Source organism: Tachypleus tridentatus, chromosome 6, assembly GCF_004210375.1.
Source record: "Tachypleus tridentatus isolate NWPU-2018 chromosome 6, ASM421037v1, whole genome shotgun sequence".
Lineage (NCBI taxonomy): Eukaryota > Metazoa > Arthropoda > Merostomata > Xiphosura > Limulidae > Tachypleus > Tachypleus tridentatus.
In genome coordinates, this window is record NC_134830.1 from 109,734,735 (window position 1) to 109,837,673 (window position 102,939).

At 32.9% G+C, this 102,939-nt stretch overlaps 2 protein-coding genes across 4 annotated transcripts; both read right to left on the reverse strand.

Moving 5' to 3' along the window:
- Positions 1-10,846: 10,846 nt before the first annotated feature.
- LOC143253289 (haloacid dehalogenase-like hydrolase domain-containing 5) lies at positions 10,847-39,351 on the reverse strand. Of its 3 annotated transcripts, none has more exons than XM_076506910.1 (10): positions 39,106-39,351; positions 27,118-27,375; positions 26,765-26,877; positions 22,905-22,995; positions 21,836-21,872; positions 20,832-21,006; positions 18,690-18,735; positions 17,949-18,091; positions 14,460-14,643; positions 10,847-12,891 (listed from the first exon to the last, which is right to left on the reverse strand). In XM_076506910.1, exons 1-10 carry the CDS (start codon positions 39,226-39,228, stop codon positions 12,694-12,696), a joined length of 1,368 nt encoding a protein of 455 aa, XP_076363025.1. In that variant the 5' UTR covers positions 39,229-39,351; the 3' UTR covers positions 10,847-12,693. The 3 variants fall into 3 exon arrangements, with proteins under 3 accessions (XP_076363025.1, XP_076363026.1, XP_076363027.1); XM_076506911.1 differs by having other exon boundaries at positions 20,832-20,988; positions 39,106-39,272; XM_076506912.1 differs by having other exon boundaries at positions 12,606-12,845; positions 39,106-39,326.
- Positions 39,352-45,703: 6,352 nt separating this feature from the next.
- LOC143253290 (pre-mRNA-splicing factor ISY1 homolog) lies at positions 45,704-102,324 on the reverse strand. The gene is given in 11 exon segments (XM_076506913.1): positions 45,704-45,732; positions 49,594-49,693; positions 51,491-51,589; positions 55,016-55,245; positions 65,788-65,843; positions 68,196-68,245; positions 68,247-68,258; positions 76,316-76,428; positions 89,358-89,524; positions 98,343-98,365; positions 102,165-102,324. Coding segments are annotated over 11 exon segments (867 nt in total). The 5' UTR covers positions 102,168-102,324; the 3' UTR covers positions 45,704-45,718.
- Positions 102,325-102,939: the final 615 nt, after the last annotated feature.

The window sequence follows — 102,939 nt, forward strand, 5'->3', positions numbered from 1 at the left end:
TCATAAACAATAAAAGATGTGCTTGTTTACACATTGAAGGATTCCACGAGTTAACTTTCAGAGATGAGTAAGTAATCTAGAACAATATTAAACATTCTTCTGATACCTCTGTTAGCTCGGGTCAGGTCAGTATTCAATTTAAAAAAGAACTTGGAATAATTTGTACCATCAACAAAGATTTACATCTAAACTGCTTCTGCAGAAACACCACAATACTGACTATATATATAGCTTAAAACATCATTAGTGCTATTGTCTGGCTTGTCAGTAATTTTATGATCACAAGCTTGGCACCCGTGGGCATAACAGTAACCAGCATTACTTGTTCCATTTTAACACTTTCACATCTGCACATTTGAAATGAGAAAGGAAAAAAAAAAGCAATAATAAAATTATTGTTTGCTTTTCATCACACTAGTCAAGAGCTACAGGGGTGCTTGTTTTTGTCTGAAGCCCAAATGTTTTATGGTGGGCTTAGATAATTGTAAATACGAAATGAGGTGTCTTAACATGTCATATTTATTTGTGTTCCAGTTCAAGTACTTAGTCTCTGCTATTTCGCAAAAACAAAAGAAAAGAAAAATAGTCATATATGTTTTAGAAGAACTTGAATTATTACTAGAGTTCCTACTTTTTATTGTATTTATTTAGCAGAGAGATGATGACTTTGAATGTTGAAGGAGATATGAAACACAAACTTAAGTGTATGAATCATATAAGAATATACGAAGTGTTCTGCTTGTGCAGTTGTAGTATTTCATATATTTTATTTTATTTTGATATTTTCAAAGTAAAACACAGCAGAAAGGCATGATTATTTCTTCTTTTTTTCTAGTTCAGACTGTGAGTAAAAAAAGAGCGAATTATTTCTAAACCGTCCTTTAAAATGCGTTGTGTTTTACATAGATTATAAAAAAATTCGGCAAGTTAAACCTTTCGACAAATAATCGTGGATCAAACTACAAAATGCAGCAAAATATCGATCAGTACAAATTAAACGGTAATTAAAATGTATGTAGAAACGTATCTGGTAATTACACTTAAGAAGATAACTTTCACAAGAATTGTTATAACACTTTCTCTGCTGTCTGACGAAAAGGAAAAGGTGAAATAGAGAGGCAGAGAGAAAGAGAAGCATTGTTATTTCTGTAGCTGTATTTCCTATAACCATGAACTCGGTTTTAAAAAGTGCTGGTGTAATTGTAGCGCAAAGATAAAAAACAAAGTAACGTTTTTCGTTAAAAATAATTAAACTCATGAAAATAAACTTTATCTGATATGACAAAAGATGCAGAGTTTAGCTAAATAAAAATTATTTCTTTTTTCTTTTAGTCACACTTGTAAAGGCGTGAGACCAATAAGTAAACTACAACAATGGTCACTGTCCTATTCCAAGAAAGTGGCTGTTAACTTTTTTAATTGTCGACAAGCCACGCAACAGTATAGGTGAAATTATCTCACGAGCAGTCTGTTTAGTAAGGCTTCTGTTCCGGTGATACAATAGTAGATCGCTCGCCACAGTGCTACAGTTATCTCTTTTTATTGCTCATATCATTTGGAATATTATTCTCACAATATCTGCGAACCGGACGATTTACGTGTAGAAACAGCACTCAGGTGTTATGTGTTGAGGAATGTAGGTAGTTAGGTTTTATCTTGATGCACTTTAGAAGTTTGACTGAATTTCTGCAGCAGAATGTACTTTTTTATTTTAGAAAGTGTAAAAGTGTAAAATGATTGAACTCATGCATGGGAAACAACAATGTATTGTAGGGATGTATTGTTTACATATCGCCACTTTCCCTTAAAACCTGAACTTTTGGACTTTATACAGATAACCAGTAATAACATCAGTGTTTTCTGTGACTTGATGTAGCACAGACCATATCTAACATGTTCAATGAAAGTGATAAAACTGGGCTTAAACCCCACAGTCTAGTGAAAGGATTTGAGAACTCTTTGTCCACAATACTTTTGTGAATGTGTGTGCTTCTCCAGTGTTATCCCTTCATAGCTTTCATTCTTTGGATTGTTTTGAACAAAATGAAGACTAGGAGTTAAAAGAGACAAGCAGCAGGTCGACATCCTTGAACCCACCAAAGTTGCGTTAAAGGAGTATGTGCTTTTAACTTCCTTCTTTGATAGGTTATATGCTTTGTTTTCGTCCATACATTAGACTGGAACATTTCAACTAACCCAAACTCATTAAGAACTAACCAAAGTCTAGATAACCAACCATCACCTTCATGCCAGTAACGTTACTATGGATACAGGAAGTACCAACAAAAAACTTACAGGTCCAAAAGGACCTTTTAGACTACTAGAAGAATTTGACATGTATCACTAATAATTAAGTGTTCACACACTAATAACTATAGGTTCAAAAAAAGAAGAATTTCAGTGAGTTTAGACGGAAAATTTAACTCGATGTAGTTGTAATAAAAAGATCGAATACGAAATAAAATAAAGTAAAATCAACATTTATAAAAACAAAAAACGTCAAATATAATGGACAAGTGTATTGACTGAATTGTCATGAATTTCCCATTGTATAACTATTCAGATATATTTTCTAGTTTTTCATTCTACATAACATTATTAAGCAAATGTCAAAACCCTGTAAATTTAAAAACAGAAGCGAGTCCATCTCAAGCTCAGATATTTATACAAATTCGACGGAATCAGATTCTTTTCTATTATAAATGTTATTTGGAATAACCAGTGACGTACGCATTGTTGGAATTATAGTATACAAACTTTAAAATGTTTGTCTAACTTTAGGCAACAAATAAAAATTATATTTGTAATTGTTCTATGAACCCACGAAACCTGCAAAAATTTGTGAACTTGTATTTGTTTCTTTCTTTTGCTGTCTGTGTTGATTCATTCTTTGAGTAACATTTCCAGAATCTGTATTTCGTATATACTTTTGGGGTTGTCTGTCAGATATTAGTGGTTTTGAATATAAGATGAGTAGATCAAATATTGAATAATCTTTAGATATTCTTTAGATTCTATTTTACACAGAGAAAACACGACATTATATACACCGAAATAATAATATCATTCTTCTTAGACTTGTCCCAAGTGAAAGTATGGAGAGCTTAGCCCTCCAATATTTCTGAAATTAAACAAAAGCATTGCCAGAGAACCAAAAATAAATTTTTACCATTATGGATGAGAAACTTCTAAAAACACCTAAGCAGGATACAAGCATTGGCTGTTAGTAGCTATAAAACAAGTTCCGTGCTGCATGAGGCGAATTTCACATAGAGTCTCCCAAACACAAGGTCAGGAAGAACAGAAGACAAATATCCCACAAAAACAGTAATAAGTTCCTTGACCAGTTAAGCCACACTAAAAAAAGGAAAAAGAAAGATACTTTCAGCTTTCAAGTGACCTCTAATGGATTTAGATTGCTCCAAATCAGAACTTAATAAAATGTGGAATTTTGTAAATAAGTTGTGTATAATATAGAAAAATAAAATTCAATTCTAAAGCTGGAACCTGTTCTGGTGAAATTGCATGAAAATGCTACCCCTTGGAATAGTATAGTAAATCACACTAAACAAGATCCATAGATACAATGCACGCTCTCAAGTAATACACAAAAGTAGCTAAACCCAGAACACGTAAAATGTTAAGCAAACATCCTTAAAATATCTAAATTAAAATATAATAAAATTATTTGCCAAGTAGAAATACAATAAACGAATCCTTTAATATATATTATTTGAAATACAAAATATGCATACGATATAAATATCCTTTAAAATCAGAGTTAGAATAAAACAAAACTTTAAAGTCTCAAATACAACCAAGCGCGTTAAGGCGTGTACTTCGTAATCCGAGGGTCGCGGGTTCGCGCCCGAGTCGCGCCAAACATGCTCGCCCTCCCAGCAGTGGGGGCGTTATAATGTGACGGTCAATCCCACTATTCGTTGGTAAAAGAGCAGCCCAAGAGTTGGCGGTGGGTGGTGATGACTAGATGCCTTCCCTCTAGTCTTACACTGCTAAATTAGGGACGGCTAGCACAGATAGCCCTCGAGTAGCTTTGTGCGAAATTCAAAAACAAACAAACAAACAAACTCAAATACAAAAAAGTGCATGAAACAAACAAATTGATCATTTTGAAAGGAAAACATAACAATACATAAATTTGAAAATCAATCCTTCGTTATCATAAAAAGCCAAGAAAAATAGTCTTTAAAATAAGTTACAAAATAAAATACCCACAAAACAGGAAGATTATAGCAAAAATGTGATAAACTCACAAAAAAGGATAGCATTTAAAAGATGGAGGAACACCGATCTCACAATAATATGAACTAAGAAAATAATTAAATTGGATTAAATATGAATATTGCAGAAACTGAATGAAACTATTTAAACGCAAGTTAAAATTAGATGAAAGAAGTTTTGAATGAGGAATACGAAATATGTGTCAAGTATGAGAATATGACCATGTAAGTAAGATACAAAGCAATAAACCTTATTAAACAGAATCGTGCAATAAATATCAAACTCTTATTGCTTTGAATTAAACACAAAGTTATACAAAGGGATATCTGTGCTCTACCCACCACGGGTATCGAAACCCGGTTTTTAGCGTTGTAAGTCCGCAGACATACCGCTGAGCCACTGTGGGGTATATCAAATTCTTCAAATAAAAGATATAACATTTGAGACAGAACTGGAGTTACAATTCAAGACTCTTTGAACAAGACAATGAAATTGGTAAATTCCAAGCAACAACCGTTTTATAATAGTTTATAGATTCTTTTCTGTGGCTTTCCTACTTGACAGTTCAGTATACACAAACATATATGTATATATACATACATACATTAACAAACTTATTTTAGTACACACATTAAATAAAGAAATACCAGATAAATCACTTGAAGTCAAACTCGCCACTAATCTTCTTCTCTCTCTTCACAGCAGTAAAAGAGATTTGGTAGTTTTAGAAGTTTTTGTTGTTGATTTTTTGCTTAGGAGTCCTCCAGCATGGTTTTCTCTATCTTCTGAAGTTCTTTAGTGACTTTCCTCTTTCCTAATATTCTTTTTTGGTTGATGATCTTAAAGAGTAAACTCACATGTAGCTATCCAAGCGACTTTTGTTCCTTTTTTTTTTGTGGTTTAGTAATGACGCTACCAATGCACTGCTGTTCATGATTCGAATTTCTCCATTATCATGATTGGAGCTTCATTGGTGGCTCCTGGATGTCAACTTTCCTTGACAAAGATAATGAAACAGTGATGAACGATGGTAGTGGCTCAGATATAAAAGTATTTATAGCTTTTAACGTAACAGCTTTTCACTTGTTTTTGGCATCCATAGCTGATTTTGTTTTCCTTGCTAAACGAGGATATTTCGTATTGGTACATGGAACCTTCTCTATTACTCTCCTACTTGGAAACTCGACATACATGTGTTCGTATTTCTCAAACTATGTTCTTGGTGAAAACGAGCCCATATCTCATTTCTGTATTTGTGCCTCTCTGGGCATCCCTATACTGAACAAACGGCATAGTATTAGTTCCGTGATGACTGCGTCTTCTATGACAGTTTATTAACAGCATCTTCTTCAGCTACAATCATTTCCTTCCAGGTCACTAGAGGATGATATATGTGATATACTGAAATTGTTTAGAGCCAAACTACCGATTCAGTTCGCCGATTGTTGGCATTATTATACAGAAAATGGATATGTGTAGTGATCAGTCAACTTCCAACGGTGATAGGGCTGGCAACTTCCCACATTCCAAATACTTAATGTTCAAAGGCATTTGAGATAGATCATCTAACTCGATGCTGGACTGTGCATACATATGACGTCTTACATGATAATTGATAGAGCTCTAATATGAAACCAGAGTTCACACAAATTCAATTACTACAGAGTTGATCGACGGTCAAGACAAGAATTGAAAACTGTAACCACTATGCAGATGTAAGCCAAAACAGAAAAAGAAAGAGCAATAACGTCAAAAGGTCAATAACCGTGGGAAAATGTCAAGAGTTCATGTTTCATAAGAGGACCATGATTCGTAAAATTACATTTCGACTACATGTTGAAGTTTTGTACACATTCCATGAATAAATAAATGTACAAATTCCACAACTAATGTCTAAAGACAAATAAATATAATTGTATGTACATTGACATACAATGGTTGTGTCTGCTCTCTCAACTGGAAAATCGCCTATTTCTCGTGTATCGTTGTTAGTTACAATTGAATTGCTCCACCAGAGTTTTCATATAAAAGAATGTATTTGGGGAGTCGTATCGCCTGTACAGTTACCTAGCTCACCGGCAAATACAAGAGTATGCGACTTTTCTGTTGATTTAAACTGCCATGGTGATGATCAGCAAGCAACTTAACACATGTTACAAAACAGAAACTTTATACCTTTGAATCAAGTAATGTCGTACAGCACAAGAAAATACTTATTTTTTCTGTTGGTACCTATAACCATCTTGTCGGTCTTCACAAGCTGACTTTGTTCCAGTTTGATTCTATCTTTCTTCGCCCGCGATATCTCTGTGGACTTACACCACTAGAAGCCGGGTTTCAATACCCGTGGTAGCCCAAGCGCAGATAGCCATTTTGTAGCATTGTGCTTAATATCAAACAACACTGAGTTTATCTTTTAACAACACATAAAATTCTGCTTTATTTTAGCAGAAGTTTTTCTCAGAATTACGTGCTTGAATCAATTTGCATTTTTCAGCTACTGTGATTATTTACCAGACTGTAGTATGTACGTCCATTGGTGTGTGCAACACATAAATTTTGGTTAGAATGATTTGGTTTGTTTTGAATTTCGCGCAAAGCTACACGAGGGCTATCTGCGCTACCCGTCTCTAATTTAGCACCGTGAGACTAGAAGAAATGCAACTAGTCATCACCACCCACCGTCAACTCTTGGGCTACTCTTTTACCAACGATTAGTGGAATTGACTGTAAAATTATAACATCCCAACGACTGAAAGGGTGAACGTGTTTGGTGTGACGGGGATGCGAAGCCGCAACCATCAAATTACGAGTCGAGTGCCTTAACCACCTGGCCAGGCAGGGCTTGTTAAAATATGATTTAAATTCAGTGAAGAATAGCTAAAATATTATGTGCTAACTAGAGTACAAACCGTTCACGATGCTGTTATACCATCTATTGGTGCACGAAGCAAAAAACATCCAAAAATTCAGAAACTGTTGAAACAATTAAAAAACAACAAAAGTACACAAAATAAATATTGTCATTCTCTAATTCTTTATAATAGAACATCACGGTTACTTCACGTTGTAATCGTAAGGGACTGGCACAGTATTTCATATTGTTCTCTTACTTTCCATTTTTACTACTTATGTGTGATGAATTTTCATATCCAAAATTAGTCTTTTTAAATCTACACATCTGATATTCACTACATACATATGGTCATTTTATTGTATGCAGACTTATTGTCAAGTAGTTCTCATATATTTTCTATATGTGTGTGCATGGATATTTTATCACACTTATCGCTATCTCATTATTTCTTAAAGACAATCATAGGTTTTTCACGTATAAAATTACAACTGTGCATGTTTGTATTTTTCTTAAAGCAAATCCACATAGGGCTATCTGCTGTGTCCATCGATGGGAATCGAAACACTGGTTTTAGCGCTGTAACTCTATAGACTTACAGCTGCCCCATTGGGAGACAAATTCTTCCGGCAGTAGACTTGTCCTAAATGTTCATGAACATAATATGCATTTAATTATTTCGTGGTGTTAATCATTTGTTGTCAATAGATGAATGGTTCTAAACATTCTATAATCAGTCGCTATAACTATGTAATACTTGTATAAATCAAACGGATAATACAAAAATATTCTCTAATCCAAAAATCCATTTGAAGTAGATCAGAAACAGATATTGCAAATTCCTTTCATCAAATAAGACAATATTGAAGATTTTTCCAGCTGTAATGGAACTTGCCACTGCAGCAGCCAGATGTTGTTGTACAGGCCCATCTGACATCTTGATTAACTGACTGGAATTAAACATAAAGCTATACAATGGGCTATCTGTGATCTGCCCATCATGGATATCAAAATCACAAGGGGCTAACATCTTGAAGTAAACTGATGTATAGAAGGTGGAAACAATTGATTTACTGTATGACAGCATATAGCAGAATGTTAATGGAGAACATTATCATGAAAAATTCATGATCCAACACCTTGTACACAAATTTTAAAAGCAAGAATCCATATGTGTACCAGCCACAATAAACAGAAAAAAAACATAGAGGCCATACATGTACCAGACACAGTAAATAGGTTAAAATATTCAGTGACATGATGGAGCATCCAGCTCTATCAACTAATCTCGCCTTCACCATGGGATGGCCCATGAATGAAGATGTGTTGCTACAACATGCAAGCTCTGGCCTTAACCTTAAATTTTCATAGCTGTTGAAGTCTCCAATTGTCACAGTTCTGCAAGTCAAACTGCCAATTGACGGTCTACCCAGAACAATGACACCAAACCTACCAGATCTCCAGCCAGTGAATCTCATATCTGATTAAAAGTTCATAGAGTTGAATGCTACTATTTATACCAAAACAAAAGTAAAGACAAAATATTGGAGAGCACTTCATTGGGAAAAGACACTGACATCTGTTTTGTGCACCTTATGAAGTATCACCAAATCCATTGACCTGGCAGCACTTTTTTAGGAATTACAATCCATCAACAGTTCCATGAAAGAAGTTCATTCAGGACTGGTCAATACTCCAGGGAAAATAGCAATCAGGAAACCAGTAGTATCTACTTTCAATGTAATGATCAAATCTGCAAAATACACAGGATTGTGAACAGTACAATTGAAGCTCCATTCCCTTCCCAGCTTAAGGATTGGCTTACAATAAAATCATTCTGAAGTGCCACTGTCAAGAGCAGGCAGCTGCCAAATGTACTGTAGAATTGTGAAGAAAACTGCTCAAACACCGAGACCTTCCATTACATCTGGAAATAGGAAGTACATTAATTGCAAAAGGATCTAGTGTAAACTCATAAAACTTTTGCAATAGCTCAAGGATTCATCCTGTATACCACCACAACACAGCAAAAGTCCAGAGCTACATTGGAAGATCTGCTATAAAGCATCTTAAGTGAGTAGATCCAGATTTTTTTAAGTTCTTATAATATGAATTTATTTGTATATATTTTTAACTTTGCTATATAGTTAGTTTTGTGTACATACATACCTTAATAGAACATTCTTATACATGTGTATATTTTTGTGCCATTTGTAAAAGGTTTTATACGGATGTATGCATGTTTCTTTTAGAAAAATGGTTACTTTGGTTGTTTTATTAACGTGAAAGGTTAATTTTATGTCACTTTCTAGAAAGGGTTTATCTTATGTTTTAATTTTTAAAGCATTTGCTTTATTTTTAAGTAGAAGGATGTTTTAAATTTTATCAAGTATTGTTATTAATATTTCATAGATATCTCTTCATGTCATTTCCAAAGGGTTTATTTAATGATTATGGAGATTTTCTTTTATTATTATTAAAGGGTTATCATAGGTTTTTGACACATTACTAAAGGCTTTTTGCTTAATGTTTTAATATTAACAGATTAGATTTTATTGTATATTTTATCATTAAAGAATTTTGTTTTGTTTTATGTATGTTAGTTTTTATGTTTATCATTGTTAAAGGTTTTTTGGTTTGTTTGTTTTTTTATGTAGTATTGCATTATTTATCCTCCCTTAAAGATTATAGGAAATCATTGTTAAAGTGTTTAATTTTGTTATGTTTAATTGATTCGTCTTTTAAATCTGTAGTTTGTAAAGTGGCAAAATTTTTGTTTACAGTGGTATAAAGCACATGATTTTACTGGGGTGACAGTTATACCAATTTTTTTTACTGAGAATTAAACTTGTATTGTTAGTTTTTAATGTTTTAAGACAAGGTGCAGTTGAAACAGAGAAGATGAAATAAGGTACCTCAAACTACACTGTCCCTCAGTAACTAGACAATTATTCACAATTTAGGTTGATTTTAATATATAATATTAGTAAAGAAAGAAGTATTACAATTCTCTCACCATAGTTGTTCATGACACCAGGAGGGTCACTAAAGACACCAATGTATCCCATTAGAAGGAACTACTGAAACGTAAGATATACGTTATTGACAATGATTGTTCGCTGTGGTAATATGATGTTTTGAAAAGCCTGACACCCCTTTGTTGATTCACATGTATAAATGTATGTCTAGAGAAAGAGTGTTTATGTATATTTCTATGCTTTCTTTGTCTTAGAAAGTAGGTTAACTCTTGTTTTAAAGCATTATTAATTAGTGCATTGTTTAAATCAGTTGCTCTCGTTTTGCTAGATAGTTAGCAAAAGAGAAATTGTTTCTGTTTTGATAAGCATATTTTTTGTGTATTATGTCTTATTGTGTGTCAGAATTGGTCAAATTCAAGGAAAAACAAACTCATAAATATAGCTTTCAGATTTAATGTTTTTGCACACCCAGTCTAGCTATTCACAGACTGTATCTAAAAATAACATATTTGCAAGTTCAACCTAGTTTGATTTATAATTTTTTTATTCCAACATACATATTCGAATTACTCATAGGCTTCTATATTTCCACATAAATATAGTGTGAAAAATTAAGTGTTATTCTGTCAAAAGTAACTCTTGTGAAACACAGTTACTGCAATATTTGAATTGTGTACATAAAAGTAATAACAAAACTTAATCTTGTGTTCTAAAATTACAGAATAATTTTGAAAACACTACTATTCACTTCAGCTAAAAACTCATTGTGAAATTTTCATAAGAATCAAACTTTTATTTAAAAAGATACAAAGAACTGACCATATCCAAGCTCAGAAGAAGTACAAAATTTCAACAAATCAACATAAACATTTCTCACTGAAATTTTATTCTAAAACAATAGTTACATGGTATACTTTTGAACAATAACTATTACATAGTATAAAATAATTCATAGAACCAGTCAAATATTTCTAAATAAGTTCAAATTTATACTTTTTCCTAATCACGAAAAATATTGCATACATAGTAAATACAATATATAGATCTTGCATCATTCGTAACATACAATTCCATTAATTGAATGTGTGAATGGTCCCAATTTATAGATTTAAAATACATATTATTACTCAGAGATAAAGAACTATTATTTTGAAATGTATAACATTTGAGGAGGTAATAAAGCATAACTAGTTATATTAATCCTCACCTTTCTTCATTTGATTGATTACACAGAAACTAATAATGTCCGTTTGAGTAAAAATATCAGTTGAAACACCATCTAGTCATAGATTTACATACTATTTGTTATGGACAGAACTGGATGAGGAGAGCAAGCTGATGATGGACAGTGATGGAACATCATATGTTGCTGACACAGAGAAGGAATAGGCAGTAATGTCATAAAGCAACTAGTTGTTGAAATAAGAAAACAGGTGCTTGGGTTGAGGATGTCACATTATACTTTACTATTTATTTAGGTGATGCATACTTTAAAGTTTTTATTAATATTTACCACTATAGAATCATCAATATTTGACTAAAATATTAAGTTATTTTATCTTAAGGAAAATAAACACTAACTAAGTGATTCTACATTTAAATGAATTAAAATGGAGTGATTACTATGTTCTAAAAAATGATATAAAAGTGACATCTTTTAGTTACAAGTGGAAAAGCAGAAAGTAATGTGCTTTAACAGGAATCAGAAAACATGATCAATTTAGTGACCTCAATAAAGACTGTTTAGTTTTTTAATTTATGGATATCCTGGTTCATTATTAGAATATATCTGGAGAAATAACATTATATATAGATCATATATGTTTGATTTTTTAGATGATACATGAATTACCATTTTTTACTCATTTATTGAACAAACAAAGAAATGTACAAATGAATGCATTACTTGTCATATCTATAGTAACAAAATATTACTTCAGTTTAATAATCTCTCGAAGGATTATTGTATATTTTAATAATGGGTTAATCATACTAAATCAATAGATTTTTTTTGTAGAAGAGCATTGTGGTTGATATAAGCAGAATAGTTCAAGCTCTTCGTAAAATATAAAGATAATTACAAAGTGTTCGATCACATCTCTAAAGTATACAACTGTAAAACAAAGTTTAGCTTTCAGGTTAAACAAATAAAACCATGTACAAAACTTTTAATCTGTTATATAGTTTAAGTGGACGTAATACAAAATAGTACTAACCTCCTATATGCCATTTAGATATAAGCACGTCTTAAGTGAACTGTTCGTATTAATACAAAACATATCAGACTATACAGTGCACTTGTATTAAGACAGAAACAGCTTACACAAGACATGATACAAGATCATGACACAGTATATTTTCAAAATGTCTAAGTCTTGTTGATAAGTCTACCTACCTTTGAATGTTAGATATTATTGCTTTTAACCAGCACATTCAAGAATTATAATACGTTTATAATTACATTTAAAATAAGGGGAAAAAAGTGGAGATGTATTTGGATTAACATTTTGTTGAATGAGGTTATAAACCACAGTTTGAAAGAAATAGCTACTCTTAACATATGATGATGAAGAAAAAAAACTTCAGAAACTTTTGGCTTGATCAGTAGGAAAATATACATCATGTAAAATTTTCCTCATTGAAAATCAGGTTAACAGCACTAAGAACATTTTCTACTTTATATGTAGGTTCTTTCTGAGCAACTTCAGCTTGGAGGAAATCTCGTGGGGAATGATCGTAATCTCCTTTGTCAACATTTTGGTTATAAACACCTGTATGGACAAGGACAGACTTACAAGAGGTTACACCTTCAACAACCTGTGTGATGGGGAAAAAAAGTTTAATGGTAAAGAGTTTTACTACTACTATGATTTAAGCTCTTATACATTTTTACATTAAAAAAATCAAACATAATTTGACATAACTATTAGTTATGGAATGAATGCAAAGTCATTAGTTATATTTGTCAAAAGACATTAGTACTAGGAATGCACACCATAATAACTGATATTATATCAAAGGGCCTTTATAAAAATTGTGTTCCAACCACTGCTGTGTTTATTGTATCCTAGCTGGCATGAAGAGCTCTAGATTGAGCAAAACACATCATCGATAATCAGATATGACAAATATAGTGTGATTAGAATACAGCTATTATACACTTTTCTAATTAATGAAATCCCTAAGGGGCTAGATTAAGAATGTAGTGTTTAAAAATGAAATAATAAGTATATTCTTATGACAAATAGAATTTTATACCTTTTATTTGTCTAATACTTATTGATCTGATCAACAAACAATACCATAAACACTTATCTTTGCTGAGATTATTTATAGATATCACCTATTTAGATAGCTAACTTGCTTTGATCAGAAATTATTTTTAATTATGAAACTCAAGTGTATCATATCACATTTTGTCAATGAAGTTACATTTGTATGATAAATACTAAACCAATATTTAATTTCCATGGTTCCAAAATGTTGAATTAAAATATTTCCATTTTTTCTCAGATCAGGTTATCACAAGGTTCGAGTTTTGCTTGAGCTAAATTTCTCAATAGCAACAGTTAATGATGAATAACTGATTCAGAACAATCCAATGGTGATATCAATTTTCACAAGTATCATTGTTATTATTTTTCATTGGGTACTCTAACCATTGTCCTTTACATACAACTTGTTTTTTGTTGTTTTTATCACTAAGAGTAATGTAAAATATTGTTTTAAATTAATGATATCTGATGTACTTACATTTTTATCCAATTATTATCAATAAAAACCTTTAATACTAATGTACTCATTAAAAATGAAAAGATTTTTAAGTCATATTTTGAGTAAAGTTTTTGACACATTTGAGACAAATGCCAATTATAAACAAAACTGTTTCATAAACGTGCAAGTAGCAAAATATACTTTTCATAAAGTATAAAAAAGATCTTAAATTTTTGAAAAGTCTAACTGTTTTTAATGTATTGATTCTACTAGCAAAAGTATCACCTGATTGACTGATAAGGATCAAATGTTCAAATTTCAATCTTAATTCTAAACACACAGTCTTTTAAAATTAGATTCATTTTAATACTTATAAATAACCAGAATTCTTAATGATATGAAAAATGTGTACTATATACTTGGTAAACATACGTACATTCTTCCATTAAATATTAAATTATATAAAAATTCATACCAAACACTGTGTCATGGTTATACTGTCACATTAAGTCACAGAAACTTTCACAGAAAACATACAACATCATAAAATATAAGCCAACTTATCTTGCTGATTCTGACAGATGTGGTAATATTATCATAAAAAATTATTTAGGTGAGAAACAAAGATCAGTAATTATAAAATATTTATAGTCAAAACATTTAGAACCCACTTCTAAGTTAAAAGCTGCATCTTGTACGATTCCCATTCGAGAAAGTCCCGTCTCTCTTCTCATTCCAGCTCGAACTCTCACATGTGCGACAACCTCTTCGTTTTCTTTCCTTTTTAATTGAGTGCGTTTCTGTACATAGTTGTTGTAGAGGTTTGCCCCAAATATATCTGTATTGACATTGTCACTATAAGAAAAAAAAACAAACACTTTATATAAGTTAACAGTAATAGACTAAAAATGTTGCCAATATATGAGAAAATCAAGTGCAGTGTTGCCTTTATGCAAAAGTAAGATAAGCAATTGCTTGGAACATTGAACTGTTGAATTAAAAATAACATTTTAAGTCACATCCTTTATATTAATCATAAAATATGTGGTGCTTAATCATTTAAAATAATAATTTTGCACCTAATCTACAATTTAACTCTCTCTCTAACTCCCTCTTCCCCATATTAACATACTGGAAAGCCTAAGTTTGTTGACAAGTTTACTAAAGTACTTACAACAGTTTTCTCACCTAGATATAAAAAATAAATAGCCAGTGTTACATTTTATGGCTCCAAAACTAGTTGCAACTGATGTGACACTTTATTATTTGAGGGAGGCCATAATGTGACATATGAAGTAATAAGAAACAAAATTGTTGAAAACTGAAAAATAAAATTAATATACAGTGGGGCCATCTAAACAGTAAAGCCTTCTACTGTGAATTAGTCCATGGCTATATGAGTGTGCTTGTACCATTAACATCGACAAGAAGCATAGTCCTCTCCATCTTTTTACCAGCAGAAACTAAGTGGAAGCCAAAATTAAAAGTCATTTTTGTGCTTGATACAATTGTGTGTAATGTGCATTGACAAAATAATGCAACGATTTTGCATTTAAAGGAATCATTGATAGATTTGGTTTGGTTTATTTTGAAAACTATGCAAAGTTATTTGAGGGCTATCTGCACTACTTGTCCCTAATTTAGCAGTGTAAGGCTAGAGGGAATGCAGCTAGTCATTACCACCCAGTGCCAACTCTTGGGCTACTCTTTTACCAACGAATAGTGGGATTGACTGTCATTTTATAATGCCCCCACTGCCAAAAGGGCGAGCATGTTTCGTGTGATGATGATTCGAACCTGTGATCCTTGGTATTGATATTAACAACCTTCTATTATATAACAAGAACATCTAATACTATAAAATACCTTAATTGTCCACAGTTAATTAAAATAATAATGAAATTATTACAAAACAAAAACAACATTATAATGAGACCAAAATTCAAAGTTATTCTTCCATTATCAGTTTGCATTGTTATCCTAAAGTCATAATGGATAAAGGTCTGTGGTTACAGCACCCAAATATGTTAGGGATATTCCATCTATCAGACAAGATTCTGATACAATTTGGGTGCTGTGACTACTGTTATTATCCATTATGACTTAAAGATAACAAAAAGGATTGATAATTGAAGAATAATATTAGATTTTAGTCTTATTATAATGTTGTTTTTCTTTTTTATGTATGTATATACGTTTTAGAGTGTTCTTGCATATCAAAGTTTTGAAAATTGTACAAGTTGGCACATTTAAATGGTATTGTTTAATAGAGGTGTATGGCTTGCACATGACTTTCTTATTTTATAGTTCCTATACTGTTGCATTGATGGGAAATCTAAGTATCATTCTAATCATACTTCCCTTTTCTTAAATGCAAGTTGTTATTTATTCCCATAAACAAAAGTCATTCACTTGCCACTCTAATTTTACAATGAAAAAATTAAATGAAGAAAAATATAGATCGAAAAAGCACTTTTATTAAACTTCATTAAACAGAAAATGCTCACCACCCCATTAAAAATGAATTAAAATATTTAATAGTTCTATGCTTTAGCAACAAAAATCTATCTCAGCAGCTCCAATGGAAATAAATTACCTGTAAGTATATAGTATAATTATAGATATAAATCTCTCAGTATATTGCACTACAGCTGCCTATCTATGTAATTATGGATATAAAAATCTGTAAGTGTACTGTACTACAGCTGCCTATCATAAGTTATGCAAAATTGTAAATTTGTGATCTTTATGATGGTTTTAGTCATAATAAAATGATATTGCAGCTTCCCAATTTTTAAGTACAAAATATACACAGAACTATATTGTTTTTATAAAGTCTGTTTAATTTCACAGTAAAATATAATACTCCTAAATTTAAGAAAATCAATTTGTAAACAAGAATTCTTGTATGCTTGTTTAGATGGCGGACAAAATGACAAGACAAGATAATCTATACTCTTCAAAACGAGAAACGCAAAAGGGATATTTTTTTATTTTAAAGAGAAATATTTGTAATAACGTTACAAGCTCAGAGTATGTGATGTTACACGTGTTAAGGCATTGATTGTCAGACCAAAATGACAATACAAGTTGTGCACTTTGAAAACGGAGAAAAACATCAGATTTCTCGCCAAAACGCATTTGTGTCCAAGTTTACAGCCTGGGACTGTAAACTCTTTTCACATAGTTCATTTTATGACAGAAAGCATAATTTTATTTCATAGGCTAGGCCTCCTGTTTGGTTTTTCACATGCAACATTCTGATCCTGCATACCTCACTTTTGTGTGTGAAGTTAAAGATATCATGTGTTAGTAGATATATAGTTAATGATCTATAACTAAACAGGCCTATAATGCTATATTCTATATTAAATGTTAACCAAAGCTTACCAAAAAAATGTTAAGTCTGCATAGAATTTATTCATGTGTGTATATATGTTAATGATAAGATTAACGATTCTGTTAGCAGACAATAGATGTGTGTATATTAATGAAAAATTGTTGTTTTACACACCTTCAAAGGATGGAAGTGTGATATATATAGATTATGTACTCACATCTGCTTTAATATAAACCTTATAAAAAGAATATGAGAGAGATTTCACAAATGAAAAGTCAAGGTGATATACAATGACCATATCTTAACTAAAATCTAACAAAGCTTGGTGAAAAATTTTGTAAGGTGTTGAAGTGTACTTCACATTCTAATAAATACAATGAACTACAAAAACTGGACAAAAGAACTATAGACATTAAGCAAAACTGCTTAAGTAACTGAAATTCTTTATTTCAGTTCTGGTATTCATTGCACAAATTCTCATAAAGCACGATAAAGACTAGAACTATGCAGATTTAGGTAATTCATATATAGCATTCATATATGTTGCTATGGAAACAATGAAAAAGAGCAGTTATTATGAGAAAGACAATATCACTTGTTTGAATTTGAACCAAACTAAGGATTTGAATAATTCAAACACTAAACAATCTTTATTTTCATTTAACTAGCAACTTTTATTGTTAATATACTATTTTAAACTTACTTACGTAGCAACAATTGTTTTCAGCTAGTTTGTAATAATACAGAAAAGTATAATTTTGGCTTAATTCCTTCTTCAAAAATTAACACAACTCTTAGCTTAAAAATAATATCAACTTACCCTATGGCATATAATGTTTTAATAGGTTCAGTTAAGGACATCTTCCTAGCTTCTTGAAGTACACAGTGTTCAGCATGAAGGTATGTTAACTCACTTGGTTTACCCACTAATGCTGTATAGATCATGTCCTTACCAGTCACTTTCTAAAACCAAAGATATATTTTGGTTTCATTCACCATATTTCATGTAGATTACATACTTGCCTTTTTCTTACTATTGTATTTTTCTTAATTGCTAATTACAAATTATCTTTTTCAGATATATTTTTATATGAAAAACTGAAGTATTATATAATTAATTCATTATCATTAAATATGATAATAGAAATTAAAATTTTTCAACTAAAAGATAACCCTACAAAAACATGATTATAATGCCAGTATGCATATTTTAGGTATCACATTCTACATGATTTAAACTTTATTACATATTCATCAGTTAATTCTCATGCATGAAGAAAATTATTGGAGATTTAAGATAAGACATCTGACTTATACTTTTTACATGTAAGTAGAACAAAACATCATCAATACTGGAATTAAACCCTTTCTATTTCTAATTTTTCATCACAGTTTGATAAATAGCAAGATCAGATCAGTAGCATTAATAAACCCCACACCAGTCACCTAATAATTAATCAATATTCTTAAAAATAATTAAACTGAATGAAAACATGTAGATAGAAAGATCCAGAATGATATGCATTCATATAAACAATTTTTTGAAAGTCAGTTTTCTTACCTTATAAAGGTTTTCCAGACAAACAAGGAATGCTCCATGCCCAAACCTGTAACAAAAATATGATTTATTTTTGTGCCTCATACTAACCAGCTTGGCAAGTTTGTAGTAAACATGTTCATAATTCTCTATTTTTACATAATCAGCTTGTTATTAAAAATAAACGCAAAACAAAATGATTAAAAAACACATTTTCCTCACAAATAATACTTAAGGAATTTGTCACACTGTTGTTCCAAAAATACCTAACAAGAATTTGACAGCTGCACATTTTTATATGAGTAATTACAAACATAGCCTAACATTAGGACAATTAATTGGAAAATTTTGCCTAAAGTGTTTGTAACTGAAGCTATCTAAGATTCAAGAGACAAATGTGCTATTATTTTATTAAAATCTCTATTGTCTTATAAGTGTTTTTTTTTTATCATATTCTCTGTCAAGTTTTCATAAAACCAAAGATAGTTGGATGAGTTTTGTAGTGATACTTAACTGAGCTACATTTGACCATGCAACTTAATTTGATTAGTTTATGCATGAAGCTTTTAGGTATATTGAATAACATTTTATTTGATAGCAAGTCAGGACAATACACATGGTTTAGTCTGACATAACAACCTAAAAATATAAAAAAAAAAAGAGAGGGAGAGATAATCTTAACATTTTGGCATATTGAGCAACATGTGTATTCCATAAAGGACAGGAAGCTGTATCTAGTCATTTTCTGACCACTCTTTCTTAGTTTTATCCCATTGTCTTAAATTGTAACTAACAGTGTTGAACCAATGAAACCACAAGTGTACATGCACACTTGGTTACATCAGATAAAACCATTACCTTCACATATAATTCTATTCCATAGGATTGATAAGAAATTAGATGGAATAAATAATTACGTTTAACTGAAGTATTTTGGAAGGAAATATGTAAAAACATTCACTTTATATAAAATATCAATGCTGAAAACTAATTCTATCAAGCTAGTGGTAAAACATGAAACATAGCAATAAGATGTGTGTGACAAAATATCACAATATAACTGATAATATCTTAAATAATATTATTCTTCACAGGCACGTTATGGATTTTAAGGATAGATTAATGTAAAATACCTGTTATATACTCTTTTTACTTATAACCCTCACATGGCTAATAAAATAAATGGTATGGTATAAAATACTGTTAGTCACATTATGATATTATATCTCACGTATGCTATTACTATGTCACATTTAATAACCAATTCTACATACAATGTTCCATAACTATTACTACATACAACACTTCATAACCATTACTCTCAGCAAGAACAGCTGTAAGCTCAAAAAACACAATACATTAATTTATAGTTGAATACTCTCATAGGAAGCAATGTTTAGGCAGTGAATTACTTCCTGTTATGAATAAAATGTTGTCAAGATATTTTTTTTTCATATACATAACAAGAGCAGTCAAATCTAAATGCATCAAATACTTTTACAAAAACAAAAGCATCTGAAACGTAATTAATAATCTCCTTCGACGTGAAATAGAGCATTTTAAAATCACTATGCCACCATTTTCTCATTTCTTTATAAGCAGTACCAAACAACAACTTTCATAAAACTACTTTCATGCAAACTTAAGTATTAAGAACTATCTATACCAAGTTCAGGCAACATAAACAACTGCATATGGTTAGCAGTTACTTCAAATTACTGTAAGGTAACCTAATACATTAAGAAAATAACGACTTGGCTACATCTATATAAAAAACCTAAAAATAACTGTACCAAAATTTGTCTTTCTAAACATGAACCCTTGTTAAATATAAACCAAAGATATTTGGATACTAACTACACCAAGCTCTGCATGCTTTATTTTCATAGATCTCTTCAAGTTTAATACAAATTTAAAAAGGTGTCTTGAATTTTCTCCATAATGTACATAATTTCAGACACTAACTAATTGAACCTGTCCTTACTTAAATATACCAAATTCAAAAGATAATGTGAAATGTTTTCTGTTATGTTTAATATAATGAGAGAATTTTTATCTAATTCCAAGTTCTGAAGTTTTGGTGAATTTATGTTTGTAAAAAATTAATTTACATGTTACAATTAGCCAGGATATTATAAATATCAAACACGAAATCCATTACATAACCTAGGCATGCATGCTTCAGCCATCCATTGCAGGTCCATGTTACATGCCAGTAATGGAAGATGAGGGTATGGAGCAGTTGGAAGAGTTTCACAAGGTAAGCCATTGGACATCAGTACATCCAAAATCAGCTGAAGACTTGTTTCCCACCTTACAGGTTCTCCAAATAAGACAACAGCTTTAAAAAATGTTTACACTGACACATTAATATATTCCACATAAATAGATCCACCAATAAAATTTGTCCAGTCATCATTTACAATATCATTCCATCTTACTGTCATAGCACTCTTACTTTCTTTACATTAGTACAATTCACAGAAGGAATAAAAAATTCATTCACACTTCAATCTAAGAGTGCATACACTCTTGTTCTCATTTCAGCAAGGTGGACAAAGTTCACAAATAAATTAATATACTGTTTAAGATTAGGTGTAGAATCACAAAACAAAGAAGAAATTTATAAAAGGTACCTCAATGAATCCTTCACAAACAAATTACTTTCTTAACAAATAAGATATTTTCAGTGTATCACTGGCTCAGAAATAAAGTTTTGTTAAGCAAATTTATATTTTGCTGTGTACATCAGACATTTACAGATTTTAACACAGTTAAAATAAAGACACTTGTTACCTGTCATCCCTTTACCTTTGTGATATAAAAATATTATAAAACATTACTAATCTCCTATTGTTTAAAGTATACAAGATTCTACAATGAGAAACTGATGAGTAGATACTTGTCTGCAATATAACTCCATCAACAAAAATAAATAAATAAAATTACTGAAGAATTTGGTATCATTTTTTTTGAAAACTTAATATACTTAAGATTTTTGCTGTAAATAAATTTGGTTAAATATTTTCACTGCAGCACTCAAATTACATTCTTCAACTGTTGCAATTCATAATTGTGTGATTCAGTTACCAAATGAGAATATGTATTTACCATACAAGGAAGAAACAGTTTATAGTATATTAGCATGAAAAAACAAAACAGAAATTTACCTTCTATTCTAGGGAAGTATCGTTCAAATGCACAAGGCTAAAAGAAGGAAAAATTTTTAATGTAAAAATGAGCATTTTTTAAATTTCAATACATGTATCCAAAAATATTTTGCTGTAAGTGTGGCATGCAGTTCAAAGGAATTTTAGTACATTGGTTTTATACTTCAAAATACATACACCTTGCTTGCTGTTAAGCAGAAAGCTAAACAGCACAAAGCTCTGATCATAAACACTAAAACTTAAAGTTTCGCATTATAAGTTTTAAGACTTGCCACTGGGGGACGAGCACACAAATGCTAAGAATCACATCAAATAATTGTATAAGCAAACAGCAAATAGCACAAGGACTATTTTAAAATCACTTAAATGAAATTAAATGAAAAAAAATTATTCAGAAACAGCAGATACTTTTTACATGTAGCAACAGAACACTTTCTAACAATGTGTTAGCTCCTAATTGTTGGAAACAAAATGATGGAAACTTATGGGGTTAAGGAAAAACTACATATATCATGTTTAGTTCTTTAAATACCCATGTACATATATTTTACCTTAATTAGATGAACAATGACTTAAACCTTATTAGACAGGAATTTCTCATTATATTAAAGAAATTCTATTAAACACTGAAAATAATATTTGTTACTGTATAAAATAATAATACTAAACATTTTCACAAACAAAATAAAATAATTCCTTACATTTCACGTTCTCGATAAACATTAACAACATCCATTTCTATCTATATTTTGTACCACAACAATACAATCTCTAACCTGACCTAACTAACTTAACAAGAAAAGTTTTGGCAACCTTTAACTTACAGATTAAAACATTAAATAATTTCTTCTAGTTTGACTTTATGAAGCTCAACAATGTTTGAAAATTTTCTAACTTCCACAAATGATATTTGATAGAGCTCATGTTAGGTTTCAGTACAATGATGTATAATAATATTTAATGTAAAATATATCTGAAAAAAATTTTATCATCTTAAAACCAAAAAATAAACTGGTAAGCTGCAATACTGGCAAACTACAATTATTTATAAAACAGAGCTGTAACTTACTACATGGTTCCTTCTTTTATGATCAACAGCATCTAGGGTAGGAAAGCTGTTTCTCAGCTGATCAACAGTAGTCACTTTGGTAAATCCCAAGCTGGAAAAGGATTATTCAAAACATTCATTACTAAGAAAAAATTAATAAAATTATGTAGTGGTATAATATTATTAATTTCCTAGAAAAATGTAACATGTTTCCCCAGAATTTTGTTATACATTATCAGTTACTAAACTTTAATAGCATTTGAACAAGCAAATGTAAAGAGTTAGTTTCTTTTGAAATAGTTTTACATTGTGCAAACAAAACTCTGCCACATTTATACAACCGATAATTTTTCATGTTATTCTTTATCAATCCTTGTTGTTTATATAATGTGTGAACTGTGATCACTATCATCAAAATGTTATGAAAACAAAAAACAGACTAATGATATAATGAAGAAACCTTTACACCTACACCTTCTTAAGTTCTTCTGGATAATGCTAATGAAATCCTATATAGTTACATATGTTTATTTATATTACTTTTTTTTTCTTTTCTAATGACAAGATAAGTCATCCAACACAAACAATGCTGCAACACCATACTTTGTTTACATTACAAAAGTCTTTACTTGCTTTTACAAGTTTTGAATAAGAAGAATGCATAATTCATTTCATTTGCTTTTTACCTGTTGCACACCCATACAAATATATCCAATTGGAAAATAGAATCTAATAAGAAATAGAACCCAAACAAATTTGAATTAAAAAATATATTTTCCAAATGATTTTAATATGATTCTACATTTGATTATAATCATGGCATGATTGTTTTAAAACCAATGTGATTCTGAAACATCATTAATTAATATGCAATAACAAAAATATTGAAAAAACCAGAGGGTGATTTATTTTAAGCAGAAAAATTAAATTAAGCAATTTTAAATCTTTCATATGAAACACATTGTCTTTCCAACACAGTCATTTTATTGACTCATGTATTTCCTTTTTAAAATGTGTTGGAAGTCAACTTGAATACATTCTACATTAATTTTAACATATTCACAAATTTATAAATGGAGTCATGTATCTAAACCTTTCAAAACAGAAAAAAAACTTGTTCTATTAGATAAATTTAAATGCAGTGCTCCTTACTGTGAATTGTTCTTATTAATAGCTTTTGTTTAGTGTTAAAACTGTATTTGTTAGGCATATCAGCTTTGGTTTAGCTCATTTTCTTGTATTTTTGTCATCTAGATTATTTTACACTTTCATATTACTTAATTTATGACATTTTTTATTGACCTGTAGCTTCTTTTCATAAAAATGTTTTAATAACATTTTTAGTTAGTTTACATCATTTTACTTCTTATTCTTAATATATCTGCAATGATATTTATTTAGGACCATCAGAACTCATTGAAAGTTATTAACTCCATGCAATTTTAATACAATTCCTTAATTAGCACATTCAAACTTCAAATATTGACAGCTATTTGTACATTAACATCATTTCTAACATTATTAGCACCAATTACCTTTCAATCTATACTTTCAAAAACCTGATAAGGTTCTTACAGGAAACTAGCTACCTTTAAATTGATTTCAAATCAATTCTAATTAATTTATTTTAAGCAACCAATTTTATTTTTAATGAAATTCTATAGGATCCATTTACATATCAATTTGATTATTGCAGGAATCTGAAGAAGTTATTATCTGATCAAATAAGGCTTCAATTGTTTTCTTGCGAGGATCTGTTGGGATTTCTGTTGGGTCCAATTAAGTTTCAACTGGATTTTTAAAGAAGTAAATGGGGTATAGTCCAAATTTCCTATTGGATTTTTTTTATTTGCTTCCCTACTGAAATCCTATTAAGTATCTTGTTTTATATCAGAATTTATCAAGTTAGATGGGGATACAACACAAAATATTAGTTGTAATGCTATTTATATCAGTCACTTAAGATAAATCAAGTATGTTAAATAAGTAGACTTAAGTTTATGTCTTCATAAACAGTAACAATAGAAAGAAAAACTAACTACTTAGAGTGTCCATAGTATTATCTTTACTGGCTTTCTGTATTTATAACAAATTCATCAAAAAGTACGCAGATGAAGATGTCAAAACAGGCAATAAGCATGTAGGTCTAGATCAATTTTAAATATGAAGCCCTACACTACATTGTTCAATGTTAAGCTTTTCTCTTTGCTAAAATTACTTACTTAACAAACAGTGACATCACAAAGTAGTGTTGAACCACAGATTTTACTAATTGAAAATAAACATTTTATCTAATGAAAAGTAATGCATAAATGACTAAAACACTAGTTGAAACTCATAAACTTATAAATAAAAATTATATTAACCAATGTAAAACAATGAAAGTTATAATCACAATCAACAGTTTTCATACTAGAAACAATCTGGACATGTCTGTTACTGGGGTTACCTCTTATTTTGACAGAGTTAGGACAAACTATATTACAATTTGTCTGCAATAGGGTTTGGTTTGTTTTAAATTAAGCACAAGCTACACTATGGGGTATCTGTGCTCTGCTTACCATGGGTATCGAAACCCAGTTTCTAGCAGTGCGAGTCTGCAAACATACCTCTGTGTCGTTGAAGGCCTACAATAGGGCCTTGACTGAAAATTGTAATCACAAATTCATACAGCTACAAATTGTGACACATGCAAATTGACTCTAAATCTTTGCTCAATTACAACTTTTTTAAAATTTTACTCAATTAAAAATGGAAGAAAAAATCTTGAAACCAATGTTTCATGACAAGTTTTGTTTGCAAGCTATAATCAGCAAAGAGTTAATCAAGACTTCACCCATCATAGTAAGTTGAAGTATCATTAGTTTAGTTTTACTAAAAGCTCTTTCACCTTTAGCCGAAATTAACTGGAAATTTATTAGTTTGTATATTAATACATTTAAGCCTTCTTGATAAATAAAAAAGAGAATAAACACTTCATAAGTCAGCAGAAGCAACACAGAATGTAAAGCGATAAATAATTATGAAGTTTCTTTTTGACAACTTTGATATGATAACATTTCAAACTTCCTTACTGAACACAGTTTAGTTTTCAAAAACCTTCAAAAACCAAATATACTTTTGGTATATTCAGTGCTGCAGGGTAGATAAAACAGTTAAACATGATAAATAAAAAATGAATGAAAGGTTGGTTTGTATTGAAAAATATATGTAAAAATGGCTGGCATGGGTTGAGAAAATTTTTTATGTAGAGGAGTGAACAACGTTTCAACCTTCTTCGGTCATCTTCAAGTTCACAAAGAAAGAAAGAGGTAACTGACCGATAGCTGACCACATGTTTGAAAGGGGTTATGTTTTTACATGTATATTTTTCTCTACAAGTGGGTTTTCTTGTCATCACAGATTACTGGTTTGTATTGAGTAATTTTACATTTGCAAATAGTAAATAAAAGCCTCTCCATAAAATTTTAGCTGTGTGTTAAATAAAGAACAATGTAATGATAAATAATAGTCCAATACAAACTTTCTTGTTATTATACAATAAAAACAAGTAATATAAAAATTATCATGTAGTAAAGCCAATGTTTCACTAATTTGGAAAAAAAAAAATTAAGTTTAAAAGTATGACAGATAAAAATGCAACATGAAGTTTATAGCTTCTACACTTCAGTTTTGCATTTCCAAAGTATCACTGATTACAGTTTATATTGATACTTTACCATACATTCAATGATCACCACAAATATGTTTGACATTAAAGTGTGTGTTAATTATTCTCTGTATCAATAGTTTTCATACTACACTCAGTTAAAACTTGTCTGTTACTAAGGTTATCTTGTTTCCTGAGAGAATTAGAACACACTATTAAAATATATGGTTACCCTTTAGCAATGTCTACAATAGGGCCTTGACCAGAAATCAAGCAATGTTTCTCATGAAATTGACGGAACATCCTCAGAGGACTGTGCGACATGACAACTTGTTGTTCATTAACCTGGGGAAAAAAAAAGGCATAGGTTTTTAAGCTTATTTACTGAGTTGTACATTATTAAACTTAAAATTACATAGAGACAATTTGTTTGGAAAAAGTCTAGTTCATACATAAATAACTGAACAATAAAATGATCATTTAAAAAATCTATTTTAATTGAAATACTACAATTGAACAATCATACACTGCAGCATATGTTAAAATAATGGCTGTGATAAAGCCAAAAAACTAAAACCTAATTACCTCAACTCTCAGCCAATCAGTCAACTGTTGAGCTTTTTTATGACGCATCATGTTTCCAGCATTGGTAACAAAAACTGTTGGTACTCTGAAGTTTCCATTGGTATCAACAAGTTTCTGAAAAGTTTCAACAGCATGAGGAAGAATTTTTCTTCCTCGGACAATGACTCCATCAATGTCAAAGAGCAGTCCAAACTGAGCTTGATATTTGGATTCTAGTGAAGGATGTGATTTAGTTGCTGTATGAATTATATTTCTAGTCTGGAATATAAAATAAAGTATATAAATTCATACTAAACTTTATGAGACTGAATAAAGAACACCATTGTGCTTCATTTACTGAATAAAAATCAGAGCAAATACATACAATCTATTCTGTTATTAATTTATTAGGTAAGTATATATTTATTTTTTTATTAATTCCAGTTACAATGAGCTTACATCTCACATTTTATATTGAAACGTTGTATTTGAAGTTAGGCCCATGTCAAGTTGTGATGTTTGTGTTGCAAAGTTTATTTATAAAATTAAGCCTACAACTTACACATGGTTGTAGCAAACGTTTCTAAATAATTAATTTGATTTATCGTTGTTAAACGGAATGGTTTTGGCATTAATTTTACCAAGTAATACAAAGGAACACGCCTACGGGCAAAAAATATTTCAACAAGTTTTTTTTTTTTAAGTGTGTGTAGCAACGTTTTTGTTGTTGATGTTTGACGATATCACTTTTCCATGCCTTAATTTATTTTCCATAGTTAGTGAATTACACAATACAGTAGATGTTCAAACACTTTATTTACCCGAAATTAACACGAACTTTTTTCCTCAAAATACCTCTCAAAAATTAACTGTGCATTATATTCGTGAAAATTCAATTTTGATAGGTATCTTACCAGAAACTACCACCAAAAAGCATTAAAGGTTTCGAAAAATGTTGCAAATCCAATGCAATGAATGGTACAAATGATGACAGTCTAGGAATCTCAAGAAGTTAAGATAAAGGTTCAAGTAAATCCAATGGTAGCAGCAATTATAAAGATGACAAAGATTTACGTGAAGATGAACAATTAGCTTTGTTTGTTTTTGAATTAAGCACAAAGCTACACAATAGGCTATCTGTGCTCTGCCCACCACGGGTATCGAAACCCGGTTTTTAGAGTTGTAAGTCCGCAGACATACCGCTGAGCCACTGGAGGACGAACGATTAGCTTTCTATATTACCTCGAATAAACTACTTAACATATTTTATATAATTAATACGTAAAAAAAATTAAATGAAATATTTCCAAAACTGTTTAACACATCGATAATTCTTTGCTGTATTTAAAAATTACCCAATACATTTTTGTACAACTGGTGTGTATAAAAAATAACATTGAACTTAACTTTTCAAAATTTGATGCACATTATATCCGGGCAAATACGCATGTATTTTCTACGTTACTTTCAGAACAACTATTTGCATCTGAGCAAAAACATACAAGCTGGCTAAATATTTGAATAACAAACAAACGCTTAATAATTTGGGAACATTTTTTATTCGTGTCAACACGTAATAAAAATACCAAAATGTACTGTATAATCTCAGTAAACCCTAATTGGTTTTCAAAACAAAACAAAATTCGGTTGTAAAGTGTCAGATAGCCCATTATGCTAGCTTTAGGCTTAGCAACAAACACACAAACTAATGTGATAAATTTGTACCACGAACTTTGTTAATTATTATACCACAAGGATGTTTTAAACAGTTCTCAATTACTCAACGCTATTATTTTCTAGATATAAAAAGCATATTTTTCCAACGATTTTTGTGCCAAGTTCAGCTATATGTCATTTTCCACAAAGATCTTTATCAGCTTATCACAAGCATCATTTGAAACCAAAGTTTTATTAACCGGATTTATTATCTTATATTTATTATGGTATCTATATTTGTGTTTGTTTAACATATATTTAGAAATGCATGTAACTTATATTGTTAAATGTGTATTGCGAAAGTCCCGCCTATTCTCAAAATTTGTAGAAAATTCACGATCGTAAGAATCAACAATATTCTGTGTGTGTTTGTAAAATACTAGTATTACTGCCAATTAACCTTTCGAGAATCTTGCCTTAAAGCTTATAAAAGGTAATCATCGCAATATGGAGAGACAGTTTAGTATCGTTGGTTTACTATAGATAGTGTACAATAAACCTTGAGAGCTATAACTGTGATAAACTACAGATATATGACGAGGAACATCTATAGACATCGAACATTACAAACTATTTAACTTTGTACGTTAGTATTTCCACGAGAACATTAGGTAACTTTGCGAGAAAAAGTCAGCTTGAAAAAGCCACAAGACCAGCCAAGAATAGCTAGCTTCTAAGCGAAGTGTAACAATATCAACTTAGAATTAATTCACTCATTGTGAACCGTCAATAAAATATTCAGTTCCAGATCAAATATAAAACTTAAATTATTTGTGTTACGTACTACTGTTTCAAATAATTGTAAATTTTAAAAGTTATAATTAAATGTTAACATTTATCAAATTTATGATATTTGCCAACAAGATTAATACACACAATTTTCTTTCTTAATACAAATATATTTTAATATACAAACAACAATAAAAGTTATAATAATAGTTATTACAAATACTGGTTCATTTACAATAATTTTATAAACTTAAATTATACTGAGTCTTCTATTTGGTCTAGAGCTGAATATTTTGTCAAAGGTCCAGGTCCATGACGAACAAATTAATTCTCAGTTGATAATGTTACACCTCGCTTAAGCTAGCTAGCTGTCTTTCTCTTGCTAGTCTCACGCCGCTTAGAATCTTTGTTTTTTGAATATTGCGCAAAGCTACTCGAGGGCTGTCTGCGCTAGACGTCCCTAATTTAGCAGTGTAAGACTAGAGGAAAGGCAGCTAGTCATCACCACCCACCGCCAACTCTTGGGCCACTCTTACCAATGAATAGTGGGATTGACCGTCACATTATAACGACCCCACAGTTAAAAGGGCGAACATGTTTGGTACGACTAGGATTCGAACCCGCGACCCTCAGATTACGAGTCAAACGCCTTAACTCACCTGGGCATGCCGGGCCCACGCCGCTTAGAAGCTGAATTTTTACCCACGAAGGTCGAAACGTTGCTCGCTCTTCTACGTAAAATATTTTCTCAACCCAAACGAGCCGTTTTTGCATATATATTTCTCTACAAGTGAGTTTTCTCGACATCACTGAAGATATTTAATATCCTTGTAGAAACAGTAACGTCCGATGTTAATTCACTGAAGTTGAACGGTTTTTAATGTTCGAAATCTATAAACTTTCCTGGTCAGATTCTGTAGTTTCCGATTAATAATTATAGCTACCCAGGCTTATCGTTTACTGAGTGTAGCGACCAAACAATACTCTATTCCAATATAAAGGAACGCCTTTATACCTATATTAATATAATAAAATAAATAAAACTATATATTCAAACATCTAATACCGCCCTCTACATTTCGACACAGTTACACAACCCCTTTCAAACATGTGGTCAGCTTCCGGTCAGTTACCTCTTTCTTTGTGGTGGGCCTGGCATGGCCTAGCGCGTTAAGGCGTGCGCTTCGTAATCTGAGGGTCGCGGGTTCGCGCCCGAGTCGCGCCAACATGCTCGCCCTCCCAGCCGTGGGGGCGTTATAATGTGACGGTCAATCCCACTATTCGTTGGTAAAAGAGAAGCCCAAGAGTTGGCGGTGGGTGGTGATGACTAGCTGCCTTCCCTCTAGTCTTACACTGCTAAATTAGGGACGGCTAGCACAGATAGCCCTCGAGTAGCTTTGTGCGAAATTCCAAAAACCAAAACAAACTTTCTTTGTGAACCTGACGATGACTGAAGAAGGTCGAAACGTTGTTCGCTCTTCTATGTAAAATATTTTCTCAACCCAAACGAGCCGTTTTTGCACATAAATACTGTATTCTGTCTTCCGAGACGTCGGTTTATATTCTCATTATGTTCAACAATATTCGAAGACACGGTATTATTTTCGAAAAACACATGTTGATAGTTGCTCTTCAGAATCTTCTATAGATTTAGAGAACAGACGAGACTTGCGCAATGCACATTTAAGAATATAAATTACATGTATTTCTAATAGTTATAATAATAATATTTTTAAATGTATCATGTTAAGCATCTAGTGTTTACAAAATACCTTTACCTTCCCACTTGCAGATGTTTTGTACCTTATTCTGCTATAGTATATATTTTTTATCCACTATTTTTTTAACTTATATATTCAGAAGCGTTAAATTTAACGCCTCAAACAACTTAGTGGAATTTTCTTAGGGGGCCCACCCGTATTGATCAGCTATAGGCATAGAAAATTATTTGTCTGTTTGCATTATTTTGGGGGCCCCAATATGAAAGGCTCATTGGTACGTTGTCTACATATAATACTAAATAAATGAAAAACTGAAAATTAATTAGATATTAATGAAAAAATTTATTAACAGCGTTTACAAACAGCGGAACTGGGTTTGTTCTTTCTCGCGGTACTTTTTATGTTTTGTTTTATCGCTTTTTTTTTCTTATATTTTGACCTTAGTTTCGGTCCTGATAGATTATGATGAAAACTAAAAACGTGAGAGAAAGTACACATATAATTAAATGTTATTTATTTAGCTAAACCAAAAATAACTGACTGGATTAAAACTATTCAACGTTCACTGACTGGAAGCGAAACATGGGGAGTCCTGGGTTTGTTTTCGAAAAAGCCCGGGTTGCTTATTTTCGTATCGAAATCTGGCAACCCTGCTCTACATATAAATACATGCGTGTATATGTAACAGTTCAACAAAATGCCAGTAATACGCTACGCTTCCATGACGCAATTATTAAATAATAAAGTCACTTCACGACTTATGCTATCGTTCTCATTGGTTCAATTTCACAGTTTGAAGGACGTGACAAGGACAGCGCTCTTAGATACAGTGGAATAATAAACATACCAATAACTTAACACATCCTTGCACAGAAAAAAAAAAAAATTCAGTTCAAATCAATTTCTCTGGAACCTAATAGTTCGAGCCAAGAAATGACACTGAACAAACTCCGTACTTTTAACTGTAAGAGCATTATACAGGGTTGCCCGTAAGTCCCTACCCATCCATATATATCATGTATCCAGTGTATCTGTGTGCTGTCCCTCATTCTCACTGCATAATATTATGCGACGCCATGTTCTGCGAGACATTTTCCTCAACATAGCAGGGGTAATGTTCCAAATGCCGTGGTAACAGCTTCCTTCAACTCATCATTAGTATTATAACGTTGTTTAGACACAATGTGAATGGGTAGGGACTTACGGGCCACCCTGTAGTTATACCATTTCATTCCGCTATTCAACTTGTTTGCTTATTAAAGATTTTCGTGCAAAGTTTCACAAGAATTATACGCATAATCCCCAATTTTGAGCTAATGGACTAATGGAAAAACGGCTAGTTAACGGCACCACTACAAGCTCTTGGTCGACAGAATAATGGTATTTGATCGTTACTCTCTTTTAGGACAAACCTTAAATTGCTAAACGCACTTTTACGACAATACGACACAAACCGTAAATCATCTAATTCACAGTTGAAACACGTTTAACACTACGCCACGTTTGGTTTAACACTTTCTTGATGGCGAGATCGGTATAATATACACGAGTTAGTCTACACATTTGCACATGTTAAGTATGTGCACGATAACTTTTGACGTAGCATGTGCATCTTCACAAAATTTGGTATACCTGTAGTAAAGATTAATTTTTTTGTACACAAAATCATATTTTTTATTGAAATACTTTTAGTTAAGCTTTGTTTCGTTACTAGTTTGAGTGCAAAGTGATTTCATGTTATGATTAAGGAAAACTATTTTTCGTTCCAAAAATCTTAAATATTACTTGCATAATCTCCAAAACTTCCGAAGTTCATTTCAATGTTTGTTTTCAGTAAAAATTTAAATTTTGTTATTTTCTATACTCTAACTATGTGGGGGTCTGTCACTTGACCAACCTCATAACCATCATAAAAAAATAGAAATAAATATAAATTATGATTTTTCATGCTAGAATGACCACATATTATAACACAAAAGTACAAATGCTTAGTCTAAATATCTTAATTCTCACAATGTAATATACATATATAATTTTTTTCATTATACTGACCTTCCAGTCATGTATTGCTAACATTACATAACTTGCAATGACGTAGAGCATATGTACTCATGTTACATATACAATAATATGAAACTGACCATAGTCTTACCTGTCTTGGCTGTTTTAGTAGACAAGTATCTTTATACGTACAGTCACATTTAAATTAATACACATTATTTATTCATGTATATGGATTATTACAATTTAGTAATAAATTATTAAACTTGTTTTTCTTAAAACGTAGAGTAATAAATCTAGAAGTAAGTCAAACAATTATCATCTCTTATCTCTATGATCTTTGAACTCGGCTGCTGCTGGACATAGGTTGATAAGCCTTTTAAAATTTCGTATGTGAAAGATAACAAACAATTTTTAACATGTATACGTAACCCAAAAATCACGAATAACTATACAGATACTATAGAATTTCACTATAACTAAGATGTATATAGATTTAAAAAATATGAAACTTTGAGTCGACTAAAGATATAACCTACCTTCATGAAATCTTGGTTTGAAAGAATGTGGTAGCCTTTTCACAAATTAAAATGGCTAAAAGCAACCACTAAGGAGACATTCTAAGCTATCGATTGGTTATTTACATGACATATATTGTACTAAGAGTATATAAGAGACCATTTCAAAAAAGAGAGATTTGAACAGGGCCACCCCGTTTGATTCAGTACATAAGCCATATCTCACCAAAATAAAATGATACGAGGTTCTTATTTTATATTATAGTTTGTCAATATTAGTCATTTGAGTTCTTAATTTGTATGGAATTACAGACTTCGTATTTTGACATAAGAAAACATCTAGTTTAAAACAGTGCTATATTCAACATACCATGTGACTCACTAAAATCTATGTTTAGGCGTGGTATTTTAATATTTACTTTTAAATTAAGAAATTAACTCGTATATAGCATTAAGGTTGGATTTATAATCTACAATTTGATTCCAAACTTTCTGACATAAATTCATAAAATAGTAGTTCAAAAATTTTTGAATGGAAGTCAACAAATGCGAAAGGGTTAATCGCTACTCAGTTGATAGTCGTCATAAGGAGGAAAATGTTACTGGCTAATTAGCAATCCTAAATCAAAGACGAATAAATATTCATCCATATTAGACGCGGGTGATGCGAATAAATAAGTTAGAAGTGCTATAATGCTATACCAGCTGCGCAGGATGTTGCTTTGAGATATTGTTGTCTCGCCGAAAAACAGTTTCTTTTTTTTCCGTCGCCCGACTGTAAGGAAACTGACTAAACCAAATAATACGGATCATTAAAAAATGGTACAGATTGTTATTACGTAGCGTTTAATAACAACGTAATATTGTTGCGTTCCAAAATATTTTAAAACGTTAATAAACACAAAAGACCAGAGTGAATTTGTAAATAAACACAAACGAGACTGCAGTAAGTAATATATGTGTATGTCTAACAGTAAATGCATTTTAGGTTTATTTTGTTGAAAACATTCGTTCAATTTCTGCTCACTATTATTACGGAGATCAATACTCTTATCAAAACATGACCTGTTTTGTGTGTTTTTCTTAGAGCAAAGCCACATCGGGCTATCTGCTCAGCCCACCGAGGGGAATCAAACTCCTGATTTTAGCGTTGTAATCCGGAGACATACCGCTGTACTACCGGGGGGCCGACCTGTTTAGTAATTGACAGTTCATTCATTATATGTCCAAAAGAAAAGAACGAGTAATGTCGTGTATTATTTCCAGTTTTTAGAATGTTTTCAATTCCCTTGCATAAATTGGATGAGCCTTAAAACAGAGTGGTTTTGGACTAAACTGTTTAGTTCATGTGTTGCATCAGGCACCATTGGGGTTGAAAATACCAAAAATTAAAAATTATTAAAAATTGTATAAAATAATTCAACTAGAAAACTTTTATGAAATATCTGGTATCTACAGGAGCTGAATAATATGGACAGTTTTTGCATGTTAAAAAAGATGAAAAGTATATTTCAATTTATTAACATAAAACAAAGTTGAAGTAGGTTATTTTCGTATATACAGGCTCCACTATACTCACACTTATGGTATTTCAAGTAACCATTAACATCTTAAAAACACTAAAATAGAGTGGAAGTTACATTAACAACAACTCGGTATATACTGCATCACTGAGATGCTAACTATTTCAAATGACTGAGCGTAACGATTGTAGACAGAGCCCTTTATCATTTGCGACTACTAGGCCTGACCAATGTCTCTAAGTTGTTTATTATTATACTGTTATTATTTATTACTGCTGTAGATTGCTAATTTATGACTGTTTTGTGTATTTAATAAATAAATTTAAAAAATTTATTTTCAAATTCTGAATTCTTACTCATAAATGTCGTTATCTGCATCGTTTTTGTCTTCGCCTCAGCCTTTTGTTGGTGAGATGCCGATTTTGTATGTCTGGAACAATCGTTTATCCCGCCATGTGCCACAGAAAAATTGATGTGACAAACTGTACAAGTGCATGACTGTCACTGACTTTTGATGCAATGACCGGATATTTTGCACTATACTATTTCCTAAATTTTTGATTCATAGTTTTAGTCCTTTTAGATTTGCCAGAAACAAGACAATCTAGTGAACGAGACCTCTTTTTTCTATCTTGTGAACAATCGCATTGGTGTTTCTATGCCGCTTAGAAAACGAGAAATACCCTTCTACACGAGCGCTAATTGGCTGACAAGCACTGATGCCCGAACTATGGATTCCCCCACGTACCCAGTATGGAGAAGCACCGCACTCAAACTATTGGTAGACGTCGGAGATGCAAATATTTTTTATTATTTCAAGCACAAACATGATTATCGCAATAGTCATTTGGACTATGTCTTTTATTTATTATCAAACTTTATTTGTATCTCACTAGAAATTTTCTTTTCACCCCTTTCAAGCCCTGGGGGAACAATTTATCACTTTATTTATAGGTCTATATAATGTATAATAATTTGGGAGTTGCAACAAGTCGTAATATTTGTCTGTATGAGCGTATAGTCGTAATGTATACACCAAAATCGTAATTGTTGGCATCTCTGTGCCCTTTGTAAAAAACACAGCAGTAAGCAATATAATAGTTGACTAAATAATAGTCAACACGGAGTATTCATCTGTATATCGCAACACGCAGTCGAGTTTATCTGAATCTACCCAGTGGTTTTCAGACATTCAATATGAGATACAAATATACGTGCATGATTGCAAAGACTAAATGTAACCTTGACCTAGAGCAGAGCAGTACGAAGCGGTGAAAAAGGTTCGAATAGTTCGTTGCGAAAGCCTTACACCAGGGGTTACCAAACTTTGCCAATCAGCGAGCCCCCTTCAGCTTCTTTAGTGTATTGGGGGGCCGCCTCCCATTAAAATAGCTTTTATCATGTATAATAACTGGTGTATCATATGCGCTTTTACTACCTTCACAGCTTAAGTCTACTTTTAAAATAACCGAAAAGAGATTTAAATACAGAATTTTTTTTAAAATATTACAACTTACTTTAATGTGAAAGATGATACAACTTTGCTGGAACAATCTTGCGAATTTTCGGATCAATGTCTAAGAATTTCAAGCGAAGATCCGTAATAACTATTTGTTGTGACACTAATGTAAACATTGTAGTGATGCGTCAATCCAACTGAAAATCAACTGTTTTGTTTTTGTAATTGGAAGGTGCCAGGCATAAAACGAATTTACATAATTAAATTTATGTTGATTACAATTATTAATTTGGGATTTATATATTATATTAATTTTATAATGCTTTAGCATTTTATTTTTATTCGTTACTCTTTCAGTAAATATTAATTTTATAAATTTGATATATTACTGCAAACCCGCTGAGTACTATCGTGGACCCCTAGGGATTAAAGGATATTGTTACTACAATATAGTAGCATTAAATTTTTGTGATCGTCTGCATGATACACAGATACCCCAGTGAAGTGATCAAGACCTGTCATTATTCCAAATTCCTTCTATAACTATCCAACAGGATATTCACACTAAAAAAAACAAAAAAACATTTGAACGCCTGCTATTTATTATATTATTTTTTATACTAAATAAAGAAACAAACATAAACAAACGCAAAATTAAAGAAGCCTTACTTGTACAACAACTTAGGCCCAAAAGAAACCAATACAAAGGAACACCTCTATATCTATATTTGAATACCTGCTTATGGTATATGTCCAAAGTTTGCGAGTTGGGGTAATGAAAACAGTTTCAAATGTAATATCCCCGAGATTTCAAAGAGTTTAGGAACAAAATCTGATTTCAGGTTCAACTGTCCTGAAACCTATTTCTAACTCCCATTACATCTAATCATGGGTTCGATTCCTCTCGGTAGACTCAACAGATATCTCTCTGTGGCTTTGCTATAAGAAACACACACACACCCATAACACCCGGAATTTTTAAGCCCCCTTTGTAGGAAGCTACATTCAGAGACAAAGATAACTAGCATGTTTCCCAAGTTTGGTCCCGCTAGCTCCAAAACTGTAGAAGTGGTTAGTTGGACAAACAAAAATGTACTGTACAAAGCTAGAAGCTAAATTAATTTAGAAAACACAGCTACAATAGCAGAAAAAAAAAAGTTCACAAATTATTATATTTTTGCTCTTCATAATCATCTTTAATAACATACACACACACACACATATATTACTCATACGATTAATGTGGTTTGAGTAATTTCAGATGGCTAACATACTATATTTCAAAATAAGACATTTTTGTTTTAAAAGATTTAAAGCTTGGTATTCTGTAATTTATTATGGTTTTATGTATTTTACTCCATTTAACTAATGCTGTTTACAAACCAAATATTCAATCTGCAGCTGCAAACCATCTAAATAATCTGACATCTAATACAGCTTGCAAAATATACTAATATAAACTTAAATGTTTCTATTATAATACGATGACTTAACATACTCTGCAGATTTTGAAGAGTTAATTTAATTTTACCACTATACAGGGTGGCCCGTAAGTCCCTACCCAACCATATGTTATTATGTTATATTCAATTATGATGATGATGAGTTGAAGGCAGCTGTTACCGCGGCATTTGGAACAATAACCCCTGCTATATTGAGGAAAATGTCTAACAGAACATGACGTCGCATAACATTATGCAGCGAGAATGAGGGACAGCACACAGATACACTGGATACAAAAGATAATGGATGAGTAGGGACTTACGGGCCACTCTGTATATTCGACTTCAGCAGCGGTAATAATTAATATTACACCTATTTAATTTATTATTGTACACAGTTTTACTAATATACTTTTTGTACTGACTAACAATAATTAAATATACATGTTGTAAATCACTGAATTACATTTCATATTCAGCTTTCTTGTATTTTTAAGCAGGCCTATAAATAAATTATAAGAGCATATGTTTTTTTCATAACTAATTCTCACATGATTTCTGGGAAGTACTTACAGTAACTACCATTGCGACTGATGTGTGAAAATGTAAGTTGTTAAATTTTAAGTGTTTTCTCTCGACATTATCTGGGGTAATTATGTACACACATACATACACACACACACACACACATATATATATAAATTGACTACAGTTAAAACAAAAGCAATAGTAGATATTTGATTTCTTCTCTGGCGGAGAGCTTAAGTAACCGGTCCAACAGCCGCACTTCTTCACACTCATAATTAATACCGACCACAATAATAATAAAAACTAAAATGATTGCAAAGTTACGTTACTTCAACTTAAAATGCTATGAACGTTTAGAAAAACTTCACTCACCCTACTGTGAAATTTCTTTAGTTGTAATAATTGCGGTCTAAGAAAAAATAAAAATCCAGTTTCTTTACCCCTTACAAAATATAAAATACCTCCAAATACCGATCTAAATAACCCTGTCGCCATCGTTTCCTCAAATAAACTGAATTCCACTGGAGGTGTGGGATAGTAAAACCAATTGTAACTGCATTTGCTCTGACGTCACAAACCAGCCCTTGTCGTCTGACTTGTTTACGTCAGATAAAGTGAGTGAGTTTTCAAAAACATATGGGCTAAAGGTCAAATTATTTCATACATAAGACGATATTATAACACACATGAAACATAATATGCAAGTGACTTTTATTTCGTGTATCAGTTTGTTACTTGTTTAATTTCATACACAGCCTGTTTTAATTTTTTTAACCAAATTGCAAAACATATAAATGTTTTGAAAGAAATTTCTTTGTTATTGCATGACTAAATTTTAACTTTTATCATCATATCTTTTTTACTTCTCTGTATGATATTTTTTATTTAGTAAATATCATTTTTATGTTCATATTTATATGTCTGTGGTATGAAAAAATTATACCACGCACTTTCTACCTTCTTGTTTTAATATAGAATTTTCCTGTTTTTTTGTGTGTGTTTTTTGTTATTCTTGTGCATGTACAATTTATAAGGTACATGTAAACAAAAAAGTTGCTAATTTATTTTCGCTCCAGAAAGCTGTTGTTTGGTGTTGTTTTCCTGAGACACCACATGGTTTGCCCATGGAGAAAGATAACTGAATTTGCATCTTGTTCATCAAAATAAACAGCAATGTTCTCCAGAGATTATTATCTCCTTTTTTTTTTTTTAATAAGAATGATCAGTTGCGTGAGTGGCGCAATTCGTTTTACTATTGAGTTTATTGTTTTGAATTAAGGACAAAGCTACACAATGGGCTAGCTATGCTCTGTCCACCACGGTTATCAAAACCCAGTTTCTAGCGGTGTAAATCTGCAGACATGCCGCTGTGCCATTGGGAGGCATTTGCTTTGAGAAATCATGAAGTTCCAGCTTTACTCGTCCCTCGCTAGTACAGCGGTAAGTCTACGAATTTACAACATTAAAATCAGGGGTTCAATTCCCTGATGTGAACTCCGCAGATAACCTGATGTGGCTTTGTTATACGAGAAAACACACAAACACCACTTTCATTATTAAACGTGACATCTTCACGATTTGGAATACAGTCTGGCATAAGATTTCAAAAAAACAAATCTAAAGAGTTTAGGTCTATTTCTTCAATAAAAACGACATTCTTTTAAACTGAAATGAATAAACACACTATCCTTGGGTTAGTAATAAATATTATTCATCATACACTTGTGTTTCTCCATTTTTCACAAAAATAACCAGTTTCAGAGATTCAAAATTGCTCTGTAATAAATATTTTTGTTAAATTTACTGTTATTCTGTGGACTTATCTTGTCCTCTAGAAGGAAATCAGTTTTACTTGAGAAGACCACATGCGTATCATTATTGGATTTAATTTCTTATCAATAATTCAATCTTCCAGTATCTATATCATTAAGTGGCTTTGCTGATAAATATTTCAATTGTTCTGAACATTACTTCGCATGTAATCATATATTCGTTTAAACGGTTCTTACTTCGAAACTACTCTTTCTCTTTGTTTTTCATTACACATCGCATGCAATACCAGCTATTTCTCAGAATAGGTCATTATTAGAAATGTGTGATTCCACACTACCGGTACAAAGACCAAATAATTGATCAGTATACTTACAACAGTCTCTTGCTATTTGCCTCTGATAAAGGGAGGTAATAACTGAAATAATCCTAAAATTCATCTTACCATAACCAGTTTAGAATATTATTTTGTAGAAGTGTTGCGCCTTTTTTTTTTAACAAAACTATTTTTGTTGCTTAGCGCTTCAAGAACTTATCCTAAAGCATCACTCTGAACTAGGAAGTTGCTACTTATTTCAACATTTTTTATAGCTCAGAATATATTTAATTCAGATATATTCAGGTAATTGTTTTTAAATTTTCGTTGTGTTTTGCACGTAGTTTATCATTCTCGTTAACTGAATATCTAAAGGTCGTAAACTCATATCACTTTGGGGCTGTGAAGAGACGAACCCATTTTAGGGAGTGGAGCAGGTTTTCCAAAAATTGGTATGAGTTAGGGGTTTTACTTTACTGTAAATGCTATTTTAAAAAGTCGACGTTGTATACAGGGCTGTAACCAGGTGTCGCCAGTAAAGCAAAATTCACTTTATATTTGTTTGGTGCAGACGTTTAAAAAAATAAAAAAACCTTCCTTCTTAGGGGCATTCAGTTAAGGCACAGCAGAAATTGAGGGCCGGTTACTTGGTGAAATACTCTATAGCATATTACTTTTGGAGGCAATAAAGATATAATTAGTGCATATTTTTATTTTCTTTATTGTCCGAATTCGATTTATTCTCTGCATAACATTTCCGGAAATAATCTTTTTCGCAGATACTTTTTAATTTATCGGTTTTATATTAGCGTACCTGAGTATCTTATATTAAGAGCGTAGCCAAGAGAGGTAGGGAGGGTCGAGAGACCAACCCAATATTTTAAAAAGTCTTAAAGGTCCAAAATATTCGTTTTATTTGAAATACATACTTTATTTTAATTTTAATCACCTAAATTATTTGTATATGAAAAAGGTACACCTTTTTTTTTTTTTTTTGGAAAAAGACACATACTCCTCATTCTGTTGTGATAGTAACGACCCTCTTCTGACTCAAAGTATGGAAAGCCTTGACAATGAAAAATTATGTGAGTTTCTGAAGAGCATCGTTTGAAATCCAGGCATAAAAAATATACGCGAAGCAGCTATCAAAAGTGTACAGAAATTCATGCTACGTTTAAGTCAGTTTACAAAACAGTACCGAACATAACCCTATATACTTTGAACCGTATTTCCGTGATACAGCATTAATGCTTAGTATATTTTACAAATATATTAAACGTACACAGTAAGAACAAAATATAAAATATATATGCAAACGTAAGTCTTCCAAAATAAAACACCAACAAATACAAATATTTAATATGAAATATTTATGAAGGTTTAATTGAGGCATAGTTCCTATATATATTTTTTTAATTTCACGCAAAGCTACTCGAGGGCTGTCTGCGCTAGACGTCCCTAATTTAGCAATGTAAGACAAGAGGGAAGGCAGCTAGTCATCACCACCCATCGCCAACTCTTGGGCTACTCTTTTACCAACGAATAGTGGGATTGACCGTCACATTAGAACGCCCCCACGGCTGAAAAGGCGAGCATGTTGGTGCGACGGGGATTCGAACCTGCGACCCTCGGATTACTACTCAATTAAGTGGTTGAGTCTAACAACACAAAATGCATATTTTTTCTTTATGTTCATTGACCTTGAGATTTTGGACAGCAGTGTATATTGTAAAATATTAGTCGCATATCTATCTTTATATCTGGAATACATTTTTCTGCCTCCTGAAGCTCAGTGGTAAGTCTGAGCACTTATAACTTTAACAACGAGGTTTCGATACCCGCGGTGGACAAAACAGAGTTAACTTGTTTCAACCTATGTTGAAATTCATATTATATCAAAAAATAATCCGATTTTATCAGTTGTTATCTGCAAACCAATATGACGCAGCATCTACAAAAGTAAAAATAATAATAACCAATGAATGGGTTTTGGAGTTAGAACATAGTACACACAAACGTAATCTCAAACTGCCTTTTCCCACGTCCTAAACCAAATATTAATCGCAGGATTTTGAATTTCGGCAGATTACTAACTTGCAGCTGAATGGGACAGGTGACATTTTATATTTTAAATATTTACTGTATCACAATGAAAAGTACGTATATTAACAAACAAAAGTATTACAATAACGTCAATATTAAGTACTTTCTGTTACATATAGATTCTGTATTAATACTGCAGATTCAACACATTTTTGTATTTGATACGCACTTTCCTTTTCTTAACACAGCAACGACAACGTAATAAATACATCGAACTTTTATCTTTCTTCTTTCAATTGAAAATGATTTTGATAAATGAGTAAGAAAGAGTTTAATTATACTAGCTTTATTTTAGTATATGCTCTCTATCCTTGGGCACATATATGTGTTTCACCCCTTCCAGAGCACTAGTTGTCATGAGAACTTTGGTACCATCATGAAAATGGGTATTTCCCCCTTAAACTTTAAGTTCACAAATTTCAAATAACACAACCGGGAAGGTAGTTTACCTATAAATGTGGTAATGAAACAAATTAACCAAGATCACACATTAAAGGTAATTAGCTCGACTTAGTTCCGATTCTCGATATTTAGCGCGATGACTGGAAAGTCCGTCATATTTTTTAACTGTGCATAATATATATTTATCCAGGTATATTCAGACACATTTCATGCATATATTGTGTGTAGTTGGTGACAAAGTAGTAAACCACTGTAAAAATGTAAGCTTGGATGAATTTATACAAGTTTGTTTATATATCATCATTTTGTATGTTGCTGTGGTACTTCAGAAAGTATTGTGTTTTGTTATTGAAACAACTTGCAAGAGTAAACATTAGTTTAACTTAAAACTCATTTTTTTCAGTTATTATATTTTAGGCGTGTATGTTAACTTCCACATGTAAACCTTTTACGTTAAACACGGTTAAGGACTGAGTGCCAGGTAGGTGCTTGTGGATTTTCTTATTATATATATATATACATATCTTTCTATAGTGTGATTTCAGTGTTAACATTTATAATTTCATTCTATCTTCCATCCATGGGACGCTGTTGACGCGGATAGTGCTTATGCTCCGAAAAGGATAGCGCTATCGTTTTTGAAAACACAATGTTGCATTTTCTTAGAACATAACATGTGTAGCTAGATATCATCTATAGAGAACTATCACCAGAACCCAGAGAGTAGCAATGCTAGACGTTTCTTGCTCTAAACTGTTTTGACTTTTGTTTGAATGAAGTTAATTTTACCAATATCTCTTCTTTTGAATTCAGTAAAGCCAAACATTTGTTGTAATTCCAGTATGAAACGTCTACTGTATTTTCTGTTATTGTTCTTGAATGTAATGTTTTCGGTGAACCACAGAATATCAAATTGCACTTTTGTCTTGTAAAGACATGCTTCCATTCAGTCAGAAAATTTAATAATGAACATTGAAAGTTACCAGTTATGAGAAAAATCCCAACATACTCCTAATTATAAACGAAAATTTTTGCCTATTTTCATTTTATTCTCTTCATATTTTTAGGATCTGATACATTGTGAATACTTGTAATATTCTGGTGGACTTCAAACCATAAGTTTTTTTCTACATTACTGATTTCTATGCATTATAATGCACTACTATTTCAAGTACATTACTCCAGGTGATAGTTTCTAATATCATTGTTACTGTACAGATCTGTTGATAATTTTTGCAATTATGCAAGACACATTTAACCATTGGCAAGGTTACCTGATTTATGTAGAATAGTCTTTTACTGGAATATATTTATACATTAGATGAAAAAGTTTTTGGGTTAACTCAATGATAACACGATTGTAGTTTCTATAACCAGAACTTACTTAAAACTAATTGGGTGATATTAATGACACTATCAAAAAATTTATTAGTAGTAACTGAATAACAAATGCTTCCATAACAGTTGATATAGTTGGATATCATGAATTGGGTCAAATATTGTTTGAATACTCGAATACTATCTAGTTAACATTTGGAAACTTTCAAGACAGTTCGAGTTTCCTATCTATTTATTTATGTAGTCAAAGTTAGAGGACGTCTAACACCATCAACATACAACGTTATTAAAAATTCACACTCAATATAGAACACACAAAGTGATGAGCTGCCCATATAAACTTAATAATTATACAAACAAAAAAATAACTATGATTGTACTGTTCATGACTTTCCACGTAACAGTGCTATTTGTTTTTAAAACCTAAAGGTTACAAATTCAGTATATTATTTTCGTACACCTAAAACTATTATTGTAAGAATAAACATAAAACATATTGGCTGATTTGATACTTGTTAAGCTTATTTCTCAACAAGTCTGTGTAACAGTTATAACCAGATTACAAGAATAAGATCTAACTTGAACTGTACTGGCATATTTTACAAGTATATAACTGAAGGACATTGCTGCGATTCTAGTTTATTTGCACAATTTGCTTCATAAATCTTGCAACCATCATAAGAAAACAGCCATAACCACCATGTGATAAACAGAAAAACGTTTCTTTGCTCTACTGCAAACACCCAAATACAACGTCTTATCAAAAGTCAGTGCAAGTTTCAATATTTTGCATGCCTAATGTCTCTTGTACAACTTTCTGATGTTATGTACCTCTTTGCAATTTTTTATCAGGGACTTATAAAAGTTTGTTAATCAGAAAACTTGTTTATTGTCTTGTTAATCATATGCCTTCTTTTGAACCAGAAGGGTCTCTTTCATAAGTATAGTCTTCACTTTGTAGAAGAGGGCACTGGTCCTGTTTAGCTTGAGATATGGTTTCAGAGCTTGTTCCTGTCCTAAATGTTCTAATGTATAGAGCAGGGGTTCCCACACTGATTAAGCCTGTGGAGCTTCACATCAGAAAGAAATAAAACAAAACATTCTGGATCCTTAATAAAAAAAAATACACTAAAAATGGAAACAATCAATCACTAGCACCAAATAAAAGTTTACTTCAAACTTTTAGAATATAAATTTATTAAAAATATTAATATTTGAAGAAAACTTTTTACTTTCACTTACTTGTTCAAAAATTTTGCATGCAAAATTTATATCAGTAAAAATACATTGTAGTTATTTATTTATTAGTGGCTCAGATGGTCTTGCTTTTGTTCACGAAGTTATTCAATACTTGGAGTTATGGTTGTTACCTGTAAGTGCAAATCATCTTTAATATTTATCCTGTTTCTAAATTTGGTCTTTGTAGCTGTATACAGTGAAAATGTTGCTCACAAATATATGTTGTCGGAAAATGCATCAACGTTTTCAAAGCTCTGTTACTTATTTCAGGGTATTCCACAGCCATTTGAATCCAAAATTGTGTAATTTCTTCCTACTGAAATTCTGCTTTTAGGGTGTAATCAGTTGAAATTTTTATAAGCTGTTCTTTCTTTTTCAGAGGCACATCATTGGTATTTGCAGAGTCAACATAGGGATTCTGAATCCACAGTAATTTTTCTAAATGAGGAAAGAAGTATTCCCCCAGTAGTTGTACACAAATCAGATGCATGCTGCAAGACTGAAACTTTTGCATCTTCACTTAAGAGAAATTTCATTCATAAGTAAAAAAACACTGAGATTTTTGAAGCAATCAAGTTCTTCCACAAGTATACATTCACCCCAAAATTTGAGCTTAGATTGAAGTGCTTCCATTTTACTCTGAGCTTTGAAGTATGTTACCCTGATACTCTGCATTGTAGCACTCACTTCATTTAGACAGGCAAATATGTCCAAAAGGTAAGCCACTTTCTGTATCCAGCATTTGTCCCTTAATTTGTTTGCAAGTTCAAAAAGGCATTCAGATAAAAATAGAAATTTCTCATCATTCATGCACTCTACCAAATCTTTTTTGCATGGTTCTATCAAATCTTCTGCATTTGTATGAGCTGTACCTGCTTTTGCAGTATGGTAACCAACATGATACAAAACAACAAGAGAACCTCTGTTGTCCTCATGGACAAATGAACAAAATGTAGCTTTCCTTGCCTTTAATTGCAAACATTTTCTTTTTAAATACTCGAAAGTTAGATTTTCTAATTGAGAGTGTTTGGTTTCTAGATTCCGTTTTAACTTTGCTATGCAAATTACTGTTATTCAATACTGTTCCACATTCAACACACAACCCACTAGGTCCATCTTCATTACCTGTCCATGTAAAACCACATTCAATAAAACTTTCATCATACTTTCTTTTCTTTCTTGATTTGGTACTTCTTGCATCATTCTGCATTGAAGTGCTTACACACAACAATAATGCCGATGAATTTGTATTATGCCTAGGAAGATTTTTATTTGTATCAGAGTTATTACTGCTATTCAGCCACTTATCCATTATAAGGGTGACAACTAATTATTAATTTGTCTAAAAACATATTCTGATATCTTTGGCACTTCAAAAGTATTTTGACAGACACAAAATAGCTTCTTAATGAAAACTCGTTCAAGCATTTGAGTTTTATCATCATGCTGACACAAGATCAGTGTTGCTATAATGAAGTCAGAAATAAAGATTTGTGGAAAAAAGCCTAGGCTGCTAGAATAACATATTTTTCTTATGGAAAAGGTTAACCTATTCTTTTTACATTTTTGTTTTTGTTTTTTCACAGAAATTTTTAAGCCAAATAACAAAATGTTAAGTCAGATCTGTTGAGCATCTAAATCTTGAACAAAATGAAACATGATGTCATGTAGGCATATAATGTTATAGAGCTCATTGATACCAAGTTTGTCTAATTAAACTACAATGAATCTAACCTAACTTAACAATTACCAATTATAATTGTCATAAATGTAATTATACTTCACATAAATATACTTTGAAATTGGAACAATCGATACTGTACCTAATTGTATCATAATGTTTTAAATTTAGACAAGTTTAAGCTATGATATCATGTTTTATTTTGTTTGAGATTTAGCCATTAATCCAGATCTGGCTTTTAAAAGATAGTTGGCATCAGTATCCAGGGTTGACTGATGTTTTATATGAAAATTATTAGGCTATCTTGCATCTTCAATGATGCATGCAATCTTAAGATGGTACTATATCTACTAGCAACCAGTGGTGCCACTGTCAAAGTTAACTGAGATTGTATTAACATTTTCACAATGTGAACTTCCCCTAAGCTAAGTTAAATCATCTGGCATTAGGTAGAATAAAATATATGTGATAAATGTGTTATATTAAGGATGTATTTCACTTTTTACTTTTTTTGTAGCATATTCTGATTCAATGTCATAGTTTTAGGGAAACAATATCAACATTTTAAAATTTCACTGCAGAGTCTCAGATAACTATGGTGAAGCCTAAGAGCTCCACAGAGCATAGTTTGAAAAACCTTGATATGGAGAACATTAAATAACTCCCTTTTATAAGATGATGTGTCCTGTAATTTTACATTAAAAAAGAATGATTACACATCTCCTCATTACTCTCTAATGATGTTATATTAACCTAGAATATAGTAGGACTAAAAATTAAACTTTATTATACCCAAAATGAAAGCGTGTAATATTTCAACAAGTTAATTTATCATCATAAAATTTTAAATGTATCAAATAAATAATGTTTCTGTTGACAGTAAGCTTAAAACACAGTTCATGTATTAAATCATATAATTTTAACATAAAGATGAAAATTGTTATTAGTGAATGATCACAATTCTCTGTACTTACCAGTGTACTGTGCCTTTAAAATTTGCCACCTAGCATTATTGAGAAACTGATAATGTGGAACTGGGTATGTACATAATTATCATGTGTACATCATACAGCAAGATAAAATTAATTTATTACAAGGTCATATTATTTACAGAAGGACCAAACCAATCCAAAACCTGGAATGAATTTTTTCCACATCAAGTCACTATAACTGGAACAGTTTTCCAGTACTACTGCATAAAAAATACTTTCAGAATATCACTACTTTAAAACATACATTTATTTTAATTTGTTGTAATGGGAAAACACCAATACTTGTTCAAGTATGAATAAAAGAGAGAACTAACAAGTCATTTATGGTTCTTTACATAACCTGCATAGATTACAATGATCATGATCACAATTATATGCAAGTTCCATGTCATTTCTTCATTGACTCTTCATCCTTTTGTGGATAAATTTATGATTATTCACAGTGTCATGCAGATATGACAAACAATATAATTATCTACTCACCCTAAATATGATATAAACCTTAATTTTCTGCAGACTTTCACGGAACAGAAAAACTATATATACTGCCAATACTAAGTAGTAGCGTAAAGTTTAAAATGACAATATTTAGTGATTTCTTGATAGTACAAAAAGTGCTGAGGATGAAAAGGTCCATTATGGTGACAATTACATGTTGCACATGCTAAACAGTCTACATTACAATAAGCTTTAGTACTGATTAACTAACTATCAATAAATAATGAGCTTTCTTAAAATCTATATGCAGTTACTTATCTATGCTACCAATTGTGTGTGAGTGTATGAAAAATAAAACAAAAAATATATATATACATATGTATGTGTGTAAGATCATAAATCCCAAGCATTTTAGTTTGTTCTCACAAACGTGGTGAGTTGATGAAAATAAAACTTTATTTACATCATTTACAATGTCAATGTTTGATGATTGATGAATGTGGAGGACACTTTATACTAAACAAAACAAACATAGATGTGAACAAAACAATAAAAATTGTATTATTGGAATTTTTAAATACCAAGCAATGTTTTGGCTTCTTCTCCTTCTTGCTGGAGATGTTCACTTGCATATTTCTGAAGAATTTCCACTTTCTTCTGTTGAACTAAAGCTTCTTCAATCTAATGAAACACAAAGCACAAGTAATGTGTAGCATAATAAAATATGTGTCCACTTACAGATTAGAATTTTAGTGAACTTATAAAACACAACAGTTTCAGATGCTCTGTAGATTCATCTAATTAATATACACACTTATTAAAACAGGATGTAAATGCTTTGCATTTTATTCTTTTGTATCACCCTTCTTGTAATGCTAAAAGAGCACAAAACAGACTTTAAAAAATATTTTAAACATTCCAACTGTATAAATATTTTAGACATTTTAAAATACTTTTATATAGACCCTTCTCTGATCTCTCTTAATTCACCAACACACTGGTATTAAATTCTTGGAAATGGATTATTTGTGAAGAACAAATACAGTAAAGGTGAGATCCCTTGACTTTTATTTTCATAGTGGATATCCAAAAGAGTATGGAACTTACAAAAAAAATTCACTGTATAATATTTGGTCTGAAAAATCATATAATTTTATTTTTCTGTAAGTTATTTTTGATGTGGCATTCTTAAAATGTTGTTGAGAGTAACATTTTTAAAGAGATGTGAAATACTTCCTATCACCTTCAATGTTCAACATTTTTAAAATATTTTTATTGCTGATCAGAAAGATCCATGTTAAATATATAAATAAGTTTTAAGTTGATTAATATTCATTCAGATTTTTCTCTTGATATTTTATTATAATGAATGCAGCAGTCTACATTTGTTGTTAAAACTGTTAAAACATTGACTCAAAATTGATCTACCACAATGTTAGCAGGTCAGGATTGGTAAAAATATTTTTTCCCAAACCATTCTTGGTCAAAATACATATAATATGTAATACAAAAATATGTAATAAATATAGCTTTTTTTTTCAATAAGTTATTTTACTAATCTATGTTAATGAAATAAAATGTAAAAACAATATTTGATAAAAAAGGACTTGAATCATTTCACAGCCATCAGAATATTTTGGTGTTGCCTAACATACCCTCTAAACTTACTTCATTTATTTTAGCAAAAAATAAATGATCTGCATCTCGTATTCACAATAAAAATGCTTAGTTGAAGTTTCACGACCCTTATAAAATACTGGACTTTCAGTCAGGCTTTGTTCTTTAGTTTGTTTTTTTTTAATTTAAGACTTGCTCATTTGTTTTAAATTATATTGCAATTATCTCCCATAGACCAAAAAATTGCAACAAAATACTGAAGTAAAATTATTTCATTCAGTAAATTTTGTAGTTTTTTGAGAAAATTATTTTGAGTATGTAACACTAACAATTATAGTTTCATAATTTAAACAAAAAAGAGAAGAAAATTCCTTGACAGAATAAATTTTTTCTTACATGGATTGAAACAAATCCCAAAATTATGTTTAATTCTGTTCATTCTCAACAGAGAATTATACATGGTGCCATCATAAAATGCTATGCATCACACTGAGCACAATGTAGCTAGTAAATTGTGCATTTTAACTTGTACACTAGTTTCACCTGTTTATCTTTACACATTTCAGAAAAATTGAGTAATTTTAAAAAAAATAATCTTTATCTGAAAAATATTTTATTGTCTTCTTCAAATTATACAGTATTCGAGAACTTGGAAGGAAAATTTTAAGCAAAAGTGATACTACATTAAATCACAAATTTCATAACAGTACATAAATAGTATTGAGTAAACAAGCAGTGCATTTGCACATAGCTTCAACCATTTCATTTTATCAATTCACTGTTCATGTAGTTTATATTTAGTTAAGAAATAGAACACAGTAACTATTTATTTTATTAACTCGCATAAAAAAAAAGACTCACCTCCTTTTGAGATGGAACAGGGACATGAGCTATGAACCTAGGTAATCCTTCTTCTTCCTCTTCATCTTTGTCAACTACTGAGAGTTCTTCATTCTCATCCTGAAAAAGTATTAAATAGTAGCTGCTTGTGTACAAGGGTCAAATTTATACAGGTAGTTACATACTAAACTGTAAACAATAAATAGTGAGAAACATTGTGGTTTGAATGGCTTTTTTAAGCTGGGGAAGCATGATTATAATACATTTACTTGTTATTAAATACAGTTATGCTTCTCTAGCTTCAAAAAGGCATTCACACCATGACAAGTGTTGATGTAGCATATGACTTAATTAAATATTGTTCCAACAATTACCATGTTTTTGTATCCTGGATGGCCTGATGAGTTTTGGATTGTGCAAAACACTTATTACAGGAAACATGGTGTGATTGTAACCCCATTAATATAAACTTTTCTAATTCTTAAAAAAAACCCTAAGGTAATAAATAAAGAATGCAGTTTAGAACAAAGTCCACTGTGTGGAACCAAACCCCAGATGTAAACATTGTTAATCCATGGGGTTAATGCTGTCCCAATGGGGGATTATCTAACAAATACTGAATTATAAATGATGAAAATATATTGTTTTTTTACTAAGATTAGTTTTAAAAGTAAGAGTACTTCGGCTATGAATAGGAAATTATTACAAATGTAAAGAGAAATATTTTTTTTATGTAGTAATATAATATCAAATATTAGTTTGACTCATGAAGACATATGAGAACAAATTGCAATTAATATTCAAATGCCAATTTGGACAGACAGATTTCTAGTGCTTCTGGATAAAATGCATTGTGCAATTAAAAATTGTCATATTCACAAACATAAAATATAAAAAGTGAAGCTTCCTTAAATCCATTATTTAGTTATATCAAAATTACAGAACTTTATTAAAAGAGTAAAATATTCCTAATAAGCCTTTTAAATAATCCTCTTTCATGTGATACACAAAGTTTACCACTACAAACAAGCACTAAATGTAAAGTTATCATGGTTGCGATATTTTTCCAAGCATACAAATTTTAATTAAATATAATATATAAGAACTAATGTTTGTTTCTTAAATGATGTTGCAAAATAAAAAATATCAATCCATTTATCTTTTTTAAAAAATTATACTCAAAAGATTTGGAGAATTTAGTTCTGTGAGAAAACTGTATTCAGAAGTTTCAGATTACTACTTTTTAAGCATGAAAGTGGATAACTTCCACTGGAGTTAAACAGTATAAACTCTAAAATGGATTGGTTTGGTTTGTTTTGATTTTTGTACAAAGCTACAAGAGGTCTACCTGCACTAGCCATCCCTAATTTAGCAGTGTAAGACTAGAGGGGCAGCTAGTCATCACCACTCACTGCCAACTTTTGGGCTACTCTTTTACCAATGAACAATAGAATTGACTGTCACCCCCACAGCTGAGCATATTTGGTGTGATGGAGATTCGAACCCACGACCCTCAGATTATGAGTCAAATGCCTTAACCAGCTGGCCATGCTGGGCCTTCTAAAACGGAACTGATATTCATAACAGTATATAATAAAATAAACCCTTCTTTTTTAGATCATTACACCTTTTAATAAAATACAGTTACATGAAGTATTATGAACAAACACATCTATAGTAAAAGAATACATACAAGTTCTTTAGTTACATGACATTTGAATTCACTGAATTATTAAATAAAATAAAAATATAAAGAAAGAGTTATCATTTATAAAATGTAATGAGTTAATGAAATGGCCATTTCTAAGTATGGCCCAATAAATTTTCATTTGATGGTTAATTTTATTTTTGCCAAATATGTGAAACCAAAAAAAGAAAACCTATTTATACCAAAGACAGAAAAAAACAACAAAAAGTACCCAGCAAAAGGAATCAAAGCTTTCCTAATGGCTTTTCCAATACACTTTGAATTTACTATTGTTGTTAATCATATAATAACTGAAGATGGCCCACTCTTGTGGGCTTAAATATCAGTTTTAAAAAAAGCCTTTCCACTACAAAGCTATACAGGATGTGAAATCTGCTGGTCAACATAAAATTCTCAGCTACAGGTAATAGAAAATAAAAATTTGTTATAGGCCAATGAACAATCAACATGTTTCGGTAAAACAGAAGATCATTTTCTTGGATTAAAAATTATGAAGACACGATAAAGAAATTAAGTTATAAAATTACAGAAAAAAAAATACAAACATGTTATTATGAAACAAATTGAAGATGTTAAATGACAAAATCAAACTTTCAAAACATTTAGTTTAGTATTACAACTCATACTAAGTAGGCAAGATTAACATTTTTAATTCTAGAAAACTAAGATTATTAAGTTATCAGTCAAAATGGATTTATAAAGGTACTATATAATAAAGTACTGTATGAGGATTTAACAACCAACATATTTCCTGAAGCTGAAAGTAATATACTAAATTGGAGCAATATTTGGTGAAACAAACCCCACAAATATACTTCAACCACAAACTTCACAGAGAGAGAGAGAGAGAGAGAAAAAAAGAGTTGTTGAAATAGAAGATAACAATGAACTAAAACATTTACAAACCTCTTACTCACTACAAATACTTATTTTTATAATTTAATTACAATAGCAGTATAGTTTCCAGCAATGTAATTACATATCATGCAATAAATATTTTTTTATAAGAGTTATCAGATATAAAGAAAAACTAGTAAAGCTTCTGCTTCTGTTTAATTGAACATTATTTATGCAAGTATATAAAACAAAGTAATTTATTTCTCACTGTTGTGTGATATGTTGTTACTTGTTACAATAAGAAAACTACACTGTTATGTTGTTGTACTTTACACTGCTCAAGTTCAAATGAGAAGAGAATCATATTCAGTGAATACACAACATTTAAAATTAGTGAAATATCTTATTTAATGCAATCATACTTTAAACATGTTCAGATGAAATGTTTTTACTTCAGATATTACATTTTGTATAGACGTTACCTTATATTTACAAATGATAGTAATTTTTGAAGAGTAGATTTTATGAATAAAAGTTGCAGAAAGTTTTGCCATGAAATGTCAATGAAGTACGTTTCTCTTTTCAAACCGTCATACATAATTCTAAACTTTAAAAAAATATCTTGAAATCTTTAAAGAAGTCACATTATAGGATATCTTTGTGGAAGAAATCACAACTTTTTATTTTGCCTAATGAAACTCGTCACACCCAAAATTTCAATTTTTCATAGCTTAATGAATATATGTACAGTCAAATTTCACACAAGTAGCAAACCTGAATTTAAATGAAATGAGCTACACAGTGAAAAAAAACAACAACATAACTAGCCTTAATAAGAAATTTAATAACAATATAATTTTTAATTGCTATAAAAATTTGACTACTTTTTTATAACCTATTATTTCTGATTAATCCTCTCATTATCTAGTGGTAAAACTAATATCAGAAAATAATTCTAAGAACTTTCTGCAGAGTATTTGTAATTAATGTTGAATTCTTACCAGGTCCTCTGTAGTTACAGCATATATATTTTCCTCCTGTTCAATCTTATCTTCTGAAATTAAAGACTTTTTCTTTAATCTCCATTCTTCAATTGCTACTGCCAGAGCTATCTTCTCTTGTTCCACTTCAAGTGGAACTAAAATTCCATCATCATCATCACGATAACCATAATAATCTGCATCAATATTCTGCATTAGTTCAGCCCTTGTTTTACGAGGAGCAGGAGGAGCTGTAAACATGAATCCATATTTTATATTACATAAAAATTTACAAAAGAACTTTGATTAATAATGAAATATTAATTATTATACAGTGCAAGCACAGACTGACAGCAAATATTACAAGTAATACAAATAAAAAATAAAGTTCAGATGTGAAAAGTATGCATATTATAATAAATACAAATTCATGAAACTAGATAAAGACCCAAGTTTTTTAATAGCTTGAAATTTGTTTGCACAGTATAAATCTTTAAATCTTTTCACAGTGTTTATGATAATACTTATCATCCCTTCCTTAGAGCATGCAAAATAACGTTTTTGCCTGTTTTGTCATTATATGCAGTGGCGTAGCTGGGGGGGGGGTTACTTCTGTCCCCGGGCACAGCATCGGGGGTGGGCGCCAAATTGATGTTACATAATTAGGAATAAATTTCACAATGAAATGTTTTACCCTCTTAACCAATTAATGCCCAGTGTCCCATATATGGGAGTTGCAACGTCATGTGTTGCCACAACTTAGTTGCCATTTGATCACGTTATACCATAACGCTGTCTAAACGTTGCGAAAACGTCAGATTGCAACGTCAATTCCAGACGAATAATGGATGTTGCTATGTAACGTTGCCACAACGTCGTAATTGGTCAAATTTTTCTATTCAGTTGTCTAAACGTTATGAAAACGTTAAAATGCAGTCACTTCATAGCGAATAATCAACGTTGTGAAATGTAACATTGTATGCTGTAAATCAGTAATCAGAACGCACATTACACGGATACTTCACCGAACAAAGCCTGTAAATTGTCTATTACTTGATCCAGTTTTCGGAATGCTACCATGGCATCAGCGCCCTGTCTTTCGGGAATAACCAAACGGCTATAATAGATAATTAAAATGGGAGTTTAAATGACTTTACCAGACCCCCGCAAGCCTGGTAAAGCAGGAAACGAAGCCGATGAAATCTGACTGAAGTATCTAAGAGAAGCCAAGAAAATCTAACACTGGACTAGATTGTGAATAGCAGATACGAGTCCGAACTTTTCGAGCCTTTTCGGCATTGATCTTAAAATTGAAACGGGTGAGCGCGCAACCGAACCAACGGCTGATTTGAAATCTGACTTACCAAGAGACCAGGTCGCGTCCGAAGTGGTGGATGAGTGGCGCTCGTTTGGAATACTTTTTACAAGAAATTCGTGGATAGGTGCATCTCAGGTGCGTAGCTATTTTTGTGGCAAGAATGATTTAGATGAGAGCAAAATTGCTCAAGCAAGGCCTTTTCTAGATTTTATGATAAGATTTTTGGATGCACCGTTATATGCCCAAGGTGGAAATTTTTGCTATTAAATCTATAATTCGTTTATTCGTTGCAATGTTCATGTATCGGTCATATCATTTCAAAAATACTCATAACGACTTCACTGTTAATGATAAATGTAATGGGGATTTGGTTTCAAATAGATTTAATCTTTCCAGTTCCTCTTACATTCTCCTGATCTCCTTTATCTACTAACTATTGATCGATCGTTTGATCTACCCACGCTGTTCACCCTAGCGCCCTAGCTTGCTTTTATCCCACCCAACTTCGGACCAGAGAGAAAGCGTAAACTCTTTCGTCAATAACTATTCTATTACTCATGGAATTAAAAGCAGAGAAATGCGTAACAGTACAGAGATGTGCCAGGAAGCATGATTCCATATAATGTAATATTATAATTTCTTATACAGGAGACAAGAAATTACGGAATCCTAATTTTAACAGAGATATAAAATACTATATTTGCAGTTCTCAAAAAAGCTTCCTAGGATTTTATTCGTACGACAACGGTAAAGAATATCCGAATAACCAAACGGTTCAGGTTTCTGGATCACATAACATTAAAGTAAGTAACTCGGCTTCCATAAAATTAGTCACACCTCAGGAAGGCCGTGAGTCCGACATGTTTGTCTTGAGGTGCGGGGGAAGAGTTACGCGTTTCGAGATAGTGGAGGTAGGGGTTAGAGTGGGTGTGCGGAAGTTATGAGTTTCTGGAATGACATGAATGGTTGGGGTGGCCGGGTGGGGCGGGGCAAGGGGGCTGCGTGGCGTTCGGTGGTTCCAGAATTCAAATATCCAGGCACAGTAGGGGAGTGTTCCGCTTATAATGTTACAGTAAGAGGTCTATAGTCATATCTCAAAATGATAAAATGTCACTGGTCATTTCCGGTTTCATTCTGAAATGTAATGTTCGTCAATTTGTAGGTTAATGTATGGGAAAAATTTCAAATTATACTAGTTCGAATATTTATAATATGAACAACAATTAAGTTCTAACATGATCAGTTATTAATTTTATATTTCTATTTTTTTACAGATACTCAATAAAATGAAACGAGCACAACAGAGAAAATTATGTGGGGCAGAAGGAAGAAAACGAAGGAAGGCCCAAAATGAAGGATGTGCGATGTCAAGCAAAATTCTAACAGCATTTTTGAAAAGATGAGAAGATTCTGAACCATCGACATCAAAATCAGTAGAAGATGTAGCGAGACACACATCACATGACTACGAAATGACTTGAACAAGAAGAGTTAGAAGAGAAGTGCAGCAGTGAAACCGATTCAAAACAGCCATATTTAGATAAAATGGAATACCAAAGTTCATCAAATTCTGAAGAAGATTTGGATGATGATTTACCTGATCCAGTTCAACAATACAAGCCAAAATGTACTAAAATTGTAGCTGATGTGATTCACCATCAAGACTTTGGATATATGAAGTTTGACAAAGCATCAGGAAAAGCAATTGTGTCAGATGCACTTCTCATAGAAAAAGTGGAGAGAGGGTCGATTTATTTTCAGAATAGTGCTGGGCCATTTGAACAAAAAAAATAACAGATAAATGACTTCAGCATGGTTTACAAAACAATTAGGAAAAGGAGGTACGGTGAATTGATCTTGGTTGGTGTATTCCCATGTGAAGGGGGCAGCATTTTGTTTTTCGTGTCTGCTTTTCCCATCAAAAAATGCAGTCAGTAACTGTTCTTCTCTGGAAATTGAAAATGGTTTAAATAGTTGGAAAAAAACAGAAAAAATTACTGCACATGAGAATTTCCAAAGGCATCAGGATTCTTTCACAACATAGAAGGAAATGGAAAGGAGGCTGATAAAAAAAAGAAGGTTTAATAGATGCACAGCTTCAAAATCAAGTTGCTAAAGAGAAGGAAAAATGGCGACAAGTACTTAAGAGGGAGTTATGGTGTATAAAATATTTAGCCGAACAAAATTTGGCCCTAAGAGGCCACAGAGAAAGTACCACTGAAACAGAGAAAAGGGAGAGTCACAGAAACGCTGGAAGTTTTATAGAATTTCTGAAGCTAGTTCCAGAGTTCGATCCAGTCATGAAGGGTCACCTTTTGTATGTGCAGCAAAATCCAGGATCAACTATGTACCTTTCACCAGAAATACAGAATGAGTTCATCCAGCTTTTAGCATCTACAGTTAGAGAAAAACTTGTGTGTGACATCCAGAGAGCCAAATACTATGGAATAATGTTTGATTCAACTCCTGATGCTGCTCACCAAGAACAAATGTTGAAGACGATTAGATATGTAGATATAAATTTCGAGGAAAAACTGTACTTGTGAAGGAGTCTTTTGTAGGATTCATTCAAGCCCATAAAAAAGATTCAGCAAGTATTGCAGACATAATATTGCAACAACTGGAGAAGGATAATTAACCTTTCTAAGACTGTTGATTACAATGTTACAAAAATGCATCTGTAATGTCTGGCTACAAATCAGGAGTGCAACAAAGACGTGCTGCATCTGTTAACTGTGATAACCACACACTTAATTTAGTTGGGGTTCATGCTGTTAGTCATAAGGTAGCAGGCGAGACATTTTTCAGTACTGTGCAAGTTATCTATGTTTATTTTTCACGGTCAACTCTTCAATGGGATAGACTGAAAACTTCTCTTGGTGTATCAGTGAAGTCAGAGTCAGAAACTCATTGGAGTTCCAGAGTAGAAACTGTTAAACCGATACATGATCAACTAGAACAATTGGTAGAACTACTGGAAAATATTGTGGATGATCAGAAGGAAAATTGAGATACAAGAAGTGATGCAGTTCAGTTGTTACATCGGATTCTAACATTTGAGTTTTTGGTTCTTCTTTGGTTCTGGAATACTGTACTTGCCAAGATTGACCGGGTTCAGAAAAGGCTTCAGGACCACACCATGAATTTCCATAATGCTGCTCAAGATATTCAGGCTTTACAAGGGTATTTCCTAGAGTGATGCCATATGCAAGAATTCTCTTAAAGAAGCAAAGGAACTGTGCAGTTCTTGTAATGTCCAAATTGAGAGATGGCAAAGGAAGAAGAAAAAAATGCCCAGAGAAACAGCAGAGGATGTAGGATTCACAGCAGAAAATGAAATGCTACGACTGATGAAAGGTATGATTGACAAAATACACACAGAAATGGGAGACAGATTCATCAGCTTGAAGAAACTGGACTCTAGTTTTGGCTTTCTTTTAGACACAAAGGAACTGATGTCCACAACTAATGAGAATAGCTTGAAACAGAGATGCATTTTATAGGAAGCTCTTATGATACAGACTTGGATGGCTTGGAGATGTTCAGTGAAATAATGGACTGCTGAATGCTACTCAAGACAAGGGCTGATGTTAAGCTTTCGACACCAGAGGACCTGCTTCACTTCATTGTGCAGTATGGGGATGATGTATTTCCAAATCTGAGAGTCGGTCTACAGATCTTACTGACTGTTGCAACATCTATTGCCATTTGTGAAAGGTCTTTTAGTAAGTTAAAACTTATCCTGTCTTACCTGAGATCATCCATGGGACAGGAATGACTGTCAGCCTTGGCTTTGCTGAGTGTGGAGCGAGAGGTTACCAAAAGCATATATTTTGAGGAACTAATCGATAAATTTGCAGCAGCAAAAGCAAGAAGAATTTCTCTTTGAAGTTACATAATTACATCCAAAGCATTATATCAAACTATTTCTTTTACTTTATGTTAACTTTTCAGGTTACTATATCCAAAGTAATGTTTTAAGTTTTTGCAATGTTATATTTGAATATTATTTTAGTATTAAATAATTCTGCATTAATTTTTTTATATGCATTCTTGTTTCTGATTTTGTCCTTCAAAGTACCATTGTTGCCTCAATTATTTCACTTTTTTCATCTCCTTCATACCCTAAAAATACGCCACGAAATGCAGGTTTTCATGTTTTAAAACTCATAAATTTCCAGGAAAGTATGACAAATCTCCTTATGACTTACATTTTGTCATGAGGGGGTGCAAAAACTCACTTTGTCACCAGGCATTGAAAACCCTAGCTACGCTTCTGATTATATGTAGTTTAAAAATTCACTTTGCCTAACAGAAATAAATTGAAATAATGTACTCTTTCATGAAATCATTATTTCAAATTCTTGTATTTTGAATTATCACTGAAGCACACACAACTTTATAATCATTTATGTAGTACTTCAATCACAAACAAAGAACAGAAAATTTGTTATATGTTCATGATTAATAAGAACCAAATTTAAGTTAACATTTTCCAAAACTGAAAATGTATTTTGATAAGTACTTACCTCATGTCACACAAAGCTATCTCAACCTTCATTTTATTTCTAAGTATTGCTAAAATTTTCAACAGTATATTACTCTTTAACCTTGTGCACTTTGATGGAGAGAGAGGAGGAAAAGGGCACATGCCATGATCTCTTTTACAGTTACATTCAAAACTTATTTAATTTATTATAAATGTAATTAATGAACTTGGCATCAAAACACAGTTTATAATTCAAATGTTAATATTATATAAGTTTTAATCCTTTATTTCATATGGAAATACTTAAATTGATTCTGAGCCTTCACTTGTCTGTATCATATTAAACTTTTTCGCTCTAAACTGTGCATTTTAGGTTGTCTTGTAACTTTCCCACAAATTACACACTAAAACTATAGATATTTCCAAGTTAAAGTGAACAATGTCTAGATTCTATGCCTTTTGCTTTACTGAGACATGTGTAATATAGTGAAATTCACATGTCATACTTCTCCAATCATACTATTTCAAAAAAATGTTAATTTCTTCCGGCATTTGCTACTGTATTATTTAAAACCTAAAGAAAGATAATTGTATTTACTGAATAACGTTGATGCTTGAATTTTCAGTTTTGAATAATCTGACTTACTTTTTTGTTTGATTTTGTTTAATCTCACCTTGACCAATTAATGGAATTTTGTAAACTACTTTAAAGCTTAGAAAACTTGATAAGAGATAGCATTTTAGTGCATTCTATTTTTTTATGCATGCCAATAATTTCTGTTCAAATTTCAAATTATAATTGTAAAATAAATTTTTACATTGTATCAATATTCTTAAGGTTATGTTTGAGACACTGATAATAACAACAATTGCAAGCATTACATGAAATAACTAAATTTCTTAATTTTTTGTATATTTATTTATCATTACTAAAGTAACTAAAAATGTAAATATTAGAAATTTATTAGCTTAAGAAAGGAAATTTATATGAAAAAAATTAAATATAAAATTTCTTCACAATGGATGTAAACAATCAGCTTGTGTGTGATGTAGTCAATACTTTGTTTACTGTAACTTGCCTTATCCTCTTGCCATGTGATTTATTGCTTTATTACACTTGCTTAGTAGTAATACATGGTTCAGTGAGCAATAAAAGAAAGAAATTAATTGAAAGCACATGAAAATAATAGAGGACTTGAGAAGTTGAAATAAATAATTATAATTGTCTGTTACTTTGTAGTAATTCTAGGAAAAAAAATATACTTTTGATTTTATTTCATATTTTTCATCTTTCACTACATATGATTCTGCTACCATTATTGTTAGGGTAAAAAAAATAAAGTATAATGTTTTACTTAAAACTAAAACACTAGTTATTTATGAGATTCTAAATGTTATGTAAATAAAAAATGAAAATTGTAAGATGAAAAACTAATTTAATTCTTAACATAAAAATCACTTTGCATTCATACTGACTCTGTAAATTTTGACACATCATTAGTTGAAATACTAAATTAAAAATAGTTTGTATTTTGTACAACTTTTGTATAATGTTTACTAAAGGCATAACAAATTTTGAGAAGATATACTTAGTAGATTCAGAAGTATAGTAAACATTAATTCTTTAAGTAACTAATCATTCACATGCTGGCTAACTTCCCATTTATTGTTTTCCAACTGAACTTCATATTATATTATTTGCACTAGTTTGGTTACCTACAAAGATATCTTGCCAAACTGAGGCCTCAAGCCTTTTATAAACTAAGTGATGATATAATACTCACTTGAGGTAACAAGAAAAAATATTGAATAATTGAGTGATGTGACATTAATAATATTACTAAGGCCTATTAAAACAATCTAACTGCATACATAATATACAACTCATACAGTTATGTAACAAAATTTGTTATAACTATTGCCTTTCAAATAATTAACACTCTTGTTATAAAACTAAATAATCATTAAATATTATTTCAGTAAGTTAGCTAAATAACAGCTCTCTTTGTATGTGGAACGTTTTCTTAAAACATAGAACAGTAAATAAAAAAATGTAGAAAACAACAATCACTACTAATTACTGTAAATACCTTGCAGTTGCTTGCTGTACTTTGAATGCTAAGCTTTATCGAATTTCGCATGTGGAGGATGTAAAACAAAATAACTTTTACAAGTTTTATATATACATTTTGAAATAAAAAAATGTAAATTGCTCTATCATTATTGCAGAATGTTTCTGTAATTTATCAGTCTTACTAATAAAACTGCATATGGGTCTAAAAATATTGTTTTTTGAATAACGTTTTTGCTTACTCCTTCCTTCCAAATTTTGAGACAAAAGAAATAATCTTGGGAACTTCCCACCTTCAAGAGACTGAGAAAACTATGTTGAGGAAATTCTAAGTTTCTGATTGGTTATAAACATATGATAGAGTGAAATGGGTGTACATCAGGAAGTATTTCAAAAAATGGAATAGGTGGGTGGAGCCACTGTGTTTGTATAGTGATATTTGAGCAAACAGAATATATAAAAGGTTCTTATTTTATATTCTAGCTTGCCAATATTGACAGTTTGAGTTTATAATTTGTACAAAACTATAAAACTGTACATGGACACCACAAACATCTAATCTGAACCAAAGCTGCATTCAATATACCAATGTGATACACAAAAATAAGCAAGTTGGAATTTTATTTTAATATTTAATTTTAAATTAAGAAATTGACTAATGCATAATACTAAAACCTGAATTATGATCTATAATTTGATATAAAATTCATTGGCATACATTCTTAAAATAGTAGTTCAAGAAAAAATGAAAGCAAGTCTGCAAATTTGATGACATGCCATTTGACCTCCGTGTTAGAACAAAGTCACGTATTAGATTTCAGGATACTTTCAAAAAACATTTACAAGTATATAGAAATTCTAAAGAATCATAAGTATTCTGATCCTGGCTCATTCAATTGTTAATACGGATCAGTGAAGGATTATCACAGTGTTGAAATTTACATTCTGTAATGGCATGGAAGAATTAGCCTCAAAGAATGATAAGTTATTCTCTTGTTCTAACAATTTTGCACTGGAATTGAACAATTTTATTGAAAGATTACCACAAACATGACTCTGGTAACAGAATCCACTCTTATTCTTTCCTCTAATTCCTAAGAAAAACAACAAGTTCATAAACAACTCAAGGAACTTTTTTTAATTAGGGAAAAAAAATCCTCTAAAACAAATATCCTATGTTCTCATTACATTTATTTACCAAACATATTTCAGCTACTTTCTGAATCATTCACTTTTAAGCTGTTATATTTTCCAATGTAATTCAATAACACTCAGTCATATATTGCTTCCAATTATTGCAAATAAATTTCTCAAAACATTTTGATTTGCCTTTTTCTTATTTTTCATCTTCCCATCCAATCATTTTATATGCTTATTTACACTAACACATTTTTGTGTAATAACCATAAAATACAGCTTGTCTTTTTCAATCTTTGAGTGTTTCTTAAAAATAATATCTACTTCAAACTTATGAAATTCAAATACAAAAAATACTATCACATGCTACAAGCAAATAAATAGTCAGCTAAATATGGGCAAATTCATTCCAAACTTCTTGTGCAATTGAACTTTTTGTTGGTATTATGGTACATTTTAAATTAAGGCACATTCTCTATGCTAAAAAACTGGGTGAAGAAATTGGTTTAATTTTCACAAAAACATCAGTATTTTAATATAACAGTATCTGACTGCATTATGAGTAAATTTCATCACAGATTTATCTATCAGATGCAAGTAATATTTATTGACATAAGGTAAACCACAAACACTAATATTAACAAATTCATAATTAACTTGCTGTTTGGTATTTGGGATTCTGAACTTTGGATGAGCAAAAATAAATACACACATGAAAATATTCAACCCTCTAAGAATTTAGAATTTTGTTAATTTATCAATTCCTTTCATACTGGTTTTAAATTAGTAAATCATCTGCATTTTGTTAACATTAATGGTCATTACATGAATATTAAACATGATAAAATTTCAGCACTGTCAAGCAAATTAATTTGAGGAAGAATATCTTAATTTAGTATGCCAGAAACATTAGGAAATGTTCATTTAAAAATTGTTTGTTTTCTTTTTTTTTAGGAAACTAGTTTCGTAACAATAGTTTAGTGATATCTGATATGACAGTAAAGTTTCAATGAGAACAAGGTATATTTCTGAGTTTAAACTTTTAAAGAAACACTGAATTTCTTTTAAGAAAGATACCTTGAATGGGTAATTAAACGTACTTCACACTACAATTATGATTATGCTAAAATTACTACTAGTTATTAATAATACTCATAAAATATACCATACAGTGTTTGAAAATATACCATATTAGTGAAACTGGTTGACACAATTGTTTTAGTTTTTGAGTTATCATGTAAAAAAAAGGAAAAAAAAGAGAAGAAATTCAAACTTTTTGTTGTGATCTTTAAAGACATTCCTGAACTTTTTGCTCACACATTAAATAGATGTTGGTCTAAATAGAAACACTATATAGTATTGTAAAATACTGATGACCTATTAAGAAGATATTTAAAACCCCATTTTGATGAACAAGCTGAGTCATCCATACACAGGCAGTGCTACTGTCTGCTTTATAATTTCTACTCTAGATACTAAGTATTTACACTTTCATAAAAAACGTACATCAGAAAAGTGTATGCTACAGATCACTGGTATACTGTATATGAAATTTAAGAGTTGTTTTATATAACAATGCACATCTAGAATGTTAAAGCTATCATTACAAAATGGCTTGTATACATTATTTGTGAAAATGTACTTGTAAACACTACAAAGAAGGTAAATTATATTTGCTCCCACACCACAGTTTTTTACTTTTTTTCTGTTTCATTTTGTATTCTATAACATTTCATTCACTGGTGTTAATTTAATTTTGATAAGAAATATTCACTCACGCTCTTGTTCAAAAAGCTCCCGAACACCTGGCAAGTCTTTAGCTGCTCCAAAATACCTGGATAAAGTAGATAAAACTAAATTTCAAATTGTATATTGTCAGAAGATAATTACTGAGAACTTACAAACCTAATGTTTGGGGTGTACAATACAGATTTTAATCCTCTATATGTGGAAGTAAAGTAGAAACTCTAAATAAAATTATACAAGTACTCTGATAAAAAAAATGGTATTTGAATAAGAATATTTGTAAGCCATTATCACTCAGCAATAAATTTTTATTAGAAACTGATCAACAGAATAAAACAATTATTGACTTAAGTGAACTTACACACAATTCTTTTAAGAAATTATTTTGTAACAGCAACTTTTGTCACAAAAAACCTTTTTAAAATTAAAACATCACCATAAAAAATTCCATGAGAATTCTGACAGAATTTCACAGATATTAAACCTTAAAATAAACAAAGAAATAAATAAAAAAAAAGGAAAATACAATTTATAAAATTTATTTTCTAGGTTAGTCAGTCTGTATTTAATGTCTAATGTTATTTAATAACTTAGTTTCACTTTAAACTTAGAAGTTATTAAAACGTGAAGCATAAAATATTACCATCATACTTTTCATGCTGCTTATAATCGACTTTCTAACCTCCCCCCCTCCAAACACACACAAGCTAAATTTTATATTACATGTACATAATCTTCACTAAAGCAGCTTACAGTTTATGATGGTTATTTGCTATTTTTAATAAGCTTATCTTTTCATGGAAAAACCTATAAATTTAAAACAATCTCAGGTCTAATTCTTAATAACCAATAAAATCATAAGCTCTCACAGATACACACAAAAATAATACATTTCAATGAGTTGAACTTGTCAATTCAACCAAGTAAGTACAGAAAAATAACTGTACTAATCATGATGTTTGACATTCAAAACAGATTTACATGTATCTTTATCAAATATTTAGGCCCACTTTAATGATTACAATTCATTTATTTTTAAATATTTCTTAACCTATTAAGGAACAAGGCAAAACATCAGTACAAGGTAAAATAGTTATATACAGTAACACACAGAGAAATTAATCATGCATCCACAATGTACATGGTGAAAATAATAAAATTTTTAACTGATACAGTATTATACTATCACTTTCATAGCACTCTCATATGCAATACTCATTGTCTAGTAGAATAAATTGTAAAGTACAATGTTTTACCAGTTCTAAGTAGTAATTCCAGAAAATATATAAACAGAAAAATATTAAGCTGACCGGCTAACTAAACAAAATAATATTACTTTAAAATTATGGTTTGGACTGAAGAAATATAATAAAAACAAATCATTAATCATCCCACCTAATATTTGAGAAAAATGACATAATGGTGGAAGACAACAGATAGATAGATCTGAAGTAATGTTTCAGTACACCTTTAATGTAAAATATTCATTGAAAAATTAACAGGAATGTAATTAAAACATGAACAGTCTAACAAGTTTTAAGTCTAGCAATAAAATATGACCAAGTAGTTGGGTATGGGGTAAAAATATATATTTAACCCCCATTTCCATATAGAGAGAAAATTGGGTGATTACATTATGATCTATATTAACCAGATTATGAACTATATTAAACAGAAGTATATTTATATACAAACTGGTTCTAAGAGGTAACTACTACGTAAACAACTGGGCATACAGTTGGAAGTAATAAATTATGAGTGGGAGTACTTGGGTCTCCATCTTTATTGATTTACTAAGTGGTTTGCTGTTGTTAGTACAGTTTTTCTCTTCAAGAATTTTACCTTTTGTAATATCTACAACCAGTGCAACTTTAATTTGTTTCTTTATAAGACATAATCTGTTATCTATCTCTACATATGTATGTTATACCAAAAAAAAAGAAGCTCTCTCTCTCTCTACATATATTTATATATACATATGTACACATATATGCATAAAAGTATTACATACATACACAAATAGTGTGATCAGTTGTAGCAAATATTTTCATTTTATTGTTAACCTTTAATATAAAAAGGTTAAAGGTTGAAATATTGTTTTCTACTTTATTTTAATAAAAGTTTTACTACTCATACCAGCTGTCTTGAGATACAGATTTGTTTCTTGTTAAGCACAACGTTGCACAATGAGTTATTTGTACTGTGGCCATTGCAAGAATCAAACTCTAAATATTAGTGTTAGAAGCTTTCAAGCTCATGTCCAAAATACCAGGAAGCATCTTGCAGGTGAAAAAAAAAAACCTTTTGTAAGCTTAAAGTAACCAGTTCAAGTATATATGACCACCAAAAGTATCTAACACTGTCAGAAAAAACAACAACAACAAAAACAGGCTCATAGAAAGATATCATTCCTAATTTCAACAGTCAAATAAAAACTTACTTGTAGCCTCTGTTTCCAGGTACTTCCTTTCCTTCATGGTCTAACATTTTTTGGTCCCACTCTCTGTGAAGATTTAAGTAAACAATTACAAGTGGAACAATGCACTGTTGTAACAAATAAAGTGTATGAAAGTATTATAATAAATTACCAAAACATATTCCAAAAAACACACAGCTATTAAATTTAACAAAACACTGACATTAAGAACATCCTTCAAATTTAATATACTTGATGAGTATCAGTATAGACACAAAAATTTGTATAAATAATATTATTAATATCACCAAAAAACTATTTATGTATTAAATTTCTTATTGATCCATTTTTGGTTACAATGTCCCTAATAACATGAGTTATAAATAAAAAATTTCAATATCATAATTAATCCCACTGATTGCTGCTGGGGTTTCTGATTCATTTTACATAAAATATGAAATTTTATACAATTTTCTTGTTCAGTTTATATTACTGAGTGCTTGAACAAGTAAAAGTCATTATTTTCCTACCAACAATAAACACATATTTTCAATAGGCACTTACCTTCTCTCACTTAATAGTTTTTCTTGTTCAGTGCTGCTTTCTACAAGTAAATTTTTTTGCATTCCACTGACCTTGAAACTTCAATGTACCCAACGATTAATGTGGTTCACTGTGTCTACATTTAAATTATCACTGTCAACCCCCCACCAAAAGGAGTGTGATATACTCTCCTGACACAAGAGATTACACAGAAAATAAGAAACAGTAGTGAGAAGCAAGGGTGGGAAGTGTAGTACCTATTGAAAATATATTTTCAGTTTATGAAAATAAAAACTTCTGATACAGTACATTACCTTTATCATATAACAGTTGAACCCCACACTGAAATGGGGAGGAATCAATGTGAGGAAAACACCCAAAGAACACCCATGGTAGAGGAACAGTCATAGAAGATCATACCACTTCTGTACCAGATACACTCTCTGTCCAATGTGGTTGTACATGTCACATAGTTGGGCAGAATCATGAAAAGTATATCTTTGCTTGGATAAAAAATACGGATGGCCTGGTTCTACATCTCAGTGGAATCTCAGAAAGTATAACCTAAGAGATGAACACATGCAAGGTCCCCCAGGTAACAATAATGGTGAGCAAAGCTAAAACAAATGTGTCCCATGGTGTAGAAAGGCTAGAAGATATCAGACCATACCTATAAGGTCAACCTCAGTCCAAAATCAGGTGCCATCACGTATATATTATATGATCCATGGTAGGAGGAAGATTCACACCACCTTCACCTGAAGTTTAAGAGACAGAAGGGAGAAAATATTATACAGTCTGACTAAATAAGGTATATGTGTGAAATCCACAACCAACGTCAACTGCTTGGAAACCCAACATCTGAGTGGCAGTAGGAAGGAATTTGGTGTGGTAGGTCACTGAATTCCAACACCAACTGAACTTATTCCACTCTGCACATCATCATCCTTAAGGTTTTAACTTCACCAAGGTGGACTGCATGAAAGAATTACATCTGCCCTGTACAACATAAACCTTTGAGCAACCACAAAGAGTAGGAAAGCATGGGGCAGAACTATATGACTGTAGAAGGATGAGAAATCCTTACCAACACGTGAGTATTTGTGTTGGTTGGTCCAGCTATATATATAAACTAAAGCCACTCTCTACAAGTTGACACCCAGACAATAGTAGGACAAGGGTATACATCTACATTGGGGAATTTAGCCTCTGCCTGAAGTAATATCGATGGGGCATCATAGCCAATCCTTGCTGTGCATCATCATCCTTCTTGGCCTAACATTACAGACATGGAGCATATAAAGTATCAGAGGGTGGTGTGCATGGAAAAGATAACCAGCATCATGTAGTCATGTTCTCCAAGCAAAAATGGCAAGAGGCAGAGCATGAAATTGTGTCACATCTGCCATGCAATATTGCCCCTCCCTCCATTGAGTCAAATACAAGAAGTCAGAGCACATGGAATATATGTGGGCCATCAGGCAGTAGATAATACAACCAAATATTACTTATGGTAGGTCATACAGTGAAGAATTTTGTGCCTGATAAACAATAAGTATAACTGGACAGGCAACACTCACCACTGAACAAGAAAAAGGAAACTTACAAAGTCACAGTTGAATTGATGCTTGAAGTATGGTGACAGACAGAAGATGTTATACTAATGAGGAAAAATGGCCACTAATGAAAGTAGTGGAAGTTTAATGAAGAAGAAATAGTCCACATGCCTTACCATGAATCTCTTCAAAAAGACAATGGAGATGAGAAGACAGGGAGAAGGTAAATTGTTATATATGAAGAGATATCATCCAGTAAAGCCTTCTGGAAGAAGGAAACAAGAAGGTATTTGTTGGACTGATAAGCTGACAAACCTAGCCTGTCTGGGTACAAGAGAAAAGATCATGTTGTGAGGAAAGGTTCCAGTGAATGAAGAGGCAGAATGGAAGATGTGTAGGCAATATAACGATGAAGATCATGAACAAGACATAGTAGTTTATCCTGCTCTAACAGGGAATAAAATTGGTAAAAAAAAAAATTCCCCTCATGAACCATCAACATTTTTTTCAGGAGTGATTGATCTGGATAAAGGAGAACATATGTGGAATGGAAAAGGGTATCAGAAATTTCAATGGCAAAAATTTCAAACAGATGACACTGAAAACATTGAGGGTATTCAGTGCCTTTGTACACTAGACACATTGTTGTTTGATATGTGGAATAGAGATCAGTTTATGGTAAAAAATAAGCCCCAAGAACTTTGCCTCAGGGACCACAGGAAGCACAAGTTCTCCAACATGGAGCTTGGGATTGGATACATATCCTGCTGGCAGCATTAATGCATGCAAACAGTTTTAGAGCATGAAAAGGTAAAACTGTTGCTGTGGTTCACTTCAGTAAATTATTGAAAGCATTCTGCAGCTTCTGCTCAACAAACCTAGCATAAGATGTGGAAGTTGTCGACACATAGACAACTTGCAACTGTAGGAAAGGAGTTTTCCATTGATGGCATTAATCTTTATAATGAAAACTGTGACACTCAAGACATGACCCTAAGGGACTCCCAAATTTCTGTGGGAAAGAATGAGAAAGTGTTGCACCCATATGGACTTGGAATTGTCCACCCATTAAAAAATGTTTAATACAAATGTGTAAATGGCCACACAACCAGTATGAGTGGAGGTCTTGTAGGATGTCATACCTCTACATAATACCATAAACTTTCTCAAAGTGAAAAGTACAAAAACAAGATATTGTCACTTGAGAAATGCTTCCATGATTGACATTTCAAGTCCAATCAAGTAGTTCACAGAGAAGCACTGCTGTCAGAACCCACGCTGGGTGGGTGAGAGGAGGTTTGATTTGAGTAACCAAACAAGATGAGCATAAACCTTTCTCTCCAAGGTCTAACAAAGACACTTGTCAAAGCAATTGGATGATAGTTTGAAGGAATCTTGGAATCATTCCAAGGCTTAGAAAAAGGGAAGAAAATAACACTCTCCTGCCAGGTCCCAATTTAACACAACCAGAAGAAGAGCAAGAGAGGCAAAAGAGAGATGCCACAGCATCTTGTAGTGAATATCATCAGGTCCGACTGATGTACTTCCAGATCAATGAAGAGCAAGCTTGAGTTCCACCAGTGTAAAAGGGAAATTATAGTCATAGAGATTATCAGCCCAAAAGGAAAGAGATGATTGCTCTGTCTGAGTCCTAATGGCTAAGAAGATAGCAGATAAAGCAGAAGTGCTAGATGCATGAAAAAAGCCTTTGCCAAAAGTACTGGCAATGCTATGGGCATCAGCAACTTCCTGGCCATTGGAGAGCAAGATCAAAAGTGGGGCAAAAGTATACTGCCCACTTACCTTCAAAATCTTTCCCATATGACTTTAAAACTGGTGGCAGATGAGATGTTAGTTGTGAGCTTAATCCACATGTGCACAGGCCTGCAGGAAAGTGACGTGGTTTGAAAGTGTGAGATGTCTATGAAAAGTATCCCAGGCCCATTTTTTTATCCTTCTGTGCCATAAGACAGGTAGGATTCCACCACAGATGAGGATACTATGGAAAATGTGTCCAGGTTTTAGGAAAAGATTGATCAGCTGATTGGACAATACAGTTATAGTTACTACTGCCACATAGTCATCTATCAATGGTTTACAGATAATAGCAGGATCAAGTCCTGCAACAGCAGTGAAAGAGGGCCAGTTGGCCTGATCCAGCTTCCACCATGGCATGTGGGTCAGATGGCACTGAGCACGGCCAGTCTCTCTCAAAATGATCACTACCCCATGGGTTACTGTCAATACATCAAGAAAATTAAGAGAAAAATGAAGGGGAACAGATAGAGGTATCAACTGCAGTAAAAGACTGACTAGGTGCATGAAAATAGGTATAAGTCTTGAAGATAAAAAGGTTATGACCCAAGACCACACGATCTATAGAATGAACTCTCCCATCAACATCAGCACCACCCTAAAAGGGATTACATCCATTAAAGTCCCCCAGAATTAAAAAGGGAGACAGCGACTGTTCATTGAGATCACCAAGGCCTGACTGATCACAAGTCTCCTCAGGAGACAGGGAGAGAGAACAAACAGTGATGGTATGACTCACATAAATATGGATGGCTACAGCCTCTAAGGATGTATCGAATGGCAAAGATAGGGTGGGCACATGCTGATCAACCAACAGTGCCACCCCTCCATGTACTCATTCAACACACAACCCGTCATTCCTATACAAAGAAAACTGCCAAAAGGTGACTGTATTGGCACACAGGATGGTAAGAATCAATTAGTGCTTTGATGTCATCTGAATTAGAATGAAAACCTTGACAGTTCTATTGTATTAAAATGGCCATAAACCAACAATTGTTTTGTATCTTGGGGCCAAATAGGAGGGTCAACCTGAGGAAACACCACAGGCCACAGCCAAATTAAGTGGATCTGGGGAGCCACTGGAAGGAATGGTGTTGAAAGAGATAGGTGTTGATTCATCAACTCTCTTAACCACGGAAGATAAAAGCTTCTTCACAAGCTTTGAAAAGGACTCTGTCAGAGATAAGGAGAGACCTGTCTGCACTCCCATGGTAAATGTGGAACAGAGTGCAGCAGCTTATATCCAAGATGGAGTGGTGGACAGTAACTTTCGAGCCTATGGGTAAGAAATGTTATGAACTGTTTTCAAACACTGTACTTCTCTTTCCTTCACCCACCTAGGGCAAGAACAAAAGTAACAGGGGTGAGAGCCATTACAATTAGCATAATGAAGGTCCATTTCACAGTTGGAGTTATCATGGCCCTTGCCACTGCAACAAGCACACATCAATGAATCATGACATTTTGTCTTCAAGTGACCAAACTGCTGACACTGGAAACATCTGAGAGGGTTTGGAATATATGGCCACACCTTGCAATTTAGATAACCTGCCTTGATGGTGATAGGTAAATGTGGAGATGTAAACATCAAAATTAGAACACTGGTCATCACCATAATTCTATCTTTGCGTGTGGAGATATGCCTCCCTGCAGAAATTCCTTAGGCGGAGAAACCAGCAAAGATCTCTGACTTGGGATGTTTTTCAAATCCCTTTCAACAATAACTCCTCAAGATGAATTCAAAGTAGCATGGGGAGTAACTTCAATGGGTATATCCCAAATTGTCTTTGAATGTAAGAGAAATTCCCTCTGTTTTGGAGTAGATGTTTCCACCAAGATGTCCTCAGAATAAAGCTTTTTGATTGATTTAGGAAAGCCAATAAGCCCTTTTAGTCCTTTCTGAATAGAAAAGGGAGACATGAGGTCTAAATATTTGTCTGATAAATAATGTAATATCAGAAAATAAGGTACAAGCATTGAATAATTTGGAGATTGTTGTTCAAAATCTTCAAGACATGGTCATTTATTTATGATCTGTTTTTATTATTTCATTTTTATTTTGGGTTGGGAGGTCTATAATAAAAAAAGAATATTACAGTGCCTACTAATCCCACTCACCATGGAACCCTATAAGAAGATGCACTACAATGCCAAACAAGGATATTGCAGCAATGCCAGGGTTTTGTGAACACCTCAAGACCTCGTTTCCAAGAATTCAAGGCCAATATGGTGTGTTAGGTTTGGATCCCTCAACAACCAAGATCCTCTCCTCAGCTTCACAGGCCACCATGTGGATGGATGTTCAGATCCCAGAGGAGGTAAACTGAAAGTACAGAACCTTCTCTAAGAGGTCCCCTCACCACTCACTGGAATCCACACTGAGGGGAAACTGTGGTGAAGGAATGGTAAACGAAACAGGATAAAAGAGATGGTACATGCGTGGATAAACCAGAACTCCTTGCAGGGGATTAGAAAAATGCCACACATGAAGAAAAAAGTGTGTAAAAGGCTGATGAAGGAAGGACGATGTAAGAGGAAAAGGTAATGAAGTAGTGGTTTGAAGCTGAAAGAAAAAAGAGAAAATCAGGGTTGTGTCAGCCAGAAAAGATCAACCAGAAAGACCTGACACAGAGTGTACTGAATGACTTCAATCACCCTAAAAAAAAGCTGCACTGGTGGTAGGCATATAGGTACCAGTTGATACAACCTGACTGTGAGCATCCACAGCTAAGGTTTGGGGATGATGAACCAGATAACAAAAGACAAGTAACTTGTTATTTAGGAAAGTGGAAAAAGCATCTAAGTGAGGAGTACCCTACTCAGGGTTGAGGGACCATTCCATAAAGTAAATTTGATCAAGTCAGGAAAGATGGTCTGCCACAAGGTTGAAGGCTCCCAGAATGTGATTATGCCATGATATCTATATAAAGCATGTAGATTCAATAAAGGAGTTTCAACGTTCAAAATCAAAGCAAACAACATGTCCCCCCACTGGTGGCTGACGATGGAGTTGTCAGAAGAGATCATATCCAATTTCTTCTGAAAAAAAAGAGAAGCAAGTGATCTAATGCACAACGTACTACCAGAAGCTCCAAGATGTTGATTATGAATGATTAACTGACATATATAAGAGACTCGAGCTGCTGAAAGTCCAGAGGAGGAAAATTACATCAATTTTAAGACAAGACAATGAGACAGTACATAACAGGGAAGGAATAGGATAATAAAAAACTCAGTATATGGACAAAAATTAACATACTTGACAAATCATGTCCGTTAAGGGTGAGAATGGTGTGGCTGATTCCTCAAGAGAGACAAGTAAATGGGGTGGAAAAAGTAAGATGTCAAAATCCTTGTCATCATAAACATGTTTCACTGGCACCAGAAGCAACTGGGAAGGTTTGAGGAAGAGGGATGATCCATGTAAAGTTTGACCTCCCAACAAACTAAAACTGATACATCTTCAATCAAAATCCTCATATAAACCTGTGTCATGATATTTGAAGCATAGTTTCACTAACAGCAGTCATGACAAAAAATTCAAAATTTGTATTCAACTGTGAATGAGCTGGGAATCAAATAAAAAAGGTTTGAAAAAAACAGTGAAACCAAAATAAAAATAAGAAAAGCTAACTTGATAATTACCCACTGTTAACAAAGAACTGGAGAAACTTGAAATAATACTTTAAAAAAAAGGTATCATGTAAATCTGTAAGAAAAGAGAAAACATCTGAGTTTGATGTCTGTCTAAGGAGAAATGAATGTTAGGCAAAATCAAATAGAGGATGTAACCTGTAACAGGAGAGTGTATTGCACTCCCATTGGTGAAAGGTTATCACAATAGCTTGTATGCAAAAACACAGTGAACCATGTTGATCATGGAGTGGGTCGGAGTTTCAAGGCTAATGGTGAGGGAAAAAATTTGAATACAAACAGCAGCAGTGGAGGTAAGGTGCCTTATTGAAAATATGTAAAATTACTCAATATTTATGATACATAATGATATCCCACCAGTAATGTATGTAATTAAATCTGTAATATGAGGGTTGAAAATAACATTATGTAGTACTACTGAACCCCTTTGATGTCATACAAAAACTAATTAGTTTGAAATCTTATTAAAAACATTTACAGCATTTTAAGAACATTTAAATTTCAAGTTTGATTTTTGATGTTTAATCACAAAAAGATTGTACTTAATCCTATCACATATATATAAACACTTACAGAGTAATCTGGGCCACCCAACTCCTTAATTCGTACCTCCCAATGACCTTTTTCACGCAATAGTTTGTTGATATCATCATTTAGATCTCTAATTCGAAATTCTCCTAGTCCAGCTGTGTAGAGTTAAAAACAATTTAGTAAGTTTCCAGAATTTAGAATTCTTACCTAAAAACACAGGTGTAAAACACGACATCCAAAAAAAAAAAGAAAAAAAAAAGGATCTCTATCATATAAAACATTCAACTCTTTCTCATGGACATCATCTAGTTGACTAAACACTTACAAAATACTTTAAAAAACTGTCTGAAAATACATTTCATGGTTGAATGCAGTCGAAAGGAACAAAGACTATTAAATTGTACAAAAGTACCCAATCTAACATTAAAGCTTAGAAATTAATGGAAAAAAGTAAAACAATTTGGAAGAACAAAATTAAGTACTTACTCAGAAAATGTGTGCACGAACCAATAAATGATACTGAATAAAACTTGAAGATTTAAACAAAAAATATCAACTGAAAAACTTATTCTAAACAAGGTTAACACTATGAATACTACTTCAGTTAGAAATACTCAAGTTTTACTCATTTATGACAGCTCAGAGAAGATATTTTTAGCTTTGTAACACACATTTTCAGTTCTTAAAATGTATTAAAAATCTCTAATATCCATGTTAATATGCTATATTTGGAACATATCACATTAGGGAAATAACCTCTTCAAAATGAAATAAACAACATTTATTTTCATGTTTTAATTTCCTAACATTAATTCTTTTGGAGATAAACTGCTGTAATCCTTATAGAAAACAACTTGTGTTATGGTGATAATTTATTTTCATTTTAGGATACAAGAGAGAAGAGGCTTAGACTGACATGTAAGGTAGGAATGCTATTTCCTACCTGCACCTGCCTGAATGATTTGCATGACCCTGGCTTTGAGGTAACTTCCACCTAACTTCACATCTTAATGTAAACTATGCTGGTGCAAGATATTATAACAGTCCCCCACCAATAAGAGGATGACACAACCTCCATGCACAGTAGCTCTTCCTATGCACTTGCACACATGATAATTGAGAAGGCAAAACAAACATGTGCACCAAAAGCAAGGACGACAGAGGAGAGGTAGGTATCTATTAGAAGAATAGTTTCAGATTAAGAAAGTGTTAACTTCCAAGATAATAACTCACCTGAAATATTTAATCTGCATGAGTTCCCTTTGGAAAGCAATTACAGGGAAGCTTAAAGAATGTGATACCTAAATCACAGGGACTCTATTGGGGACAGTTAGGAGAGACTGCATTTTGTCTTGACCATGGTCTACTGTTTGCCCAAAAAATAAGGGTAAAGAGACAAATGAGTCTGTGTAGCAGGGATGGGTAGAATGAAAGCATGACTGCTAAGCAATTGCACACAGGCAGTCAGCAGGCCAATATGTATAGTGTTGTTGGGGTACTTTCGGGCTGTACCTTGTGTGTTCATCTCAACTCTACTTAACAGACTACAGCTGTAAGAGGAAAGCACTTGAGTTATGCAGTATGGTTTAATATAGTGTATGCTAACTTAGATTCCACTGAACAGACTCTGGAGCTAAACTGGGTCCAATGGTCAAAGAGGTTGTCTTTCCAAGTGGTTGAAGACTGAGAAGAAAAATTAGTCTGTGGAGAAGAGTATATAAGTGCAGCAGAAGAGGGTGCAAGACACATCCTTAGTACAAATATCCAAAAGAAAGTAATCATGAGGGTGGAGAGCTTTTAAGTCATGAAGTTTGTTCTGTATAGTGTCTGCTCACCTCAACTCTACAGAAAAGACATTGGCTGCAGGATGAGGGTAAGTAACTGGATCCCCATCAAATCTCTAATTGCAATGGCCTTTTACTGGTGAAAGTGCAATAGGTAACTGTGAACTCCTGTTTTTAAAAGACAGCAAACATGAGCCAAAAAAGAAGGCAAAACATTTCCCTAGTGCTGCTTTTTTTTCCATAACAGTCTAAGGAATAGGTACAGTCTGAATTATACAACTGAGTATACCATAATATATGCTTACCACAAGGATGCCTCAAGTGGTTTTTGTAGAAAATCCCATCTCACTGGAATACCTCATTTTGGTTGAGCCAGGGTGGATGGTATGAGCTCTTTCTGTTGTCCTGACTCAATGTGGATTCTGAGTTAGTGTACCTTGGGAGACAACACAAGTCACCTAGTGGGATCCTATGAAATTAAAAAGGGACTTTGAATAAGAAATTGTATGTATTCTTGTCAAAGACAGTGGGGTGATTATAGAATGGTGGCAAGTGGAAACCAAAATCCACAGGGAGACATAACAGCCAGATGATGTAAGTAAGGAAAGAAAAATGTGAGAAGAGTCATCCTCATGCCTGTATGGAGGATCTTGTTCTAGGTCTGGTGAAGATGAGATACAAGAGAATAAGAACTGAGAAGAACTGAGTGAAATGAAATGTTAATTAGCCTGCAAACATCTGCATCCAGAGATGAATTGATGGAGTCAATGGACTCATTCAGTAAGGAAGGAGAGAGGTCCCTGAAAGAAAAGGAGTCCCAGGGTAGGGACAGACAAAGATCTGGAGCTCTAAAAGGGAGAGGTCTGTGATAGGAAACACTGAATAACCCAAACAGAACACGGGAACTGCACTAAGTCCAATGATCAAAGAGGTGAGAGACAGAAGAAAGGGAGATAGGAGAGAAAGTATGGTTGCCTTCCTAAGTAGTTAATGTCTAAGGAAGAAAAGTTTGGTCTGGGGAAAGGAGTATATAAGTGACTGGAAGAGGATGTCAGAAGCATCCATAGTATGGACATCCAAAATACACTAATCAAAGGCAAGGTGAAAAGGAAATAAGTCTGGAGAAAAAAGTAGTAAACAATACCAAAATGGGATATGCAAAATCATACAACATCTCATTAGTCAGACAAGAAGCACAGAGAAGAAAAAAAGGACAGAGGAAGAAATATCTTGTAATAACAGGAAAGGTAATGCCATGGAATAGGCTTCCTGATATCTAGTAAAGGCAGAGACTGAAAACCGACAAATACTGGACGAACAGCCAGGTAAAAAGGTGGTTTGCAACAGCCAGGATGAAAGGAAAATGCCCCAATGACAAAACAAACTACCATTGCTATTAACATACAAACATAGTGAAAGAGTGACATGAATCAGACAACTCCCATGCAAGAAGATGGAAGGGAAGGTGACTCTTGAGGAAAAAAGGATTTGAGAATGTGAAGAAAAAGATAAGGGAAGACTGGTAGAAAAAAGTGGTTCTCAACATCAAACAAACCAAGGCCAAGATCACTAGAGATATGCCAACAATAGGGTCTGACAAGAAAAGTCTTGTGTAAAGGTGAGGATATGAGGGATGAAACAAGAAGGGGAATAGTCATATAGAAAGAGCTAAGTCCAGGTCTGCTTAAGAGTATCAACATTCAGTATCAAAGGATGAAAAAGAATGAACCAGAAGAGAGAAAGCTTGGAGTTAAGAATGATGGCAAAGGCATCTTTGAAGGGCATGCTCAACCAAGGGGAAACAGAAAAACACAACAAAAGATCTATGAGTATAAAGACTACTCCATTGGTAGAATGCAGATTGGCCATGAAAGATGGTTCGCATCAAGCTTTTACCTCAGCAAATGACAGACAAGACGACATATCCAATGGGAATGGACCCAGAAGAGTATGTCCAATTTCTAAAAGCAGTGTCATGGAATGGGTGATTCTTGGAGAGTTTGTGAAAAAAAAATACAGAAGTCACTCAGTGGAGCATGAAAAAATGATCTATTAGTATAGACAGGAATGCAAACACGCCCAATAAAATTCAAGAGCACACTGATATAGAGTGAACACTTTTTCTGTGTCAAAAGCCAAAAGTCATACCCTCATCTACAGATGTGCCTCAATCAGAGAGGAATGTATTGGTGAAGAGTTAGATCCAGTTTGAAAGTTAAAAATGGAATGGTGGAAGTAGTATGAGCATGGTCCAGCCACAAAAATAATTCCTCAAAGAGAATAATGAAAATGATGGAAACATGAAGGACCCAAGAAATAAAATTGCGAATTCACAAGATCCACGGGAGTAGATGCATATGTGCACATACCAAAGGAATGAGAGGTTCCAGGAAAGCCAGAGTTCTCAAAAGCAAAAGAGGCAATCATGCAAGTAGAGACTGAGAAGCAAAATTACATCAATACATCAGAGTTCACGTGCGAAGTGGAGAGGGTTGAACTCAATCAAGACAACAGACTCAGAAAAAGCCCAAAGTACAGGTGAAAAGGAACTTAAATCTTATGACAAACTCTCCCAACTGAGAAGCCTTCAGTAAAGAAAGGGAGGTTTGAGAAAAGGAAACCAACTGAGAATGGCCAATATAAGTCAACTGTACATAATACAAATGGAATGCCAGCCCAGGGCTGTGAATATGGTGATTGAAAGGCCCTCACAATACCAATGAATATGAAAGAGGCCAAGAATGAGAAAATAGGTCAAGAGTTATTTGTAGAAAGGTATCCAATACATCGACTATGGGTACCTACAGGGTCATACTCTGATAGTTCCTGTCAAGAAGGGCAAAGAAAACTGAAATAGGAAGATTAGGGGTAGATTAATCTAGATGAAGAAGGAGTAAAGGGCAAGTTTGAGAAAAAAAGAAAAATATGGGAAGATAATGAGGACTGAAGCTATGTAATATCAGTCTAGATCACTAGGGAGAAATGAACATCATTGAAAGCATCCTGACAAAGAAAGTTGCCCAATGAACATCACACACACAAGAGGGAGAAAGGAGTACAGTAAACAGTTGCAAACCTGACTCAGTGAGTCCTAATATCAAAGGAACAACATAACGATAGTTGGAGCAGAAGTAAAACAGGCTGAGCTGGCAAAGAGAAGGGAACAAATATTGCACTTCTACAGAAACCCCACATGAATCACGATGAAGTACCTCATCAAAGAGATAGGCAGAGATGGGAAAGAGAGAAATATAGAAGACTAGTGGAAAAAAAAAAAGAGGACAACATAGTGAAAATAGGGAATGAGAGAGTGAGGTAGGGAGCCTGATTTCCAAGCTAACCAAACAGACATCAAGGAGAAGAAAAAAGGAAAGGAAGAAAGTTCACAAGTTAGAGAAAGAGCCACAAACATGAGGGAAAAGAGACATTTGGGTTGCCATTATAAGGTTAAGATTAATCCCAAACAGTAAGCTACTACCCACAGCAAGTCAAGTTAAAAAATGTAATTTTGACTGACAAAAGTAGGAAATACATGGTAATCCAAAAAATATTGAACAAATGCCTCAATGGTTAATAATCTTACAGGAACCAAAGTAAAAATAAAGCCTGTATGTGAGTTACTTCATTCACTCAGGTCAAAATATAAGTCACCATCATTTAAGAAATCAGGATAAAATAAATTGGTCAGTACCACTTTAAGGAAAAAAAATGGCATCTCTATAATTTTGTGTGGAGATAAATGTTCTGTGTGGCATGGTTGCATACATATTTTTAACATAAACACACCTACTTATTATGAAAAATGTGATTGTTACAATGGGTTTTAATATGTTTAATACAAATCAGCCAGAAAATATGTGCATTTAGCATCAAATACAGTAAAATACGAAACATTGTTCACTCCTCTTCTAGTGCTTTCTCTACCAATACCAGCTGTTTTTAAATATACAAGAAGAAAGATTAGGTCTTATGAGAGGTGCTAAAAGAAGCAAGAATATCCAAAATATGAATAATGCTTACTGACCGGTAGCTGACCACATGTTTGAAGGCAGTTGTGTAATTGAGTGTAGGAATGTAGAGGTTGTGCTGAGATATTGGATATATTTATTTATATAGGTATAAATGTGTTCCTTTGTATTGGTTTATTTTGGGCTTGAGTTGTTGTATAAGTAAGGCTTCTTTAATTTTGTGTTTATTTATGTTTGTTTCTTTATTTAGTATTTGGGTGTTTTCTGTGGTTATGTTGTGTTTATTTGATATGCAGTATTCAAAAACGTGTGAAGGTGACTTTTATGTTCTTTGAATTGGGAATGTCATATCTTATTACTAGTTTTTGCCAAATGTTGGTTATTTTTCTGCTGATGTCGGGAATATATGGTATACAGCAGCATATGATTTTGTGATTTTTTAAATCGTGGGGTATATTTACTTTTGTTAGTTGATTTTGCTTTTTGTCTAGGTGTGTGCATATAATGTTTTCTACGATTTGTGAAAGAAACTTGTTAATGTTGATGAAGTATTGTTTTATTTTGTTTAATTCATCATCAATTTCATCTGGTGAGCATAGTTTTATAGCTGTGTTTATTTGGTTTCTTTGTATGTTGAGTTTTTGTTTTGTTTCACGTGCTGAGTCCCAAGGAATGTATAGTCCAATATGGGTGATTTTTCGGTGGATTTCTGTTTTAAATTGTGTACCGGTTCTTGTAATTTTGAGGTTAAGAAATGATATTTGATTACTTTCTTCCTGTTCACATGTGAAGTTAATGTTTGGATGCATAGAGTTAATGTGATTGAAAAAATTAAGTGTGTGTTCTGTAGATGTGAATCCCACAATCATGCCATCTACATATCTGTACCAATATAGTGGTGGATGTAATGCTGTGTCAATTACTTGTGTTTCAACTTGTGTCATAAAAATATTGGCTAGATCTGATGATATTGGATTGCCCATGCTTAGGCCATTTGTTTGTATATAGTTGTGACTGTTGAACATGAAGTTTGTCTTCATCATGGTGAATTCTATGAGGATTGCTGGGAATGTCTATTGATGGGTTAGAGTCTTGGCTATAGAGTTCTAAGGCTATCTTGCAGGCTTCAGTGGTTGAAACTTCTGTAAAGAGGGATATGACATTGAAACTGGCCATTAAGGCTTTATAATTATGTTGATTAAGGTTAGATTTGAAATTAAAGGAGTCTTTGATGAATGAGCTGGCTGATGTTATACATTTGGAGAATACCCATGCTATGTATTTACTAAGATTGTAATTAAACAATTCACATGTGGACATTATTTCCAGCAAATCAAATAAACACAACACAACCATAGAAAACACCCAAACATTAAATAAAGAAATAAACATAAACAAATGCAAAATTAAAGAAGCCTTACTTATACAACAACTCAAGCCCAAAATAAACCAATACAAAGGAACACCTTTATACCTATATAAATAAATATATCCAATATCTCAGCACAACCTCTACATTCCTACACTCAGTTACGCAACTACCTTCAAACATGTGATCAGCTACTGGTCAGTAACCCTTTCTTTCTTTGTGAACCTGACGATGACTGAAGAAGGTCGAAATGTTGTTCGCTCCTCTACTAGTGCTTTCTCTACCCATACCAACAGTTTTTAAATAAATAATTTTCTCTACAAGTGGGTTTTTTCGTCATCACGGATTAATCTTTATTCTGTCTCATTTCAAGTAGGTTAGGTGAATAAAGTATGGATGGTGACGGGGAAAAGGGTGCAAGTAGTGAGCATGGTGAAGGTTGACATAACAGTACTGTGCTAATGTTGGTGGTGATAAGCCAGGTCTTTCAAAGTGAGCCAAGAAAGTTCCAGTTTGAATCATTCACTGTACCAATAAAGAACTCAGCTATAACCTGACTACTCCAAATGAAACTGAATCTTGTTGAGATACCTAAATATATGTATTTTAATTCTCTTTGTTGTTATGGAGAGAACAGTTACCTTAAAGTAAGGAACATGTGTAAAAATACCAGGAATATATATATATGTACCCTGTCCTTTTAGATGGTTATGTTGAATTTCAAAGAATTTGGTCATAAAATCTTGCCAGATGTTGTCTATATTTAAGTGCAGATTTTTTGTATAAAGCTGCCACACCCAAATTGTTATCATACAAAGTCGAAAATTAGAGAGATGTGATTGATCAAAAATGCATAATAGAATTTGTCCTTTTTTGTGATACCAATAGATCCGATATTGGTGGTTTAGCTCGTGGACTAATGCCAGTTCCAAAATTCAGTTAAAGATATAAACAAAAAAACCTAAAGGCCAAATGTTTTTGAAAAGTAGGCCTTTCTTCATTATGGGTATTAAGAGAAAATCATCAGGACCCAAATTTTATGTTGTGGCTCTCAGTTTCTAAGCATTAAAAATCCCAGAATTCATAAAACAAAAGTTGTTGGCATTCTGTTATTATTTATGAGTCATAATATTAAATTCAGTTTAACAACCTTGAATTTATCAAAAATAATAAAGAGAAGTCATAATGACAATATTTCAATCATATGTATATATAAACAAATCAAATTCAAAAAGAGCTTTAGTTACTTGATTACTTTTATGACATTAACTGATTTAATTATAATTTCAGTTCACTATCAGAAAATTTGGTGGGGATAAGACCTTTGAGTGAGTAACTAAATTTTGGATAGGTTCTAAAATTGTGTTAATCATCCAATAATAAATTAAATATAGAATTTGACTTTTTTTTTCAGTACTATTTGAATATCAAAATCTACTAATTACACTTTTGCTCAGTGATATAAACAAACACGAAAGGCAAGAAATTCAAGGACATTGTCACACTAAGGAAAAGCTTCTGTGTCGATAGAGGTAAATCCACTTATCACACCAAACAATTATAAAAGTAGGATAAATCCAATTTTTGTTCTGTTTTTGACTTCAAATATAACTTTAAATTAAAGATGATTATATCTTCATTACTTTGTTAAATGGAGATGATAAAGGACTAGTTTGATAAATATTAGAAATGGGATGAACTTTTCTCTTGAAAAATGGAAGGTTAACAAAAGAGCAAATATTCTGTCAATAAATATTATAGTAGGAGTGTCTTGACGTAAACATTAATAAGACAGTAATTAATCCAAATCAAATGGCTAATTTATAGTTGGTTGATGTTTATTGACACAAAGCAACTAGGCTATCTGTGTCAAACAACTTGTAAGAAAGTAAAATTATTAAAATACATAAAAAGGAATCATGTTATAACAAAACAAAGACTAATTTTTGAATTAAAAACTTAAATCGAGTTAAAAAAGCTAATGGTCCTTAAAAATTTAAAAACACAACTGAGGTGGACAGTGTCACCGTCACCAATGACACTGTCCCATTTCAAGGGTGAATCGATGGTAAAAATATGTCTAAAATGTTGCCATTGCTCGTAATTGTAACTATTGTGACTTGGGTTTCACATAGGCCACACACTGATGCATCAGCTCCAAATAAAAGATAATGATGAGTTAAAAACTGTGATTAATGTACAGCCTAGCCAGGACAATTTCCTCCTTCCGATTCTTACAGAAGCAAGATGGCCAAGCAGCAATATAATTGATCTGGAAAAGCTTGTTATCACATTGCTCACTCCAAGTTGACTGCCAAATGCATGGAACAGACATAACCGTGATAGCACCAAAGCAGACAGACTTGGCTGTGATGTCAGTGAGCTCGTACCCACAAATATCAATGTGGCCTGGTATCCAGAAAAAACTGGATAGATGTAGATGATAGAGAGAAATGGGCCAGTAAGTTTTGAATATTGATGAGAATTGATGTGAAGTGATTCCAGGGCCAGTAGAGAGTTAAGCAAGTTGGTATAAATAGTACAATTTGTGTACTGCATAGATTCTGTGTAATCCAGGGCAAGTGAAATGGCATAAAATTCAGCAGTGAACACAGAAACTGCAGAGGGTGTGTAATCACCAAACCACAACATACCATGGCAGATCCCACATAGTCACCTGATTTTGAATCATCTGTATAAATGGGAATAGAAGGATGGTTTGACAGATGTTCAGCAAATAGAAGATGGTACTTTTAATCAGGATTACCCACCTTCTTCAGATGACTCAAAGAAAGGTCACATTTGGAAATGATAATAAGCTACAGTAGGATGGTACCAGTGGATACAGCAATGTTTTCCAAGGACAGACCCAATTCATCCAACTGCGCCTGCATATGAAGGCCAAAATGAACAATGGCAGACCATTTATTCTGAAAAAGCATTGCCCACTGAGGAAGAAAAACACAACCCCAGATGTAATGCTGTGATAAGGATCAAAGTTTTGAAGCATACAGTTATAAACGACATAGGTATAAAAGGGTTTCACAAGACTCAGTGTACAAACTCTGGACTGGAGAAGTGTGGAAGTCCCCGTGTAGAGCCAAAGCTCTTGATGGTTAACAGTGTCCAACATCTTCAAAGCTGAGGTCTTGGCAGATCCATAGACCAGAGACCCATAGTCCAGTGTTGATTAAATGAGGACACAATAGATTTTTAGCATAGAACTTTAATCAGCACTCTAAGAGGTTGAAAAGAGGGCATGGAAAATGTTAAGTGCTCTTGTACACTTAACATATAGCTGCTTGATGTGAGGAATAAAGGTCAGCTATGGTCAAAGATAAGCCCCAAGAATTTTGCCTCAGAGACCACAGGAAGCACAACTTCTCCAAGATAGAGTGTGGGATCAAGGTGAATACCTATTGGCAGCAGAAATGCATGCAAACAGTTTTAGACTGAGAAAAGGTAAAACTTTTGCTGTGGTTCACTTCAGTAAACAATTCTGAAGGCAGTCTGTAGCTGCCATTCAATAAACCTCATACTTAATGATTGACATGAGATATGGAAGTTGCTGACATAGAGCCCATTTGCAAATGTAGGGAGGAGATGTCCACTGATAGCATTAATCTTAATAATGAAAATTGTGACACCCAAGTTCCTGTGGGAAAGAATGGGAAAGTGTCGGTCCCATACAGACTTGGAATCATTGGTTTAAGAGGGTGGGATACCTACAGAAGATATCCCAGATGTGTTTCTGAGCCTTCAATGCCATGTGGCAGGCAGAATTCCACCAAAGACAAGGATACTGTTGAAAATGTGTTGAGATTTTAGGAATAGACTAAGCAGTTGCTTGGTGAATACAATTACAGTTACTACTGCCACATAGTCATATATCAATGGTTTACAGATGATGGCAGGATGAAGTTCAGAGAGCACAATGAAAGAGGGCCAGTTATCTGGTCCAACTTCTATTGAGGCACATGGGTCGGGTGGCATCGACCACGGCCAGTCTTTCTCAAAATGATAGGAAAATGACCACTGTCTTATGCTTTACTATCAACCCTCCAAGAAAAGTAAGAGGAAAGTGAAGGGAACCAGATAGAGAGAACAATAGCAGTAAAAGACAGACTAGGTGTGCATGAAAATAAGTATAAGAACCAGTATTGAAGAAAGGTTGTGATTTGATAGCATACACACAATATCTGTACCAACCCAGAGAGGATTGTATCCATTAAAATCCCCCCGGATTAAAATGGGAGATGGTAACTGCTCAATGGGGAATCAAGGTCTGACTGAACATATGTCTCTTCAGGAGACAGGTAGAGAGAACAAATAATGATGGCACAACCCAAGAAAACGCAGATGGCTAACCAAGGGTGTACTGAATAGCAGAGATAGGGTGGACACATGCCAATCCACCAGCAGTGCCATCCTTCCATTCACTTTCCCATCACACAACCTGTCATTTCTATTGAAATAAAACTGCTGAAAGGTGACTATATCAGCAGGCTTCAGAAATGACACACAGGATGGTAACAATCAATCAAATCCTTAATACCACCTATACTGGAACAACAACCCCGACAGTGCCACTGTATCAAAGTGACTATTTTTACTTATGTGATGGAGAATGAGACAGGGAGCCCTTTTGTTTTCAACCAATTTTTTTCATTATTGGAAAAATGTTTATTAACCTCCATGAATCCTGCCCTGGGTCAAGTAGGCAGATCTCTGTCTTTGGACAAAGATTCCTGCAACTGAGGGTTTGAACAGATAATTGTTTTACATCTCAGGGCTGCAGAAGATGATGGATTCAAGGAAACACCTAAACCCCAAACCAAAGGAAGTGGACCCAGCAGTTTTTGGAAGAAAACATAGATTCATTAACTCTTTTAATCATGGAGGGCAAACATCATAATTCCGTCTTTGCAAGTGTAGATTGACAGTACTGCAGAAACACCTTGGCTGGACAAACCAGCAAGGATCTCCAACTCAGGAATATCCTTTAAAACCCTCTAAACTATAACTTCTTTTGAAAAATTCAAAGTTGCATGGATATATCCCCAATGGCTTTTGATTTCTAGAGAAGTTTGGTATGTTGTGGTGAAGACGTCCACCAAAATGTTTCTAGAGCATAACTTCCTTACTAACGTGGGGAAGGGAGCAAGTCCTTCTAATCCCTTCTGAATAAGAAAGTTAGGCATCTGCTTTAAGGATTTCTTGGATAAGGAATCTGTAATTAAAAGTTGAGGTACAGAATATGACTGTGATGGTGACTGTACAACAGTCGTCCACGCATGGTCATTTTCTGATTATCTGTTGTCTTTTTCAATTTCTTCATTCTTATTTTTTTCTTGAATGGGGGTATCCATAATAAAGGCAATACATTTCAGTGCCCACTGATCCCACCCACGATGAAGCCCTATAAGGGGATGCACTAAAATGTCAAACAAGAACACTGCAGCAACACCAGGATATTTTGAGCACTATACCCAAACACCGGCATCACGTACAATGTCCATAACACCTGTTGAGAATGTCCAACACTGGTACTTGGTTGATCCCTAGTGCAAGTGGACCAGCCGAATGACAATGGGGAGGAACACACCAAAGGCTGCCTGTCTACAGGAATTCAAGGCCAAATTCGTGTGTTGGGGTTGGACCCTCAATCACCAGTATCCTCTCTGCCCTTTCATGAGTCGCCACACACGGCAAGCACGTGGGTGGATGTTTAGATTGTAGGGGAGGTAAACTGAAAGTACAGAACCTTCTCTGGGGGGGTCCCATCAACATGTACAGAAACCCATGTCAAGGAGGACTGGTTTATGTATTTTATTGAGATGGATATCAGGAAGAAAACCTAATATGAATCATACATAATTGTAACTATCAAAATGTACATTATTTTTCAAACTCAAAGAGAAAATGTATGCATACAATCACACAAGGTTTATATTTGATCTTACCATTTTGTATTTGAGCCACCTTTTTTGCAATTTCTCGAATTATTTGCATTCTCCATTTCTCGGCCTTGGGAAGATCACTACATTCTGAAGCTAAAAATGGTCTCCTTTCTTGAAGTCCTTTGCCTTGGTCAGCAAGTTGAGCTGCCCGCCATCGAGCAAGCGTTGTCCTGAAAATTATAAAAGCATTTAATACATTAAATATAAATCATCAAGTATAAGAAAATATTTATGCTAAATAAACAAGTTGGTTGGTTTGATTTAGTGTTTTATGGCACAAAGCAGCTAGGCTACCTGCGCTAAACCTCCAGTAAAAAGGTAAAAATATAGTAAATGTAGTAAAATACAGAAAAGGAAATGAAGGTAAAACAAAACATCATTGAAAAACAGAAAAAGCATAAAACCAATGTTGACACCTAGTTTACAATGTTAAGAGAGAAAGCAGAGTAGGAGAAGTTGTAAAGTAATTTCTCCAGCAAAATGGTAATGATCATAACCTGCCAGGAAGACTAACAGAACCACCGTCAGTCACTTGAAGTTGGCCTTTTCAGTCCTGGTTCCGGGTTATGTGTCATTACAGCCATTATCAAAAAGTAAAGTAATAAAAGTTTTAAAAGACATGTAGCAAAATTGTAATAACAATTTGCCAAATGTCTGGTAAAAAGGTAAAAGTAAAGTAAATGTAGTAAAATTCATAAAAGGAAATGAAGGTAAAAACAAAACAGCAATTAAAAAACATAAATGGCATAACACCAATGTTGATATCCAGTCTACAATATTAAGAGAGAAACTACAGTAATAGAAGTTGTAAAGGACTTTCTGTAGCATAATGGTAATTATCATAACCTGCCAGGAAGACTAACAGGTAGGTACAAGAACCACCATCAGTTACCTGAAGTTGGCCTTTCCAGTCCTGGTTCCGAGTTATGTGTCAATATGGCCAGTGTGAAAAAGTAAAGTAATAAAAGTGCAGGAAAATTGTAATAATACCTTGCTAGGATGACTAACAGGTAGTTCAAATGGATAGTTCAAACAGCAGCATTAGTCACCTGAAGTTGACCTTTCTAGTCCTGGTGTCGAGTTATTTAATGTCATGTCCATTTTCCAATTTCAAATTGAACTAGAGAGATTGAGACTCTTTAAAGAGAACCACAATTAAAAAGGTGTAATAAATAAATACCAAACACTTAAATGACATTAAAAAGATTAATGACCATTAAAAAACTAAAAACTTTATCAAGATGGACAGTGTCACCATCATCAATAACACTGGCTAATGTTATGGACAAACCTTGGGACAGAACACGTTTAAAATAGTGCCATCGTTGAGAGTCGTAATGATGGCAAGAAAGTAAAATGTGGCTTACAGTGATTTGGGTGTTACACAAACTACACACTGGTGCATCAGTTACAGATAAAGGAAGAATATGAGTTAAAAAACTGTGACCAATGCGTAGTCTAGTTAGAACAACTTCCTTCCTTCTGAACCTTAGGGAAGCTAGATGGCCAAAGTCTAATATCTGGTTTTATTTGAAAAAGCTTGTTGTCGCATTGCTCACTCCAAGTTGACTACCAGCTGGCACGGAGCCAAGCCTTAAATACAGGACCACAGTCCATGCACAGAATAGGCACAGTAATGATAGTGCCAGAGCAGATAGATTTAGCTGCTGTGTCTGCAAGCTAGTTCTTGTGAATACCAACATGGCCTGGTATCCAGAAAAACTGGATAGAAGTAGATGTTAATGAGAAATGGGCCAGTTGGTTTTGAACATCAGCAAGAACAGGATGTGAGCCAACGTGAAGAGATTCCAGGGCCAGTAGAGAACTAAGCAAGTCAGTATAAATAGTGCAGTTGGAATACTGCTTAGCTTCAATATGATCCAGGGCAAGAGAAATGGCATACAGTTCAGCAGTGAACCCAAAAGCTGTAGAGGGGATTCTGCGCACAACCACCAAACCGCAACAAACCATGGCAGAGCCCACAGAGTTACCTGATTTGGAACCATCCGTATAAATTGGAATGAAAAGATTGTTCAAAAGATGTTCAATAAATAAAAGACAGTACTTCTAATCGGGGAGTATCTGCCTTTCTCAGATGACTTAAAGAAAGGCCACACTTGGGGACTGTAATGAGCCATGGTGGGATGGGCTGACCAGTGGATTTTGCAATGTTTTCCAAGGACAGACCCAATCCATCCAATTGCACCTGGATGTGAAGGCCAAAAGGAGCAATGGCAGATCGTCTGTTCTGAAAAAGTATGGCCCACTGAGGAAGGAAAACACATTCCCAGGTGGAATGCTTTGGAAAGGAACGAAGTTTCGAAGAATATAGTAAAGACAGTTGCAAACAGCAAAGTTGCAGAGAAGGTTCATGAGATTCAATGTATAAGCTTTGAACTGGAGAGGTACGGAAAGCCCCAGTACAGAGTCAAAATCCTTGATGATGAATGGGGTAAAGCATCTTTAAGGCTGAGAATCTGGCAGAGCCATAGGCTATGGATCCATAGTCGAGTTTCGATCGAATAAGAGTACAATATATCTTTAACGTAGAACATCGATCCACTCCCCAACTGGTGGTAGAGAGGACATGGAGGATGTTCAGTGCTCTTGTGCATTTGACCCCGTAGCTGCTTTAAATGTGGTATAAAGGTCAACTTACAATCAAAGCTAAGCCCCAAGAACATGGTCTCAGGAACCACTGGCAGCGAAACTTCACAGATACAGAGTTCAGGATCAGGGTGAATACCCTGTTGGCAGCAAAAGTGCATGCAAACAGTTTTAAAGAGAGAGAAATTAAAGCCGTTCGCCGTGGTCCACTTCAGTACACGCTTGAGGGCAGTTTGTAATTGCTGCTCAATATATCTCATGTTCGACGACTGATACGAGATGTGAAAGTTTGCAACAGTGAGAGGGAGTTGTTTAGTGATGGCATTAATCTTTATACTGAAAAGTGTGACACTAAAAACACAGCCCTGAGGGACCCGAAGTTCCTGTAGAAAAGAATGGGAAAGTGTCAAACCCACACAAACTTGGAATCTCCTGTCCATTAAAAATTTTTTAAATAAACATGGGTAAATAGCCATGTAACCCATATATATGGAGGTCTCGCAAAATGCCATACCTCCATGTTGTGTTATAAGCCTTTGCAATGTCAAAGAACACTGATACAAGATTTTGTTGTTTAAGAAAGGCTTCTCTGATTGATGTTTCAAGTCGAATTAGGTGGTCTGTGGTGGAGTACTGTCGTCGGAACCCACACTGGGTGGGCAAGAGAAGGTTGTATGATTCGAGGAACCAAGCAAGACGAGCATTAACCATCCTCTCTAAGGTCTTACAGAGACAGCTCGTCAAACCAATTGGACGGCAGTTTGAAGGAATCTTGGGATCTTTTCCAGGCTAAGAGAAAGGTAAGATAATAGCCTGGTGCCAGACATTAGGAAAACCATTCTCCTGCCAGATCTGGTTAAAAACAATTAGAAGAATATCAAAAGAAGCAGGAGAGAGATAGCACAGCATGTCATAGTGTACATCATCTGGTCCAACAGATATACTGCTAGACCGATGAAGGGTCATTTTCAGTTCCACTAATGTAAATGGATGATTATAGTCAAAGAGACAGTCAGTTTGAAAGGAAAGAGGTGAACGCTCTGCCCGAATCTTGATGGCCAAGAAGATGGAGGAACAAGCAGAAGTGCTAGATACCCAGCAAAAGCTTTCACCTAGAGAATCAGCGATGCTCCAGACATCAGCTACCGCTTGGCCATCAGAGAGTAAGATCGAGAGGAAGACAGAATTGTAGTGCCCACTGACCTTTCAAACCCTTGTCCCATATGAACTTGGAACTGGTGGTAGAAGATATGCTAGTTGTGAACTTAATCCAAGATTCCTTCTGGCTTTGACGTCTCACCCACCTAGCATGTGCATGGGCCCGTTGGAAAGCAATGCGGTTTGAAAGTGTAAGATATCTACAGAAAGTAACCCAGGCCCGTTTTTAAGCCTTCCGTGTCTGGTGGCAGACAGGATTCCACCATGGACAAGTATATCGTGAAAAACATGTCGAGGTTTAAGGAATAACACTGAGCAGCTGCTTGTATAATACAGTCAGTTACTGTTGCCACACAGTTGTCTATTGATAACTGACTGACGATGGTAGGATCAAGTTCTGCAAGAGCAGTGAAAGTGGACCAGACTGCCTGATCCAGCTTCTACTGGGGCACGCGGGTAGGGTGGCATTGACCACGACCAGTCTCTCTCAAAAGTATAGGAAAATGATCACTGCCTAGTGGATTATTGTCAACCCTCCATGAAAAATGGGAGAATAATGAAGGGGAGCAAACCGAGATCAACAACGGTAAAGGACTAACTAGGTGCATGAAAATAAGTGGAAAAACCATTATTGAAAAGAGAAAGGTTGTGATCAGAGAGCATATGCTCTACAGAGCAACCCCTCCTATCAATAACAGCACTTCCCCACAAAGGATGATGTCCATTAGAGTCCCCCAGGATTAGAAAGGGAGACGGCAACTGTTCAACAAGAGCATCAAGGTCTGATTGATCATGTCTCTCCAGGTGACATGTAGAGAGAACAAACAGTGATAGTGTGACCCAAGAAAACATGGATTGTTATGGCCTCCATGGGTGTGTTAAGTGACAAAGACAGGGTGAGCACATGCTGATCAACCAACAGTGCCACCCCTCCATGTACTCGTCCATCACACAGCCTGTCATTTCTGTACAGAGAAAGGTGACTGTATTGGCAGGTTTCAGAAATGTTTCTTGTAAGGAAAGACATACAGGATGGTAGGAAGCAATCAGTGTTTTGATGTCATCCAGATTAGAACATAAACCTCGACAGCTCCATTGTATCAAGGTGGTCATTTTTAATGAAGAGTAGGCAAAGTGGCTGGAGAACCCTTCTGTTTATGACCACGTCTTCTTTCCTTACTGACCTTATTTGGAGGAGGTCTATCGACCTTTGTGGATCCTGCCCTGGGTCGATTGAGCAGGTGTTTGTTGTTGGAAGGGGATTCCAGTGACTGAGGATGCGAAAGAATGACTGTTTTGCATTTCGAGGTGAGAGAAAAAAGATATGTCTGATGAAATGCCTGTATTTGAAACCAAAGGATGTGGATCTTGGGGTTTGTTGGAATGTATGGGAGGAACAGAGATGGGTGTAGAAGTTGATTCATTAACCTTTTTAACCATGGAGGTCAAAAGGCTTTTCATTTATTTTGAAAATGATTCTCTTGTAGGCAGAGAGAGATCTGTCTGCACTCCCACTGTAGTTGTGGAACGAAGTGCAGCAGCATATGTCCAAGATGAAGTGGAGGACAGCAATTTCTGAGCCTCAGGATAATTAATGATATGAGTCGTTTTCAAACGTTGTACCTCTTTTTCCTCCAACCATTTAGGGCAAGAACAAAAGTAGAAAGGGTGAGAACCAGTTGACACAATGTGCGTCCATGTCACACTCATAGGCATCGTGGTCCTTGCCACCACAATAAGCACATATCAGGGAACCATGACATGATGTCTTTGAGTGGCCGAACCTCTGACATTGGAAACATCGGAGAGGGTTTGGAATGTACAGCCGTACCCTGTAATTTAAATAACCTGCCTTGATGATGATAGGTGCACGTGGTGATGTAAATGTCAAAACGAGGATATCTGTCGACAGTGTAACTCCATCTTTGCGAGTGGATATGCGCCTCACTGTAGAAACTCCTTGAGTGGAGAAACCAGCGAGAATCTCTAACTCGGGGATGTTCTTCAAATCCCTCTCAACAATAACTCCTCATGATGAATTCAAGATAGCATGAGGGGTAACCTCAATAGGTACATCCCCAATTGCCTTTGAATTCAAGAGAAGTTCACTGTGTTGGGATGTGGATGTTTCAACCAATATGTCTCCAGATTGAAGCTTCTTTACTGACTTTGGAGAGCAAGCAAGTCCCTCTAGTCCCTTCTGAATAAAAAAGGGGGCATTTGCCCTAAAGGATTTTCTGAAAGAGAATGTAATATAAGAAAATGAGAAATGTGTTTTACAGATGTTGAAGATTGCTGCTCAGTGTCTTCAAGATGTGGTTATTTACCTTTTGACTGTTTTTTCACTATTTTATTTAAATTTTTCATAGGAGGATCCACAGGTAAAAAGAAAATTTCGGTACCCACTGACCCCACCCACCATGGAGCCCTACAAGGGGATGCATTACAATGTCATGCAAGGACATTGCAGCAACACCAGGATTTCATGAGCACTATACCTAAACACCAGCATCAGACACAATGTCCACAACACCCGTTGAGAACTTCCAACACTGGTACTTGGTTGACTCTAGCCCAAGTGGACCAACCGACTGACGCAAGGGGGGGCCACCCAAAGGCAGCATGTCTACAGGAATTCAAGGCCAAAGTGGTGAGTTAGGGTTGGACCCCTCAACCACCAGGATCCTCTCCTCCCCTTCACTGGTCGCCACGCACGGCAAACACGTGGGTGGATGTTTAGATCCCAGAGAAGGTAACCAGAAAGAACAAAACCTTCCCTGGGAGGTCCCCCTCACCAAGTACAGGAGTCCACACCAAGGGGAAATAAATAAGATTTATTTTCTAAAAAATCATGGCTAACAACAACATATTTTATACCACAATACTAATTCTTAAATATTTTTGAGTTCATGACCCCATTTTGTGAATGAATAATCATAACCTATCACTTGTCAAGTAACTAAATATCCACTAACAAATATCATTTTTGTAAAAAATGCTAGTATAATAATACAGTTTGTTTTTAAACTATTTTAACCTCTAATACAATTCTCAGTCATAAAACCTATACAATACTAAAGAAAGTAATGCTTTTTTTGAGGAAGCCAGTAAAGCAAGGAGGTTCACAAAAGGAAGATTTATTTAAAAAAATTGTTATTAAAATAATAAAAACCAACAAAAACTTCAAAATTACTTGTTGTATCTTCCAAACCCTTTGATAACCTCCAAACCATAAGATGGAACACCTAACCTACATGTCATATTCTAATAGCTAAACACTAAAGTTAAAATAAATATCTTCAAGTTCAAAAGATTAAAATACCAATTTTTAGCATAATTTTTTCTGCTTCAAAAATTTTTAAGATACCATGATTTTACAAATATAATATGCATTGTAATCTTCATGAACAAATAGTCAAATCTGCATTACCACCATAAATAGTATGCACTTCAACTTTTGCAATACTGGGGTCAAAGAAACCCTTTAATAATAAGAATGTTAGAATATCCATATAATATCTAATTGCATGCTCACCTTAGTGCTTGATAATTTAGTAGCAACAATTAAAAATAAATATTATTCAAATTTTAGTGTTTCTATAAAATTGTTAAAAAATGAGTGTGGCTCAACACTTGCTATGTCGAGAAGTTGTGCCAATTATTTGAAAATAGTGTTTCAGACTCAGAATATGAAAGTTTCACCAAAAATGATTAGTAGTTTTCAATATCAAATATAATGTAAAGAAATATCTAGTTTTTTATTTGCAAATATTTCTTAGTATGCATGAAAATAAGTCATTAAAATCACAAGACTCAGCTTCTTGATCATTTTATTTCAAAAATAACGTTTAAAAATACAGAAAATGAATTAAAGTAGGAGACAATTCTCACTTACGATTCAGAAATATATAGAATTAATAAAACATACCATCAAAATGTAACATTACTAGTAAGTATACATTATTATTCATAATATATGTTGGAAAAGATGGTGAGAGCTGACTGTTAAAGAAAAAAAAGATTTGTTGCCCTATACTATATACACCCTTACAATGAGATAAATTTTTAGCAAAAAAAAATGTGTAGGATAATCTGAAAATTATGGTGAACTTTTAAAAGGTGGAATGAATATTTAGAACAATAAAGTTTTTTACAACCCTTCCTGTTCATTTTGTCAGAATATTCTTCCTCTCTTCCTAAACCATGCACTAACATGGATTCCTTATACTTCATGCTGAATAATTAAAAACACAATGTTTTGTGTCTATTTTCCTTTTTCATTGAGAATATTCTGTAGAATTCATATCCTTTCAGAAATCTTTTCTCTTTGTTAGCTAATACATTCAGCTTTTTTTTTAAATGTGCATTTTTTTTTATTTCTTATACTGTGGTATAACTCACAAAATATTTAATTAATATGAAGAAAACTTTAATCAAACAGATATCCAGTCATCAGTTTCTTCCTTGTCTCTAGCTATCAAGTTCATTTGATTCCTACCCTAAACATCTTAGCTAGGAAAATCAATGATTCCCCTTTTCACCAATACTTGTTATATAACCCTCTTTTTCTCAAAAACACTTAGCACTTGGATCCCAAGGTAAAAGCTATAATGTAGGATATAGAATGTACCCTAGGTTTTAGAGGTGACTGCAGAAGTAGAATAATATTTAATCTACAGGGAAAGTCAACTTTATGTTCAGATAAAATAATATAAAAATCATAATTTCGTAGTACCATGGCGAAGTTTAATAAATTTCTGATGGTACACCCATAAATATATGATGTTTATTTAAAAACATCAGACTATTAAAAAACACACATCTAAAAATTATGCTATCAACATACTCATGCAAAAATGAACATACTAAATATGAAATACAAGACAGATTATCTGATTTTCCTTATAACCTATGCTTAAAAGTATTTTAAAGGAGAAAGGGGATTTTAAACCAGAAATGTTTTCCTATACATATTTCATAAGCTGAAAGAAAGGAAAAATATCTCAGTAAAGGTTTTGTTTGTTGATTTATAATTAATTACAAAGAGCTACACAAAGGGCTTTCTGTGTTGTGCCCACTGTCAGTATCAAAAACTAAATTTCAGCATATGAGTCTACAAACTTACAGCTGTGCCACTGGGGAGCAATAAAAAATGTAGTCTGCATCAAAACAAAGTATCTTATCTATACTTTTACACAAAAGGGTTCAATCTTATGTACTTACATTGCTTTCTCTGCATTTCTTGCCTAAAAAATAAAGAAATAAGAGTTTTAAAAATTTTGATTGCATTATGTTATTTTTGAAATTGGAGTGTATCACATAAGATTAAATTTTTATGCACTATTTTCAAAATTAAAATAACCAACGTTTTCAAGAAGGCAATTTAGATATATATTCATAATGCAAACAGTACCTCAAAAGTCTTCAGTTAATTATACATAAAATAACTGATTAGCCATTTCAATTTGTGGTTCATGACTATCATACTGATTGCAATGATACACTGTAAAATCAAAGATGTCAGCATTGGTTTTTGCCCTTTGAAAACAGATTACTCCAACTGTTTCATGCTTATGTTGTACTGCAAATTCTTATACTATGCGAGTAACCTGTTAGATATAATCCTCGAAACCAAGATAATGTTGTTAACACTAATGAGAAATATTGCAAGATGAATAAGAAAAAAGTTATAGTTTAAATAATTCATAAACATATTAGGTAGGCACACCACAGTATGACTGAAAGACTACAATGATATCACACCAAGAGATAGATAACTTTGAAATGGTCATAGACATTACAACTATAAACATTAATAGAAAAATAGTTTTGTTACATATAAAAATATGAACTAGTACTTTCATTTAAAAACATATATTTTCATATACATTTTAACCAAAAACATTGTTATACACATCAATACCTTAGTCAGCTAAACAAGAGATTTAACACACATTAACAAGTCTGATAGCTTTACAAAACTAAAAATTACATATTTTAATAATTTTTGAAGTCAATTAAACTCCTGCATGTAAACTGCAGGTAATCTAATGAGTTGCAATATGATCATCATAATCTTATATAAAATATTATGAACAGTTTTTAAGTTTTTTTCTAAAAGTCTTGAGTGGATTTGTTTCAAACAATTCAAACATTTTTTGTAGAAATAATAGTTTTAACAGAAAAGCCTTTATTTCAAAACAGTGTCTGTATACTTATGAAAAAAAAGTACAACTAACACTTATGATGTATATAGCATCCTGCCAAGTATTTCCATACACAACTCAGTATATATGATGTACTGCTATCTATTTATATACATCACTGAATGCACAAAAAGCAATAAATTTATTTATTGTATACTCTTTTAATTTAACATATATAACTACAGTGTTTAATTTAAGATGAGTTTCTTAAGTATATAGTCTTTGTCTCTGCTGGTTGGATCAAAGGATAGAAAATTGACTGAATGGAAGAAAATATAGAATTGTTATAAATGGAGTTCAGTCAAATGGTATTAATGTCACAAGTGGGGTACCTCAAGGGTCATTGTTAGGACTTTTACTCTCTCTTTATTTACATCAATAACACATGAACAAATGAATAGTAAATTTTTAAATTTGTTAATGATGTTAAGGTTCTGGGTGTTGCTGGCTATGAGAATGATGCCACTATATAAGAAGATTTGAATTGTATATAAATTACACTTAGCATTTAATTATAATAAATGCAAGGTAATTTGATGGGAATAACATTAAATGAGTTGTGGAAGAAAAATATCTTGGTGATCTAGATGATCAGGCTCTTAAGTATCCAAGCAGTGTGCTGTTGTTACTTGCAGGATATATAGGATTTTAGATTATATCTTCATAGATACTGAAGTCTAAAAAGGTTATAATTTCATTGTATGGGTCATTTGGAGTAATGTGTTCAGTCTTAGGACATTGAATTGATGGAAGGGCTGTCATAAGAGGACAACTGAAACACTCCTTCTGCCACATGTAATGTTTTTGAAGTTTATGTCCTTAATTTGGTGAAACTCTTGCAACTTCCTGCAACACATTAGTGTGTTGCAATACACAGTTTGGAAGTCATTGGTTTAGAGAATTGGACAGCCTAGGCTAAATTTTTCTTAAATTTACATCATATCATTGTTTACATGTATGGCTGATGTAAATGTGAGATACTGGTGTTAATTGCTTACTAACACTTACAAATCAGTCTCAAATGATATTTAACTGTAGTATTACCATTAAATCTTTTTTTTTTCTTTAGCCTTTCTTAAAGTAAATATATAAACTGAAAATCACATCTATACTGTAATATTAATTAAAATATTACAATTTTTAATTACTTCAATAGTTCTAACAAATAAAAAATACAAACACAATATTACTTACTCTCTATACCATAAAAACTTAAACATGAAATAGAACATTTGCATAATTTGCATACTACAAAATGTTCTACATGTTTTGATTCCTTCTGTGTTGACTTCAGAAGACTTTATTCAGTAAATATATATAAGATTGTATTTTAATATTTAGTGCACATAGCCCTCGAGTGGTTTTGTGCAAAATCCAAAAAACAAACAATTTTAATAGTTATCAGTTATGAAATTACAAATTGTTACTTACAGGCTGTTGATGAAATAACTTACAGAATTTCCATTTATTACTCTTTTACATGATACTTTGTGTTCTGAGTATCTATGTGTAAGAAAATCACACTAGAGAGTGAACAGTAATTATAACCACTCAATAAGTTATCCATTACCAATGAGGCCTTTCACCAAGTACCAGGGATCTTCAGGCTTGTGGGGTACAATAGATACAATAGTGGTTGAAATGCTATTTACGTAATCAAATTGATTTAACAACTGTTTCTCTGTGAACTGTGTTACAATGAGAAAATGTAATTTTTATTTATGTCACTACAAATAATATTTAAAGTAAGAAAATTTCAATATCAAACAGTTATTATAATTATTTATTCATTTTTAGTATAGTAACCTAATCATATTCCAGACAAATTGCCAATCACCAAGCTAGTTTTTCTTTTTATCCCAGAGTTAGTTTTGATATACCTTCCAGCTGCAAATCAGACATGGTTTTAAAGATATGGTCAATTACTGTTATAAATGTTTGTGTCTAATAGCTATAGATATGGCTTAGAGCTTTTCCTGAGGATTGTTTCAACTGTAGAATTATATTTTAACTTTATCATTTTTTAATACGACACCTTATTCACAAATGCCTAGTAAAATATTTTACAAAAACTGAAGAATATTCTAGTAAATATATTTATTTATCAACTGTTCAATGGAATTTTATACTCTTAGGTATATTTTTTAAAATATTTATCCACTTTAACTTTCTTACATAGGTGAATTTTCAACTGCACAAGTATTTTTACAGGTATTCAATTTGCAACCAACTACACACTGAGAAAACTTCTGATACTGTTGTAGTTTATTAAATAAGACTAAACCCTGAACTGGTAAAAACAGATTTTTTCAATTCTAGCATCTTACTGAATATCCCTTGTTAGTCAAATGATTCAATGTATCAAGAATAAATATTTTTATGTTATTAGTGTGAAAAACACCCATACAGAAATTACATTTTTATATGGGAAGGGGGTTACTTTTCAGTGTACAGAACTAAAGTATGAGTCACTTGTCTCTATATAAAAAAATAATAATCACTTTTTTGTATAGGTGATTTTTTAAGTTCCCATAGCCCTCATCCTGAAAAATATCGCTACTTAACATGACACTAACGTTAAGCTAATAATTAATACTAGTCAACATATCTTTTGAATTGAACCTGACAGTAATAATGTATAGTAATATTACTAATACATTGTAGTATTACACATGTAATACTTTTTGTTTTATTATGACGCCCACATAATACATTGTATTAGTAATACGTGAGTTCTTAGTTTCCATACTCCTACTAAGTCTTATCTCTATTACTACAGTATATATATTATAAATGTACAGAACATTTCGTTGTCTTATTATTATATTAGTAATATTACCATTTTCTATTTGTTCGGTGCGTCCAAGATTAGGTGCTTACAAGTTATATTAAACTTCAAATGAATTTGAAAAATTTATATACTCCGTGATTAACTATAATATACACCACTGAAAACGTTGTAAATATCTAGTTTTTATTTCATATCTACTACTAGAGCCATCTAACGGTGAAAAGGAACAAAGACATTGATAAATACTATTTATGTTGATAAGCAATTGTACGAAAGTTATAGTTGGTAATTTATTGATATTCGCAAACCTACACAACAGGCTATTTGTACTGTGCCCATTATGGATATCGAAACCCAGTTTTCAGCGTTATAAACCTGGAGACTCTCCGCTAAGTCAATGAGAAGGGACGAAAATTATGTTTCGATAATGAAATGTGCTCTTCCATTTAAGCTTGATCTAAAACTATATGTATATATATTGTCAATTTTGACGTGTTAAATAGAAAATATTGATTATTTTATATTCCTTTTTGATTTTCAGTTGTAATAAGTCGAATTAAAGAGATTACTTTGTTTATTAATAATCCGAAATAACGCCAAAATTAAATCATAAAACTCTAAATGAAGTTTTATTAGATGTACATAAATATAAATAATACCACTTTAGAGAAAAATATATGCAATAACAACACCTAAAAGCATGTGGGATGTATTGTCGCTCCAGAAATTCTGTAGTGTTCTCAAATGAAAAGAATAATAAACAGCAACAATACAATTAGTGGCACGTAGTAGAGTACATAACATTTTGGGTGTAAGCACCTAT

Excerpts from the sequence above, each read along its gene's own strand:
- LOC143253289 (XM_076506910.1), bottom strand. The coding sequence starts at position 39,228 with ATGGCGACAGGGTTATTTAGATCGGTATTTGGAGGTATTTTATATTTT. Across the intron at positions 27,376-39,105 it reads TAAAGAAATTTCACAGTAGG|ACTAGAAATATAATTCATAC; the intron begins GTGAGTGAAGTT and ends TTTATATTCCAG. Across the intron at positions 12,892-14,459 it reads ATGCAGCTTTTAACTTAGAA|GTTGTTGAAGGTGTAACCTC; the intron begins GTGGGTTCTAAA and ends CCCATCACACAG.